We start from the raw sequence: 112,442 nt of genomic DNA, 5'->3' as shown, positions 1-112,442 counted from the left end.
TTTTCTAATAGGATATGATGACATTATACACAACTAGAAGCACTCGGAGAGCGCAGACCTCCGCCAAGGCTGATCAGTGCCCCCCCCCCCGTGGGCCCCCCCACCCAGGGTTTGTTTGTCTGTCTGTCTGTTTGTTTATTTGTCTGTCCGTTAGTGTGCAACATAACTCAAAAAGTTACGGACAGATTTTGATGAAATTTTCAGGGTTTGTTGGAAATGGGATAAGGAAGAAATGATTAAATTTTGGTGGTGATCGGGGGTGGGGGGGGCCCACGGTGGGGGGGGGGCACTGATCAGCCTTGGCGGAGGTCTGCGAAGCACTCGGAGAGCGCAGACCTCCGCCAAGGCTGATCAGTGCCCCCGCCCTTCTTCCTTATCCCATTTCCAACAAACCCTGAAAATTTCATCAAAATCTGTCCGTAACTTTTTGAGTTATGTTGCACACTAACGGACAGACAAACAAACAAACAGACAAACAAACAAACCCTGGCAAAAACATAACCTCCTTGGCGGAGGTAAAAATGCCCCCATCGGCATTTAATTCCGCAAATAGTCCAGATTCTTCCATTGGATAATTAACAACCATCAGTTTGATGGAGAGCATAAAGATTGGACAACTTTATTTTTATTTAACCTTCATTTAACCAGGCAAGACAGATTAAGAAAACATTCTTATTTACAATTGTGGCCTGGCAAAAGGCAGGGCCTTTTGAGGGAGAGGCAAAAGGAAGCTGAAAAACACCTGGATTCATCAAGACCAACTTGTTAAAGAGTGGTTTAGGGAGCATAAGATACACAGAGTCCAGACCTGAACTCCACTGAAAATATCTGTGAGGTGATAGAGAAGACTTTACACAGAGGTCTGACTCCATCATCAATACAAGATCTTGGAAAAAAAAAAAAAAAAAGTTTAATGTGACTCTGCATATGTGCATGTGTATGGTGAACACATCCTGTAAAGGTCATCCAGGGAAATGTTGTGTTGAACTTTTTTTAATGGCCAGGCTGTGTATATCCAAAAGGTCAAAGGACAAATTTGTTTTTGAAAATGTGCTATCCTAGTGAAGAGTGCTGTGACAGAATCTTCTCTTTTTTTCCAAAAAATTTGGACTCAAGAATTGATTCATTACTTATGATGAGATTTGGTATCTAAAAGGTCAACTTCTACGTGGCATCAAAATGCTCTGTAAAATACTTTTCTGTCCAGTATTCATCACCATTTTCCGCTGTAAATGACTCCCTGGAATCACACGTTAATATAGTGAGAAAATCAATTCAGTATCTTGTCAATTTCCATCTGTCTCCCACTATGTACATCATGTGTCTGGGCAGACGTGAATGTAAGCAAACACTTAACTGGTTAGTGAAAACAAACAATCATGATGAGGTATTGTACTTATTCTTATTTTAATGTACTTCAACAAAAGTCTTAATCTACAGAAGCTGAGACACATAGAGTAAAAGAATAAATTACATCAAATCAAATGTGTTTAATCATGTAATTAATTTGTCAGGTATATCTAATGGTGTTCACTGGGTCAGTCTAAGTTTAATCATTCAAAAGGTGTCACATATTCACATAATTCCACCTGCATAATTCCCTTGATTTTCAATAAATATATTAAAATATGAAAAAAGCCATTCAAGCTCTTTTTCAAGTACATTTGAAAAGTTTGCATATTACACAAATAAATTTTACATACATTATTCTAATTTGAAGACACAGTTTAATTTGAGTTGTTAATTCATTCATTTAATTTATTGAATTCACATAAGGATTTATACAAGAAGGGAACTTTATATATACAATATTTCATTTGTTTAGAAGTAAAAATGAATGCAAATAAGATTAACATGAACCATGTCAACAAGGTGTTTGTTTGGTAGGTGAAGGTCACTGGAAACATAAAGAGGTTTTTCAAAGGTTTTTCGAAAAACCTTTTTTTTTTTTTTTTTTGGTAGATCATTATGAGCCTTTAACATTGAAACTAAACTAAAACAAAGCTGCTTTTGTTTGATTTAATTTCATTTAAGTTACATTCAGTCTTTGTGATCATGGGCTGTCCCTTTCACAACAAATTTCGTTTTGTTTCTTTGTTCATTTCTACTTTTAGTTTTACTGACTGCAAGAGTTTCTTACAAAGTTATCTTTAAAGAACTATGATGTATTCTTGACAATAAGTGTGTTTGAATGATACCAGTGCCCTGAAGGTAAAAGTTTACTTCCAGTGGGACTAAAATAAAGGTTAGGAGTGGAAGATGTCTTAACACACAAGTGAGCAAAACACAGATCAGAGGATTCCCCATGGATCACATTTGCTGTGTTTAAAGAGCAGCTCCACAGGGATCAGCTGTTGCTCATCATTACCATCTGTGACCTTAAACACATTTTCTGTATAGACTGTTTCCAGTTGTTTTTTGTATTATACACAGCATAACTATGAATAACTATAGTTTGGGAAATGTTGATGATGGCAGCTAGCAACAACTTTTCAACTTCATCCCCAAAATTGAGAGGCCTAAGTTATGTATTTTATTGACTTGAGTACATGCATTTAAATTTCCAACAATGTTCAGCTAAAAAGAAATACATTATTTTAATGGCATCATGCTCCATTAATAGTGAAACATGGCAAAAGATAAAACATGATAAGTGTTAAGCATACAGTGTCACTGAATCATACTTGAATTATGTTTAGGAAAAAGCAGCCTTAAATATATGTATTAGTCAGTTAGTCATCTTCTAAGGGGGTCGTGGGGGTCCTAGAGTCTATTCCAGCTGCCTAAGGGTGAAGGCGGGGTTCACCCTGGATGTGTCACCAGTTAATCGCAGGGCTGACATATTGAGGTGAACAATATATGTATGTAATATTAATATCTTCATATGTTTGCCATTTTGCAGTACAGTAATCCATAAAAATGTCAGTTTATTGTTATTTTAAAATTTTATTCAAGGTTACTCTGCACAATCTGTGGCGAATTAATAACCTAATAAGTTAAATCATTATATAAGTGAGCAGATACATGAGGTGATGTTACTTGCAGATATTTCATTATAGCTTTCAATGTAAACATGAACATAGACAAGAATAAGAATAAGAATAAGAATAAGAATAAGAATAAGAATAAGAATAAGAATCAATTATTTCTGCCACAATCAGTGATGGTCAAAACTAGACTGCTAGTGGCAGGAATGAGATAGACCGCATCTAACACTGGAACCATTAGGAGTCCCAATATACCTAAAACGGTCAACAAGTAAAAGTTACTAGTTGATCTTTTTAGTCCATAAAAATGTTCTTTGTCACTGGATTAATTAATCATCTTCCCAAAGTATGTATGACTATGTTTGTGTGTGTGTGTGTGTGTGTGTGTGTGTGTGTGTGCGTGTGTGTGTGTGTGTGTGTGCGTGTGTGTGTGTATACGTATATAAAAACCTACAGATCAAGAAATGTTTGGAACAGTATGGAAAAAGTTAATTTAATTTTTTAAAATGCAGTGATATTTTAGGCTGTGCATTGCGTATTCTAATGTAACAGAAACACAGCTCTCATTTCCATGTGTTTTTATTCTTAAATATAAAATTTAATTTAATTTACATTTTCCATTTATGCAGTTAGATCCCCCTAAGCCCCATGAATCTTACATACTGGAATTTAACTGAGTGTTTTGCACAAGGCTAAGTTTTATTTAATTTTTTATTTATTTAAGACAGTGTGGTGCATAAGTTTTGAAACTAAAAGACCTCAGTTGTCACAATCAGAGGAAAGTTTTAAAGGCACATATCAAAGTTTTGATCCTCAGAAGCAAATCTTTGATTACTCCAATTACTCCAAAGTCTGATTTATTTCAGTTGGTTTGATGGTCAAAGGTCAAAGACGTCACAGAAGTGGTTGTTACAAAAGACAGAACAGAGGTGTGCTCCCTGTGAATAATCAGCTGATATGTTTAAGAGCATGTCCATGGGGAATATTTGTGTCTTCTAAATGTCATTGTATCTAATCATACCTGAGAGTATGCTGCACCTTGTTTTCAACACTTTGAAACACAGACTTTAAGCATTAATTATCATCTTAAATGTCAGGGTTAATAAAGACAGTGACCATGGTTCCTGTTTGTTACACACTGTCCTGACTATTATGAGAAACTCTCTCTGTAGACACTAATGAATCCCTTTGATGATGGTGTAATCATTCGTTGCACATTGGATATTACATAACAGGTTAGCCCAGAGTCTATGACCTTTACTGTAAGGGACTAATGAGTATAGATGCCGCTTTATTCTGTAGCCTATGTTCACAATTCATATCCTGCATGCACTCAGGAGGACTGGAAATGTCAGGAGGTTCCCCTAAGGCTTTCCTGTTGACAGTGCAAAAAAACATCTTAACAAAGTTTCCTTGTAGACAAAAAGTCCTTAAGAAATGCACCTTTGCCATATAATGATGATGCAAGATATTTTTCTCTTTTCTTTTGATTACTTTCTTTTTTTATTTGTTGTTTTTGTTTATTCACAATTCAAGACAACAAATATAAGTAGATTTTGCCTGATAGATCATTCACAATAAAAAATATTAGAACAAATTCACAGTAAAAAAACCCCAAAACAAAACAAAAAACTAAATCAGAACTTTATAACAACTTTCAGGTTATTGTTTTGTATTGTATTATTCCACAGTTTTCCAGTTTTGGTTCTTATTTTTGGCCACAGCAGATATTTGAAATCCACAGGTATCAGATGACAAAGACCCAACAACACAGAAACAATGTAAAGGACTAAACAAGACAGAATGACATAGAAGACAAAGCAAGATAAAACACACATAAAGTGAAGACGGTGTAGGTAAGACATCGTAATGTTCTGAGTTTTGTTTCTGAACTTCACAACTTTTAACTTTTATATTAAAATGATATGAAGTTTAGAAATATTTACACAGAAACAGCTGGTAGAAATGTCCTTCAAAGTCCTTTTCTTTTACACTGAGTCCTTTTCACACTCTTTGAATCACTTCTACATCTTTTATTTAATTTTACTACTTTTTATTTACACAATTATCTGTCATTTTGCCACCTCTGTTCACAACACCCATGCCAGATGAAAACGTGTGCACTTTCCACATAACATATATATTTGGGCATTTTGTTTAATGACAGAGGACCGGATCTACTAAGATCCCAATTTGCCTGTACTAATTTTCATGCGCAATCTAGAATTATGCATGTGGGGCGTAATCGTGGTTTGCGGGTGATTTACAAAGATTGCTTGCGCAAATTACAACAGGTGCAAAGTCTTGGAGACCACCCTATTTAAATGAGGGTTTTGTGTGTGCTACTGGAGACAATACACTGTAAAAACTGCTCTGGGATAAACCAGCATTAATGGTAACAGTGCCCTGAAGGATCCATATGCAAGAAAATGTGATGTTGGAGGAGTTTTATCATAGAAGGTTTTGCATGACTCATTCATTCATTTATGTTTCATTTTAAAGGTGTGTGTGTGTGTGTGTGGGGGGGGGGGGGGTAGTTGGATTGAATGACTGTCAGGCGCACATAATTTTGTCACACTGTAGCCTAATGTCGGTGCGTATTTTTAATCACAATCATCTGGAGTGGAAAAGAGTCCCATAAAGTGTGTGTGTGTATGTATGTGTGTGTGCGTGTGTGTGTGTGTGTGTGTGTGTGTGTGTGTGGGGGGGCATACGTCTTAATAATTTTTTCTTCCGTCACTCCAAAAATGACAAGGGTGAAAAATGCGTTCTCTGTATCTCGTTTCATCATTTCGATGTCTCCTAACCACTTCCATGTGTGCGCAATTATGCATCCAAACTGTTTGCACCTCCTTTTGAGATGTGTTAAATATAGATGCAGTTTCTATGAATAAAATTGCTTTCGGGTTTGATCAATCCTTTTGCGTGTGCTAAATTAATATATTTAGATTTTTTCCTCCCACCATACACACAATTGCATGTAAATGCCCCATATTGTATATTCATTGTAGCAAATGTACTAACTGAATCAGATGTGCTATTTTGCAACTTTGAAAGATGCAACCCTTAGTGCGCACTGTTCGTAAATCAGTTTGTACATTTTTTTGCGTGTACAATGAGTTTGCCCATGTTTTAATACATGCAAAACTTTAGTAGATCTGTCCCACACTGGCCAAGTGGACAAAAGTCATAGGATATAAACGAGACCCGATAATTTCCTCTATAGCTGCAAACATGGTACATAGTCATGTAATACCAACTTGAGCTTATCTGTAATCTTTTACACTACAGGGTGCATCAGAAAACAGTAGACTCTCAGAAAATAACAACATAAAACCAAAATGTGAAAAAATTTTGAAAATTTGGTCATATATGTTTATTGATCATGTAATTCTCCCTTGATTGATACCAGTATCCTGGGTCTGTTTTCATGCTTCAGTGAACAACACTAATTTGAATTGTGGAAAATAAGTCTTTTGTGCATGGAAGTGTAAGGGTTAATATGAGATCTGTCACCATGGATGACAAGTTCCATTGGTCTTTTACTTGCATGCATAAAACAGGAAAAAAATAATTACATGTTAACCCCCTACCATCGATACAAAGATTTCACAGTACCGACTATCTAGTCTATCACGCCAAACACTTACACTTCTTTTTATATTACCCAGTGTGTTTTCTGCCTGCAAAGAAAAGTTTTCTGAGCCTTTCTCATCCTTTAGGTAACATTACTTTTGGTGCAAGATACACAACTTTGCAAAAGTCTTAGGCCATCATTAAGTTTGTTGTTTAAGCAAGGTTACAATAATATATGTAATAAATATGGATCTATATGCAATATATGTAATATCATTACAGACCTGCAAAAATACCAAAGCTCAAGGTAAACAAAGACTTTCACACAATACTGCAAATTTTTTTTAACGAATCATACATTTAGAGGTAATGGATAGGGAATTGGAGGGAGCATATGTCCACAGCATTTCAGTATCCCCAGTGTAAATGACATGTAGACATAATGCTTATAAATATTGAAAGCACTCTCACAGCTTGGATGATGCCAATCAGACCTAACTGTATATAGAGCTGGGAACTAAATTTGGATTTGGAGCGAGACCTAAATGCATTAACTAAAGTAAGTACAGAAAATGTGACACAGATGAACTGATTAAAATATTGTGGACTTTTCTTTCAGTACATGTACTGAAAATGTTTGCACTGTTGTGTTTTGAATATAAAGAATGTAGTGCTAGAGAGGCTTTCAGTATCTACCCATATTTCAGAAAAGACTTAAAGAAAATACAATGGAAATGATTCATGTTTAGGGTTTTATTCAAGTCATTAACCTGTAATTTTCACAATATATCAGTGGAGTTTAACAGTCCTCATTTGCTTTACACAAGCTGAATAAAATATAGCCGTCGCTTATTTTTAAAAACCATTAATAAAATGACATGCAAGTTATTCAGTAAGTTTAAAGTTGCAAAATGTTAATTAAAGCATGTACATAAAAAGTTACTCAAACACTCTAAATGTAGCCTAAAAACAATTATGTGGGAAATTTCTAAATAGATTTCCTAAATATTGAACAAAAATGAATTTAGATATTAAGAATTCTTGCACATTTTAATTTTTCATGAAATTTATATAATTGAAGGACTGATTGTCTTACAGCAACAAAAACTTCTAAATCAAAGTATTACTAGTCTTCATTTACTTACCTAATATGTTATTTCACAAAAGCAACAGAAGTTGGTGAAATTTTAACTAGAATAAATCCATCTCCTTAGTCTTTCACTATTTAACTCTACTTAATCTAATACGGATAGGTTTATGCCTTCTGAAATTGGCTCAAACTTCCATATAATATATAATATAAATATGTTTAATTCAGTTTAGCATTTGTTAAAACTTTAGACGGTTTCATTAACTAGTCTGACTTTTTATTTTGTAGTGGATATACTGTTGTTTTTGATTTTATTTAATTATTTAACCTAATACAACTACTAAGAAGTATGACCTTGTCATGACTGATTGTAGTATATGTTTAGACTTATTGTTTTTTAATTTAGTTTATTGTTAATTGTGTTTTGTTTAATTGTGCAGTGAAAGTACATTTTATCAAAGATAAGCACATTACATGTTTTTGTTTAAACAACACTGCCCTGAAAGATAGGGCGCTCACTCTGACTCATCAGAGTCTTACTGAGTCATTGAGTTGTCTAGTGTCTATGGTCAGGTTATGGAAAACTGCTAGTAGTACATGTAAGGTCTGGGTGTTTCGAAAACAACAGAGGCTTGTATTTAGATTTATACAGTAAGTTCATGCTTTTCATTCTCTAATTATTACACTGCCTTTACAGTAACTTCAAATTATGCTTTGTCTTTCAGCGTTCAAGAGATGAATGTGTCATCAAGTAATGTGACTGTGGTTATACAGTATCGAGACTCCTTCAGTAAAGCTGTGACAAAGAATGTGATTGTTGTCGTTCTCGGGATCTCCATCAACTACATCAATGCAAGCCTTATTCGAACCTTCCGAAAACACCAGGTATAGTGTATTCTTCAATCACTTGATAACACTAAAAATAATTTTACTGTTGAAATCTTGGAAGGATTTAAATATAAGTAAATCAATGAAAGCTCTAAGAACCACACATGCTGTAGAAAAATTATCTTGCCTCAATTCAATTATAAAATATTTACAAACTGTGAAGCCACTGTATAGCTTTTTCACCAGATTGGACAGAAAAGTATTTGCAGTATGTTTCACTCAGTGTACAGTCTATTTGTCATTATGTAAACTCTTTTAGTAACAGTATCAAGTATTCACTTAGCAGAACAAAATGTTGCTATAGTAGGTTTCTGCAGATCACACATATATTCTCACTACATTTGCATGCACAAAAAAATCATCTTTTTGATTCTAAAGAACACTAGATTCATCAGTTTACATGAATAAAATCAATCTTCCACTAATATTCCTGCTTACGTGTAGCTGCACTAAAATTTGGGCTCTTTTAAAGTTTTCCACAAGTGGCAGATGTTCCACTATGTGAACTCAGCCTTCCCTTTAATCAAACACCTTCTTGCAAAGATATATTTTTAAAATTTGTTGATATCCATAAGCCTAATAATACCCTTGTAATGCTTAACAGTTGGTATATTTCTACTTCTGCCCAGAAAAGTAAACTGTTCTTTGAAGCATCCCCTCTATCAGAAACTTCATCTGACTATAAACAAGCGCTCTGTATCTCAACATGTGACATATCGGATCTATATTATAGAAGTCAAGTGCCCTTTGTGTGTGTGTGTGTGTGTGTGTGTGCGTGTGTGTGTCCGGGGATTCCCACAACATCTGGAAAGAGCTGACTGCTGCAGTTTGGCATACTTACGTGTTTTTGGTGAAGGAAGAGATAGGACCAATATTTTGGGAGATATCGGTATTTTTGGGAGATATCGGTATTTTTGGAATACAATAGCCTTACAATCATGTTGCTATGGCCAGAACACCTTGACGGTGACTGCTGGACAAATGTGGTACAGCATGCACAAATACACAACAGTATAAAAACTACCACATATAGAACCCATGGCTCCCCATGGGTCAATGCACTAGCATGTCTTAAGTGGAAAAATACCCCACTGGAAAACGGCCTAATTCAGAATCGCTAAAGTGAATTTACCTGTCTCATTCAAAATATAGTCATATGTGGTTACTGCTGGAATTTGTGTGCAAAACTCATTGTTTCTGAGCAAAAATCACAATTAATTTCTACATTTAAATACAAGTATTCAGAACTAAAACATCTTTCATATTGATGCATCTGTGTTAGTGTTGTAGTGTTCAATCTGACTTTTGAGTTTTTCTAAACATGTTGGAAATAACGTTCACCAGTTAGCAATGATTTATTTTATTCTGACAGAGTTAGGAGAAGATACCTGGGCTTGATTTAAAACTAAATGAGTTAAGACCCCCCCCCCCCCCCCCAAAACAAAAAATTAAAAAAATCCATAATCAATAACTCACAATGTATTTACAACAAAACATTATCTTTTTCTGTCCTCAAAAACACCACTTTTGTTGCACAAAACTAAACCTTACGGAAGTTGGGAAACCTGTTCAAGTCTCCAGAGGCTAGGTCCTGTGTTTTGTAGATCTGCCATCCACCTCAAGCACCTCCTGCCTCTTACTGACAAAAGAACCCCCTCATCCTTCAGTGATAAATTCCATAGATCAGGGGTCACCAACCCTGGTCCTCAAGATCTACTATCCTGCATGTTTTATATGCATCCCTCTTCCAACACACCTGATTCAAATGGTAAGCCTATCATCAATCTCTTCAGAAGCCTGATAATGATTGTCAGGTGTGCTGGAAGAGGGAAACATCTAAAACATGCAGGATAGTAGATCTCGACCAGGGTTGGTGACCCCTGCCATAGAGTATACTGTACACAGGGTGCGATTTGTTGGGGGTATGTATGTGAGAAAGTTTGTAAAGTTTCATTTTCATTTCACTTTAGCATTAGTTACGTTAGTTATGGACCGCACCCCCACGTGTATAACTCCCCTCCCCACACATACACACACACACACACACACACACACACACACACACACACACACACACACACATCCCGCGCTCTGATCCACCCTGTTTTTTTGACAAATCGCACCCTGACTGTACATATCCATAGTTTACAGAAATATGTAAGGGTAAAGAAATATTCTAATATAGAATACGTTAAAAAACAGACATAGCTTCAATGTAATAACATCATTTTCTATGATTGCTGTAATCCTTTCAGTACTTGTCCCTCCACCCTTCAGGTCTTCTACACGAATCCTCGGTACATCCTGTTTTGTCACCTGGTGGTCAACGACATGATCCAAGTGACACTGACCGTCATGTTGTTCCTCCTCAGCTACATCCTTTATAAAATAAATGTATCTCTCTGCTGTTTATTCATTCTGCTCGCACTGTTCACCACTGAAAACACCCCACTGAACCTGGCTTGCATGGCAGTAGAGTGCTACATCGCCATTTGCATCCCCCTTCGCCATACACAGATCTGCACCGTCAGGAGAACCTTACAGCTGATCGGGTTGATCTGGCTGACTAGCATGCTTTCTGTGCTTCCTGATCTCTTCATCAGCTTGGCCACAGAGTCACGTGAATTCTTTGCTTCCCAAGTGTTCTGCCTTAGAGAAACTGCTTTCAGGAATCCACACATTATCAAGAAAAGGAATGTTACCTATATTGTGTATCTTGTTTTAGTTTGGCTTGTCATTTTTTTCACTTACTTTAAAATCCTATTTACAGCAAAAACAGCAAGCAAAGATACCAGGAAAGCCAGAAACACTATAATCCTCCATGGGTTTCAGCTGTTGTTGTGCATGGCAACATATGCAGTACACTTGCTAAAAACTGCTTTGATGGAATGGTTCCCAAAGAATTATCCAGACTCCCTTTTTGCATGCTATATTATTATACAAATGCTGCCTCGATCCATAAGTCCACTTATTTACGGTGTTCGAGACAGCACTTTTAGGAAGTACCTCAGTAGACACATGCTCTGTCAAGTGAGTCCACAATAGGCAAGATGAGAACAAATGGAATGTAGATGCTTCTAAAAAAAAAAAAAAAAAAAAACCAAGGAAAGGATATATTGGATCCTCCCTTTTTTTTCAATTTATCTATGGGCCATCACGACAAAAACAAATCTGGGGGATAACATGTTAATGTGAAAAATATGTATTTCCACTGTACTCCTTTTGTTTAATTATTAATTTTTGTGTTTACTATTTCTGATGCAAAGGTGTCCAGTCAGACACAGGACAGGGCTGTGATGGTTCAGTTGACAAGTAAGATATTTTCCAACCAAAAATTTAATAATCAAACACAGAAATTCCTCTATAACATAAAATAATCTGAATTAGATTATATTTGGTGGTTCTGTGTTCCTAAAACTTACAACATATGTTTCTGTGCTTTGAACAAATACTTCGTGGGCTGTAAAGTTTTTCTTTTATCTTGGTAAGGGTGACCTTGACTACTTCTAAAATTTTATCTTACCGGGAATATGATAAAAAAATAAGAAAGTCTTGGTGAATCCTACAAATCTATGGGTACTATCAAAAAATGATTATGCAGGTTACAAATAATAAGAGAAATAAATAAATAAGAGAAAACTTGTTCATATATGTGTAACTGGTAGTGTCTGCACCAAGTGTAACCAGTTGTGTTGGACTCTGCGTCATGAGCGTTGGGTTATGAGTAAGAGACTTGTATATGCACAACTTTGGAGACAGTCTCCGTTTAATCTTTAGAGATCCTGACAATCTCTAAAGTAAGTAAAGTAAAGTAAAGTAAGTAAGTTCCGTAAAGCATGCCCCACTCCCATGAAGATCAAGAACAATAGGGCATAATACATGAAATAATTAAAACAGAACATAATATATCTGACAAAATCATCATGACTACAAAAAGCTCCGATCAGTTATATTCATAAAGCATGCCCCTCTCCTTTGGAGAACAAGAATAATAGGGCATAATACATGAAATTATTTAAACAGAACACAGTATACCTGACAAAATCATCATGAATACAAAAAGCTCCGGTCAGTAAGTTCCATGAAGCATGCCCCTACACAAATTAAATGACATGGAAATATGTTTTAGTACATCGTAAGCACTTCATTTGAAATTTTGAGAAATTTCCCCCGACTGCAAGGCCGCTTACCTCTCCCATGTTGATCATAAATAATATGGAAGAGGTAAAGGCGTGAATACACTAGTTATATGCAGGCAGTGTCACACTATAAAGTAATTGTTGGGGTACAAACTCAATTAAAAGTTCCACATACTGACTCAGGCCCAACCTCTCAGGTATTAACTAAACTCAATGAAAAAAGAATAAACAGATTTTGTGTAATTATAACATTAACTAATATACAATATTATTTGCAAACCCACATTGCTGCTGAATAATTGACCCTGTTACATATGCTTTCTTGCATGAAGCTGAATACTTTGTTGGTCTGTAAGATTCCCACCATTCATGGATTTTTTAAACCTAAATCACTGCCTTACTTGCAAAACAATCAGCGCAGACAAATTCTACTAATTCAAGTTTTTCTTATTGAATGCAATTCCATGCAATTCTATGCAATTCTTTTTAACATATGTATCTCGTTTTGACCTTGAATTAATTTATTTGCTGGTGTTTGTCATCATGTTGGTCTCCGTTGGAGATAAAAAGCAACATCGTTGACAGAACAGCATAAATATTAACATAAATCCTTGCATGGACCCAAGGAAGAACTTCACAGATTACGGTGGTTAAAGGTCAAAGTCACTGTGACCCCACTCCTGTCCATTTGCATGAATATATCAAGGATTTCTTCTAATTTGGCACCAACATTTGCTGACACTCAAGGATGAACTGATTAGTTTTCGATGACCAAAATCAAAAGGTCAAAGCAATTGTAACCTCACAATATACGTTTCTGGCCATAACTGCAAGTAACTTAGAGGACATGAACAGATTATAATGATGCTGGAGGAATTAGATTAAATTTAAAGTGTTTTTGTTTTTTGTTTTTTTTCAATTTCCAGATTTCCAGCATTACATTTATATCCTCGAACTGTAAAGAAAAATGGAGATAACAGGATAAAATCCAGTAATTTCGAAGTAAAGAATTTTCATGTTATTATATATTGTCATATATAAGTAAGAATCATTTTTCATTCACTTTCTGAACTACTTATTCTTCAAGAGGGTAGTGGGGGGGTCCTGGAGCCTATCACAGCTACCATCAGGTGAATGCAGGCTACACCCTTGTGTGTTGCCAGCTCATCACAGGGCTGACATATGCAGACAATCAACCATGCTAGACAATCTCTCATTCACACTTACAGGCCATTTAGACTGACCAAGTTACCTCTTAAGGCGGCCATACACTGCGATTATTTCGATCGTTGCACGCAGCTCCATCTCAAACTGTGCGAATCAGTCGTACAGTCAGGTTCACAATTCCTGTTCTCACACTGTACGGACCGACGCTCGTATGCGACCTGACTGCTCACACTGTAGGACCATACACCACAGGACGCACGACACGTTTGAGTGTTGTATCCGGAAATACAACGTTAAAATACCAAGGAATCCGTAAAAGTGCATAGACGATTGTGCATTGGCATGAGTCACGAAATGGTAGTGCTAAACAAAAACCAACGAGCTGCTTTGGTAATATGTGCCATTATCTGTGAGGAATCAAAAAAGAAGAAAAGACAACGATGTGTTTGGTGCAGGCATTGGTTGTCCAGACGTGGACAGTATGGGCTGTCATCCAGGAACTAGAGGTAAGCTGCAACAGCCAAACTGCACTAGGACAATAGCCAGCTACTGTTAGCTTGTACGCTACTGTACGCGTCTGTGTTCGCGCATGCACTGTGTGAGAATTTGAGGCACATCGGTTCGTGGCACTGCTTTGACAGTACGATACACTCACGAGGAGCGAGCAGGATTTCAAACAGCTCTATTTTCCTTGCGAACACACGATTGCTGGTTGTGAGGTGGTCGTGAGGTGCTAATCGCTTCTCTTTACCCCATGTACACTGCACGAAGCACGACACACGATTAGAGGCACATCGGGCCCGATCCCAGAAAGAGTCGCACGAGTGAGAAATCATCTCTAAACTCGCACAGTGTAAGGCCGCCTTTAAGCATGTCTTTGCAAGGTGGGATGAAGCTGGTGTATGTGGAGAGAACCCACACAGATGCAGGGAAAGGTCCCCCCCATTGGCTGGTGTTGGAATTACACCCAAGAGCTTCTTGCTGTGAGGTGACAGTGGTAGCCACTGCACCACCGTGTCACCCAATAAGACTAATTGCATTCAAATAAGTTATCACTGAAATAAATATTCTTTCATGAAATTACCACCAGGGGCTTTTCTTTGACCCCCTCTTTGGATGGCTATCATGGTGGTCCAACCATCTTTTGCACCATGGGTAAGTCTAAACTGTAAACTGTAGCTACTGTATATCAATCAAATTTTTATTTATATAGCATAATCATAATCAATCAATCAATCAATCAAATTTTATTTATATAGCACCAAATCATAAAAGTTATCTCTTGACACTTTACATTTAGAGCTGGTCTAAACCAGACTCTTAAGCCTTGGTCACAGTGGTAAGAAATAACTTCCTTTTAGCAGGCAGAAACCTGGAGCAGATGCCAACTCTGGAGGATGGTCATCTGTCTTGACCAGTTGGGGTTAAAGAGAGAGCATTAAAGGAAGAGAAAGAGAGAGAGTTTGGGGGAGGGGGGTGGGAACAGGAGGAGACACATGGATGCACAGCAAACTGAACTATAACTGTTAAACATAACATGCTTGCACTTAAAAACCTCCAGCCTGACTTGTGAAAATCTTCAAAATATTGATTGTCACTGATCTGTTGATTTGCAATATGTAAAATGTTTGAGACTGTGAATTAATACTGGAATTGGTTTGTGCAATAGATGTATAAAGGAATCCAAGATTTAACTAAAACAGTACATACAGTGGTAAAGAATTAATGTAAATGAACCATAAGTATAAGAGAAATAAGTCTAAGGGAAATAAATATACAATGAGAAATAATTTAAACTGTTTAGATACTTAGTATGTTTAAGAGATGATGTGAGTTGGTATCATACCTAAGAAATAAATATGAATGACAGAATCCATAAAGTGGGATAAGTATGATAAAGATTTGTCATATTGAGGCTTGATTATGATTTATTTAAGAGACAGCATATCAAGGAAATGTAAATGGGTGTGTTTCAAGTTTATTATACGGATATTCTAATTTATCTATTTATTTATTTTATTGTATTTTTTCGTCTGTAATTTGGCACCCCCTCCAGCAGGTGAAGCCCTAGGCAGCCACCTGTATTGCCTACACCAAGAACTGGGCCGGACTCTAACATTGAATTATTAACATTCGTGTTGACATTAGGGTCTGTAGAAGCCAATAATGTAATAACGACCCATAACGTAATAATGACCCATAACGTAATAAATTTGCCATTTTTAAAATGTAATAGGCTAATAATGTAATAACTAGCTAATATCGTAATAAAAGTCCTAATGTAATAACTTTTTACCAATAACATAATAACTTATTACGTTACCGGTTGGAAATTATGTTATTGGCCTGATAAAAAAAAAAAAAAAAATCTTTGCAAGTGTAATAACTGAGCCAATAACGTAATAATATATGAATATCACTGTATTTAAGTTTAATTTATTAGATATAACTGTGATAAAATCTCCCTCTCTCTCTCTCTCTCTCTCTCTCTCTCTCTCTCTCTCTCTCTCTCTCTCCCCCTCTCTCTCTCTCCATGTATTTGTCTATTTAATTTGATGGTTAAAATGATCTCTAGTCCTGTCTGCTGCTCCTTAGCCTTTCAAACTATCTCCAAACAAAATGGAAGCACACATATTTGCAAACATAGACAATGGTATGATATGAAATATGTATGACATTTGTGAGATATAACTCACTCTTGAAGATAGTAATTTTTTTCCCACTGTTAACCCTGTAAAGCCTGAACCATTAAATCATTGACAGAAAATTCCAATTCTTTAAAACTGGAGCCTTTATTGGTCCGTCTGAACAACGAGGAAAAAAAAAAAAAATCAAATACTAATTTCCATGTATGAGTTTCAATTTGTATCATATTTGATACATTGCATCTCAATGCTCAAATATTATTATTTTTGAACAAACAAAAACATAACACAAACATATCCAACAAACTGATAATTCCAAACATATGTAAGAACATTTTCCAGTGCTACTATCATGCAGCAATGAGGAATCCACCTGTGGAACTGGTACAGTGGAAGTCTGGAAGACATAACATTTCAGTTATTTTTCCTAATTTTGTGGTTCACAAACTTTTTTATTTTGCATGGTGGTAGGCCTGAAAACAGTTCCTGTCCTTGTTCAGACAGAGATGCACTTGGCATTTCTTACTGTACACAAGCGAGCTTATAATCATATCATTATAATCATAGCATAATCATTTTCAGTGCTTCTTCAATACTGTGTTTTTTGCCATCTAAAAACACACATATACCAGATGTAGACTAATCTTATGAAGCAAGTTTGGAAGCACTTTGGGTCTGTTTTAAAAATACATATTTATGGAGATTAAATAAATAATTTTTCAGATAAAATACATTTTTATTTGAAGGGAACATACAAAAATCCATGTCACCCAGTAAAAAGGACACAAAAATCATATGCTACTATTTTTTGAATATCTTTTTATTTTCTTATTTGTATATTTTGAGAATCGAAGTAAATATGCAAGGCAGAGTGTTTCATAAAAATGACTGCTGTTTCAAAAGTCAGATTTAAATGTGTTTAAATGGGCAGGTTCCGCATATAACATGAATGGACACGATGGGTTCCACAAGACACCTGGAATGAGACTGAGATTCATGAAAAACCTATATGTCTGGATTAGAAAAACCACTAGGATCGAAAACATTTAAACACATGTCTTTATATATAGTCTATATAAGACCATTTACAGCCATGTTTTCAGATCAAACATGACTCCTAGGTAGCTTTTCATGTCCCAATTTGGGTCCCAATATTTTATTAAAAATTCTTTAATTTTGGGATTTTTTGCATTTATCTGTGGGTCATCATTAGGTCCATCCTGGGGTAAATATGTTTATATTTCACTTTTATTATTGGGTCTAAAAAGCTGGAAAAGTCCCAGATACCAAAATAAACCCAGTTTCATAAAAGCACCCATATCTAAATTTTTTTGCACTAAATGTACCAAATTATGCAATTTAAACATTTATATAGTTTACTTGAAAAATAAAGAAGACTGTATGTTGCTTGATGATATGTATAATGCATGAAATGCAATAAAATTACAACTGACTGATTTAGAGTTCCATGACCTCATATACCTGCAGTTGTCATATCTCTATCTGTTGTTCTCCTCTTTTTCTCCCTCTGGCCCTTTAACTCTGTCACACCTCCTCATCAGCATTATTCCACTCACCTGTGAGTGCAGCTGTGGCTCATCAGGCTGGGTGTATATATTCACTGCTCTGCTCTTTGTTCACTGGCAGATTGTCGTCTGCCTCGTGCGAAACATTCCAGCGTGTTCCTGCCTGATTCTCTGTTCCTGAACCTGTCTGTCCCTGACCTGCTCTGCCTTCCCATTGCTTGAGTCCCTGTCTGACCTGCCTGCCTGATTACGTCCGTCCGTCTGATCCCCGGTAACCTACCTGCCTTCGTCCCCCGACCACGTCTCTCCGTCTGCCTCCTGGTATATCGACCTGCCTTCCATCTCTGACCACGTCTTCTGCCTCTGCCCCTCTGGCCTCTACTGGTTTCCCTGGTTCTGGATCTCTCGCCTGTCCCCGACGTACCCTTTGCCTTTCCCTTGTCAGCTGTATTCGACTGTGGAGGTCGAGGTTAGTCCCTGGAGGATTCCCCAGGGTCTCCCCCATGGTGAGCGGTTGCTACTCTGCTTTAAAGAGACTCTGTTTGTGACTGTTTATTGGACTTTGAACACTTGTTGCTCTGTGGTAGGATTAATAAAGTCTATTCAAACTCTTACATCTGAAGTGGTCTTGCATTTGGGTCCCGGTTGTATCTGTCACAGCTGTATCAAATTTGATTTGCCTTTTACAACACGGTTTTACTAAAACATAGAATATTAAAAATATTATGTAATTTTACACTGCATCAACTCAGTAACTCTTCCTATTGATGTTTCAGTAAAAAAAATGTTTTCTGACCTTAACTTTTTCAAAATTGACAAAGTTCTTCTTCAAAAACCACCTGTGCCTCCTTCCTCATTAATGACTGGAGAATGAATTCCTCCCTCCTGGTGGATTATCTGTGTATTGCATGTATCTAATTGTATACATCAGGTTTTTCAAGAAAAAAAATATCACACTGATCATGTAAAGGGCTTCAAAACTCATGTATCAAATATAATACATTTGGTGTTGTGGGGTTGAAGATTTTTTGATTTCCCAAAATTGACCACTAGATGGCAGTAGTGTGACACTGACGTTCTTCAGTTGTCCAAACTTCTTTGCTTCCTTTCTAGCACACATGTTGAAAGGTTATCAGTGATCAATTTTCTTTGGTGAACAGTGCATTTTGTTGAAATTCTTGCATATACCACATACAATCTTATATATTCAGTGCAAGAGGACATAACATTATTGAGAGTGTATTCAAAGTTAACTGGCTATACCTAGCTAACTGTTGCAACAGTTAATAATGCTAATAACTAGCCAATTGGCTAGTCCGTCTTGAAAATGGCTTTGACAATAAACCTGCAACCAAATCCATTTCCTCTCCTCCTTCAGCTATTGTGAGTTGACAAAACAGCTATTAAAACAACACAACTATATTTCTGTTTGTGCAGCTCGCTACAGATGCAGTTTGCTAGCTTTGGCTAGTACGCTGTCTGACTATCCAATCAAAGGGAGCGAATACACTGACATTACCATACGCCTGCTAGAGGGCCTCGGTGTCGCCAACTCAAAATCTGATTGGTTGAAGCAACAGTTTCATCGAGACTTATGTTTTGCTAGAGGGCCCGCGCAACTGACTGTGAAGGCCTCTAGCAGATTTCTTTAACTTTAACCCAACTCAAAATCTGATTGGTTGAAGCAACAGTTTCATCGAGACTTATGTTTTGCTAGAGGGCCCGTGGCACTGATTGTGAAGGCCTCCAGCAGATTTCTTTAACTTTAACCCTGTCTGGCAACAAATGATGGCTGAAATGTGATTGGTTAAATGCTTTAATATGAAAATACATGTCTGGAAGCAGCACAACCAGGGGAAAAGCTATGAAAGGAAGTGGACAGACCATTTGGAATTATTTAATAAGTATTCATGGATAAAAAAGAATTAACATCAGTCTGTGATATTTTTTTAGGCCAGCAGAGAAGGCCTTGCAGGCCCTGAAAGCCCACCACTGATATATATAGATAGATAGATAGATAGATAGAGAGAGAGAGAGAGAGAGAGAGAGAGGATGTGATCAAATTAAATACATATAAAATTATTCATGACATGATTCAATTCAATTCAGTTTTATTTGTATAGCCCAATATCACAACAAGGTTATCTCAAAGGGCTTTACAGTCAGTTGGATGTAAACAACAACATGATAAGAAGGCTGATTATTTTACCAATGGCAACATTGATTATTTAGTGAAAGCATTTGACTAGCTTATTTAAAATAAAAGATTATACGATCTAGTTTACTGTACAAGTATACGTCATCTTCCATTAAACAGCCGTAGTGGTCAGTACTTTCATTAAAAAGCTGATTGCCGTAAAATGTAGAATTATTCAAAAGGACAATTTGAATCAAAATATGCATAAGCAATAGCGCGTGCAAATAAGATCAGATTAGTACCATTTTTTAATCAATACCTATGTCACCAGGTAGACAGAATATAGAAAATTCATATGCTACAGCTAAGGGAATAATGAGTTGTTTCGTAATTAAATAAATTTAAAGTTTAAAGTTAACGACAAAATTGGTGCCAGCAAAAGTGTTGAGATTGTATTTTGTAGGTTTTACATGTATTTCCAGGATTTTATTTTGTATTTTCTGCATGTACATGTATTTCCCAACCTTCTGGGCCTGACAGTGGAAGGACTCCACAGTGGAGGTCCTATTTTCAAGGTTTTACGTGTATTTCCGGGACTTTATTTTGTATTTTCTGCATGTTTCCCAAACTTCTGTGCCTGACAGTGGAGGGACTCCACAAAGGAGATCCTATTTTGTAGGTTTTATGTGTGTTTCCGGGATTTTATTTAATATTTTCTGTGTGTTTCCTGAGCTTCCGGGCCGGACAGCGGAGGGGACCTGACAGCTAAGGTTGCAGACTCCTCTCCAATAAAGACCAAAAAACACTACGCAACTACCCCCTTGTACACTGATTCTGATTCCATTAATTACTGGCATGTTCCAATTTTACAGGTGATATAATAAATAAATATACATAATTACAGGGTGGGGAAGCAAAATTTACAATACTTTGAGGCAGGGATTGAAAGACAGTGTATGACCAATTAGTTTATTGAAAGTCATGAGAATTTATTTGCCACAAGAAAATTTACACTGTAGAAAATGTTTTTATTCAATGTGTCCTCCTTCTTTCTCAATAACTGCCTTCACACGCTTCCTGAAACTTGTGCAAGTGTTCCTCAAATATTCAGGTGACAACTTCTCCCATTCTTCTTTAATTGTGTCTTCCAGACTTTCTTGTAATAGTTTTGCTCAGTCATTCTCTTCTTTACATTATAAACAGTCTTTATGGACACTCCAACTATTTTTGAAATCTCCTTTGGTGTGACGAGTGCATTCAGCAAATCACACACTCTTTGACGTTTGCTTTCCTGATTACTCATATGGGCAAAAGTTTTTGAAAAGGTATGGATAATAGTGTTAGGTATGATTATGACATCAATATATGTTTGGTTTCAAAACAACTGACATGATGCCTGCTGAGAAAAAACAACTAAATGTTCATTGTAAATTTTGCTTCCCCACCATGTATACAAGAAATATAACCATAAAAACCATTACCAATAAATATACAATTCATAAATACATACAGAAACACCTCATGCCATTTACAGATACCCATAAATAAATAATAAAATAAATTTACATTAAAACCCAAACAATAAAACTGCCCTCTAGCCCTTTCCTACTTGGTCCCACCCACTACTATCTAAAAGGTACACATTTAACCTTATTATTATGATATAGAAATGTATTAGAACATTTTTATTAACATACAGTACAAATTCATATAAGGGGTCAAAATTCCATGAGGTGGGTCAATTTTCCATACTAGAAAACTGACCCGTGGGTCACCTGGAGAGAACCCACACAGACACAAGGAGAACATGTAAACTCCACACAGAAAGGCCCTGCCAGCTAGAATTAAACCTGAAGAATGAGACCAGAACAATTCCTGGAACAAAAAAATGTATTGACCTAGTATTTTTAAGAGAGGTTCAGTGTAGGTCTGTGGGAGTCAGGGGTTCTACCCTATGGCCATTACTTAGCTTCACTTACATGCAGTGTTTGTTGCCCTGTTGTCTAGACATCATACATCACGCATCTGGATTGTGTGGGTGTGTTCATGTAAGAAATGTGATGATGTGCGCTCTCTTCGTCTTGTATAAAACCTCATTCTTGTAATGTAATGTTGATGGAATTTATCTCTCGATCAGCATCCACTGACACAGGTCTGCATTGTTTTTTGGTCAACTACCTTAATCTAACTCTGAATATGTTACATATGCCTATATTTATAAACATTCATATATTGTGTGTTTTTTGCTTTTGTAATATCTTCATCAACAGCAGAAGTTAATCTCACATCAGGAGATATAAGATTTTTAGAGAGGTTCAGTGTAAGTCTGTGGGAGCCAGAGGTTCAGTTCTTTGGTCATTACTTAGCTTCACTTACATGCAGTGTTTGTTGCCCTGTTGTCTAGACATCATACTTCACACATCTACACTGTGTGAATGTGTTGATGTAAGAAATGTGATGATGTGCACTCTCTCTCTCTCTCTCTCTCTCTCTCTCTAGGATAAAATCTCATTCTTGTAAAGTAACGTTAATGGAATTTCTAGATTTCTAGATCAGCATCCATTGACACAGGTCTGCATAGTTTTTTGCTCAGCTACCTCTCATCTAACTCTGAAAGCTTTACATATGCCTATGTTTAACAATATTCATATACTGTATGTTTTTTTTTGCTTTTGTAATATCTTCATCAACAGCAGAAATGAATCTTACATCAGGAAGTTTTGAGTCTGAGAAACACAAATTTGCTGTGGCTGTTGGCAAGAATGTGACCGTAGTCATTCTGGGAATCACAATCAACTACATCAATGCTACCATGATCAACACATTCATGAAGCATCATGTGTGTAAACTTTTTTCTTTTCACAACTTTTTTTTTTTTTTTGTAAAATTTGCATTTGCCATCCCTTCCAAATGATAGTATCCATGACTCTGTAGAGCAGGGGTCACCAACCCTGGTCCTTGAGAGCTACTATCCCGCATGTTTTTGGTGTTTCCCTCTTCCAGGACCCCTGACGGGTTGGTATCAGGCTTCTACAGAGCTTGATGATAGACTTATCATTTGAATCAGGTGTGTTGGAAGAGGGACACATCTAAATCATGCAGAACAGTAGCTCTCGAGGACCAGGGTTGGTGACCTCTGCTGTAGAGCATACCAGCACACAAAGAGTGAAGAAGAGACAAAAAAACAAAACAAAGTGATAATCACTCTTGACTGAATAGAAAGTGGTATTTGATAAATGACAAATGCTGATAAAAGCACTGATGGGACAACACACAGGATTAAATGCTGAGATTAATATCTGTACTGAGCTATTTCTATGCTGGAAAAGATTCAATGTGTGATTTTGCTGTTCATTACAGATTTTCAAGATCAACCCACGCTACGTGCTTTTCATCCACCTGGTGTTTAATGACACGATCCAGCTCACCATCAGCATTTTACTTTTCATTTTCTCCACCAACTCCTACACACTCTACGTCCCACTTTGTTGTCTTTTAATCTTGCCTGCCATTTTCACCACCCAAAACACCCCGCTGAACCTTGCATGCATGGCGGTAGAGTGCTACATCGCTGTGTGCATGCCTCTTCATTCTAACCACATATGTACAGTCAAAAAAACATACGTTGTAATTAGTGTAATTTGGACATTGAGCTCACTTTCTGTCTTGCCCGACCTTTTTATCCTCTTGGCCACTGAATCACAACAGTTTTTAGAATCTAGAGTGTTTTGCCACAGGGATAATGTATTTAGAAGCCCCTATAGTCAAAAGAAAAGAGATGTGTCTCACTCATTATTTCTAGTTGTTGTTTGGTTAACTCTGTTTTACACATACATAAGAATTTTGTTTGTGGCTAGATCTGCTAATACAGACACTAAAAAGGCTAGTAATACTATTTTACTTCATGGATTTCAGGCACTGCTATGTGTAATGAACTATGTCAACCCTATGTTGTTTCGAGTGTTGGTATACCTGTTCCCAGGTGAATTCCATTATATTAACTTTATTTTGTTTATTATAAACCATGTTTTACCGCGCTTTATTAGTCCTGTCATCTATGGACTACGAGATACTACATTCAGGAAGTACTTCAAAAAGTATCTACTATGTTCAAACCAAGTAAATATACATTAAAGACAACACAGATAGTTATCTTATAGAACATACTCCAGATCTTTCAGATTATACATTAGGAAAAACACTGGAGGAAGGCTGTGATAAAGAGGGTCTGACCAATCATTCACGCAGTGGTGACTTCACACTTACAGTTTCATTTCTATTTGTTTCTTTTTACATGGAGGAAAATCCAAGTGCATCAAAACATTATAGAATCTTTACATGTTGGACCATTCCATCTGACTTAGTCAGCTGTATCTGGAGTTGGAGCAACAAAGTAGGTCATGTGTTAATTATGTGGTAATTATTGATGAATATACCAAACCAATTAGTGCCAGCAGAGTAGAAAGCAGACCTTGCTTTAAGGAGGCATTTAACTACTCTGAAGAGTACACCTGATAGTTGGGTCCAGTTGAGGTCAGATCATGTTCTTAACAGAAGCTAAACACTAAAGTGGTGTTTTGGTCTGCGTCTGACTATGATTACTAGCCCCTTTTACACAGCACTTCTGTTCTGGGAATATTTCACCTTTATTCCAGAACGACGTCTGTGTAAATGAAATGGTGGAATCACTTGGTCCCACCTCTGTCACAGTTCTGTGACACCTCTGGAGGTAGTAACAGAGCCATGATAAAGGTGGAATCCTGATTCAGGAATGCTATGTAAAAGGAACACCTCTCAGGGCGGAGTGGGCCCCTTTTTCACCCCAGGAGTTTCATGCCCAAATCAGCCCACTTTTTCCATGGAGCAGGAATTTGAATAAATTAAACAGCAGCTAGCTCTTACAATGCCTTTGTATTGGGTATAACTTCAGGTATATGTTGGTAAGTTTACAGAAAACATTTCACTTTAACAATATGTTTACTTCAAATTTAGATTAGATAAAGATTCATAAGGTAAAAACTATGATAAAGATGAAAGTGTATTTACCTTTGTACAGGAGCAAAAATTTAAATTAAAATAAATTAAAATTGCATTTTTCTTCCAAACAGAGAGGTGCTCTATTGTTAGGTAGTGGTAGATCCAAAAGAAATTAAAGAGGGGGGGCTATATGTACATGCATATATGATATCCTTCTCTGAATTGTCATATTCCTGCTGAGCAGGACTGCTTGCTTTGTTTACAGAACATACTGTGCACTACGGTCATATTTCACAACACAATATACACTTTAATCTTAACTAACCCTGAAGCTCAGATGTAAAGTTTACATTGTAAACGTCACAGCCCAAAAAATACCAAGACAATCAGATAGGTCAGCCTTCAGCCAACTGATATTTAACTTAACAGGTAGCAGGTTCAGACTGCAACGCGGAAGACCAGGGTTCGAATTCCAGCAATTTTTTCTGCAGGTTTTCAAACAGTGGTAGTGTTGGGGGGTCCGCCTGGGGGGATCCACCAGGTTTACACTAAACTCTTCAGTTGCTTCACTTTTCTTTAACCTGGCCTTTTTGACTCTACCTGGCTTTTTCCTGCCCTCCATCACCACTCACTGACTCACGCTCTAGAAAATACGACTCGTGGGCCAAACCAACTTAAACATTCAGGAGGGAAGAATTCCCACAGATGGTAGAACCCATCTAATGTACTGCGATGTAGGGGCTGCGCTGTCAGATAAATGGAGAAGGAATGCAGAGTTGAATGGAGAATGAATGCGACAACAAGATTACAGTAACAGATAAGTGTCAAAATTATTTTTCCCATCCAATCGGCCCAAAATCCAGATTGACGTGAGCCAGCCCATCGGGAATCCTCCCGAATCTCCAGATTAGCCACTCCACCATTGCCTCTCGGTCTGCAACCAAGGTGTGTTTTGATGACGTATTGCGTGTGTGACCCCTAGCTGGAGGTATTTAAAAATGGCATGGGCTGTGTACTCACTGCAAGCATCATCATGCCGTAAAAGACACTCAGAAGCTTGGGTTGTGTTTGAATTTAACTGAAAATCGGCACTGCTAAAATAAATATCATTGCGCTCCGTTCATCCCCCATTGTTTTTAGAGTCAACACTACTATGCTCGGGTATTTCTGATACGCAAGTTAAACATCACACTATACACTGCACTGCGTCACCACCCCTTTGATTTCAGAACGCAGATCCACTGTGTAAATGTCTAGCCGGTCCCACCTCTGTTACTTCTTTGGCCTGGATGTGTAAATCGGTCAATGGTGGTAAAAAGGTAGGATCACCGTCTCACCTTTTTTCTGGGATCTTTGTGTAAAAGTGGCTGCTTTTTACAAAGTTACTCACTCATATATTATATTGTGGACATGGCATGATTAAAGTGTACTAAAAAGCACATGTAAAGTTTTCATGGATCCCCATTTGAAATTCCTATTTCTATAAACTTTAGCATTTAAACTACAGTAAGTAAACTTTAGTGTTTAAACTACAGTAAGCGTATAATTCGATGTGACTGTTATGCAGGCAGTAACTGCCCTTTCATACTTTATCAGAGTTTGATGATAAGGGGTGTGCTACTTTTTTGCCTGCCGTTTCAGTTATTTTTTGCTTTACCTCTGTACATATTATTACTCTGCAGTAAGAAAATAAAACTGACTTTCTAAGAGCATTGAAAGTGTACTTGTGTGTTGTAATTATGTGCAGTTTTCAAAAATGGGTTTTTGAATTGCCTGCAGTTAAATTGCCGTTGTATAAAGTTTATTATGTTGAAATGTCATATCTTTGTATGAAATCACTTTCAGTTTTGCTGAATTTATGTTAAAACTCACAAACAAAAAAATTTTTTTTTAATAAAACCAATAAATAAATAACTGCAAACTTTGACAACACTTTTTTTTTTTTACTCTATTATAGGCCAGGAGGCAGGTCCACCCCCAGGATGTTTTTTGCTACCTTTTTTTCACCATTATTTCTTGTTATCCCATACACTGGGCCATCATAAGTTGATAACCTCCACCCCCAGCTCGGGGCCGTTTGGCCTCAGGGGCCAAAAAACCTCCTTTTTGGGAAAAGCTTCTGACAAAATGATATAAAAATATATATTAGGGTACTGAAACTGCATAAATGGTCAGATAAGTCTGAAATTTTGCATAGTGTATACTGACACATAGGGGAAACTATCCAAATATATTCTGGGGCTTGCTGCCTTTCTATTTTCAAACATCACCCTCAGTATACCCCACAAGACAAAAAAATGTCTGCCTGACAAATTGTCATCAAAGGTAATCATTTTCAAGCATTTTATTATACATATCACTGCCTTACATGATATGAAAAACTTCCCACATTTGTAAGCTTCAATTTAAGATCCGTTCTATCTAGAAGATTACACCTGGTATGACCAAAGTTCTCCAGTGTACCTCAAATTGGAGAAAACAGAACATTCAAGCATTACTTTTCCAAATGGGATTAAAAATGTTTTCTTGCATCTAAACAATATCTTTAAGAAGAGTTGAGACTTGAGTTATATTACTGTACTATCTGAAGTTAATTACATTAAAAGTGAATAATGTTACACCCCGCGGTGGACCAGGCATCAGGGTGCAACATTAGACAAGAGATTAAGCAAAGGAGGGTTAAGTCACACAAAACCTGGTACCCAAATAAGAGATTTATTGAAGAACAAAGTCCAGGCAACACAATGAATAACAATGACTCAAGTGTGCACTCTGTTATGAAGTTATTATGCTATGGTAAATGCCTGTGAAACAAAGACATGGCTGGCTTATGTTTACAGCTAGGCAGCCGTACCTGGCTGGGGGTGTGTTTGTGTCGTAGTGCTGCAAACCGTGGTGTTTCTCACGAGAGACGAGATCTAGGTGACCGGGACAGTGGCAGAGAAGTTGCAAGTGGCATATTTGGCACTAGAGACCCTGGTGGGAAGGGGGAGGGGTGCCATTCTCCCCCTAACAAGCCATTTAAATGTCACAATTACTTTAAAGATGTTTAATTTAGGTAAAAAAAAATTTACACAGTTCTGCTTTAGTAGGTTATCCAAGACTGTAACACAGAAACCACTGAACACACAGTGCACAGACACTACTGGCTACAAAAACACTTCATTGTATTGAGGTTTTGAACTTCAATTACATTGCAATGCCTTCTCTCCTGGTGAATTTATCTGGGCCCATCATCATATAGTTAGTGAAATTAATTCTACATGTACATGTAAGAATATGTACATTTCCCCCCCAAAAATTGAAAAATTCATACATGACAGAATTTTACATTTATTACATTTTGATGACCTTTCATTTATGATGACCTTGACCCACTGATGACAAAGTGAAAAAAATCTAGTTTTACCACAAATCCAAGTTAATAACAAGTTGTATTGTAGTATCAAAAATTATCAAAGGTACAAAGAAAATACACCACAGTAATATCATTCAGTGTCCCAGGTCCACTTTTATGCACAACATGAATGAGGCCAGTGCTAAAAAAAAAAAAACAAAACAAAAAAAAAAAACAAAGGACAAAAATGTGTGCAACTCTTAAAAAGTATTTAAAGCAAAATGACAGTATTACGCTGTAAGTGCATGTTCTACTCTGTAAAATATGACAGTAACTGTCCCCAAGATATGGTGGAGTAAAGGATAGTATAGTGGTGTACACTTTTTAAAACACAGTCAATTTTTTGTTTGTCGCTATGCTTTGAGAAGCTCGTGGACATAAGGGTGAGGGTAGTGTAAATATACTGAATTTTAATTCTATATTTGTATTAATATTTATATAAATACCAAATTTTGTATTTTTCTCTTTATATTTATTTATTTTACTCATTTGTGTTTTTTCTACTTGTCTTTTTCTCTGCACTTGCTTGTTGTATGTTGCTGCTGTTAAAATTTCCCCACAGTGGGATGAATAAAGTCATATCTTATCTTAACAGCTGCCCTGCTTGCTCCCCATACCACCCCTACCCCCCACTCCTCCGTGCTTCAGTTACATCATAACTGATATTCAGCAGGTCTTGTTTGTTCCCTGGTTTTTATATAAAGCCATGAATCTGTTATGAGATTCAATCCATGACAAGACAAACTGAAAGGTAATTTGTTCTCTGATGTAAGACTTCTGTGTAGTTGCATGATGTCAGTGCAGTATATGTGCAGGATAACTGAGGTGTATACTATGTCTTTATCACAGGGATTATAGTGGTCAGTGCTTTTCTGTAATACATTTGTCAGTCAGAAACAACTATATAGAAAACATAACATTTTAGATACCCTAAGCTATTCTTTTATATTTCAAATCAGCATTTTTATTTTATGGTTTCTGCTCTTACAAATACTCTACTGAGTTCCTTAATGACCATTGTTGTGTATTTAGACAAGCAAAAGACATTTTTAGGTTCATTTTCATGTAAATAAATGATGGTACTTGTTGGGAGAAGACTGGGACCACTAAGACACTATGTCTGGAAAAGCAGATAATTTAGAGAGGCATGAAAATCCCAAATATAACATGATGGCATTTAAGTAAAGCATATTAATGCTTATTCCAGAGATATTGCATTTGATCAACTGTTTGATCCCTGCAGTTTTAACAACTCTAAGAATATCCAATATAACAGTACAAATTTACCCTAACAAAGTATTTTCTGACAATTCTTCAACAACAGGCTTGCTGATGATGAACTCCATGAATTCATCATCTTATGGACACAATGTGTCAACTGTTGTCAGAGACTCTTACAGCACAGCTGTGGCTAAAAATGTGATTGTTATGTCTCTTGGATTTATAATCAACTACATAAATGGATCACTGGTCCACACATTCAGAAAACACCAGGTCAGAGTTTGTTGATGTTTTCAATACTTCAATTGTAGTTACTGTTTGTGTTGTTGAATATAAAATATAAACTCCTTTATTTTTCTCTCTTTAGATATTTTATATGAATCCTCGTTACATCCTATTCATCCACCTGGTGGTCAATGATATGATTCAACTCACTACAACAATCAATCTGTTTGTGTTAAGTTACATTTTCTACAAAATTAATGCTTCCCTCTGTTGTATGATTATTACCTTTGCTGTGTTCACCACCATTAACTCTCCACTAAATCTAGCTGTCATGGCAGTGGAGTGCTATATTGCCATTTGTTTACCACTGCGACATGCAGAGCTCTGCACTGTTAAAAAAACATATATTCTGATTGGTTGGATTTGGGCAACAAGTGCAGTCACTACCCTGCCTGATGTGTTTCTTATTCTGGCAACAAAACCTATGCAGTTTTTCTTTTCTACAATTTTCTGTGAGAGAGACAACCTGTTTCGACATCCCTTGAGCATTAAAAAGAGAAATGTGTCGTATATAATTTACCTGGTTGGTGTTTGGCTCTTTCTCTTTTACACTTATTTCCAAATATTCTTTGCTGCCAAAGCAGCAAAATCAGCCAAAGGAGATGCAAAGAAGGCCAGGAACACAATCCTTCTTCATGGCTTTCAGTTACTGTTATGTATACTTACCTATATATTTCATGTGGTACTACAGGGTCTGTTGTATTTATTCCCTAAAAGTCCCCTAAACGTTTCCTTTGCTTGCTATATCATCATTCAGATTCTCCCCAGGTTGGTCAGTCCTATTGTATATGGGCTACGAGACAAGACATTTAGACAGCACTTGAAAAAGCATCTGCTGTGGACAAGCATCAAACCATAAACTAGATAAAGAGGAAACATTGATACACCTTTGATTTGTGAATTATGATTCATTTTTACCAAGCTCAGTTGCTATCTTCAGTAGACCCCTGGAATTGTAATTTTGCAAATTGAAAATGTACCATCTCTTAAATAAACACAAGCATTGTAGTTTATGTGTCTGTGTCTTTGTTGACATCACAGTATATACATTGTAAATTAATTATCTCCACCAAGAAACAGAAAAGGTTATGCTTTCATTGGGGTTTGTTTGTCTGTATGTCTGTCTGTCTGTTAGCAAGATAACTCAAAAAGTTAAGGACGGATTTGGGTGAAATTTTCAGGAAAAGTTGATACTGGCACAAGGAACAAATAATTACATTTTGGTGGTGATCCGGGGTGGGGGGCAGATTTTTGATTTGTTTGTCTGTCTGTTAGCAGATAACTCAAAAAGTTATGGGGGGATTTTGATGAAATTTTCAGGAAATGTTGATACTCTCACCAGGAACAAATGATAAAATATTGGTGGTGACTGGGGGGTGGGGGTGATCTGCCTTGGCGGAGGTCTGCACTCTCTGAGTGCTTTTCTAGTTTGTAAATATTATACTGAAGATGGTTAAACACCCATCAAGAAAAACAGTGCAACCCCTAGCAGGGTCCAAGAGCATGTCATATCGAGAAGAAAATTGGTTCAGCTTCAAAATGTAGAGCCAAAGTCTATCTTAACAGGGTGCTTGCACAAGTCTTGAAAGTCTTAAAAAGTTTTGAAAAAAGTTTCTCTTGTAGTTGAATTTTAGACTGTGGTCAAAGGCACATAATCATGTAAGATAAGAAATACATGAGGAAAGCATATAAAAAAGTTAACATGACTTCTCTAACCAGTCAGTACTGAAATGATTCTAGTGAAACTTGTTTGTGTGATACCCATGCACTTCTGTGATTTTCATATATTTTGAAAATGTTTCTGTAAAACTTAGTTTACTGTGAATTATGCATTCATCCAGTTATACATTTCGTAAAATGAACTTTTCTACAACATACAACAGGCACGATCTCAACCAAAAGAGTAGGCACACTCAGTGGCGCAGAAAGGGTCCCCTGGGGCCCCAAGCAAAAAAAAAAAAAAAGTATGTGTATATATATATATATATATATATATATATATATATATATATATATATATATATATATATATATATATACACACTCACACACACACACACACACACACACACATATATATACATACAGGTGGGGGAGGGGGCAATTTGGACACAGGGGGCCCCTTCACAGAATTTGAGACAGCTAGTTGTTACTGCACCTTCTCACTGCCGCTGTGTAGTGAACTTATTCTTTACACTGTTTGTGTCAAGTCTGTTGGTCCTTTGGGGGCCCCTGCTGGCTTGGGGGCCCCAAGCAGCTGCCTGCCTTGCCTAATGGCAAGCTGCACCACTGGGCACACTAGTATAAAAGTACATAAAGTCAAGGTCTTGGGGGAAAAAATAGCAGTTTTGAAAAAGTCTGGAATTTTTATTTGGACAAAGAGCAAAAACCCTGTTAACACTGACATATAAGAAGAAGATAGCAATAAGGTAACAAGATGGCGTTCAGTTAGTAAACAAGAATTCAGTGCATCCACTATCCTCCAGAAATTTCAAGTAAAAACTGACCTTTGCATCGAAAATGGAATCCCATCTTTATATTTTCCTGCTACATATCTGAGTCAAGTTGTTATAACTGGCACATAAAGATGCATTATCCTGGTGCACTGCTGAATCTTCATCTTGCAGTGTATATTCTGTACCAGCTTTAATATTTTCTCCAATGGCTATCCCTGCAGGAGGCTGTATTTTTCACGTAAGCAGAAGCAGTTTTACCAGCTCACCAACAGAGTGTCTATATTAACCAGAAACCTTTGCCCACAGCTCTGACCCACAGGTCAAAGCAACAGAACATTGATACTGTTCTTTGCTCAGTGGATACTGGGTCCATGATTTCCAGTTACTTAGACCCCCTCTTGAGTACAGTTTGTATCTTAAGGCCATGATTGGCTCTGGCTCTGCTATGGACTACAGTTTTGAGCAGGTAATAGGCTCTGTGGAGACAGATGTTGCACTGTGTGGCAAAGTGATAACCCACGTGAAATCCTAGGTGTCAAAGATGACGTGGCACCTTAGATCTTGAGGATGAATGTGATTTGCTGATGCTTAGGAGTTATTTGGGGCACATGGCCCTTCTGTTTTTGACATGCCCTCAGCGTTGCAGTGAGGCTGCACTTTTTGAGAAAAGTCTGTGTTCTCAGAGTAATGGCATACATTTCACAAGTCAGCGAAGGGACAGGTGAAGTTTTTCCCATACTACACTTGCTGTCTTTAGTAGTCTTCCCACAAGAGTCACTAAGGTAAGGTTCCCCTACTACTGTAGAATTTGGGCTACTGTGGACTACTATTATAGCTATATTTCCCCCAAGTTGTTATCAGTACAACCCAGGATATTCTTCAACTAGTTAACTGAACATTTAAGTAGATGCCCTTTCATTGGTGTCCATTGAGGCTAGCTCATGTAAACGGTCCTCTTTAGCGACCCATGTATATGCACCTCTCCTTTTATCATTCACAGCCCACACAACTAATTTGCTGGTGAAAACTTCTCTGAAAATATGGACTCAACTAAGGAAAAGCTTTGGTTGGCAAACTTTTTTTTTTTTTTAAATCCCCTGTTCATTCCAGTCACTTCTTTAAACCTTCCATAATGGATAAGGCCATTCTTATTTGGGGCAGTGCAGGTATCAAGAAATTTCAGGATTTGCATCATACATTTTGACTTTTGTCATCTTTCAATATCTGTGTGAGAACTTCAGTATGCCTAGGACACACTTCTTTTGCCGTCTACAAATTCACAACTTTGCAAGGAATATTTCCTCTATATTTCCAAATCAGCCAGCACAAGCACCCGATGACCATTTATTTGTCAAGCCTTTATCACTCAAGGGCATCATATGAGCTTGTTATAGTCCATTCATGGCACTTTCCTCATCTTCATTTATTTCTAACATTAAATCATATTGCGAAGGTGAACTTGGGGAGTTCATTTCAGAGGAATTTTGGGAGGCTGCTTTGAACAGTGTACACAAATCATCAATTTGTGCAAGACAGGTTGATTCAATTCAAGATTTGGAGGTTCGTGCAGAAGTTCATGCAGCCACCTGGCAGCAGCAGTGCAACCATATGATATTATATGAATGAAACAAACACGATGCAGAAATGGCTGAAACATGGAAACGGCTGTAGGAAAGCAAAGCAAGCGGAGTTCCACCTGGCAGCGGCAGCCCTAACAAACACGACGCGGAAATGGCTGGAACTCCGCTTCCCACAATGCATGTCACAATGCCCAAGTTACCTCCCGGCTCTGTTTGTAAACACATGGTTTGCTCATGGTGGATGATACTTTGAAATTGTTCACCGTGAGGGAAGAGATTCAGGTGAGTAATCACAGAAAGACTTACGGATTTGTGATACTGAGGGTATGACTGGGGTTTTACAGATTTGATGAAAAATTGGTGACGAAAGTCTCCTGCACCTTTAAAATGAAAAAGTATTTTGCTTATGCATGTGAATTTTCGAATTTTTAGATTTCTAATTGAATTTTAGTAACTATTTGCTGGGGCAGATTTTTAAAATGAAATCTCAAATGTCTTTTTCTTTTTCATTTTAATTAAATTAAAGAATGACTGATCTTGAATAAGAAAATGAAAATGCAGATTGGATAATTTACTACTCATTTTATTTATGAGTCAAATATTATACCCTAGTATAGGGGTACAAAAGGCATAACATAAAATGACTCCCACTCGAATCCCACTCCCAAAGAAGACCATGACAGTAGATGTTAAATTAAAGCCGAGCAGCAATTTATTACCTCCGCCAAGGAGGTTATGTTTTTGCCAGGGTTTGTTTGTCTGTCTGTCTGTCTGTTTGTTTGTCTGTCCATTAGTGTGCAACATAACTCAAAAAGTTATGGACAGATTTTGATGAAATTTTCAGGGTGTGTTGGAAATGTGATAAGGAAGAAATGATTAAATTTTGGTGGTGATCGGGGGGACGGGCACTGATCAGCCTTGGCGGAGGTCTACGCTCTCCGAGTGCTTCTAGAGTGCAGACCTCCGCCAAGGCTGATCAGTGGCCCCCCCCGTGGGCCCCCCCACCCCCAATCACCACCAAAATTTAATCATTTCTTCCTTATCCCATTTCCAACAAACCCTGAAAATTTCATCGAAATCTGTCCATAACTTTTTGAGTTATGTTGCACACTAATGGACAGACAGACAGACAAACAAACAAACCCTGGCAAAAACATAACCTCCTTGGCGGAGGTAATAAAATAGACTTCTCACCCTTAACATGTGCTGTGGTGACTACAAAGTTCACCAGTTCGCAGACTGTGAGTTCCAGGCTGGCCAGTCCGCAGGATGCGTGTTCCTCCAATCTGGGACAGCCACCTGCACTTAAGCACACGCACTTCTAATACATGTACACACATATACACCACAGGCCCTCTACAGGCCAGTGTGGGATGACATAATAAATGACACATATACATGTACGACCTCAGGGTTGTAACACCTCCCTACCCAAAATAAATCAAACGTATATCGAGATGTTTGATTTACCATGATCATGACAGAGCATCCACCATAACATTCTCCAATCCTTTTTTATATCTCAGTATCTCAATATTGAAATCCTGGATCAATAGAGACCAACGCATGAGGCACTGGTTGCTGTTTCGCATCTGAGTCAGAAACATGAGCTGTTATGGTCTGAATACACAATGATAGGGGAAGAGCTGGAACTGAGGTACACTTCAAAGTGCTGCAAAGCTAGTAACAATGCCAAAGCTTCCTTGTCAGTGGTACTATAGTGCAATTGGTGTTTATTAAACTTCTTTGAGAAGTAGTACACTGGGTGTTCTATACCTCGCGCATGTTCTTGGAGCAGCACTGCACCCGCACCGTGTGCACTAGCATCCACCTCAAGTTTAAATGGAGAGCTAAAGTCGGGTGCAGCCAGCACAGGCGCAGCTTCAAAAGCAGATTGGCAGTTATTATCCCAATGAAATGGTTTGAGAGGACTAATGAGGTTAGTCAATGGAGATACAAAATTATAGAAAATACAAAATTTCTGCAAAAACCACAATAGTAGCCAGTCATGCCTAGAAACCAGCAGAGCTCACGATGCATTTCTGGAACTGGAAAATCCAAAATTGTTTGCACTTTTGCAGAAACAGGAAGGACTTGGCCCTGACCCACCTGTTTACCTAGATAGTTTACCACTGCCTTACCAAATTTGCATTTAGCCAAGTTTAACGTAAGCGAAGCTGCTTGCAACTTATTAAAAATTTCACAGAGTGTTTCAAGATGCTCTGATCAAGACATGGAATACGATACTATATCGTCCAGATAAACCTCACAGTTCTTCACACCTGTCAGCATGGTATTCATTAGGTGCTGAAAAGTAGTTGGGGCATTCTTGAGGTCAAATGGCATGACAGTGTACTGTAAGAAGCAATCTGGCGTGACAAACACGCTGATCTGTGATGCTCTCGGTGTGAGTGGCACCTGCCAGTAGCCCTTTAGTAGGTCTAATTTGGTGTCATAACGGGCAGAGCCTACACAATCTACACAATCTGTCATGCGAGGAAGTGGAAAAGAGTCTGGTATAGTTATGGCATTTATTTTCTTGTAGTCATTACAAAACCTGAGAGTGTTGTCCGGTTTTGGAATGAGGAGAGATGGAGAACTCCACGAACTAGCACTGGGGACAGCAAAGCGTTTATTCAGATGCACACGGTACACATTAAGTTTTATCAGTTTATGTCCATCCACATCAATATCATGACTTAACACATGAGTTTGAGATGGTATGTCCTTAAACAGAGCTGGGTGGCTGGGTGAGATGTCCTTACGTGCCGAATCAGTGCAGCACACCAAATGGATGTCAAGATTTGCCAAAATTTCAGAATTTTTCAATTGCGCACAGGGAACAGGAGCATGTCTGTCCCTCAGCCCATCATCTTGTGGACTATAGGAGGTCTGAGGGGCAGACACAGAGGCAACAGGTGCAACCGTGTCATGAATTGGAGTGATGTCAGGTGCCACATTACGTGTTTCATACCTTTTAAGCATGTTTATATAGCACACTCTACTTTTCTTTATATGATCAGGAGTCCTTATGACATAATCTGTTTCACTGAGTTTTTTTTTTTTCAATCACGTAAGGACCACAGAATTTTGCCTGCAAAGCAGAATCCAAAACAGGGAGCAAGGCCAACACGGGCTCACCTGGCTCAAACATCCATGCAGCAGACGTTTGGTCAAAGCGTCGTTTCATTTTTCCTTGAGCCGAAGAGAGAGAGTTCCAGGCTATCTTACAGGCAGAGTGCAATTTTTCACAAAACGAGCTGACATAATCGAGAATGTTTTGCGAGGGAGTTGGCTTGTCTGCAAGCCATCTTTCCCGCAACAACCACAGAGGACCACGGTGTGTCCAAAAACAAGGTCTGCCAGACTGAAACCGAGGGATTCCTGTGTTGTTTCCCTAATAGCAAAAAGCAGGAGTGACAACCCTTCATCCCACTCCCATTTTGTCTCAGAATAGAATTTACAAAGCATACTTTTCAGTATCTGGTGAAACCTTTCCAATGTGCCCTGACTCTCTGGATGGTATGCACTAGGTTTACGATGTTTTATCGCCAGCTCTGCCATTACCTGAGCAAATACTTTGGACATGAAATTAGTTCCCTGATCAGACTGGATGCTTGTCGGTAAACCAAAAGTGGAGAAAAATTTCAACAACGCTTTCACTACTGCTCTAGATTTTATCGTGCATAATGGCACCACTTCCGGGTAATGTGTTGTGGCACACATCATGGTAAGGATATACTGGTTACCGGACTCAGTTTTTGGCAAAGGCCCAACACAATCCACGATGACGTGTTCAAATGGTTCCACAACCATCGGGATCAGTTTCAGTGGAGCAACAGGGATAACCTGATTTGGTTTACCAGCGACTTGGCAGGAATGGCTGGAGCGGCAAAATTTAATGACATCAGTTTTGAGTCCTGGCCACAGGATATGGTTGTAAGTCTTTCTTATCCCTAAATGACCTGACAGACAGTGGTCATGGGCCAGGCTAAGAACGTGAAAACGGAAAGGCCGAGGCACCACTATTTGGCAAACTGAGTCACCCTTAAACGTGGAACCTGAGTACCAGTGGCGAACTAGAACTCCATCAACAAGTTGGTAAGAAACATTTTTTTTGTTATCTCTTTGTGCTGTTACCAGGGACATACAAGAACTTAAAGTTAGATCACATTGCTGGGCATTAACCAGCTGAGGTTTATCTATGGCAAATGTAAAATTTTTGTCATCTGGTAAGAGCTCAACAGACGAAGACAGATTTTCTTTACTTTCAAGGTTTGAGCTTGGTGGATCACAATCACTACACAAAAAGGAATCACTGAGATCCACTAATTGTCCAAATTTCCGTGTTTGTACACGTGTTATGGCACACACTGGGAAAATAGGGGGCACATCTAACACTGTGTGAACCGCATTACACATCTCAGTGTTAGGAATTTCCACAACCTCCGGCGAGGGAAAAACCTTTCCACCAGCCAAATCGTTCCCCAAAATAAGATCAACACCAGCTACCGGTAATTCATCACAAACTCCCACACGTACCTCACTTGTGATAAAGGAGGAGGCGAGACTGATCACGTGTAAAGGCACTTGAAGAACACTCATTTTAATTCCCCAGACGAGAAGATCTGTGCCTACATACATGTTAACAGAGGGTGGTAAAACTCCACATGGTAAAAGAGTGTTTAGTTCCCATGTCTCTGAGGATCTGAATTGGGATCTGCTTGCCTTCTCCACCCACCAGACACACAAAACCCGAAGAAATTAAAGGCTTAAAATCCTCATCAATTTTGTCTGTCTGTAGAGAACGGTGTGGCTTGGACTGAATGAGAGCGACAGCAGAGGGATTTTTATTGGGACTCTTAACGAATTTAGTCTGGTTCTTTTTTTTTAAGACAGGGCATACACCAATTGGATGTCCCACTTCATGACAATAATAACATTCCAGTTTCTCTATTTGAGTGGGGGTGTTACTCCGAGAAGGTTTTTGGAACTTATGCTTCTCTGTGGGGCTTGCGCAATCGTGGCCGAATGAAGAGGAAAAAACATTTTTGTGTGTCAACACAAACTTGTCAAAACGCACAGCAGGTGCAGCAAGAGCAGTGATTTTCTGTTCATTTAAATAGACAACAATGCAGTTGATCAAATGATTTAAATTTGCTCAGTTTACACCACTCATCAAATAAGATGGTTTTTTCGCATACAAACTTGACGTATGTTTGGTTAGCCGATTTCTCACAGTCTGAATTTTTGCCTATAGGCTTCTGGAACCAATTCATAGGCGCAGAGCACAGTGGCCTTAACAATGTTATAACTGAAACTCTCTTCTATAGAGAGACTAGCACAGACTTCTCGCTCTTTACCGACTAATTTACACTGCAGCAACAGTGACCACACATCTTTTGGCCACCTCAGCATTGCTGCAATTCGTTCATATGCACAAAAATAAGAATCCACTTCAGATTCACGAAAAGGAGGTACAAGTGCAATATGCCTACTCACATCAAAGCTGTCAGGTTGTGAAGGGGTTGCTGTGGGGGTTCTACCAGGCAACAGCGGGGAGGAAGGTTGTACCTTTTTGAGCTCCAAGGCTCAGACTGGACCTTCAGTTCTCTGTTCCGCAGCTCAATGTCCTTCAGGCAGAGAGTCATTGTGAGATCGTCGCCTACTGGGCCAGGTGGAACAAGTGGATCAAGCCAGGGTGACGGCTCTTTGGCCACTACAGGCACCTTAACACCATCTCCACCCGCCCCAATAATCCCAACTGAAGAAGCAATCACACCCTTCTCATTCAGCGCCAATTCAGCTTTTTTGGCGTTAAGCAGCACACTCACCTCAAAGAAACTGGCTGCTAACAAGAGATCACTTTTTTTTTTTTTTTTTTTTTACATCTATCTAATTTACTTTCAGTAGAACTTGTTGCAAAGTCATCCAGTTCAAAATCTGCCATGACTCAACCGAGAGGTCTGCCAACCAAACACGTGAAAACGAGACATGACTAATCAGGCTGTAAAACCTGCAGAAAAACCGACAGAAAGAAACCTATCAAACAATTTTTTAAAAAACATGAAATAGATGACATCCCGGACAAGCCCCCAATTTATGTTACGCCCTAGTCTAGGGGCACAAAAGGCACAACATAAAATGACTCCCACTCGAATCCCACTCCCAAAGAAGACCGTGACAGTAAATGTTAAATTAAAGCCGAGCAGCAATTTATTTATTTTAGGGTGAGCAGTGGCAAAATAACAAACAAAACCAACTCAAACGCTCTATACTTCTCTAATCAAAATAAAGAAATCGAAATACACAGGTCTAACCTGGCCTCCTAACTCAAAACAGGAGAAAACGTAATAAAATAAAATAGACTTCTCCCCCTTAACACGTGCTGCGGTGACTATAAACTATTTACAATATGATCAAAACAAATGCCAAAATTCCAAAACTCTTTCTCTCTCTTTCTGAAATCATAAAACAAAACTGGCGGCGTTGGTTGGGAGCTGGGCAAGGTCGAGGAGCGGGGCTGGGCTGTAATCAGGCTCATTTTAAAAGCGGACTCCGTTTTTCTCCACCAATTAGTGGATCGTGCGTTCCAGGCTGGCCAATCCGCAAGGCGCACGTTCCTCCAATCTGGGACAGCCACCTGCACTTCAGCACACGCACTTGTAATACATGTACACACAAAAGCACCACTGGCCCTCTACAGGCCAGTGTGGGATGACATAATAAATGACACATATACATATACAACCCCAGGGTCGTAACACAAATAATGCAGCCATATTCTTAAAATGAAAAAGCATTTCTTCAAATGCATTTTAATTTAGATTATGGTAACTGATCGCTACCATAGTTCTGCCCAAGACAGTGTGTTGAGAAGAAGTTGTGAGAACTCTAAAACTGGGGCTGTGAGAACAAAATAATGCTATTTTGTTCTTGCAGCCCCAAGAGCAAGAAGAAAGTTCTCTGTTCTTGTGGAGTATGCAGCAGGCTTAATTCCATGCAAGTTAACTCCATGTTGAATGATACCTTTTGGTTACTTTGGTAAAACTAATTAATTTTTGTTAAATAAGTCCTTTTTTCATTTTCTCCTAGCATGTGCTTGTTTATTTATATGTGAACAAACTGGGTCATAACAGCTGTCACAGGTCAATAATGCCTGCTGTTCTGGGAGGTAGTTAGCATTTATGCTGCTTAACACACAATTTACTATGACTGGATGGATAGATGGACAGACGGATGGCAAACAGACAGATGAGATGTATTTATCCCAAACTAGGAAATAACAGTGTAGCAGCAGCATGATACACAATAACAATAGAATACAAGACCAAACACCGTACACAATACATAATAAATTAGAAGTAAAAAACATCTGGGTAAAGAGCCTGGATAATAACTGTAATGTGCCAAAACAAAAGTACTGCCATTTGGGTAAAACTTTTTCAGAAGTGTTAATTCATCTGCTACATTATGTTTTTAATTTTTTTTTTTTTTTTTTTGCAAATTGTGTATGCTATATATGTGTATAATCATCAGCTCAGAATCGACAGCAGCAGAATGTTTAGAAAAGCATTTTTTTTTTAATCATTCCCTATGAATCCCTCATTTCTCTCTGCCATGTTGAAAAGGTCAAATGTTATTATCATCTCAGCAGCTCGTGGATCAAATGTTTTTCCCAGTTCTCCAGTGAAAAATATGACACGAGTGGGCATCCATGTGCAATTTTTGAGTTTGCAGCTAGTGTTTACCATACTTCCCATAGCATGTGAAGGCAGGATTAGGCCTCACAGCATGAAAGTCCCAAGTTCAACTCTCACTCACTCATTCAGTACTGCAGTAAGTCTGAAAGTGGAAGTAGGTTAACTTTTCATGTTTTATGAGTGAAATTATACACATAGCACTGTCAACACTAAGTACCTCCCATATTAGTGCAACCCATATCTGTAACATAACTATGTTATGTCAAGTGCTCAGTGGTACAGTACTTAAGTGGTCTCCACACAATACAGTATAAATTCAGTATGCTGATTTGAGACTGATTCTATGAGTAGTGAATCTGTGGACTGAAGTGTACTGTCTGAGGTAAGACCATCTTTGATATGATATATCATGTTATGTAAGTGTATCTTATCACTGTAATGTACAGTAATTTATTAATTTTATGTATTTATTTATTTAATAAAAATGCATCCATATTTAGACATTTAGTTTTGCTGTCACTTTTGGTTTCTTGTGAAGAAAGCATTGACCTAGTGAGACGGGAAGATTACAATAGACTGAATAACTACACAAACATTAAAATTCTCAACACAACAGTGGTGTATTTAGGTACAGTTAGTATACAAGTAGTTTTTATACTTTGACTACTTTGAATACTGTCGCATATATTGTGAATGCGATCAAAGATGGTTGTAAATTTTATCATCCATATTAAATACTTAGTATAACATGAATAATTTTTCAACAACAGGTTTGAAAGGGCCTAACATCAGCTCTATGAATTCATCATCTTATGGACACAATGTATCGACAACTGTCATTTATCGAGATTCTTTTGAATCCGCTGTGGCTAAAAATGTGATAGTTGTGACTCTTGGACTTATTATCAACTACATAAATGGATCCCTGGTTCACACCTTCAGAAAACACCAGGTCAGAATTTGTTGTTGCATTTAAAGTTTTTGCTAAAGTGAATATTGTGACTGACTTCATTTTTTTTCTCTCCTTAGATATTTTATATGAATCCTCGTTACATCCTATTCATCCACCTGGTGGTCAATGATATGATTCAACTGACTTCAACAATCAGTCTGTTTGTGTTAGGTTACATTTTCTACAAAATTAATGCTTCCCTCTGTTGTATGATTATTACCTTTGCTGTGTTCACCACCATTAACTCTCCACTAAATCTAGCTGTCATGGCAGTGGAGTGCTATGTTGCTGTTTGTTTACCACTACGACATGCAGAGCTCTGCACCATTAAAAGAACATATATTCTGATTGGTTGGATCTGGGCAACAAGCGCAGTCACTACCCTGCCTGACGTTTTTCTTATTCTGGCAACAGAACCTATGCAGTTTTTCTTCTCTACAATTTTCTGTGAGAGAGACAACCTGTTTCAACATCCCTTGAGCATTAATAAAAGAAATGTGTCGTATATAATTTACTTGGTTGGGGTTTGGTTCACCCTCTTATACACTTATGTCCAAATATTCCTTGTTGCCAAAGCAGCTAAATCAACTAATGCAGATGCAAAGAAGGCCAGGAACACCATCCTGCTTCATAGCTTTCAGTTACTACTGTGTATGTTGACCTTTGTATTCACACCAGTGCAACAGCATCTGTTGTCTTGGTTCCCTAAAAAGCATGCACACGTGTTATTTGGTTGCTATATCATCATTCAGATTCTCCCCAGGTTTGTCAGTCCTATTGTGTATGGGATACGAGACAAAACATTTAGACAGCACTTGAAAAAACGTCTGCTGCACAGTACACAATGAGAGTACGAATCACACCACGAGAAAAAATTAACATTGATACATTCCTGCTGTGTTTGTACTTAGTCTAAAATTTTAAGATCTGTAGTTAAACTAAGGCACTAAAGGCATACGGTGCTCAACACAGAATGGCAGGGAAAGACTTAAGATGTAAAATTTCACCTTGAAAAAACTTTGTGAAAGTTAAACATTGAAAGTTGGAGAAGCTGAAACAGAAAGCTTTGTAAAACTAAAACACTGAAATTGAAGCGTTTGCAATAATTTAAAGTAGGAACATTGGTTAGTGTCAGCAGTGGCCATCTAAGAGATATTTTTCAGAAAAAGCAGTTGCTAAAACTACACAATTAATCAGTCCAGGAAAGTCTGCTTGACATTTTCGCATGTTATTTAGTCAAAATGAGAAAAACAAATGATCCATTGTGAGTTAGAAAACACTGAGTTTGTGTGTTTGAGCAAAGATTCCAGGGTTAACAGTGAACGGGAAAAGTGAAGGGATCCCTAAGCCGAAACTTTCACAACTTCAAAAATACCGACTGAAAGAGTACAATTTTTGTGTAACCTTATGTGTAGATTAAAAAAATTGTGAACGTAATAAGAGGTTTAGTGTAAAATTTTTGTTAAAAGCTGAACAGCTAAATGTTTGATTGATGTCACTGCTGAATAACATAATAAAACCTGAAAGTCTTGTGACTTGCTTAAAGTTTGAATAAAGCTGAAAGGCTGACGTTTGTAGAAGTTGATGAAGTTTCAGCTGGAAATGGTTTGAAGGAGTTGGATGAAGTTTCCAAATCATCTTAAATTTATTTTGAAGAGACAAAATATTTTAAAATTATAAAAGGCAGAAAAATTACGCAATCATGTACGTAATGAGCTGAATATTTTATTACTTGAATGATTTTAATTGTACAAAATTTGTAGATAGAACAGTAATAACATTCAGTGATAACTGAATGTATCAGCAGTCACACAATTAAAACACTCAGAGAATCTGGAGAAATCTACACTTTAACCACAATTGCACCATGTACATCATCTGGAGCAGTTCAGAATCAATATCTATCTAATAACATGGCACAAACATAACAAAATTTAAATAAAAAGCATCAAAGCCTACTCACCAGAGATGCTCATTATTTATTTACGAAACCCAACCTTCTTTCTTTGTGCAGGAAAACTTAAGTTTCAATTCTATTTAATAAGTCCTTTTTTATGCCCATGGAGGCCAAGGCTGAGAGTCTCCTCTGTCCAGTTGTATTCCTGCTATAAGTTTCAATTCTCTTGAGGGTAGAGAATGTCCACTCCACAAGCTAGCTAGCATCGAGGTTTCCTCTCCTCTGTCAGCCAATATGGGCATAAAAAAAATTCTACCTCAAATCTATTAATACTTCAGTTTAATTCAATTAAATTAGCTTTATTGGCATGAATCAAAAAGAATATTGCCGAAGGTATACCAAATAAGTTTTGTTCTTACCATCCAATCAGAGGCTGTTTCCCAATATCAAGTTTGCTAAATACGGTCTTGCAAACTCGGTTCGAGTCCCGTATCAACCAAAGCAAAATTCAATTGAATGCAATTTGTAAGTTCAAACAACTATCCTAAGAGTTCATCTAACTAACAAATCTGTGTCCAAAAAACGAAGACAGGGGTACACACAACTAGGGATATTTCATTGAGACATGATGTATGTTAGGAGAATGAGCTGTGTTTGTTCATGTGACGTAAAAATGTAAGTCAGCCCTTTCGCTTATATTTTTAAGTTGAAACAATACGTTACATTTTACAGTGTGTGTATTTTGGCCTGATTTTAACTGACTGTGCATGGTTTAGAATTAAGATAGGGAAAATATTAAAGTTTTGTTTTGGTTGGCTGGTCTTAATTTGACTGAGTAGGCCATGATCCAATCACTGTATCTATGCACAAATGATGCCACTAAGCCATTGATACATCATTTCTGATGTTCAGCAGGGCTCATTGTCCCCTGTTTAACATAAAACCATGAAACCAAATTCAGAGTCATTGCATGACCGGTCCAACAGGCGAGGAAAGTGTATGATCTGAGGTAAGACTTTGATACTGTCTCACTGTAAGTGCAGTGATGTCTCTATAACAGGGGTAAAAACAAAAATGTATTTCTCAAAGTAATTACATTTAGGGGACTGTTTATTTGTTTTTTTAAAAAGGATTTTATTTTTGTTACTTGTAGGGAAAGGGCTGCTCTCACTCAGAGAATGACAATCCTCAGTATATTACTCCTTATTTAAAGCACTATTCAAATGTTAAAAGGAAAAAAAAACATATAACTGTCATATTTTAAAGAGTTTGGCTTAACATTGTAAAGAATGTGGTAATGTTTTTGGTTTAATCGTCAGTATTAGCAAACAATGTAAACCATGACAAGCATTTTTATTCAACAGATCGAATTAATTACAACATTGAGATCATTGTTAATAATTGTTCAACAACAGACTTTCAGGGTCTTTATGTCAACTCCATGAATTCATCATCTTATGGCCACAATGTGTCAAATGCTGTTGGTCAAAGAGACTCTTACAGTGCAGCTGTGGCTAAAAATGTGGTTGTTCTGACTCTTGGACTCACAATCAACTACATAAATGGATCCCTGATTTACACGTTCAGAAAACACCAGGTCAGAATTTGTTGTTAATGTTTCTTTTGTTATGATTGCTGATGCTGTGTCAAAGACTGACTGACTCACTCCTTTCTTTTTCCCTCTAGATATTTTATATGAATCCTCGTTACATCCTATTCATCCACCTGGTGGTCAATGATATGATTCAGCTCACTACAACAATCATCCTGCTTGTGTTAAGTTATACTATCTACAAAATAAATTTTTCCCTTTGTTGTGTGCTCATTATCTTTGCTGTGTTCACCACCATTAACTCTCCACTAAATCTAGCTGTCATGGCAGTGGAATGCTATATTGCTATTTGTTTACCACTGCAACATGCAGAGCTCTGCACTATTAAAAGAACATATATCCTGATCAGTTTTATCTGGGCAGTGAGTGCAATGACAACCCTGTCTGACGTGTTTTTTATGATTGTGACCGAGCCCATAAAGTTATTCTTTTCTACTGTTGTGTGTATTCCAGAGGAAATCTTTAGAAATCCCATTATTGCTAAAAAGAAAAATGTGTTGTATATAATCTATCTTGTTGGTGTTTGGCTGACCCTCTTATATTCTTACTTCCAAATATTCTTTGCGGCAAAAGCAGTTAAATCAGCTAATGCAGATGCAAAGAAGGCCAGGAACACCATCGTGCTTCATGGCTTTCAGTTACTATTGTGCATGCTGACCTATGTATTCCCAAATGTTCTACAGTTTCTGTTGAATTTGTTCCCTAAAAATTATTTACATGTGTACTTTGTTTGCTATATCATCATTCAGGTCCTTCCTAGATTTGTCAGTCCTATTGTATATGGGATACGAGACACAACATTTAGACAGCACTTAAGAAAACATCAGCTGTGCATCACAAAACAGACTAGATAGCGACAAAAGGTGGAGATTGGTAGTTAGGATTGGTGTTCTATATTGTAAGGTGTGAAATAAGTAAAACATGACCTCATGCAAGCTGCGTTCTACATATGCCTGTTTCTGAGATGCTGTGAGTGTCTTAAGTGATCCAGACCTTGCCAGTAGTGATGGAAAGTTCTTTCTTCTGTCAGAGAGCCAGCCCTTTTTGCACAGCTCCCAAAGTGGCGCCAGCTCTTTCGGCTCTTTTGGCTCCCAAACAGCTCGTAATTTAGTGTCATTTGTAGCCTCATATTTTAGCCTAACTTGGCAAATATGAATGGTTTGTGTGTTGATAAACCCTTTTGCATTTAGTGTTTTCAGGAGAAGCTTTATTTGTGCATTTCTTCTGTTACAAAAGCATTCTCACTTTTGATTATTTTTATCAAACTTTTAAATGCACAAAAACAAATGAACAAAACAATGCAAACAAGTCCACAGAACAGGACAGTCTCATGACCCATGTGGTCTTGATGGGTCATGTATTACTGTTTGGTTTTTAATTGACAGCTCTATCTCTCCCACTTTTCAATGCCTCCAATTACTGTAGTTATGTTAGTTATGTAGTTGATCAGCTGCAGGTGTGTGACTGGGGGAAGCTGATAGCTGATCGGCTGGAGTGAAAACTTAAACTGACTGGTGCTGTCCCCCCCCCCCCCCCCCCCCCCCCCCCCCCTTTTTTTTTTTTTTTTTTTTTTTTTTGTCTCTTCCCATTTCCAATGATGGAGACCATGTGATTGGAGTTTTTCTGCTGAGAATTGAACATTGTGAATAGAGTGAATAGTGTGACAGTTAACAGGGAGCAGGAAGAAGCCCTTTTTGTTTCCCAATTACATTTTCGCCTGTTTTTCAGATGAGGAGTTAGGTCCCACAGCTTGTCTTTTGTTTTCTATTTTGTGTTGATGTTAGGTAAGGGTAGGGTGGTGACAGCTAGTGATGGTCAAATGAAGCTCCATTAATCACCAAGGCTTTCCAGCACATTGCTTCACCAAAGGGTTCACTACTTGAGGCCTCAACGAAACAGTGAATACTGTCATCTGCTGTTCAAATGAAAATATGGCAGGCATTGCTGTATTACTATGACCTGAAATTTAGTATGAACAAGAAAAGCACTTGGAGAGCGCAGACCTCCGCCAAGACAGATCTGCCCCATCACTACCAAAATTTAATAATTTCTTCTTTGTGCCAGTATCAACATTTCCTGAAAATTTCATGAAAATCCATCCATAACTTTTTGAGTTATCTTGCTAACAAGCAAACACGCAAACACACAAAGCAAAGGGATCACAATACCTCCAGGCGGAGGTAATAACTTTGATACACAGTAATAATAAACATCGGATAAATCTTTATAGGGGTGTCCAATCCTGGTCCTCGAGGGCCGGTATTCTGCATGTTTCCCTCTTCCAGCACACCCGATGGTCGTTATCAGGCTTCTGCAGAGCTTGATGATAGGCTTATCATTTGAATCAGGTGTGTTGGAAGAGGGATACATCTAAAACAAGCAGGATACCGGCCCTCAAGGACCAGGATTGGACACCCCTGATCTATTGTATGTTCTGTATGTATATATGTGGACACCCATGCAGACACAATACTTTGTTCAGAATTGTCCTTGCAATAAAAGCAATACAAGAGTTTACCTTTTCATTCATTTTTATTAAAAAAAAAAGTTTCTCTATTGTGCCTGGATTGAGGTGGTTCCTCTTTTGCAGAATGTCTCCCACCATGGAAAACACCCTCACACATGGAATCTCAGATCTTGGGATGTTGACCTCTGCCAGATAACAATCCACCTCTATAGTTGCATCTGCTAGGACACTTGAGCTTCTCCTACTGCTAGTTATAGATGCATCCAGCAGCTGCCAAAAGTCACCTGATAACAGTAGCTGGGTTGGGAAGGTTGGTTAAGTGTGGCTGAATGGCAAATTTATACAATACTACCGTTCAAAATTTATTATGACAAAGTTGGCACGGTGTCTGATCTCCAATATGAAGCTGGAAACACAACCAACTTTGGCTCAAAACAGGTTCTGCGAAAGATTTCTTCTGATGCAACCATTGCAGAATGTCTACATAAAGATGTCTACATAAAGATTATCCTGTCCTTTTAAAAGGAAAAGAAAAAGGTGACCCACCAATTCCTGTAGCAGAAATGATCAGCAACAGCCACAGCACAACAAATGTGAGCAATTTTTTCCTGCGCTACTTTCGGCACCTGCAAACAGGGAAACCAAACAATGGGCTTCCTACTTGAATAGAAATTGATTTTAGTTGGCCATTTCTACATGGGATACTCTTATCTGTCAACCATTAAGAGCTTGAACCATACCTAGCCCGTGCGTGGGCAGTGCTAGAGGAAGGGCAAGAGTGGGGGGAAAAAGTGTTGTCTACATATGTTCCGCCCATGTCCTAACAAATGTTGCCCGACGTGACAAGTGAAGTAAAAGAGAAAGCATGCAAAAAATATATAAAGCACACATTTGGCCTGATGATAAATGTCAAATCATTGAGGGATCTTGAGGCCCTCTACAAGAGTCCGTGTGTAGTCATGCTGTCTCCCACTACAGACTCACATCCTGACTATTCCTCAGCTTTACAAATGCTCTATGACAGCATACTGGAGCAAGATGTAGCCGACACTATACTGAAGATGGAGAGTTTAATGAAGCATCACCTATAGGACAATATTTTCATCTCATTTTCAGAAAGTCCATTCCCCCGTAGAAGCTATTGCAGAAGCCAATGCAGCCAGAAACAGTCCAGATAATTTCATGCACAACACAAAAATGCTGGGGTATATCACAAAAACATACATGACCATCGATCCTCTCTTGACAGGCTTGCTTCTCGAGGATGGGAAAAAGCATGACACAACATCTCTAGCTGAAAACTGGATGAAGACTGTCAAAAAAGACATTCTTCATGACAAACAGAGGCTGCAACCTGGCATCTTCATCCGTAGACTTCAAGCCAATATTAATGGATGACTGAAGGAATACACAAACAAAATGTGAAAGCCATGCCACATGCCTTAAAAAAGAAGCGCATGAAAACTAGCTTTGACCATGCCCTTCAGAAGTGGCAACCAAAAAGAAAGAACTTTAAAAAAAAGGGGTGTACTTCAGGTCTCCCACAAAATTACCAAAGTAGCAACCAGGAGAGCATACCCTCCACTGGGGAGGAACTATCACTTTACCCCACAGCAAAATTTGAATTGTTAACACCTGTACAGTGGACAACATGCTTGTTCTTTTGGCTCCTCTTCTGAACAGAGAACATATTCATACTTGGCTTGAGGCACATGCAACTGATGTTGATGTATGCAAAACACTTTTAGAGGTCAAATCTCACTTTGATTTAGGTCATTGGAGTGAAGCAAGACTGTGCTGGGTCATGAAATACTGCAATCTGCCAACTGCAGGAAGGTCCTGGGACCTTTATGGAAGTGAAGCTGACAAATTTGTCACACATCTGGATTTGCAGCGAACTACTGTGCATTCAGTCTGCTCCAAGCGATTGCGCCCTAAGAAAGAGAAGCTGTTTAACAGTACAGAAATAATGCTTAGGTTCGTATATTTTATTTTTATAATTTTCCCCCATAAAAGTGTTCTTATAAAAAGCAATTTTAATCTCTTGAAAGGAAATAATCTAACGTGGTAGAGTGAATGATATTAACAAACTTTTTCATTTGTAACATTTATTTTTACTTTAAAAACTCTATGTAGCTATTGTTTTTCTGTATTACATAAATCAAAACCTGATTATATGCTTTTTACCATTTTTTTCCTATCATTCCACAGCATTGTGTTTATTGAACTTTTTTGGTAAAACTAATCATTCCCTTTTATGATGACTGATTATTACAGTGACTCTGGCACCGGTCCTTCAGTCACCCATCCTTCTCTACAAGACACCATAGTGCAATGGGAGAAGTCAGATACATTTGAAGTACCCTGTGGTGTGTGTTGTCATTGTCACTATTAATTTTTTTCTACTTAAGCTAAAACATGGAATTATACTATTATTGCATGTGTAATTTTTTCTCTTTATGTTTCTCTTCTCTTTCCCTTAATTTCTTAGCTGTATATTTTATAAATCACTGTCTCTTGTAATGCAACTTAGCATAAAATGTTTTGTGCCAATTGAACGAGTGGTAAATGCAAAGGAAATTGTCGAAGAGACCCCTGAGTTTTTACACACCAAGACTGTTGGTTCTTTCCTTGTCCTTCCTAAGCCAGACAAGAGGATTTACTGCTGATTCATTACCCAAATCAGTTAACATCATGGGAAAGACATAAGCATAATATTCTTAATATTACCACTCATTGACAGAGTTAAACATCTTATAAAAGAGCAATTTGATTTATTTTTTGATTTTGGGGGGGCGCTCTCCGAGTGCTTCTAGTTACAACTTGAACTAGAAGCACTCGGAGAGCGCAGACCTCCGCCTGATCAGTGGCCCCCCCACCCCCGATCACCACCAAAATTTAATCATTTCTTCCTTATCCCATTTCCAACAAACCCTGAAAATTTCATCAAAATCTGTCCATAACTTTTTGAGTTATGTTGCACACTAACGGACAGACAAACAAACAAACAGACAAACAAACAAACAAACCCTGGCAAAAACCTAACCTCCTTGGCGGAGGTAATTAAACTATTAATCTGCTAGGGAGAGGACTGAGGGAGGAAATGGAGAGAGGAAGGAAGGATTATCTGTCTCAACTTGCGGAGAGTTCAACGTTTGTGGAGGCTGACCTTTATCTCCACTCCAACCTGGAAAGTTATTAAATGTTATTGTTCCATACCTTCTTTTCATGCATATTAAAAGGTTGTTAAAAAAGAAATCTGTCAGTCTTTCTCTGCAATTTCTAAGATATACAGAAACTGGAATATGAAATAATATTTCAGATGCAGTGGCCTCTCCTCCTTCTAACTGTTTTGTTTCTGGAGTAAGCACAGTTACATCATTGTCATAGTTGGTTCCGATGTCGAAACCAGTTTTATTAACAGAATTCAGAGGCAAGCTGTGTAGTGCACTAAGCCACTGTGACACGGGACACTAAGCCACAGTACCAATCTCCAATCTCCAGGCTCTCCATCAGCTCCCAGCTACATTTAACTTAAACAGACCTCTGATCCAGTTCCAAGTAAGGCTCCACCAGCTCCCAGCTATGTTTAACAGTCGGGGTTGTACTGGGCCCACAGCCGGTTTTGTCCGGCTCACAACTGGGGCTCGTTGAGTCCATTCATTCATGACTTAGTGTCTGAAAACAGCTGTCGAACATCACCAAACTTCGTGTTGACATCTCTTATGCTGGGATAGGCTCCTGCACCCTTTCCTGGATAAAGTGGTTCAGAAGATGAATGAGTGAGTGAGTGAGTGAGAGTGTATTTAACTGTATTTCTATAAGCACCTAACCCCGACATACACTACTGGTCAAAAGCTTTAGAACACCCCAATTTTTCCAGTTTTGTATTGAAATTCAAACAGTTAAAGTCCAATGAACAGGTTGAAATGGTACAAAGGTAAGCAGTGAACTGCCAGAGGTAAAAAAAAAAAAAAAAAAAAAAAAAAAAAAAGGTAAGGTTAACCAAACTGAAAAATAATGTACATTTCAGAATTATACAAAAAGGTGAACAAGAAAAGGGTTAACAACTTAAAGCAGTTCTGCAGTAATGGAGGTTGGTCAAGCTTCGAAAGTTGGTGCCACTAATTCCAACAGGTGTTCCAACGTTTCTTAATTACTTACAACCCCCTCTGTCTGCATAAAAGTAGTGTTGGAACACACTTTGGTACCATTCCGTTGTGAGCATTATTTGAACAGTATTCTACTGCAGAAAGTAGTGTGTTACTATAAAAATGGAAAAGAGGAAAAGGCAATTAACGATAGAAGAGAGACAGACCATCGTAACACTTAAAAATGTAGGTCTTTCCTACAGAGAAATTGGCAAGAAAGTCAAGGTGTCAGTAAGTCCAGTTTCCTTCACCATCAAAAGGCACGCAGGAACTGGGGGAAATACTGACAGGAAGAGATCTGGCAGACCCGGAGCCAAAACAGAATCAGAAGACAAGTTTCTGAGTCAACAGCTTGCGTGATAGATGACTCACAGGACAACAGCTTCAAGCACAGCTCAATAGTGGTCGTAGTAAGCAAGTCTCAGTTTCAACTGTGAAGAGAAGACTTCGAGTTGCAGGTTTGATCAGTCCATAACACCTTCTTCCAGTCTTCAGTAGTCCACTGGTGGTGTTTCATGGCCCAGACAAGCCTCTTTTTCTTATTTTGAAGTCTCAGCAATGGCTTTCTTGCTGCAACTCGACCCATCAAACCTGCAACTGGAAGTCTTCTCTTCACAGTTGAAACTGAGACTTGCTAACTACGACCACTATTGAGCTGTGCTTGAAGCTGTTGTCCTGTGAGTCACCTATCATGCAAGCTGTTGACTCTCAGAAACTTGTTCTTTGAACTGGATCTGCGCCCTGGGTCACAGTGGCTTACTGCACCGCTCTGCAAGCCACAGAAGGCGGCATTCATAGCCCATAGCATAGCTTCCTGCAGGGCACAATGTGGCGATGTGGAAGTTGGGGTTGGCATTAATGAAGTAAAATAAAATGACATTCACCAGCATTAAAGAAAATATAAACAACAGAAGAGTGCACGTGTATTACTTTTTGACTCGGACCTGAAGGACAGCATTATTCGGAACTAGATCCGAGGTCCATGGAGGTGCAGCTTGGTCTCCTGGTTCACTGCGTTTTACAGCACCTCCAAGCCCCACAGAAGCTGGGCTTGGAGGGCTTGATGTGGGCGAAGCAGGGCTTGGAGGTCGGAGCACGGCTTGGTTCTGAGTTCTGTACACGAAACTAGTTCCGTGATCCTTAAACGGAGCTGGTTCTGAGATCCTTAAATGGAACTGGTTCCAAATAAGCAGATCTGAGAAAGCTTATTCATAACCAGCACGGAACTGGACTTCTGAGGTCCATTTAAGTTAAACGTAGCTGGTAGTGGATGAAAAGCTTGGAGGTCTGTACTGCGGCTTGGTGTAACGGGTCACAGCAGCTTAGTGCACCGGTCTGCAAGCCCGCCGGAGCCGGCATTAGAAGCCTGGTGCCCGGCTTCCTGTGGGGCACAATGTGGTGATGTGGAAGTTGGGGCTGGCATTAATGAAGTCAGATAAAATGACAATCGCCAGCATTAAAGATAATATAAACAGCAGAAGAGTGCAAATGTGTATTAATTTGTGGGTCGGACCTGATGGAGAACATTAGTCAGAACTAAATCCGAGGTCTGTGGAGGTACGGCTTGGTCTCCCAGTTCACTGCGGTTTAGAGCAACTCCTAGCCCCACAGGAGCCAGGGCTTAGAGGGCGCTAAAGCAGGGCTTGGAGGTCGGAGCACGGTTTAGTTCCATGACCCTTAAACAGAAGTGGTTCCGTAAACGGAACTGGTTCCAAGATCCGTAAACAAAGCTGGTTCTGTAAATGGAACTAGATCCTTAGATGGAACTGGATCCTTAAACGGAACTGTAACGGGCTGAGTACAAAGGCTGAACCCAAAAGCAAGACCACAAGACAGACGTAAAGTCGAGTGTGTTTATTAGACACTTTAACAATGGGAAGAACACAACACAGAATAATTAATAAATCTGTGATGCCACCGAGTCCGGGGCTTGACGTCTGGGCCGTGAGTGGAATCAGCTGGCGACCAGCATGGCCGAGCCAGGAAAACCCCAACGGAACCCCAACTAGGGACAAACAAAGGGAGGTCAAAAAACAGGCCAGGTCATACACGGAGAAGCAGATCATAAGGCAGCGGTACATGGGGGACAGGCAAAAACTCACAGTCAGTAATCCAGGCACAGGGTCAAAACACAGGTAATCGGTGGAGGCTGAGGTGTCAAAGGGAGTAGGCAGAATCAGAGTTGGGTACACGAACCAGGTCAAAGACGAGCAGGCACAAACAGGAACGGGCAGAATCGGTGGTTGAGAGACGAAACGGGTCACAACGGGCAGACAGACTGACAGGATCCAAAAACGCTGGTAAGTGAGCACACAAGTGTAGAACACAAACTGGCAACTAGACAGGGGAAGACACAGGGTTTAAATACACAAGAGGGCGGGAAGACAATTGGACACAGGTGGAACACATCAGGGTGGAGTCAGGTAATCAGACATAGGTGAAACAATCAAGGAAGGGAAGTAAAGACACCAGACATAACACATGAGGGAAACTTAACAAAATAAAACAGGAAATGACAGACAACACAGAAAAGACAGACAAATCCAGACACAGTCTGGGAGCAGACATGACAGGAACTGGTTCCGTAAAGGGAACTAGATCCTTAAACGGAACTGGTTCCATTAACGAATATCTATAAATAAAATCCTTCATTCCCCCTGCAATTACTATACTGAATAATCTAAAATGAACATTTCACTGTTTTTTAACTGCACCCCTCCTCCTTTTCAGCATGATTGCACCTGAATGCTGTTTTAATGTTTTGGGGTTTTTTTTATGTTAGTGTTTTTAGTGTGTTGCTGTTTACAAGCCTGTCAAAGAAGAATTTCTGTCACTTGTGATAGACAATAAAGTTTATCTAGCTAGCTAGCTACTGTCCCATAAACCTTTAGTGTTACAGTTGTCAATGGAGCTCTCAAGCTTGTCCTTGTACCTTCATTTACTCTGTCGGATCACTCTTTATATCTCTCTGTGCAATTTTAATCCATTCTTCATCAACACTAAAAAATATCTCAGAATTGTAATACGTTGCATGACTCCGCTATTATTTTTGAGTTACATACAGACTCTTGTCATAAATGGCAAATGCTAGCAAACTAGCTTCTTGAAAGCAGAGTTAGGATTAGTAATGAGCATACATCCATGTCATCAGTGTACTGTCTTCTGCCATCTTCACCATTTGGCAGAACACCAACAGGAAATATAACTTTTTTTTTTATTCCTTAAGGTCTTGCGGTCTTGCTGGGGTTTTTTTTGTGTTTTTTTTGTGGTTTTTGTTTTTCACTTGAGCAATTAAATTATGGGTGTAAATTGTGTCTAGGGTTGCAGGGGGTGCTGGAGCCTATCCCAGCTACCTAAGGGCGAAGGTGAGGTACACCCTGGACGAGTCGCCAGTTCATTGCAGAGCTGACTTAGAGATGAACAACCAATCACTCTCACATTCACACCTATGGGCAATTTAGATTAAGTGCATGTCTTTGGATGGTGGGAGGAAGCTGGAGGACCCAGAGAGAACCCATCCCAACACATGGAGAACCTGCAAACGCTACACAGAAAGGTCCCTGGTTGGAATCAAACCCAGGACCTTCTTGCTTTGAAGTGACAGTGCTATCCACTGCACCACCATGTCGCCCGCTACTGATTATGTACCAAGTAACATATTACCGAAAATTGATTAGTAATGCCTTACACTACTACGTTATAGCAAAAGGTAAACCATTACTGTAATGCATTACTTTGTAACGCATTACTCTCAGCATTGGTCATGGGTTAAAAGCCAAGGGTCACTTTCAGTTACATGTTACATGTCCACATGTAAAATATACTGACAAAGTCAGTATATATTCATCTTCTAAATTTAAAGTGACTGAAGAACCTATTGGTGTGCATGTCTTTGGACTGCAGGAGGAAGCTGAAGAGAATCCATATAAACACAGGAAGACCATGCAGTCCACATCGAGGGAACCCCAGCCATTCAGCGCTGGTGCCAGACCCTGGGCTCCCTGGTTTGCTGAATGATAAATGTCAATAGTGCACACCATATGCAAAAACATACTGTCAGTAAGCAATGCTCTATTCACCATGCACATCAAACCGCTTACTCACAGATACGTCATCTGTGACATTCAGCTGGGCTCCACCCTGTGGACTGTAAAGCCATGAAAATGATTTGAGACTCATCTCATGACCCAGTTTGTGGTCAAAGCAGGAAAGTCAAGTGTATTACCTGAGGTTATGGTTATATTTGATATCATCATGTAAATACAGTATCTGTGCAGTATCAGTGTGGTGTTATATAATACCTTCTTCACAGTGATTATATTGCTTTCATGATACTCAATTATTTCCTCTAAGGTGTACTAATGTACTCAGATGTTTTTAAATGCTATGTGCATTGTTTTTCATAGTGTTATTTACTAACCTTAAATTCATTTTTATTACTCTTTAACATTAGGCTTGCTGGGTCTTCACATCAACTTAATGAATTCATCATCTTATGGACAGAATGTGTCGACGCCTGTCAGATATCGAGACTCTTACAGCACAGCTGTGGCTAAAAATGTGACAGTTGTGGCTCTTGGGCTTATAATCAACTACATCAATGGATCCCTGGTTCACACCTTCACAAAACACCAGGTCAGAGTTTGTTGTTAGTGCTTCTGTTGTTACCTCTGCCAGGAGGTATTGAGATCACTTTGCTTTGTGTGTTTGCATGTGTGTGTTTGCATGTTTGTTTGTTAGCAAGATAACTCAAAAAGTTATGGCCGGATTTTTATGAAATTTTCAGGAAATGTTGATACTGGCACAAGCAAGAAATTATTAAATTTTGGTGGTGATTGGGGGGGGGGCAGATCTGTCTTGGTGGAGGTCTGTGATCTCTGAGTGCCTTTCTTGTTTTTATAATTGTTGTGTCAAACTGTCACACTGTGACTGACTTCTTTCTTTTTCCCTCTTAAGATATTTTACATGAATCCTCGATACATCCTGTTCATCCACCTGGTGGTCAATGATATGATTCAACTCACCTCATCAGTCAACCTATTTGTTCTAAGTTACATTTTCTACAAAATTAATGCTTCCCTCTGTTGTGTGTTCATGACCTTTCTTGTTTTTACCACATATAACTCTCCACTAAATCTAGCCGTCATGGCAGTGGAGTGCTATATTGCCATTTGTTTACCACTGCGACATGCAGAGCTCTGCACTGTTAAGAGAACATATATTCTGATTGGCTGGATCTGGGTATTGAGCGTAGTGACAACCCTACCTGATGTGTTTCTCATTCTGGCAACAGAGCCTATACAGTCTTTCTTCTCTACAATTGTCTGTGCACGAAATAACGTGTTTCGACATCCATTTAGTATTTTAAAGAGAGATTTATCAGATATAATTTACTTGGTTTGTGTTTGGTTCACCCTCTTTTACACTTATTTCCAAATATTTTTTGCTGCCAAAGCAGCTAAATCAGCTGAAGGAGATGCAAAGAAGGCCAGAAACACCATCCTGCTTCATAGTTTTCAGTTAATGTTGTGTATGCTGACCTATGTCTTCCACCCAATACAAAAGGCTCTGTTGTATTTGTTCCCTAAAAATAGTATAAATATTATCTTTTCTTGCTATATCATCTCTCAGATCCTCCCCAGGTTTGTCAGCCCTATTGTATACGGAATACGAGACAGGACATTTAGACAGCACTTGAAAAAACATCTGCTATGGACTGTGAGACAAAGCATTTAACCTTGGACTGCAACCAATGTCTTAATAAAATCTAAATATGAATACATTTTTAGTTGTGCTGTTTTCATTTTCAACTGAATATTTCTGTTTTACATGTGGCTGAAAAACAATTTAAAATAAGTCAGGCCCCAACCCTCAAATGGATTGCTGATGTTGAGTGGTGAAGAGGTTAAAACCATATGTATATAATTTTATTTTATTTTTTCACAAAAAAAAAAAGAAGAGAAAAGCATTCTTTTAAACATCATTAGATGATGCATACAAATCAGAGTTATGCTTTACTGACACGTTACCTAAGGGAAGTCATGAAGGATGGCTTCACAGATAGTCTTATTAGACTGATAATTTTAAAATGTTTTCTCCAAAACTCCAGTAAGTGTCAATCTGCATGAATAAGGAAAAGGAACATATTAAAAAATGATAGCATCACACCACAACTGGGACATTTGTTGCTTTGCTTAATGAATATACATCTCTATGTGTTTATGTAAGAAATAGCAATAGCAGATACATAAGATTAAGACTGAGATTAAGATTAAGATATGACTTCATTGATCCTAACGTGGGGACATTTCACAAATGACAGCAGCAACATACTACAAGCAAGGGCAGGGAAAAGGCAGTAGGAGAAAAAAAAACACAAACCACTGAAAAATTAAATAAGAAAAATAAGAAAATTGGTATTTATATGAATACTTATACAAATATAGAATAAAAATTAAGTATTATTTAATATATAATAAGTATTTATATAAATCAAAGGTGTAAAAATTGACAAATTATCTGTAGCACAACTGATACATAAAAACCCCCAACCAATTTTTAAGATGATACCTTAACTTGTTGCTGCTCATCTTTGTGCCCATACAAACATCTGATATCTCTACCAGTCATTAAGTTTTAGTCACTGTTCTTCATTTATGAAAGAGGGTCCTCTCTGCATGTAAAGAGGCCAAGCTTCACAGGGCCACTTCAGGGCACTTGTGTTCAAATGCAAGAATCAACCTCAGCATTATGAAAAGCACCCAGATGTTGGAGAGCTGGGTGTACCACCACCAGTGCCATGATTCAATCTCCATTTTTTATTTCCAGCTCAGGCTCTGCCATTCAACTTTGCTCTCCTTCTCTTCAGCTTCTAGTTGAAGACAAGATAAGTGCATGTCATAGCCCATTTCACTGTGTAATCTTTTTTTTTCTTCAAGACACTTGGGCCAACACAACACACAGAGACAGCAAATAAACTCAACAATTTATTACACTAATAACAGTAAACTATAAAATTGCTAAAAGGAACAAATCAAGCATAAAACACGATAACCAAGAGGAATTAAAAACTATTTCACACTTGAAATTTTCCTGGTAAGATTAGTGAGCTGAGGACATAAAACGAGTAAATGAAGAACTGAATGAGTTACTTCATGTAACCTGGAAACAGTTCCTGTGCAGGACACAATTACTAAGCTTATAGCAGTGATTTGTTGTTTCAATGTAATGCACTTATCTTGACAGCCTAGGCTTCAATACATTTTAGAAACAAAGTCAGTTGACCCAGAAATATGGGGAAAGTATGGGGAAAGGAAGTGCGGTACAAGAAAACTAAAAACAAAAAATACAACAGTATTGGTTTTGCACGGAAACAAAACATAGAAATTGAAAAACATTAAACAGCTGTGTATGTTTTCCAGACACATTTCATAGAAGTTTCCTTTAACCCATAATGACTCAGAGCTACTTTTGTGGTAGTTCCCAAAATTATTTTATCTCTCTATTTAACCTTTTCTAAGTAATTTATCACCATTTATTATATTATCCTCTGTATTTTGTATTTTCACTGTAAATCATGTATTTTCCTATTTCATTTCCTGTATTTAATTTAGACATTCATGAAAGCTCAGAGTAAATTCAAAGGTTATTACATAAAAACAGAGAAAACTGAAGAAAAAATTACTTTTTCAGTAAAAATCTATCATTAACTGAACATAAACCAAATGTGTCCATCCACCGTCATTGATCCAACTCCATGGGTTTTACTGGTGAATCAATGTTGTAGAAGATGTCGATGTTTCTGCATTCACTACGGAGCCTCGAAACGTCCAAATGGGTCGTATCTGATGACCATGAAAAGATGCCAAACTGCATTTTACACCAATTACATTGATAGGATTAGTGGATCAACAGGTATTAAACAGTTTATATCAATAGATGGTTTAGATCGGCAGTGTCTCTTTGGGCCTTTATGGGTTAAATCACATCAAATACTAATAAGATTGCACATTGATTTGTCTGTCTTGTATTGAAGGACATGGTGGACTCTGAGGTGCACCACACATACAGGATGTAAACAGAATCCACTTCAAGAATAAACCATCTCATTAATACCATGACAGTTTTTTAAATGTACCTACACAAGCATGCTTTCACATACATATTACTGCTACTTTAGAAAACACACCATCATCTTCCATTACTTCGAGCTTGGTCCCATCTCATTTCTAAATGCTGCCACATTGTGGATAAACCTTGAAACTGAAGGTAAATGTCAAATGAATTGCAAAAAAAAAAAAAAAAGAGCAATGTAAACAAATTAATAAAGAACAGTTCCACTTGCTTTCTAACACCTTCACGACATATTTAAAATTTTATTTTAAGTTTTTGGTTGTTGTAGCTTTAGGAGGGATCCAGTCCTTTAACATCTGCTGGTTGTGTTACACACCCCGGGCACGAGACCTGTAAACAAATTCATTTTTTGTTCTGTAAAGAACAGTAAAGATAATCAGACACGCAACAGACCAAGTGCTTCCTTTACTCACCTCTCTTGTTCTTTGTTGTTACACATATGTTATGTAATTCATTCATTTCATTGTCAACGTTTTGTTCTTATTTATGTTTACATTTCCTAAATCAACCTTTTTCAATTGACATCTTTCAGTTTACAACATTTTCTTAACTTATTCAGAATCATTTGTTACAGTCCATGTTTCAATAACCATGAGAAATAATGAAGATATGATTCCTCCTTATACCTGGCCTTGAGCTGCTGACTATGATTAACTAACTGTGTTGGGCAAATTACTTTTAAAAAGTAATTACTTATAGTTACTAGTTACTTTCCCAAAAAAGTAATTGGATTAGTAACTGAATTAGTCCTTCATAAGTGTAATTAGTTACCAGGGAAAGTAATTATTGCATTACTTTTTTGAAAAACCTTCAAAACTGTAAAACTGATTTTTGAGCGGGTTTCACTGGCCAGTTGCAGAGAACAGAACAGCATACAGGGGTTGGACAAAATAATGGAAACATCTAACATTGTGACATCATAGAAGGTGTTTCCATTATTTTGTCCAACCCCTGTAGACAGGTACTTCATTTAAAGCTGCTGTACAGACTTTCTGCGTGATCTTGAAAAAGTCTCATTTTTAGATATATGCCTGATCATAGTCTGCAGTTTAAAATGAGAATATCAGCACCAAAATAGGTTACTTCCAAATGCTATTTCCAGTTTCCCTGGTCAAGTCGGACAAGACTGGACTGATTTTCGACAGACTTGCATCACTATGACAACAACACACCAGGTTCAGCAGTGAGAAGTAAGCTGAACAAGTGAGGAGTAAGATCTGTCCTTTTTCCTAAAGAAAGGGATTTCTTGGATTTATTTTATTGTAATGGTGTAGACTGGAGCTGGACTGGCACAAAGAAAAAGAAAAAGAAAGCTTAAAAGAGTGGTAAACCGGTAAACCTCTGCATTGCTTTGAACCGATGGATAGAACTAAGGGAGTTAAAGGAATGAAAACAGACCAGTTGGCCCTCTTCCCTCTAGACAGGTATAGAATGCTTCTGTTCTTTATACATATGCACTGAAACATTGTATTTGTCTGTAGTGGCAATTGGTAGCTCAGTCAAACATTTAGTAAACACTTCTGTGTTAGCCGCAGGGCTAGCTCTTTGGCATCGGTAATATGTTTTATTTGGAGCATTGTTTCCGTCACAAACTAAGGGCTTTGTAAGGTGAGACAAATGGTTCTGTATAGAGTGTAATGTTCATGCCAGGGCCTGGATACTAAACTGCCCTTCGGTAACAACACATTTGTAAAAGTAGAATACTGTGAATGCAGAAGGCTGAAGCAGCTAGCACTGAACTGCTAATGCAGAATGATGAAGATGTTGAATGATTGAAGTAATTTATGAAAATGCTTGAATACTTTGTGGAAAAGCTGGTGCAAATGTATATTATTAGGACATGTCTTAGAGCACTGGTCTGTGAGTAACACTCCGGAGCTCCAGAGTAAAAGAGAGGCTTAGAAGCAGGAATCATAGTCCAAAGTTAGGTTTAACTTTCATTTTCACGCCAGTTACTAAACTACACTACAAACAGACTTTATGAAATTTGCTTGTTGTCTCGTTTCAAATGTCTACTGACTTATGTTAGTGACAAAACAGTTTGCCAGTGAACTTTCCATCCTAATGTAGGTAATATAGCTAGCCAAGCTCTGGCTCTGGCTTCATTTCCTGTACAAATGCTCCAACCCTTGAGGGGGGAGGGGGCAGGGACAAATGGCAGATGAGTTTGATAGACATATCACCATTCAATCATTTTGACTGGGTGCTTAAATTGATTGGATAGTGTTTTTTCAGTCCTGTCCGTTCCACAGGTGACAATTTTTTTTTTAATTTTAGTGTTAGAGCATTTAATTAATTGGTTGTTATCGGGGTGTGAAGAGGACTTTAAGAAATATAGTAAAAAATGCTTGAGAGAAACATCTCCCACCCCACCTTTAAAGTAATGAGTGATGATGTCATGCTCATTATAAAGGTTCATGTGTTATACTGTCTCTCTTCAGTATCAGACCTCGAGTCAGCATTGAGATTTTACTTTTAACTGGCACTAATGTGTACACATCATGTTAATTGCATCACATAGACTACACCGCAGGATATGCTATCCATATCTATACCCAACGTCAGGCTTTTCGTGTCAGCTTGAGACAAACCAAATGGACATTGTGGCTACATACAAGGTACATCTGAGTTTTCTCTGTGAACTCAAATAGACCTTGTACCACTACAACGCTGCTTTTATATAACATCTTATGTAGTAAGTCAGTCTATTCTTCTTCTACTGTGCATTGCATTGGCATGATAATGTATTATGTAGTATCAGAGTATTCTATTGTTATATAAATATGTATGCTGTATTTTGTGCCATACTCTTATTCTCTGATTTAACTTTATGATTTATTAACACGTTGTGGGGATTCTGTCGATGGTCTGTCTATTCTGTCTATACTGGTTATGAACAATTAAAGTGTAATGTATACAGTGTTTTGATTAACTTAAACCAATATATATACTCTCCTACTCTCTGAAATATAAACCTGTAACCTTAAAAATCATCCATCTCATTTCAGGCACAGAGGATTTTTCCAGACATGAATTTATCATCTGTTAATGGTACTTTGAGTCCTTGGATCCCATCGGCGTTCTTCAGGATAGCTGTGACAAATAACATGATAGTCACAATCCTCTGCCTCTCTATAAACTATATCAATGGAACCTTGGTATACACCTTCAGAAAGCATCAGGTCTGAAATCAGATGTCTTCATTTATTTATGCATTAATGTGAAAAAGAGGAGGAATTTTTGTGGGTATAAAAAGGAGACTAAAGTGTCAGCATATTTCTGAAATCTTTACCCACATCTTCACTTGCATAGCTTTAAACAAACAGATGTCAAATGAAAACTGACTTGGCTTACTTTTTGTTTTATTGAAAGGAATGAAGTGTGTCCTGTTTAAAGTCCTTATGAAATGGCTAGTAGAGTGTTACTTTCTTTGCATATCTGTGTATGTCCTACAAAAACAGGAAATATCCTTGAGACAAAACGATTTGTAGTAACACCTCTAAATAATATCATATTCATCAAAGGTTTATACGTTGTTGTCTCAGTGAAGTTCAGAAAAAGAAAAGAGTTTAAATCTGCAATTTTTGTCCTCATATGGACATACATTGAAAAGGGAGGACGTGACATCAATCAATCAATCAAATTTTATTTGTATAGCATTTTTCATACATGTTACATGTAGCACAAAGTGCTTCACATCAAACCGCCCACTGTCTCGCAGTTGCAACTAAAAATAAAAGCAACATTGTAAAGCAATGTTTTAAGGAAGAGTTTAGTTAAAAGCTAAACTAAAAAGATAAGTTTTGAGTTTACTTTTAAAAATATGAACCCTTGCAGCGGACCTCAGGTCCTCAGGCATGTAGATGCTCTGCATGGGGGGGACACTTGAACACTATGAAGTAGATGAAACTAGCTCAAGTTTTATCTAACATTCACTTTTTTCATAAGCCTTCCCTGATCCAACATTAGGTTACGATTATAATATAGGCCAAAATGCTATTAGATTTCATTTGAAGGGGGAACATCTTCCCATTTCTGTGTTTAACCATATGAGAGAAACACATCCTAAATTACATTAGTTTCAATATTGTTTAACTGCAACCTTGTACCTAACTCTAAAACAGGCCATTGGAGTGAAATGCACATGAAAGCATCATTGACAACAGTCCAGAAATATCATATATAACAGTATAACACTGAGAGGGTTATACTATTAGTTATTTAACTGAAGGACAGGATCTAGCACCATTGTTTTGGTCCATGTGATTCATTTCAGGACAGTGACTAGTTCACATTAGAATCTGATATTCGACACATTTTAAATTCATAATGCAAATAGTCAGATCTGAGCAGTACATGTGAACTGGGTTCTAAGACTTGCAGTGGGAATGCACCCACAATATCTTTTCGTGAGTAAGTCATAACCAACCATAGTCAGTCATAGCTCTGATTTTAAAGGTGGAGTAAACTATTCTGATCAAGTTGTTGTCAGTTGCAGGGAGTATGGTTGGTCAGCTATTGAGTGTGTGTGTGTGTGTGTGTGTAGGTGTGTGTGTGTGTGTGCGTGTAGGTGTGTGTGTGTGTGTGTGTGTGTGTGTGTGTGTGTATTTGCAGTGTAGACAACTTTGACCCTCTGTAAAATATTATTCCAGCCAGTCTTTCTTAGGAGTTACTCACACTACAGAGAGTACAGTAAGTTAAGTGATGTGTGTTGTACACAATGTTGTGCAATTTACTTCCAAGCTGTAATACATGACAGATGACTTGTTACTGTTATTTAAAAGTAATTCCTTACCTTACAATATTACTGCCTCAGAATTGTAATAACTCCTGTATTACTTTTGAGTTAAAACAGACTGCATTTTTTTCAACATTTTACATGTTCAAACAGGGAGTGCAGCACTGAGGACACTGGTAGATAAATCCACAACTGATAAAGAATCCTAACTACTCATAGAAACATTAGTTTACCTTGTCATTGCTGATCACAGGGAGCATCCTAACTAGCTTCTTGAAAGCAGGGTTAGGGTTGGTAATGAGCCATGTTGCAAATCCACTGTCTTCTGCCATCCTGGCTAAACACCAACAGGAAATAGAACTTTCCTGCTGCATTTTTGATTCCTTAAGGTCTCACAGTTTTGCTGTTTTTTTTTTTTTTGTTTTTTTTCCATTTGAACAATTAAATTTTGGGCAAAAAGTGTGTTGTAACGTGAGCGAACATGCACTGAGTAAAATATTACTGAAAATTGATTAGTAATGTTACTAAGTTACAGCTACTAAGTTGCAGCAAAAAGTAATCTGTTACTGTAATGCATTATTTTTGTAACATGTTACTCCCAACACCGGTTGTATATAATCAGTTATATGTTTTCTATCAGTATGTTCAGAACAGAGTAGTTTTAAAAATGTAACCCTTTACTTCCGAAATTTATTAACAGTTGTATCAAAAATAAGTAAGGTAAGTGATATTGTTGATTTGAATATAGCACACACAATAGCTATGATGTAAATTAGTGACATTATTGTTGTCTAAATTGGCATAATAGTAATTAAACAAGTTTTCCAGTCTCAGGTACGTAGATTATTTTATTGATGCTGTTACTGATCAGTTCTTCCAGTCAACAATCCAAACAAAACCATGATCCAAAAATCTGTAGAAGGTCATGAAACTATTAATACTGTTACAGAAACAGGCCACTGAAATCGACCCTTGAATGTCAGGGATCAGAGATCACCAGGAAACATATCATTAGCCTCATAGCATAATCGCCTAAGTCATACTTTTGGCCAAATTGCGATATCTGCATAACTTTACTCTCCTAACACTGATTCATTTTTCATCATTGGCTATGAAATATAATAATGATATTGGATTAGATTTCCATAGCGTTTTTCAGGGCACCCAAAACACTTTACATTATTGATCCATTATTCATTCACTCTCACATTTACACTCTGGTAGTGGTAAACTACATTCGTAGCCACAGCTGCCCTGGGGCAGGCTGACGGAAGTGTGGTTGCCAGTCCTCCCCTCCAACCACCACCAAACATTCACACGCACTCATAACCCAGTTTGAGTGACACTGGAGGACACAACAGCACATGACTAGGACAGAGCAGGATTTGAACCAACCCTTCAGTTATTGGACGACCTGCTCTACTTCCTGAGGTTAATTATAAGGCTAATGATTTGTACATTCACAAAGACTGATGAGCTGTTGAGCAGCGCCTCATTACAAAAACAGTAGAATATTAAGGTAAATTTGTGACAATAGTCTAAAAGGGGATAGTATAGGCAATCATATCAGAAACAAATTATCATGTAATTTTTCAAGCAAACTGTAGTTACTTATAGCTGAATAGCTGACTTGACAAAGCAACAAAAGAATACTTTGTTTTGATGTTTCATTATTTTAATTCCACTCACTGTACTAACTTTATCCTCCAGATCTTCAATACCAACCCACGTTACATTCTGTTCATCCACCTGGTGATAAATGACATTATACAGCTGGTCCTCTCAACATCCCTCTACATCCTCAGCTACGCTTTCCGTACCATCTATGTGCCAATCTGCCTCATTCTGCTGGTCGTATCCATTCTCACCACTCTCAACACCCCTCTAAATCTGGCAGCCATGGCAGTCGAGTGCTACATTGCCATCTGCATCCCCCTCCGACATGGCCAGATCTGCACCATCAGGAAAACGTACATTCTAATTGGTTTGATCTGGGCTATGAGTTTTGCTTCCATCCTACCAGATGTTGTCATTCTTTTGGCCTCAGAGCCCCTGCAGTTTTTCTATTCTAGGGTGGTATGTGACAGAGATCCAGTCTTCTCAAGTGCCTACAGCCGTAAGAAGAGGGATATATCACACATTATTTTTCTTGTGCTGGTATGGCTCACACTGCTCTACTCCTACTTCAGAATTCTGTTTGCTGCCAAGGAGGCAACGAGAGGAATGAAAAAAGCCAGGAAAACAATTCTCCTCCATGGTTTTCAGCTGCTTTTATGTATGCTCACTTACATACGACCCATGTTTCTAGCGGGCCTTTTCCACTTTTTTCCCACTCAACACCGGGCCATATATTTTGCAAGCTATGTCATTATCAACATCTTGCCACGGTTTATTAGTCCCATAGTCTACGGGCTAAGAGACCAGACCTTCAGACAACATGTAATAAGATATCTACTCTGTAAAGTGAGCATAAGCTTCTAGATAGTTTATTTTCTTCAGTATTTGAAATCCAAAGATAGCACAAATATCTTCACATCCTAGACTTGTCATGACAGCAATTACAGTAGCAAATGTGGTGTTTTTTGTTTTGCTCAAAGTAATGTGGAGTCAGTTTGGAGGTTTCTTGTCCGGTGATTTGAGGTGTTGATTTTTGCTTGCAAATAGGCCTTGTAAATGTATAGTATGTGAAATGTAAATTCAAGCCAATCATGACAAATGTCAAACTAGAAAGAAATTTTTTCCACCAATGTCTTATTGATATGATGTTATATTATTACTGTTAGCAATGTGTGCAGTCCTGGTTCATCAGTGTGACTGTTACGTCAACTTATGCTATCATTCAATATGGCATCCAGTCATGGAAACTTTCCCCAGTGCAGTGTCCAAAGTTCTAAACAGTCATGAATCTGTGCAGTTCCATGAATACAATTCTTTCAAGAATTATTCAGCAGTGTATATTACATAAAATCAAGTCAAATCATAAAAATGAATATTCTAATTAATAGCATATTAGCTGTCTATGTAGGACATATTAGGCTACATCATTAAAGTGCAAATATGAATTAGAGCTGCCCCCTGAAAGTTTTTTTAAACAGAAAGTCTTCAAGAGGGAGCATTTGAACACATCATTTAATGCGTTGTTACAGGGGCAATTCTAGGATCTGACCATTGGGGGGGCTCAGCCCCCAGGAAGCAGCTGACATCCATTCTTGACAAAGAATTATTAGGCTATTGAATTTAGTCCAGCTTTTAAATGTCTTAGAAAAGCTAAAGATTTTTCATAAAATCAAAAGAATGTGTGATAATCCAACCATGATCTATGTACAAGTTCCACTGACATACAATCCACCACAAGATCAGCCATTTCACCAGATGCACCTTAAACCTGTGATGTATAATATTAATGATTAATGAACAATGATCAACTTTTCTCCAAAACTAGTGAATTTAAACTGAGGAGAAGGCTCAACTGACCACAGCTGTCTATTATATTGTATCTCAGCTTTTTTGGCCTGTTAAGGGGTAAAAGACCAAACTGAACTTTAGGCTATTTTGGGGCTATTTCTAAAAGCCTATGCCTTCTAAATGTGATTTAGTACTGTGTACATATGATATGGAATTATGTGCTGTCCATGGCATGGAGGAAGGTAGGTCATGTCTCAATATACACTCCTTTTCCACCAAAAAGAACCTGGTGCTAGTTCGGTGCCGGTGCTAGAGCCAGTGCTTAACTGGTTCCAACCTGCTGCCTCCAAAGAAATGGTTTGCTTTTCCATAGGCCAAGAGCCGAGCAAAGTCAGAGTCGCGTCATTACATCATCGTAAAACGTGATCACATGACTGGGTCTGGTGCCAGAGACGCTCGACCAGAAGCAAGCACTGCTCTTGTGTTTACCAACCTATATTCCAGTCCACAGGCGAAAAACACAAATATTCACTCTGTAGTGTTTCTGATAAACATAAAAATGTGGGTTTCTATACGTAGAAACAAAGTGTAAGGATAGTCTGTAAACAAATAATTAGTGAGGAGTATAGTTACCCAAGTTTAAGTGAGGAATAGGAAAACACGAACAAAATTAACTTTATGCATGTAAGTGGGTTTATTCACACTGAAGTAAAAAAAAAAAATAAAAAGGTTGAAAAAAAAATTCTTTAAAAACTTTACAAAAGGGAAGAAAAATCCAGGTGGTGTTGCCGTGAATCTGCCTCCTCATTCATGGACAACAACTGTAAAAAACAAAACAAAGAAACTGTGCTTTAATTGGACATGTTCTCCATAATGTGGACAATATCCCTGTCTATTGGAACACAGTTCAGTTAACTACTCGGTTCAGTTTTGACTTCTATCAACCCACCGAGGAAACAGCGTTTCAGAGACAACACAGAAATGTTATTATTAGCTTGTTGTTAGCACACCAGTAGCTAGCATTTTACCGTCTGTAATGTTTGTAGCTTGCTTTAATCTCTAAAGTTGACTTTTTGTGAGCCATTAACCATGTGTTTGAGAAACAAAACTTACCAGTATCATTTGCTGCTGTTTGAACAACACCCTCGTCCACAATCCACAGCCTCAAGTCCATGTCTGCTGTGTCCCAGTTCAGTGCACCAGTAGTCGAATTCACTGGCCTGTCCCTAAAACCCAGTCCAGCAGGTCCAAATGTGAAATTATAATCGGCCGGCTGTCTGGCCCCGGTTTAGCCCAGCTCAAAGTTGGTGCCTGCCTGGAACCGGTTTTGTTGGTGCTTGGGTAGTGGAAACACAAAGAACTGGTGCTAAGTCAGGCATCAGCTCCGAACCAGCCCTGGAACCAGTTTAGTAGAAAAGGGGTATGTGTGCTACAAGGGCAGACAAGTGCAAGCTAGGTTGCAGGGAAAACATGGACTGGATTTGATGTGGACGTACTCTATATGGACAAGTGGAATGGGCTGCATAACGATGCACTGAAGGGGCTCTGAACCTTACACTATGAAGTGAAGGGAAACTGACCGATTTCATTCATTCATTCATTTTCTGAACCCGCTTTATCCTCACTAGGGTCACGGGGGTCGCTTGGAGCCTATCCCAGCTACACAGGGGCAAAGGCGGGGTACACCCCGGACAACTCGCCAGTTCATCGCAGGGCACTGACTGATTTATGATTATATTTAAGATAACAATGACGGGTTATATGATTATTTATTTAAACGCATATTCTGGCCTCATTATATTGAATTTGTCTGAACTTTTTTGTAAAAAAAAACAACAAACAAAAAAAAAAAAACAAATGATGCAATACTCCCATGCCTAAAACAGGTTAAATTTTCAGATCTAATTTCAAATCTAAGCAATAATTCATCTGCATCATTCATTCCAGTCAGGTCCGGCTCTAGCCATTTTTGCGCCCTAGGTGAAATATGGATTTGGCAACACCCCTCCACTTCTTTCCATGATGTCATGTGCCTAGAATGTTCTGGACTGTTCTCATGAGTTTTAAATGTTTCACTGCAATTTTTCCAGTCATTGACCCCATCATTGATTAATTTGAATGTTTTTTAGGAGAAGAGTTTGCAACAGAACCAGTGTATTTCTCTTATTAGAATAAACCATCCACCTTCTTTAGATCTTCTCTCAAATCACTAATTGTCTGTAGAAGGGATGGTGATGGGCACTTCTCCCATCTTCTCTTTTTGGGAAAATTGATGGGGTGTCCTGAGGCTGTTGAATAGTGACAGTGCATGCTCTGCTGGTTCCTTCACCTGCTGCAAGATAATCAAACAATAAAAATCAAAAGATGCATATAGAAATATCAATATCCATCCTCAAGTAAGGATACATATTAACAACATTAACTGTTAGAGCCATAATGCAAATTAGTGTAAAATAGTTTAAATTTGTAAGGTACAATGTTTAGGTTGAAAGTTCAAAGAAATAATTGTTACCTAATTTGTAGCATTAATCTTCAATATGCTTGGTTATGAATATCTGCATTGTCTTACTTGTTAAAGCAGTAAGCTGCATCAGCCATTAGGGGGGTCAGAGCGCAATAGTCTTTGACCGTGACTACAAGGCTTTACTGATCTCCCGTAATGGATGAAAGATTCTATATTTTTTGTAATATTTTTGTTGTAATGTGAATCATTTTCTTCAGTAAATAGTTCAAACTTTCAAAGAAGTCTTGCATCAATGACTCTAGCTCAAGAACTGGACACAAAATGGAGTTTTAAGAAACTGCACCTACATTAATACTTAAAATGACAACATGGCAATGTATCAGAAATCCCTAATAATTGTATAAACTTACATTCTACAGAGTCGTGTAGATGTGGGAGCAGAGGTCCCCTCTCCAGCAGCTTCTTGGGGCTGCTGCAAACATTTTCTCATAGCATGTGAACAAAGATAAAGTAGATTTACCTGTTATTGTACAGTACAAGCAAAACATGTAGCTTCAGCAGACAAACTATTAGCTGTACCAATGATTGTTCAACATAATATTAAATATGTAGTTGCAGTTATGCATTACTAAAAAAAAAAGAGGTTGCACTACAATTACAGTTACACATGCTCAACAATATTTTAACAATAATTATTATTTCAGTATTAATTGTCCCAACTGGTAAGCAAATTTTAGCAGCACAATAACTGATGTGTTATGTGAGAGGAGATGCAAAAAGCAGCCAGCATTTAACTAGACAGAAACATATACACACTGTGCTTTACAACAGCCAACTTAGGCCAGTAGGCATCATGGCAGGCTGTACAATCTCACCCCTGGCTTTCACAATGGCCATGGAGGTCATCATCAGAGCCTCAAAATTGGTGGTTGGGGGTGACTGAGCTAAGGATGGGATCTACTTTCCACATATCTGAGCATACATGGATGACAAGACCACTCTGACCACCACTACAACATGCGCCAGGTGGCTACTTGGGAAACTGCAGGAGAACATCAGGTGGACCCAGGTGGATGAAAATCAAGCCAAGCAAGTCGCGCAGTATTTCAGTAGTCAACAGGGAGCTTAAAAATGTGAGACTTTGCATTGGTGATGACCCAGTGCCACCAGTGTCTGAGCAACCTGTCAATAGCCTGGGAGAATGGTACAATGCAAGCCTCATGGACAAAGATCAATTGCAGCAACTGAGGCAGGACATCACCAACAGCCTGGAAAACATCAACAGGTCCCTACTACCAGGGAAGCTCAAGCTCTGGTGCCTGCAGTTTGGACTTCTCCCCTGTGTAATGTGGCCACTCACTATGAGGTCCCAATAACAACTGTGGAGAAGATGGAATGAGCCATCACTTCATACATGAAGAAATGGCTAGGACTCCCATGCTGTCTGACCAACATCAGCCTCTATAGTAAAGGGGTCCTTGATCTATTGATCACAAGCCTCACTGAAGAGTTCAAGAGCTCTAAAGTGAGACTTCAGGTAACCTTGAAGGACTCCAGAGACCAGACCATCAGCAAGACTGCACCACCCCTGTTAACTGGATGGAAATGGACACAATCCCATGCAATGCAGCATGCTACATCAGCCCTGAGGCACAACGATATCGTGAGGCATATCCAGCTGGGAAGAGGAGGCTTTGGCCTTGCAGCAAGTAAATGATCTTGGGGCAAGGCCTCAGCATCAGAGGAGAGGAAAATAAATGGTGGTTGAGGAGGTGTGCTATCAGGAGGAGGCTGAAAGAAGAGCAAAGGCTGCCTCTCTTGCCAAGCAGGGGCAATGGATGATGTGGGAAGGCCTGGAGAGGAGGAAGTTCAGCTGGAGGGAGCTCTGGGAAATGGAGGCAAGCAACATCAGTTTCATCATCAGGGCTACCTATGATGTGCTCATTCCAAAAATGTCCACCAGTGGTATGGCGAGGACCCAACCTGTGCCCTCTGCCCAACTCTAACAACTCAAAAACACATCTCGAGCAGTTATAGGACCTGACTCACACGAGGGTGACACACCTGGAGCCACAACAAGGTCCTCAGGAGTCTGGCAGCAGCTTTTGAGAACAACAGGAATACCATCAACCTCTTGCCCCTGAGGACAACCAATTCTATCACAGTACCAACATTCATCTCAGAGGAACAGGAAAAGCCAAACCATCCTATCAAACCAGAAGCTGAGTGGCTAGCCATGGCCTAGGATTGGAAGATGCTAGTTGATATTGGCCAGCAGCTAATCTTTCCGCCTGAAATCACAGCCACCACCCTTAGGCCAGACTTGGTACTATGGTCTCCTTCGCTGAAATTTGCATACATAGAGCTCACAGTCCCATGGGAGGATTCAGCTGAAGAGGTCTATGAACGCAAAAAACTGTGCTTCACAGAACTTGCAGCGGAAGTGCAACAACGAGGATGGAAGGCAAAAATTTATCTGGTTGAAGTGGGTTGCAGAGGTTTTGTGGCTTCTTCCACCATCAGGCTGCTGACAGACCTGGGAATCCATGGGCAAGCTCTGCAGAAGACAATTACAGTTGAGGACAAAATTATTAGCCCCCCTACAAAAACGTCATTGTTTTAAAGGTATTTCCTGAGTGCTTTTACACAGAGCAACACATTTTTAACACAGCTTTTTTAGATATCCTAGTTTTATTTTGGATGCTTACATGATTTTAGTTTGCACACAGAAATGAAAATATTCCACAAAAAACAAAAACTACCAGGGTCAAAATTATTAGCCCCCCTGATCCTAATAGTCAATTGTGTATCCTTTTTGCTGGATAACAGCCTGCAGTCATAGTATTTTTTTTATTACAAGTCTCTGACGCTTTTTTTGAGGAATCCCAGCCCATTCTTCTTTGGCAAATCTTTCCAGCTCCTCCAGATTTGGTGGCCTTCTGGCATGGATGTTCTTTTTTAGGTCACCCCGAATATTTTCAATGGGATTTAAGTCAGGGCTCTGTGCAGGCCACTCAGTTACATTCACTTTGGTCTTCTGAAGATAGCTCTTCACCAAGAGAGATGTATGTTTTGGATTGTTGTCATATTGAAAGATGAAGCAATGACCCAGACCCAGTGTTACTGCTGACTGCTTAAGGTTTTCTTTCAAAATCTCCACATCTTTCTTTGTTCATGATTCCTTCCACCTTGACCAGATTTCTAGTTCCAGATGCACTATAGCATCCCCACAACACAATACTCCCACCACCATGTTTCACTGTAGGGACGGTGTTCTTTGGGTTCTATGCCTCTCCCTTTTTTCTCCAAACATAAACGCTGCCTCTATGGCCAAAGAGCTCTAGTTTTGTCTCATCAGACCATAGGACACACTTCCAGTATGCATAATGTTTCTCCAGGTTGTCCTGAGCATATTTAAGTCTGGCTTAAAGGTGTCTCTTCTTCAAAAGTGGAGTTTTTCTTGGTCTGCATCCTCTCAGTCCATTCCAGTTCAGAGCTAGTGACTGTCTTCTTAGAGACTATGATTCCTGACGTGGCCAAGTCATTCACCAGTGTCTTGGCAGTTGTTCTGGGGTCTTTAGACCCATCTCTCACTAGTTTTCTTTCCAGGGTTTTTGAAATCGTTCACTTCCTATCTCTGCAAGGCTTGTTCTGTACTGTGTGGCTGTTTTTGAATTTCTGGATTATACTTCTCACTCCAGTTCTTGACACTTGGAAATGCTTGGATTGCTTTGTGCATCCCTCTCCTGCTTTGTCTACATCAATAATCATTTTTCTCAGGCCCAAACGGATTTCTCTAGTTTTGGGCATGGTGCTTTCTCAACTGACAGCTCAATGAGCCATACTGAGGCTTTTATACCATGTTTTAACTTAAATGTTAAGTGTAATCACTTGATTCACCTGATCACTTTTAAACACATCACCTGTGAAGTTACAGCACATCATTGCACAAAAGTGGTTTGTGCCATGACTTAATAAATGGTCATTTCTTAAAGGGGGCTAATAATAATGTCCCTGGTTATTTTAGTTTTTTTCTAAATAATGCTGTTTTGGTTTGCAAATATAAATAATTTGTGCCTTCTAAAGAAAACTAGTATGTTCAGAAATGCTATGTTGAAAATTCCTTGCTCTGTTAAAAAAGTACTTAGGAAAATCTTGAAGAAACTTAAAATTTCATAGGAGGGCTAATAATTTTGTCCTCAACTGTAGATCAGTCTCTGAAGCGGCCGAAATAAGCAGCCAATGAATGTGGATCAAGCAGAAGGACCCTTGCGGGGTTCAAAGAATATCAACTTGACCCATCCATTAATCCCCCTACCCCATCCCAAACTTGAGAACCCAGGTCAGAACCCCCCAGGAGGAGGTTAAACAAGGTATGAGGTCAGTTTGAGGCTTGACTCAGGGAAGAGGATGCCCCTGCCTTGCATAATCCCTGGAGTTGCACCATTCAAACATCTAGGCATTTCTCTCAATTGGGCATGGGACACAAGCTCAGGCTTGATCACCCTGTAGTTGGCCACCTTTGATGAGGGTGTCTAGTGTTGAAAGGCCAAAACACCCTATGACTGAGATGTCAGAGATACAGCTCCCATCCCCCTCTCAACATCTCCCTGGAATTTTCCTCCACAGCTGTAGTCGAGTGTAAGACTGGACCTCAGAGAGGGCTAACTAGAACAAACCTGAGGTCCAGTGCCTTGGTCTAAGTATTATGGACTGCTGATTCAAACATCTATAATGGCAACACTACTGATGATGTGTCCCGAAATTTACATCCTTCCCATGTCTGAGATACAGCTCCCATCCTCCTCTCAACATCAAGGCAAACCTCATGTGCATACCATCTATTGGCACAACGGACAGTTTAATATCATTGCCCATGTTTCATGATTCTACATAAACCAGCTCAGCAGCATTTAACCAGATATAAACACATATGACACATATACATCTCACTATTTGATTTAGTGAGTTTCTCTCTGCAGCTGAGGTCAGACCGAACCATGGCACCAGGCAAAAAGATAAAACAGACTTCATAAAGGAACAATAAAACAAAGTTAAAATGGTTTGGTCAATGTGGAAGTGTGCCAGTTTTCTAAGGCAGTGAAGGCGCTGATGGCCCTTTTTACACACAGATCTGCAGTTTTCATTAAAACTCAGTTTTTCATCAATTATAAGCCCATGGTATTTGTATGATTGCACTTGCTCTATAGTCTGACCTTTAATTAAAGTGACTCCATGCCTGTCCTGCTGTTTTCTAAAATCAATGATCATATCTTTTGTTTTTGATATGTTCAGGTGAAGGTAGGACTCCTCACACCACTGGACAAAGTCATCAATGACAGGGCCGTGACTGGTCTCCCCCTCTTTGAGTAGGCTGACAATGACTGAGTCATCAGCATACTTAATGATGGTCCTGTTATCATATTCACTCTGACACATATTTGTGTAGAGAATGTATAATAGCGGAGACAGGACACAGCCTTGAGGAGAACCAGTGGAGGAGAACACTGGGTTGGACAGAACCCCATTAATCCTCACTCTTTGTGATCGGTCTGTTAAAAAATCTAAAATCCAGGCTCTTCACAGGTTCCTCGGTGAGTGATGGTATCCTAGTGTTACCTAGTGAGAAGCTAAACTTGCCAGCCACCTTTCCTCTCTTCAGCACAAGAGACCTAGACTTAGCTGGCTTGAAGCTCATGCAAGCCCAGGAGATCAGTTCTCCGAGGCCACTCAGCATCCACCTCCAGCCTGGGACAAATGTAGCTGTCACTGTGAGGTCATCCATGAAAGCTCGGATGGGTGGCTGTCGGACTCCGGACTTGGTGAGGGGCCCCCTACACTGAACTTCCGCAGACTTCACCAGCATATACATGGTGAGCACAAAGAGGATAACCGAGATCGTACATCCCTTTTCAAGCTTGTGCCAGTCGGAGGTTGTTGATCCGGAGGAGACTCTCAGGCTGAAGTTGGCATAGTAGTCCAGGATGAGGTCTGTGAACTTCTTTGGGATGTGATGTCAGTTCAGTGCCTCTTCGACTAGCTGGTGGGGTATGGATCCATAGGCATTTGCAAGGTCCTGCCACAGCACACACAGCCACAGCCAAATCTCCCTTACTCCCCCTGGCTTGCCTGATGAGCTGGGTGACCATGCCTGTATGCTCTAAACACCCAGAGACCTTCAGAATCCCTCCTTTCTGGACCAAGGTGTCAATGTAGGAGTTCTTCAGGAAGTAGTCTGTCAGTTGCTTGGCAACGAGGCTGAAGACAATCTTCCCTTCAACACTCACCACTGAGACTGGGATCCACACACCCTCTGCCTGTCTCCACTGGTCTGCTACCTTGCCCCTCCTCCAGATTACCTTCATAATCCTCCAGAGCCTGTGGAGTAGCCTGGGGCAGTTCTTATAAACCTTGTCAGGCACTCTGCTGTGCCCCGGAGTGGAGCTTCCTCTTGCCCACCTCCTGGATCTCCTTCCACCCAGGCTCTTTCTTGTCGAAATCCAAAGGTGGTTGAGGAGGATTAATCAGGGACCTGCAGGGGCCCAGGTCATGCTCTCTGCGTTCATTGCTGTAAGTCTCCCTGAGGTGGTGGTCAACCTCGGCTTTGGAGTAGGCAAGTTGACCACTGCACTTCTGCCCTAGCAGCTGCTTTGTGAACCCAAATGGATTCACTAGGAAGGCAGCGCGTTGCCTGAACCTCTCCTTCCTCCTCTTCCTGTGCCACTTGGCCCTCCTCAGGATCATCAGCCTCTTCCGGATTATGCTGTGCTGCTCCGTAAGAGGTACCCTCTCTTCTTCACTGACTGCTTTGAACTGCCGCCTCAAGCTCTTCAGCTCCTGTCTGAGCTGATGGATCTTGCTAGCTCTATTATTCATGATGTAGGGGAACTTCACTGTTCACTTTTCCTCTAGACCAAACCTCTCTGTGGCTAGGCTGATGATGATCGTAGTCATCACTTCGAGGTGTCTTTCAGCTCCCCCTTTGGCAGGTGCTTCCAGGATGGTGTCGGCGTCTTCATCAAACTGGAGCCACTCCCTCTCCCTGCTAGCTTGGGGCCACTTCACCCGACGGTGTTCTGATGTTCTATGTGCATCTGGGGCTTGTTTCTGCACTAGCTCGTTAAATTGTTAAGCCCAGCGCTATCCCGATTCTGGGCTTGCTCTTTGTTCATTAACAACTAAGGCAACGCAAAATGTGTTTATTCTGCCCCTGCTTGTATGTACAGCAATCAGCATGGCAGATAGACAACAGTCCTCCCAAGAAAAGCCGGACACCGAAACTTCTCTCCAAAGCTTTTACTTGAGATTTTGCTGTAAAACTGTAACATACATACAAAACATGTCTCAGTTACATTCATTAATCCAGCACATAAACATAGGATTATACACTCAAATGAATAAGAAAAGACCGCTAGCTCAATGCTAACACAAATGGGAAAACCAATAGACATGCTAACGATTAGCATTTACAGATCAATTTACGATTTATAACGTCTTTTAATCTAGCAAAAAAAGTTCACATCAGAGACAGATTCTACTATTTGTTATCATAACAACTGAACATAAAATACTCACAGACAAACATTCTTTCTGGCCATACAACAGAATGAGGAAACGTGTCTGCTGTTTCCTTCTCATGTCCGCACTGGCTACGGCAACACCGGAAGTACAAAGCACACGCAAATGCAACTAACTGCGACCACCAGAGGTCCCCCTTTGCTTACTTTTAACAACAGAACATCACACTCCCCGCCTGTTATAATGCTTTTATAACACTATTCCCCTTTAACAAGTAAAACTACCTCTGAGACAGGACTAGAATAAACTTTCTGACTACCCTGTCTGACCACCTTCACATCCACCTTGCGAACTTTAGAGTCTTTGCTGGGAATGGCGTTCACCACCACTCCGACAGGCCACTCATTCCTCTTGACTTGTGCATCTTTAAGGAGCATGACATCTCCTTCTGAAAGATTTGGCTTATCCACATGCCATTTTCTCCTTGGTTGAAGTGATGTCAGATATTCCTGACACCAGCGCCTCCAGAATGTATTGGCCAGAGCCTGAACCTGCTTCCACTGCTTGCTGTAAAGATCTTTGAGGTTGTACTCTCCTGATGGTGGTGAGACTGGCTCCATCTTCTGTGTTAAGAGCATAGCAGGTGTCAAGACAGTAGGCATGTCTGGATCAGAAGACATGGGAACCAGAGGTCTGACGTTCATAATGGCCATAACTTCGGACATGAGTGTGACCAGAACCTCATGAGTCAGATGGGGTGTTTTTGTCTTTAACAGCAGTGCATCCAGTATTCTGCGAACAACACCTATCATTCTCTCCCACACTCCACCCATGTGTGAGGAGTGGGGAGTATTGAATGTCCATGTGCTGCCTTGGTGTTGGAGATAAGTGGTCAGCTCGGTGCTTTCAGAGTCTATGTTAAGCTCCTTGCATGCCCCGATAAAGTTTGTTCCATGGTCAGAACGGAATAGGTGGATAGGACCACGGATGGCTGTGAATCTTCTTAATGCATTTACAAAACTTGAGGATGACAGAGATTCAAGCACTTCGATGTGCACGGCTCTTGAAACTAGACAGGTGAAGATGACTGCCCAGCGTTTATTCTCAACAATGCCACCTCGAGTTCGCCTTGTGCTTATGATCCATGGGCCAAACACATCAGCGCCTACATTTGTGAATGGAGGACTAGGGTTGAGTCTTTCAGCAGGTAAGTTTGACATTTTTTGTTCTTCTGTTCTTCCTCTTAGCTTGTTACAAACCACACATTTATGTATGATGTTTGACACCAGCCTTTTGCCTCCAATCAGCCACAGACCAGCAGAATGGATAGCACCTTCTGTTAGATGTCTACCCAGATGTGCCACCTGTTCATGGTGATGCCTCACCAATAAGGTAGCTATGTGGTGCTTCTTGGGGACAATGATTGGGTGTTTCTCTTCCCAGGGTATGTCAGCCAAAGGAATGCGCCCTCCAACTCTTAGTAGGCCATCGGTGTTTACAATGGGATTTAGCTTTCTCAGAGGACTGGATTTGGGGATGACATAACCCTTAGAAAGACATTTCATCTCCTCAGCGAATACATCATGTTGAGCATTTCTAATGATTACTAGTTTTGCTTGTGTCAGAGTATTCATCTTGCTTTTCTGACCTTTCATGTAGAATCTGACTTTGTGTATGAGCTTGGCTATAGCCCTATTGAATGTCTTCCAACTGGAGAAGCATTCGAAGCGGTGTGACCCCAAGTCACTTTCAGAGGCTTTAGTTGTGAAAGTTGTGACCTGTTGTGGGCGTATATCTATGTCTGCATCAGGGTCTATAAGCTCAAATGTCTCTGACTGTGAGCAGGTGTCTCTGGACAAGAAGCCTGGGCCTTTAAGCCAGTTGGTGTCTTTGAACAGAGCTGCTGGCACTGAACGGGTTCCATGGTCTGCAGGGTTGTGTTCTGTGCTGACAAAATGCCATTGTTCAGGGTTCGTGGATTTCCTGATGCGAGCAACTCTGTTGGCTACATATACATAAAATCTTCTGTTTGTGTTATGGATGTAGCCCAAAACAATCCGACTCTCTGTGTAGAATGTGATCTTGTGGATGTCTATGTCGAGTTCATCTGTGATTAAGTCTGCCATTTCAGTGGCCAAAACAGCAGCACAAAGTTCCAGTCGTGGAATGGTGTGCGGAGGGTGTGGGGCCAGCTTTCATTTGCCCATGATGAATCCAACATGACTGTTTCCCTCCCAGTCGGTTGCTTTGAGGTAAGCCACTGCTGATATGGCCATACTGGAAGCGTAACAGAAGACACAAAGTTCTCTGTGCCTTGCAGAGCACAGTGAAACTGGCACATAGGGTCTGTCAATCTGAAGCTGTTCAAGCTGACAAAGTGAGTCCTTCCACAGTCTCCACTGTTCTTCCTTCTGTGCTGGTAGAGGAGCATCCCACTCAGCTTGATCTGCGGATAGCTCTCTGACCAAAGCCTTTCCTTGGATCGTTACAGTTGATACATAACCCAGGGGATCATAAAGGCCATTGACAGTAGACAAGATTCCCCTTCTTGTGAATGGCTTTTGGTCTCTGGATACACAGAAGGTGAATGTGTCAGCCTGTAGGTTCCAGGTGAGTCCTAGACTCCTCTGTAGTGGCAGTGGGTCTACAGTTAATTCCAGATCCACTAGGTTTTTGGCCCTCTCTTCAGGAGCAAAGGCATCCATTACTGCACAGCTGTTGGATGAAATTTTGTGTAATTTGATGCTTGACTCTGCTAACATTTCCTTTGTTCTTTTCAGGACAGAGATTGCTTCACCTTCAGTGGGAAAGGAGGAGAGCCCATCGTCGACGTAGAAGTTCCTCATGATGAATTGTTTAGCTTCAGCACCATGTTCTTTCTCTCCATGCAGGGCAGCTTTCCTTAGGCCATAGATGGCTACTGCAGGTGAGGGAGAGTTCCCAAAAACACGCACTTTCATGCGGTACTCTGTGATCTGTTTGCTTGGGTTGTTATCTTCAAACCAGAAAAATCTCAGAAAATCACGATGGTCTTCCTGGACAATGAAGCAGTAAAACATCTGCTGAATATCCGCTGTCACTGCTCTGGGTTCTTTGTGGAAGCACATGAGGACTCCCAGTAAGGTATTGTTCATGTCAGGCCCTCGCAGAAGAACGTCGTTGAGGGAAATGCCTTCATGCTTGGCACTAGAATCAAACACAACACGGATCTGGTCTCTTTTTTGTGGATGATAGACACCAAAGAATGGTAAGTACCAGCATTCTTGCTGTGGTGTAAGTGCTGGAGCAGGCTCTGCTTGGTCTGAGTCAAACATTGTTTGCATGAATCTGAAGAAGTGTTCTTTCATGCTTTGTTTCTTTTCCAACATGCGGCGCAGAGACATGAGACGGTTGATGGCGTGCTGTCTATTGTTGGGTAGTTGTGGCCTGTTTGGCCTGAAAGGCAGAGGCGCTACCCAGCAGTTTGCTTCATCCAAGCACATCTCTCTGTCCATGAGGTTAAGGAACAGTTCATCTTCAATGGACATACCAAGCTTGTCATCATGCTGTGTTCTTTGAAATACATTTATGTTTAGGCTGTCTGCTTTGTAGCTGTGACTGACTGCTGAGATGCTTGGGAAGCTGTGGTGAGACTCAGGGCCATCAATTTTCTCTTTTACAACTAGACTGCTGGTGCATGGGCTGAGGATGGAGTGGCGCCCACTCATTAGCACACTGGTTCTGAAGACACTGGCGCCAGTTGCTTTGTGAGTTCTTCCCAGGCACACATCTCCAATTATCACCCATCCAAGGTCAAGCCGCTGGGCGAATGGTGCGCTGTGAGGGCCATTACACTGTTCTCGTACCTTGTGCACCTGGATCACGTCCCGTCCGAGGAGTAGCAGGATAGATGCTTCTGGGTCTAAAGCTGGGAGTTTATCCACCAGGTGCTTAAGATGGGGATGTCTGGCTACCTCTGGAGATGGTATTTCAGACCTGTCGTCTGGCAGCATGTCACATTCGATCAGGGTAGGCAAAGGAATTTGAGTGTTGCCATCTAGAGATTCCACTATGAAATTGCTAGCACGCCGCCCTGCAGTGTCGAACACCCCTGAGCATGTCTTCAGAGTGTATGTTGATCCTTCTCCTTTAATGCCGAAGTACTCAAAGAACTCTGTTCTGCCCAGTGACTTATTACTTTGTTCATCGAGAACTGCATAGGTCTTCATAGCTCTGTCCCTTTGCCCTGCAGGGTAAACAAGCACAAGACAGATTTTGGAGCATGACTTTGAAGTGTTAACGCTGCCACAGATTTTTGTGCATTTTGGATTCACTGATGAGACAGCCTCCACTTGCTGTTGCTGCTCCCCGCCATGGTCTGTACCAACCTGCTGGACATCAGTTTTCCATGGGGCAGGCCCTGGATGTAATGCTGAGAAGTGTTTGTCACTGTTACACTCCTTACACTGCACAGGCTTGTCACAGTCTTTGGCAACATGGCTAGATGATGCACAGCACCTGAAACAGATGTGCTTTTCTTTCAGATATGCTTTTCTTTCATCCAGTGTTTTGTTTCTGAAGCCATTCTCAGTGGATGTAGCTTGTTATGTAGAGGACACTGTTTGTCAAGATTATCACCAGGTTGGGTCGCTGTAGTGCCGCCACTGTTGTTACTGTCTGTTGAGACTTCAGTCCTTTTCACAGCAACTGATGTTCTCACCTGGTTGCTAGTGAGGCTACTTTTTTCTGTCTTGGCCTTGCACCATGATCCTGTTATGCTGGTGAAGCTGGGGTCATTGCGTGTTTTGCTTGTTCACAGATGAAGTTAACAAAGACTGAGAATGGTGGGTATGGAATCCTGTGTTGTTCTTTATAGCGTGATCCAACAGTAATCCACTTTTCTTGTAGTGTGTGTGGGAGTTTCTGGACTAAGGGGCTGACTCCGCGTGAGGTGTTAAAGTAGGAGAGGCCAGGTAAGTACCCATCCTCCTTAGCTGCTTCAAACTCCATGAGAATGTCTCCAAGTTCCCTTAATTTGTGATTATCCTTGACTGAGATTTTGGGAAAATCTTCAACTTTTTTGATGAGGGCATTCTCGATCACCTCTGGTGAGCCATAGACATCTTCCAGTCTCTGCCATAACATCCTCAGGCCTGAGGTTGGATTGTGAATGTGTACTGCTCTGATTCTTTTAGCTTGTTCAGATGACGATGGTCCAAGCCATTTGCACGAAAATTACTTTTTTTAACTCTGAAAATTGCAACTTTCACAGCTTCTCCACTCTTTTGTCCAGTGCAATGTATAAATATGTTCATGATGGGCCATTTAATGATCTTATAAGTGCCATATTGTATCGTAAGTGTACTTTGTACTTTGAAAAGTCTAATGTCAAGGTCATGTTGTAGGTTAAAGGTCAGCAAAATGCCTAGTTTTTTCAAAAATTCATACCATTCCAACATTTTACCAAATATGTCCTAAGTTCTCTTTCCTCTGATTTCCTGGTGAGATCCCCCAAGGCCTTTGGCCCTTTCAAAGCCACATTACAGACTAAATATTGCAACATGTACATTCCATTTGAATTTGCCGCTTATAGTGTGGCAGGAAACACTAGCACACATTTTGGTGGGAATCACTAACACTTCATTCGTTCATTCATTTTCTGAACCTGCTTTATCCTCACTAGGGTCACGGGGCTGACATATAGAGACAAACAATCACTCTCACATTCACACTTATGGGCAATTTAGATTGACCAATTAACCTATCAGTGCATGGTGGGAGGAGCCAGAGTACCCAGAGAGAACCCACGCAGACACAGGGAGAACATGCAAACACCACACAGAAAGGTCCTACCCCCATCGACTGGTGTTGGAATCGAACCCAGGACCTTCTGTCTGTGAGGCACAAGTGCTATCCACTGCACCACTGTGTCGCCCGCAATGGAATGTATACATGTGAATTGCAAAGTCATGTGAAACTACTGTTTGATATTTTTGACATGTCTATATGGATAATACATTGAGTAAATAGTTCTGTTTAATGTGTCTTATTGAGTGGAAGTTGTTTGTGGTCAATAGATGTGTTATGAGGAGAGAACCTGAGCCCAACATTTGGAAGAATCCACATTAACAGCTTAATTCCATCAAATATGCATTTTTGACCATTTGGGTGACCTTTGACCTATAATTTGACCTTGACACTACACCTTTTGTAGTGCAAAGCACTCTTAAGACATGACATGTCTCATAAAAAAACATTTAAGGGCCCAGCATGAGTATATTGCTACATTGTACTTGATCAAAAGTGAAGAAGGTTTGAAAGTTGCCAAAAACCCCATGTTTTCAGGGTTGAAAAAGTAATTTTCGGGGTAGGAGGGGTGGTTTGGGCTTGATTTGAATTTTTTTTCACATTTTTGTATTCCCAAGACATGGGAGCATTAGAAAATCTGTGCTAAAGTTGAATCTGAAAATTTTCCTGAAATAAGACATTATGACCAAAACATTATAAAACTGTAAAATAAGAGACGTGCAAGACAGAGAAAACAGAACCACACCACTCATGACAAACAATGGTCCCAGGTGTTACATTTAGCCTGCTCATGAATATTAAAAACTCAAACTATGAAGTCATGTTTACGGGTGTTTATTAAGACTTGCTGGCCAAGTTGCCTCCCTCCTTTGTCAGACCTGGACTCAGGTAGGTGGAACAAGACAGAGATGCTATAGAGGCAGGTACTGGTGGAGATAAATGTTGATTATGTTATAAAGGGAATGTGCATGTAGTGTGTCTACAATGTAAGGTCAGGCTTAGTCTCAAAGAAATGGTTCTGTGATCACTTTACACTTAAAACATATATTTATTAGCTTTACAATGATGGTTATAACATGATGAACCATGACCATGACTGTTATTCTCATACGTGGATGTAGGGTCCATATTTTCTACTTCCATTGCTGAGCTGGCCTTGTTCACTCATTTTTCTTATCAATATTTAGCACTTAACTCCTGACAATGTTTTCTATTTGAGGTTTGCTGTTTTAGTACACTTGGCTTGGCTTGCAGATACTTTATGTGACTGCATATTGGTTAATTATACTGATTCCAACAATGTAATTCCTTTATGCGTGTATTAATGAGTATTTACTATGTTGTATCCTTGGGTATTCTCAGGTTTTGATCCAGTATGAATTTCTCAGTGTTGCCTGGGGGTAACATGACTTCATCTTATCAGGTTGGATGAAACAGTATGACAATAATAATGTCAAGTATAGAACTAAAGTATCACTTGTATGCATCAATGATAGAATTCATTTTTATTTTACTTCACTGTGAGAGTAAAATATGTATTAGTTAGCTTTACAGCTGCATCATTTTACATGTGACCATAAAACTATTCAGAATACTGCTGTGTGCACATATGAATGTACTTGTGGATAAACATGATGCTTGAAAATATAGCAGCTTTGCATTAAAATCCTTTTGAAGTGAAGGGTCATGAAACTAAATGAAAAATAAAATAAGTTAGATGTTTAGAAATGTTAGAATGAGAGCAATGTTCACATTTTAATGTTAGCTGACTAACTACCTGGAATAGCAGCAAAAAAACAGAGCTTATAGTACATTTTTCAAACATCATATGTATAAAGGAGTTAAACAGCCAGTCAGCTGGGTCTCCTATTGCACTGCTTATTTCAATGTTATATATTTTAAAGGCTTATTTTCTTTTTCTCTCATTTTTCTTTCTGTCACTGAATAAGGCAATCAGAGATACTTTTGGCCTTGCATTTACAAAGAACCTGATAGTGGTTTTGGTCTGGCTCATCCTCAGCTACATCAATGGCACCTTGATAACCACATTTTTTAAGCATCAGGTAAACACACGAAGACACCTAATTTTAATGTCCTTATATATTTGTATTGTACATACCAGTTTCTTTATATCAAAGGTTTAAAGGTTTGCATTTTTATAGTTTTGTTGCTTCTGTATGTAAGCAGCAGTTCCACTGCTGTTGTTTGTTAAAAAATTAGATGATTATGTCTGTGACAATTAAAAATCTAAATCTGATACATGATGGGACAAGTACTTGTATCCTTTGCTTAAGTATGAACAAAGGATCTAAGGATCTGTGTGAATTCTGCACTAGAAGAAAAGGTTCCTTTCTTCAGTGCATATACAGCTGTACATCAGCAAAATGCAGTTTAAGTGTTAACTGTGCAGTAAAATGGTTTCTGTCAGTGTTTGCTATTATATATGACAGTTTGATTAATGTTACTGCTGCATTCACATGTGCTGCTGTATATGCTTGAGCTCATATGAATGGCTTTATGTACAGTTGGTTTATTTTAATCTAAAGTGACACTAATATTCTATAAGATCATCATATGTTTGTGGTGTCACTGTCCTGTGAGAACCAAAGTCAACTGTTCCTGAGCTCAGACAAACAGGCTTCTTATCTTTGTGATATTCTCTTTTCCAGTGACACCAAGAGTGCTTTTAACCTTTTAACAACATCTGTTTTCATGGAAACCTAACCTTAAACAGGCTTAGGCTTAGTGCAACTGCTGCATTTCCCCCACCCTAGTACAAACAAGGAGAGGTGGGCTGCTACTGAAGGCACCAGAGGACCAAATCCAGTTTTTAGTCAGTTCCTTGGTAATTATCCCAGTATGTATGTTTTAAACAAGACAAGGAGCCAGGGGACCAGAGAAAACAGCACAGGAAAATATGAAAACTCCATACAGGAAAGCCCTGGAAACATCCTCTAGTTTCAGTGTATAAAATTTGGTTGAAACACAACCTAATCCACTTCAGGTTAAACTTGGCTCAGATGTAACTTTAACCTTAACTATAGAATGAATCACCTGCATTGTAGAGAATTTGTTCAACCTTTGAAGTAGCACTTTAATTCTTTGGTTTTTCAAATGAGTTGCAAAAAACTAGTCGAGTAAAAAATTGCAATATTTGCTTCTCTCGAACCACCGAACATCCATCTTACCTTCCCCTTTTTCCCCTGTCCTCCTTTGCTTTGTCCAGGCATTTTATGAAGACCCTCGCTACATCCTCTTCATCCACATGGTGATCAACGATGCCATCCAGTTAACAGTTACCATCACACTCTTTGTCCTCAGTTATATTTTCTATAAAATCAATGTTTCCTTCTGCTGCTTCTTCATCCTGGTGGCAGTCTTCACCACGAGGAACACACCGGTCAATTTAGCCAGCATGGCCATAGAGCGCTACATTGCCATTTGTCACCCGTTACGCCACCGCCAAATCTGTACTGTCAGAAGGACCTACATAGTCATTGGCTTGATTTGGTTTATTTGTGTGGCTCCGGATATAACAGACCTATTTGTGACACTTGCAACAGAGTCTTTGAGCTTTTTCCATGAGTCAGTATTCTGCTTACGACACAATGTGTTCAAAGATCCGATCCTGGCCTACAAAAGACAAGCCTTTGACATCATTTATTTCTCTGCTGTCTTTCTGACTCTGGTTTTCACCTACTTGAGGATCATGTTTGCAGCCCGGGCCTTCTCCACAGAAAAAATGTCAGCCCAGAAGGCCAGGAACACCATACTGATCCACGGAGCCCAGCTAGCCATGTGCATGCTGTCCTACATCTCCCCGAGCGTGGAGATCATGCTGCATCTCATCTTCCCTGGCCGAGGCCTAGAAATCAGGTTTGCAAACTACCTGATTGTCTATATCCTGCCCCGATTCCTGAGCCCTATCATCTATGGAGTCAGAGACAAAATGTTCAGAAAATACCTCAAGATGTACCTTCTGAGTAGCAGGTGTAGGGTTGAGCTCCACAGAGTAGGTGTCTGGAACAAAACTGACAGATAATAGAAAATGTTTGCTGGAATGAAGGCATTTAACCTTGTTTTATAATGATATTGTAAAGGACTAATTTTAATGAAATAATTTGTACAATCAAAGCACAGTGCATGAAAATGCTGATGACAACCCTATACAAAATGTATGTACAGTATGTTATCATTGTTTTACAATTTTGATTAGTTCTGCATATTAAAAATAAACATGTATAGTCATTCTAATGTCAAATACTGGTTCACTTTAAACAAGGGCTGGAGTTAAAACAGTAATTGATTGACTGATTGATTGTTGATTGTGTTAGGCTTGTTCTGACTATAAAGAAGAGGTTTAAACCACAAAGAAATGTCCATTTTTATTTTGATGAATCAGAAGCTGACATTGTTTTATTTATTTTATACGAAGTCCCTTTAGTGACGTGAGAAAAAAAACGTGTGGCCCCGAGTCAGTAATGCCTGGCCACAATATACTAAAGCATGTGTACAATTTACAAAGCACGGGCACGATTAACAAAACATGTATGTTTTTGGAAATTGTGTACACGTTATCATAGGGAACCGTGGGTACAAATTACTTAAACGTGGTCATGATTAACATAATGTGCGCACGCTATTGAAAATTGTACACACAAGATACCAAAAAATCATGTGTACAATTTGTAAAATGTGCTCACATTATATTCAATCAGGTGCTGTAGTGCGTACCTTATCAGACATAAGAGCATCTAGATCTATGAGGCTTAAACATGGATCTCCTGAGAGTTTACCATGGGTTAGGCATGGTGCAAAAAGAAATGCTGGCAATTCTAGCCACCCAACATGGGACCAGAGTCGAGCAACGTTAAAAAGAAAGCTCACAGCAAATGGTCTCTGCCATCGTAATTAAGATGATTTACAGCACATTATTGATTTCATTTTGGACCAACTCCAAGTCTCCAGGAGATTCCATGGGTATACTGAATGCATATATAACAGTTTGTGTGTTTGGAGAGAGGATATGCACATCATCCTGAGTAAACTCAACCCTGAGGGTTCCCAATATCGCCATCAGCGACGCCTCCAAAAGAGGCTATACTTTTCTTGTGGACCACACTTCATATGGCATGTAGATTCTTATGACAAACTGAGCCCATATGGGATTGGCATTAACGGCTGCATAGACGGGTTCAGTTGTAAAGTTATATGGCTCAGAGCTGCCCACACTAATAGCGATCCACATGTGATTGGAGGCTGTTATGCAGAGGTAATAGAGTGGAGCAGGTGGAGAGCTACCCAACACTTATGCTAACAAACATGGGGATGGAGAATGTTGTCCTTTGGGATATGCAAGTTTACCTCTGGCAAAATAACACATAGTAGAGCAGGCCAGTCAAGCTTTTTGACAGGGAGGAGTAGTGCAAATCAAAGAATAGAGAGCTGGTGGGGCATGATGAAGAGAGAAGGAATTGAGCACTACATCCAGATGTTTGGTGAGCTCAATGATGAGGGTATGTGCACAGGTGACTACCTGGACAAAGTGTTGATCTAGCTGTGTTTCATCGGACCCATCCAGGTGAGGATTGTAGTCTACACGTTTAAATAGATTGATACATTTAATGACCGCAACTTTTTGCCATTTTAGCTCTTTCTTTTAAGAGGCGTAAAAAGGTTGCATAAATACTCCCAGCACAGTGCTTAGGCTATATACCTACACATAACACATAATTTGTTCCATTCACTTATTTGTTCTTTTCTTGGAAGTATCTTTTACACATTGCTGTTTGTGTGTTTTAGGAAGTGCTAAACAGCATCAGGGGCATCTGGAATGTACATTGCATCTGCCCCTCTACAAATCCAGATGCTCCGTCTGGCATACCTGATGTGTCATGTATGTGGCATCACACCTGTGGGGGGCTGACGACCATCTTGTCCCTCTAAATGAGAATGACTTGGCTGTCTGCAAAGAAAACTGCGTATTCCTCAGCTCCTTTCCATGCCCCGATGTATTTAACTTTTGCGCAATTGTCATGATTGAGAGAGGATTACAGTTATCAAATTGTTCTCACCAAGCACTTGAATTGTATCTTACTTTGCAAGACATTGTTTGTCCACTAATATTGGAGTAGAGAGCATTCACACACAATACTTTTCCAAAAACAACACACTGCTTATTGTTAAAATTCAAATACAAAACAATGTGCAATATTAAGAACTGGTTCAGGAGTAAAATGAGTAATAAAATGAACAAACCAGTAAAAGAACATTACATTTTTTGCACATTTTTTGTAAACAAATTGTCAAGACAGAGTGAATGACTGGACTCAAATGCAGTGCTGAAGGGTAAGTGTTTTATTAACAGAAAAATAAACATGAAGAAACAACACAAAACCTGGAGGGAGATAATGCAGAATCCACAGTGTGACGAAGATTGGGGTGATGGAGAGAATGTGTGTGACGGACAGTTTGGATTAGGCACTCAGTGATGGACAGTTAGTGTTTTTAACGTTCAGTTCCCTCTGTTATTCTTGTATATCTTTGTTCTATTCTTATACCTTCTACTTCAAATTTCTTCATTTGATGTCTGATTATTACTCCTAATTTTTATTGTGTTTAACAGTACAGGTCAGTGTTTCCAGCATATTCTCTACAGGAATGTGTATTTCAGCACCATGGACATAAACATAAAATACATGCTGGCCAAAGTTCAATCATTTGGCTCTTGACATCCCATTACTTCATATATCAATGTTCCTCTAACTTCTACCTTATTACTTCCTGAATGAATGACAACAAAACAATTAGGGATGCACCAATACCACTTTTTTCCAGACCTAGTACGAGTACGAGTACTTACATTTGAGTACTTGCCGATACCGAGTACCGCCACGAGTACTTATTAATCCCATTCCAGTTCTTAGTTCCTTTTGTAAATGTGCTTTATTGTCGTTGTCATTAGTCTGACTGGAACAAAGTGCTGCTACTGACATTTAATATATTGGAATGAGCATTTCTCAATTAATCCACCAGGGGGTACCGCTCTGAATTAACCATACTAGACAAATACCATGAAGAAGAGTAAAGTTTTTTAAGAAGAAGACAGTCAGTAATAACAAACATGGAACCAGCTCGACTCGACTCAGCTTATCTCGACTCTGGTACCAGATACTATTCCTGGAGACCGTTTCCATTACAGGATACTATCAACTTTACAGTGCCTGGACGTCATGGCGATGCAGCGCATTACTTCCGTGTCGTCTGCTCAGAGAGTTGCTGATAAACTCACTCGTTGCGTGTTGTCTCGTCAAGCTCATGCTGAATTTTTACGTCAGCCCCCAATGACTGAATCTCCTAATTGAATGGTGTAGTTTTGCGGGCTGTCATCATGTGGATTAACCTACTGCTATATGTGTTTATACGTCACATTTTAGTATCTGGTCCCCAGTCTTGGAACCTCAGCAGAGGTGATACCAAAAAACTAGTACCAGGTACCAGATTCCAGGTCCTTTTTTGTAATGGAAACACAAAAAGGCCGAGTTGAGTCAAGTCGAATCAAGCCAGCACCACGTAGTGGAAATGTGGCATTAGGTGTTATCAGCAGGTGGTGTCATACCTTTCTCATCTGTGGAAGCGTTTTCGCTAGTAAGGTTTAAAAGAGAAGCTTCAGCAGGTAGGGAAAAGATAAATGAGCCATAAGTTTCATTTTCACTTCTGCTGGTGGCAGTCTGCACTGCTCCATACCCCCGGCCCAGCCCTAGATAGCTGTCATTAAATCTGTCAGTAGTTCTTCATTAATTCACACAGTCGCTCTTTGAACAGATCCTCTACCTCCACAGTTCCTGGTGGTATTCTCCATCTAGGTACGCATCCGCGAGCACCTGGAAAATGGATGGAATGTACACAGAGGACGGACAGAACACTCCATCCATATCTGTCTGTGTCTTTAATGTTACTTGCAGTCAGCGTTACTTTTATCATCGTCATTTATTTTGAAAAATCTCCACACTCTTCACACTCCCCACACATTATTTCACCGCCGCGTACCTGCTGCATTTAACAGCAAATGTCATGTGGCCATAAGTGGTATCGGTGCATTTGTATTGGATTACTTTTACGTGTACAAATACGAATACACACATTGAGTATCAGAGCCGATGCCTGATACTGGTATCGGATCAGTGCATCCCTAAAAACAATACTCTAAGATTAAACTATGTTATGTTTTGGGGGTTTTTTTGCCCATGGAGAGGAAAAGGATTAACATGGACAGCATCCATAATTCTGGGGTTTTCATTGTGATTTTTGCACAGGTGAAAGTTGACATGATTAGAGATGTCCATCCATAATTTGGTAATGACTAATCACTGTTTTCAGACATGGCAACATTAAGCTTTTTCTCTATAATGTGCGGCTATGGAGAGGAAAACTTTTAATGCATATAGCATCCATAAAAGTGGGGTTTTAATTTTGATTTTAAGAGGTGAAATTGAAGAGATGGCATGACTAGAAATGTCCACACAAAATTTGGTGATAATTGACCGCAGTTTTTGGACATTAAGCTACATTAAGCTTTTTTACATAAAGCATTTTAGACTGTCCCCCCATGAGATGTTGGGGAGCTTATATTGTGCAGATACATTATACAATTGACCTTTTCATTTTCTAGTTTGTCAGTTAAACCTTGCTGATGCCCCTGTCATTGAGGAAGTCCTTCAGGCTCAGCTCCATTAGTGGCAGTGGCCCCGCATCAAGAGATTTAGAAACGGTCAACTGTCACTCCGTGCGTTTACATGACAACTTTTATTCCTGGTTCAATCTGATTAAACATTAGATCCTATTTAAGATGCCCATATAAACACTTTATTCCAGCTGAAAAAGAATTGTTCAGATTAAATTTAAACCCGAATAAAGTCACTGGTCTAATCCCCTTTTAATTCCTAACTAAATTATTCCTCGGACATGTAAACCCTTTATTCCGTTTGGACTTTATTCCTGCCATTCTGCGCATGCTCATTGTCTTGTCCTGTCGCGATGACGCACACATTCTGTGCTGGTGGAAGAATATGCAATGCAGTATAGTCAACTCAAACCGTTCCAGTGGGCTATTCTGATGGTATCTACCAGCCTGGAAAACCCTGTTTTTTTATTAATTTGTCATACACTAATGAGTTAGATAAGTGGGCAAATCAGTTTGCACTGCAGTGCAGATTGCCTTGTTCTCGCAGCCCTTCCGTTAGCTTAGCTTAGCCTAGCTTAGCATAATCGCTTCATTCCTATGGTCAGACGTAGCCAGGCTTTATAGGTGATTCGTAGTATTTTATGAGTGATTTTGTGAAATTCAATTCTCCCTAATCATTACTTTAGTCTGGTGGGGTCAATATGATCACAAATTGAGGCTCACATCATGGCGATGTGACTTACTGCAGTAATAAAATCTTGGGAAATAAAAACTAATGCAAAACTAAAACAGTAAAGCAAAGCTAATTTAGTGCATGCATCCCTTCCAACAAAAAGATTTTCTAACTTCCGTCAGCACAACAGTCCCAAGATTGTATGAGTTCAGTAAGTCGCAGATCTAAAGAAATAATTAGGGAGAATCGGATTTCAGAAAATCACTTACAAAAGACTACAAATCACCTTTAAAAAAACTGGCTACGTTTGACCATGGAAATGCAGTGACTATGCTAAGCTAAGCTAACAGAAGGGCTGCGAGAACAAGGCAACGTGAGCACTGCAGCGCAAACCCTTTTGCTCACTTATCTATCTCATTAATACCTCATGTAAACCTTTATTTGGGTTTAACATTTCCATATAAACAGAAGAGAAAATACTTTAGTTCTGAATTAATTTCTTCTGGAAAAATAAATCGGATTTAATAAACATCATGTAACCATTCCCACTGTTTAATAAAATCCTATAATCATAAGCTAGTTAAACACTTGCGTGTTCACTACAAGCACAACACTAACTTACTCGAGATGGAATTTCTCGTTTGGTATGTTTTTTGTGACTGGGTCATTTCTGGCATGGGAAGCACATGTAATGGAACAGGATTTGTTTACAATTAAATAAAGCGAGCACTTGATTAAGGAAAATGAGAACTCGTTTCAACCAAGTCATGCCAATGTGGGAAATATTGTACATGTTTCATTAATTCATGCTCACGAATTAATGAAACGTGTTCGTGTTTTATTAGCTTGTGTGCACGTTTCATTATCGTGGCCACAAGTTACTTATCTTCTTGTTAGATTTAGTTCAATACTGAAAAAACCAACAAACAGTATCAAAAAAGGACTTAAACATTGTGGTGCAGAACTGACCACTGTATGTGGCAATATTTTACTTTTTCCAGACTGTTGTGAAGTTACATACTTAACTCATTGTCCGGCGCAGGCTGCTGAAGCAGGTAGTAGGAGGACAAAGGTACCACTATCTTAGAAGGTGAGGAGTATCACCTGGTGGTGTACATCAGAAGTGGAGTTAAAAAAAAAAAAAGTAACAACAATTATATCTACATTGAAATAAATGGGGGACAAAAACAAAATGCTTTAATAAAGCCTTAAAATAATTGTAACAATTACAAGTAAGAGCAAATTAATCAATTTAAAATGAATAATTTCATAATTTTTCACGTCAGGTTGTTCTTAACTGTCATGAGGATATAAATGAAGCAGGTTTATGATCTTTAGATGTACAGTGACAAAAACAGAATTTGAATGTAATAATTTGATATATTATGATACCTATTAAAAAACAGCAGTGAAATAAAAAGGGAAAAGGGGCAGTATTTATAATATTACAATACTGTTTAAACCTCTAACTTCAGTAACACTGGATTTGCACCTAAAACTGTAATGATCAAGGCAAGACTTTCTTTCTTTCTTTCTGTCTGTCTGTCTGTCTGTCTGTCTGTCTTTTTCAAAAGTTTCTATGGGTATGGATTAATCACCCAAACTATTATGAACACATTAAAACATAAAATACAAAGTGCAGAAATTCTACAGACACACATGTTTCATTTATGCTTTATGTGGTGTTTTAGGTATGATTTAATTTTTATTTATGTACTACTTAGTTTAGTCATTCTAAAAATGTATGCATAGACTTTGTACTTGGTATAAATGAGTGTACATGGTATATTGAAGTTCAGTCACAAAATATTCAGATGACACTAGTCCTCTGTTCTTCTTTCCTCGGGGAACATATGTTTCTTTACATGGATCCTAAACAGATAACTAATTATCCAGATAACAGTGATGTTACAACCCCTCATCCTATCCCTATAACAACATCAGATGACACACACACACACACACACACCAGTGGCCTTAAATATGACCCAACAGGCACATGTAGCTCACTGAATTTGTCAGTGCCTCAACAGTTTTGTTTCATGTTCTTTGTTAAGGTTTTTGTGCTATAATGTTTTCCGCAAATTTTTATTTGTATTAATATTTAAAATTAGTTGTAGATGCTGTAAACCTGCAACTGTGAATTCATAGATGGCCTGCATTTCTCATTTACATGAGTTTAAGCTGCTTGAACTGTGGACACTATGAGAACAATAATGTACAAATCGGGAATGGTTGATGTTAACTTTTACTGTGACGAAGCAAGTCATGAGAATTGGAATTGTGCTTATTTCTTGTACTGTGATGAGTACAGTGATACATAGATGCATAAAGACTTTGTAAATTTACTTTACCACAGAAATTCCATTTATATACTGGATGTGTAATGCTAGGTAGAGCTGAGAGAATAGATAAATATATTAACATAATTTTTTGTCTCTATGTCTGTAAGAAATATCTTATTGTACTTCTGTTTCTTCCTCAGGTTGTGATGAGCAGGTAGATGTCTATGATGCTCAACTCCACTTCCTCAGACTCACTATATGCCTCCCTGCTGAATAACACTGGCTCCACTCTGATGGGGGAGGCTGTAGCTTTCCCTAAAGACAGCTTCACTAATGCTCTGACCAAGAATATAGTGGCCATGCTGGTTTGGCTGACCCTCAGCATTATCAACAGCACCATGGTGCATACCTTCCTCCGACACAGGTACATACAGCCATCAGGAAACACCACATAACAGTGTCAAATTACTTAATGAATGACATATTGAATGATGATCTGATGAATTTGACAAATGTGCACACATCCAGGTTGAAGTATTCAGATATAAGGCAAAAGGTCTGTTCACTGTAGGGCTCTAAATGGATTTCTTTTCCTATTGTGTGGGCCCACGTTAAATAATGTTTTAAAGTCCATTTGGAGTCCAACAGTGTGCAGATTACTACATCAGAGTTTTGAGGCCTTCATCACATTTTGTGCCACCAGTGCCTCCACCTCACAACAAATCTCTGTCTTAATGGAAAAACAAAACTGTTTTCTTACAGGTATTGCACATGTCTGTCAATTGTAAGTGCAGTTGTGGCATTACAGCAATGTGCTGGAGCAGTAGTATTTTGTTTATCAAAGTAGCAATGTTACTTTGTTAGTGTAGAACACCTGAGCTAGCTTTACATTATTCACCCATTGCCAAATAGGCAGTGGGTGACATATTATGGTAAATGCAAATTAAAACAACACAAAGCAGTTTTGTCAAAATGTACTTTGACTTTTGTTTCAGTGAAGACAGTATAAGCACAACATGTTTTATCTGGTCAACATAATTTCATTTGTTAATATAGATTCACTCTCCACATTCAAAATGTAACATATGGAACAAAAAGTTGGAACAGGAGCAAATTAAGATGAATAATTAGTTAAAATATTCCATAAATTACCAGGTAAAACTTTAGGAAAAGGAAGAGGAAACCTTATATTTTGTTATGTTTATTATATGTTATTTATGTATTGGTTTGCACGATAGAAAAAAAATCCACAAAAGGTTTATGAAATGAATCACCTAAGTATAAACAATAAGACAAAGAATCTAAAAAGACACAAAGTAAACATTAGAAAATAAATGACTGAAATGTAAAAATTGTCTGTAAAGTTTGATTTATCCATTAAAAAAAAAAAAAAGATTTAAACACCTTTGAACTAGCATCTGTGTCTATAAATCCATATAGTAGTGTTTGACAAAGGTTCTCCACAGTAACCCTAACCCATGTGGTTCTATCAGCTCTAGATGAATGATGGTTCTGGATGCAGTGTCATCTTGAAGGACCAGAGATCACAGAGTTCAGATTAGACTTTAATCACTGAAATATATTCAGGACCCTGACACTTTTTTTTCAGTTCTGCGCCACAAAGGATCAAATAGAATCAGAATCCCCTACTATTTTTTAGAAATGTTGCTTTTGAATATTTCATTCGTTTTATTACACATTTGTTGTTAAACTGGCAGTCCTCAACCCTACTTTACTTTAAGTCTAAGTCAGTGTTTTTCAACCTTGGGGTCAGGACCCCACATGGGGTCATCTGGAATTCAAATGGGGTTGCCTGAAATTTCTAGTAATTGATAAAAAAAAAATAAAAAATAAAAACTTACAAATAAAAAATAAAATAGTGAGTTAAGAGAGACAATCCCAATACATAAAAGACTTGATGAACTCTGAAGCTGAAGTTGAAGTACTGTGGTACTGTTTATCTTTCAAATGTTCATTGTGGTCAGTTTAAGATGCTGCAGCTCTATCATAATTCATAGTTTGAGTTATTGTGTTTCCAGTATTAATTTGCAGACTTGTAAATACAAGCTCGACTATCTGTACATATCCTGACCAAGGAAAATAAAATTCTCACTTTGTGCAGTAATCTCAACCTGGCTTTTCTGCCTCCGCCCACAATAATATGCATTATATAGCCTAAATGTCGTCTAAAATTAATGTTTATTTGCAACATAGAATAGCAAACTCTTCCATGACGTACATGATCAAAAATAAATCAGTTTTAGCGACAACAACAAAAAAAAGTCTGTTTTATATGTCTGTGGCCAGAAATTTGTGATGTTAAAATGGGGTCACAAGCCAAAAAAGGTTGAGAACCACTGCTCTAACTATTCCACTGTTCCTAGATACTCCATTTGGACCAAATGTTGTTTTTAAATCCTCAGATGATTTGTTTTACATCCCATCGTCACTCAATTCATTTTTAATCCTAAACTGCTCATCCTCTGACTTTTTCTTAAAAGTGTTACAGCTTGAATGTGAGGAATGAATCCATATTTACAAATGAAATGATGTTGAACAGACAAAACATGGAAATTTGTTCTTGACATTAGTCAAAATACAATATGTATATATCACTGCTTCCTTTTTGTAGAATCTTATTGATGTCCACACAGTCACATACAGTACGTGTCTCAGTGTCTGTTTTCCTTCGACCCTAGTCTCTTCTATGAGAACCCGCGGTACATCATGTTCATCTGTATGGTGATCAATGACGCTCTGCAGCTCAGCCTTGTAACAGCTTTATACGTAGGCAGCTACATCTTCAGGAAGATCCACACCTCCGTTTGCTGCCTCCTGGTCAGTCCTCTATATTAAATATTATAGCTTTTCTTATAGCACACACATACATAAATTGTCCCTCAAGCCATTTACATCAATCCTATACCACTTATTCTAATCAGAGTTCAGTTAAAAAAAAAAAAACAAAACTGCTGCACAAAACTGCTGTCTATTTAGCAAAGGGCAAGTTGTGAACTGAGTTAAAAATAAATGAAATCACTATTCAGACAGTTATGGTTTGCCCACATTAAACAACATCAGCCCAGTGGAACTATCTGGTGGCATAGAATTTCAGGGCCTCCAGGAGTTGGATGTTTCAGTGGTACAGGTTCCTTAAACCATTTATACTGAAGTCTAAAGTTTTGGTGAAATATAATTAAATTTGACATGGGCTTAGTTTAAAGGCAAAGCAACATAGTTGTATTTATAGCATATATATCAAGTATACTGTGTGTGTGTGTGTGTGTGTGTGCGTGTGTGTGTGTGTGTGTGTGTGTGTGTGTGTAAGAATGTTTACAGTGGATGAGAGTCAGATTTATGATGCAAATATTTTATTCTAATTCCTAATTTTCCGGTTATTTTAGACTGACTTGTTTTGACAGCCACATACAGGAATTCAGGCTCTTAAAAGTACTTCCATTATAAAAATAATAATTAAAAAGATTCAAGACATAACGAGACATTCCTAAGTGATGAGAATTGTTTAATTCAATGACAGGGTGAATTTTTGTGAACTAGAAATGGTGCAAAAGTAATGCAAAGCATTCTGTTTTAGATTTATAGCTATTCCAGTTCAAATGTGTTGTAACAGATTGGACAGAACTAAACTTTATTACCTGTGATTTGTGGAACAGGTTGATCAATTGCTCTATATTCACTCTGGGTCCTGAAAGTGTGTATCTCACTCACAGCCTCTTGGCAACCCATTGAGCACAGCCTCATTTCACCTGTTATTTAAAATGTTTTAGAGTTACGAATTCATTCATTTGGGTTGGCCCTCTGCAACCAGGAAGTGAACATATTCACACAGAAAATAAACAAATATTTTTAATACAGTGTTTTTCAACCTTGGGGTCTCAACCCCATGTGGGGTTGCCTGGAATTCAAATGGGGTCGCCTGATATTTCTAGTAATTGATTAAAAAAAAATGTACTGAGAGATTTTTTTAACGATTCAATATATATTTCATTATAATGAAAAAAAACACACACTTTTCCCAATAAAAAATCAAGTTCAAATGAAATGCAGGATATAATAGCTGAGAGGGCATATCTTGATTGACCTGATCATGTGACCACGTGCGTTACTCTGCTTCAACCTGCCGCAGTCGCAGTCAGAAAATTGGACTGAATAGAGAATGGAAAGATTTCTTCACCCACCTGGCCTCGCTAAGACATCTCCAAGAGAAACTGAAAAGCAGACACCAAAAAGGTGCATTATATAGCCTAAATGTTGTCTAAAATTAAGGTTTATTTGCAACATAGTGTAGCAAACTATTACATGATCAAAAACAAATTAATTTTAGCAAAAAAATTGTCTCCATTTTGAATGTCTGGGGTTACCAGAAATTTGGGATGTTAAAATGGGGTCACGAGCCAAAAAAGGTTGGGAACGACTGCTTTAATAAATACACATCCAATGGCAAGCAAAAGCATCTAAAATGTTTAATACCTGATGATCCAAAAATCCTATCAATATATGTAAATAACTGGTGTAAAATGCAGTTGGTCATCTTTTCTTGGTCATCAGATATAACCCATTTGGACATTCAGAGGCTCCATAATGAATGTGCAACATTGATTCACCAGTAAACCCATGGAGTTTGACCAGTGACAGTAGATGGACACATTTGTTTTATGTTCAGTTAATGATATATTTTACTGAAAAAGTCACTTTTTCTTCAGTTTTCTCTGTTTTAATGTAATAACCCTTGAATATTTCTCCTGATCTGTGAATTAAATACAGGGAAATACCTGATTTTAACTGAAAAACACTAAATACAGAGAATACTATAAGTGGTAACACTAAATACAGAGAATACTATAATAAGTGCTGATAAATCTTAAGATTGAAAGGTCAAATTCAGAGAAAAATGTATTTGTAAACTGCCACAAAAGTAGCACACAGTGTTCATGGGTTAAAATAACTTCTGTGAATGTTGACATGAACCACAGGACATGGGACAAGGATTAGTATATTATCATCTTACCACCATAAGACCATTTCCTCCCATCCCTCAGATCATGACGGCTGTCCTGACCACACGCTCCACTCCTCTGATCCTGGCTGGCATGGCAGTGGAGCGCTACATCGCCATCTGCTTCCCCCTGCACTATAGCCAAATGTGTACCGTCCCTCGCACCCAGCTCCTCATCTGTGTCATCCTTATCCTGACAGCCACCCCTCCAATCACTGACCTGCTCATCACTGTTGTCAAAGAGCCTCCCAGTTTCTTCCAGACCTCCATTTTTTGTGATCACTCATTGCTTTTCCGTGACCGCTCCATTTACTACAAGAACTGTGTGTTTGATGGGACTTACCTCTCCTTTGTGGCTCTGACATTGCTTTACACCTACTGTAAGATCATGCTGACAGCACGAGCTGCCTCTATGGGCCTGGCATCAGTGAAAAGAGCTAGAAACACTGTGTTGCTTCATGGTGTACAGGTGGGTATCTCTGTCTGATCAGGCAACACTGTGTGGTGACCCAGTTGCCCTTAGACTTCACAGCCACAATTTTACATGTGTGTGTATTTAACACCTTAGCTGCTGGATGCATCCACATCACGGTCTATTAAATTATTCAAGATGGACCAGTAAACTACAGCCCTCCCATTTAATTTAATGTGTTTACGGGCAAATCCAATATAGATATGTCACAACAGCGGGCTGATGTGAATGATGTGATATGTTCATGTAACACTATGTGTACGGAATGTACAAAATGTGCAACTTTGCCACCAGAGAGCAAAGTTTACATCTTAGCTACTAGCAGTTTAAGGTTTACACTGTAAACACACTTTGATTAAGGTCAGGAAAATATTGTGGTTTGGTTTAAATATTACCATGTACATCATTTAAGTCACATCTTTACAGACTTTTTTCCTTTGTAGTTAGGAAGCTGTGCTTGAGCTACCAATATCTGAACTTAACAGTAAAACTAGACAATCAGAGATTACAGATCCTGACCCTGGCCCCCCTAAGAACATTTCCACCACAATGATATATATATATATATATATATATATATATATATATATATATATATATATACTATAAGTTGCTGTTAAGTTGGTGGATTGGATACAATTTCAGTGTTAGTACTGTCAGTTTGGTCATCTGAGCATGAACAGGTTTTAAGTCAGTGAACAATGTAAACCAAATCTGCTGCTGACTACATTCAAATCTGACTTCTGAAGCACTCACCAGTAATGGCTGATTTAGAGATGAAATATAAACATGCTCTCAGATCTACATCATCTATCAAATAAACAAAACATTGATCATGTTGATAGATATTATGCAGCAGACAATAATAATAAATTTCTGGAAAAATGGAGAAAAAAAAAGTCAAATATCTCCTAGTGCTAAAGAGGTTTTGTTTGTTTGTTTGTTTGTTTGTTTTTAATCCTCTTCAAGGAGAATTACAATATGGGAGAGACCAACCCTGTGTAAATGTTTCAGTTGAAATTTATTGTAGATTTTCAGTTTCATGTGTGGACAGACAAAACAGAAAAGAAAGCCAAGAGACATAATTTATTTATCATTCATATAAAAAACACAAAGAATGTTTGTCTGTCAGCAGGTCCCCATTAGGTTTGTGTTGTCTCAGGAATAGACTGGATAGATGATAATAGATAATAGATGTCTCAATGTCATAAACATTCATCTGAACTCAAGGATGAACTGACTACATTTTGGTGGCCAAAGGTCAAAGGTTAAGGTTGCTGCGACCTCATAAAACAAATAAAAAATTTGCAATAAACAATAGCAAATGGATTTTAGAATGACTTATCAGGTATCTGTTGCTGAAAAGTCGGACTCTAGTCATGGATTACTTAATGGATGAATCTAGTGTGTGTTTAGTTAAATTATACATATCTGTGGTTTGCAGGAATGTACTGTAGTGACATGTAATTCTAACAGTAGATTAGGAAAAAAGGTACATTCAGTGGTACAAACCAGTTTAGAAATGTGATTTGTATTGACATTTTTCTTTATTTCCTTTCCACACTTCTGTTGTAGCTGCTGCTGTGCATGCTTGCCTTTGTGGTTCCCTCTCTCCAGGCTGCTCTCATCTCCCTCTTTCCCCGCCTCAGTCTGGAGATTCGTTACATCTTCTTCCTGCTCGTCTATATCATACCCCGTTTCCTGAGCCCTGTCATCTATGGTTTTCGGGACGAACAGTTCAGGAGATACTGGATCCGGTATCTGACCTGCAGGAGTCGAAGTATTGTCAGGGTCAGACCGGTGTTGCTAAAAGTGAACTTGGAGACTAAATAACAACCACATGAATGTTTTAGGTCTAAAACCATAAATAGATGTTATATTTACAGCAATAAATACTTGTTGTTTCATTGTTAGTTGAAGTTTAATTACAATGACCAGTCATGAAAGAACAAACTCTCCACCTCCCCTTCTATATGAAAAGCTCAGAGGACTACATTACAAGTGGGGAAGTTTAATTGAGCATCACTTCCTCTTCTCTCATCAGTGGTTTTTAAGGTCCTAAATGCACAGCAGCACTGGTGGAAAGAGCCTTCAGGTAAATTTGAACTCTGCTTTAATTCTGTTTACACAACTTAATATATCTAAAACAGAAAAAAAAACTTATATCACTATACTAAAACATTAGTTCTTTCTTCATACTAATTAAAGCATTCTACTTCTTTAACAGATATACAAATACAAATAACACATTTGAAGTTTTAAAATTGAAATGCTTCATTCCTCAGACCTTGACATGATTTATTTAACAGTTTTCTAATAATTTACATGTAACATTTGTACATTTCTGAGTGGATATGTTTTATTGTCCTCTATCTTTCATATATATATATACATACACACACACACACACACACACACACACATATATATATATGTATATATATATATATATATATATATATATATATATATATATATATATATATATATATATATTATATTATATTATATTATAATACAGTAGAACAGCTTTTTATGAGACAAGCTATACTTCTACGAACCATAACTCCTCAAGCCAATGTTCTTTTAGGTTTTAGGATGTGTGTTCATTGACTGATGTTTGTAGCTAATAGGAATTTTATTTCACTGTTTTTACATTTTAATTTTCGTGCATTCATGATTTTTAATCTTCCAGTGTTTCAGATTTTTTCCTCTTTTATTCCCTTTGCCTGCCTGTTTTTCAGACTTTACTTTAAGTTATCATTATTGTAAATGCTGTTTTTAATCTATTCTGTACACCTTGAGTTTATTATGAATGTGTTACTGCACTAACTGAGTGGAGCTTTTGTTTCTTATCATCTATAGCGAGGATTGCGATATGAATGTAACCAGAAATGTGGACACCTACAACGAGGCATTTACCAAAAACTTCATCTCACTTACTTTTGGCTGTATTATCATCTCCATCAACGGAGCCTTTGTCTACACATACTATAAGAGCGAGGTCTTCCAGCGAGATCCCAGGTAATGCAGGACTGTGTAGTTTCCTTGCCTTTGACAGTAGAGTATGCTTACAGGAGAAGTGATTGGTCACATGGAGGGAATGGTCCAAAGATGATTGAGGTTGATATTTTTTTGATATTTTTCATTTGTAAAACTTTCCTTTACAGTTAACTTTTTTTCTTTTTTTTCTTTTTTTTTCTTTTTTTTTTTTTTAAATTCACTTAGGCAAATTTGGCTTCTGCATTTTACCCATCCTAATAACACACTGTACCTAGCATTAGCCTTAGCAATAGCATATAACACACATTAGAAGTGAGTTGCCATGAAGGTGCTCAGGGACCGACTCCAGATCTTCATCAGTACTGTGGTTAGAGGCATTTACAGGAGAATTAATCTATTTGTGTTTTTAATGGTGGGGGAACCGAAAGACCTGGTGGAAACCATAAAAAGCCATGTGGGACAATGACAGTTATTACATCTGATTTTGGAGCATATTGTTATTTTTATTTGTATTTAGTGTTTCATTTATATCATTTTGTATTTAGTTTGGATTATTTTTCACTGGGAGTAGTTTCATTAGCCATGCAAAGGGCATCATGTTTTCACTATCTTTAAATTATTTGGATGACTTGACTATTTTTTTAAAAATTCATATTTTAATTCAAATTTAGTGCTAGTTTGAATATTTCAGGTATTACGAGGATAAGCATGATTAATAGAATGTGAAAAGGTAATATTAATGATGATTTACAAAACCTCTGGTGAGTTGATTTTACCTTCAACATTTTACGTCCACATTTTGGTTCATGTCACATTGTTCACTGAGATTTTTGTGGTTTTTTTAATGTGATTATTTTTTTGTTTGTTTTGGTAGTAGTTTTCTCACTGCTAGTTTTAGTTTATAACGACTGTAATTGACCAGATTCTTGTCCGACACCTTGTCCTGCTCCTGTCTTTTTTCACGTGGAGTGTTTTTCACCACAGTCCTTTTCTTTCTTTTCTGCAGGTACATAATGTACATCCATCTGGTGATAAACGACATGGTTATGCTTGCATTGTCTGTGATGCTGCAGATCATGTCCTACACCATCACCCTGAGTTTTCCTTCCTGCACACTCATAGTCATGGTTTTACTCACTACCACCAAGTATGTATGTTTTCCATAGGAAGTGTATTATACAGTATCAGATGATTAGTTCTAAAGCTTGACTTTGTTTCTTGCATTGACTTAGTTGTATTTGTGACATAAAAAAAATTAAGAACAAAGACACATATTTAACCCCTGTAGAAGTCAATAACGTAATATTGACCCATAACATAATAACGAGCCATAACATAATACATTTTGCCAATTTTAAAATGTAATAGGCCAATAACGTAATAAAAGTCCTGAACCGATAATGTAATAACTTTTGGCCAATAACATAATAACTTATTACGTTATCGGTTGGTTATTACATTATTGGCCTGGTAAAAAAAAAAAATCTTTACAAATGTAATAACTGAGCCAATAACGTAATAATATATTACTATCACTGTATATAAGTTTCATTTATTACATATAACTGTGATAAAATCTCTCTCTCCATGTATTTGCCTACTTAACTTGATGGTTAAATGTCTGCTGCTCCTTAGCGTTTCAAGCTACCTCCAAATGAAGTGAAAGCTCATGTTTGCAAACATAGACAGTGGTATGAAATTAAATACGTCTGACATGTATGACATGGAACTCAATCTTGAAGATAGTAATTTTTAAAATGTTAACCCTGTGAAGCCTGAACCATTAAATCATTGACAGAAAAGTCCAATTCTTTACAACTGGAGCATTTATTGGCCCTTCTGAACAACGAAAAAAAAAAAAAGTCAAATACCAGTTTCCATTTGTGAGTTTCAATTTGTATCATATTTGATACATTGTGTCTCAGAGCTCAAATATTATCATTTTTGAACAAACAGAAACATAATACAACACAAACATTTCTAACAAATTGGTAATTCCAAACATACATAAGAACATTTTCCAGTGCTACTATCATGCAGCAATGAGGAATCCACCAGTGGAACTGGTACAGTGGAACACTGGAGGACATAACATTTCAGTTATCTTTACTAATTTTATGGTTCACAAACTTTTTATTTTGCATGGTGGTAGGCCTGAAAACAGTTCCTGTCCTTGTTCAGACAGAGGTGCACTCAGCATTTCTTACTGTACATATGCGAGCTTATAATTATATCATTATAATCATAACAGAGTCATTTTCAGTGCTTCTTCAACACTGTATTTTTGCCATCTAAAAACACACATGCACACACAAAAACAGGTTATTGTGTATTTTTTCTCTAAATTGGTATTTTAGTTAAAATCAGTAAGAAAAAGGAAGTTACTACCAATAGTACCATGGCAACACCCACCTAGTTATCAATCATCATGATACAGCAAGTTGAATATGGGTGCTTCTATGAAACTGGTCCTAAAAACAGGACATGGGGGCTAAAAATTCAAACCAGATGTAGACTAATGTTATGAAGCAAGTTTGGAAGCACTTTGGGCCTGTTTTAAAAATAAATATTTACTGAGATAAAATAAAAAAAATTTCAGATAAAATACATTTTTATTTGATGGGTGCATACAAAAATCCATGTCACCTGGTAAAAAGGAAACGAAAATTACACACTACTATTTTTTGAATATCTTTTTATTTTCTTACATGTACATTTTGTGAATTGAAGTAAATATGCAAGGCAGAGTGTTTCATAAAAATAACCACTGTTGCAAAATCACTTGTGATTTACACGTGTTTAAATGGGCAGGTTCCGCATGAAATGTGAATGGATATGATGGGTTCCCAAAGACACCTGGAATAAGATTGAGATTAGTGAAAAACCTGTATGTATGAATTAGAAAAACCACTAGGATCGACACATTTAACACAGTGTCTTTATTTATAGTCCATATAAGACCATTTACAGCCATGTTTTCAGATCAAAAATGACACCTAGGTAGCTTTTCATGTCCCTATTTGGGTCCTGATATTTCATTAAAAATTCATTAATTTTGGGATTTTTGCATTTATCTGAGGTCATCATCAGGTCCATCCTGTGGGAAATATGTTTACATTTCTCTTTCATTATTGGGTCCAAAAAGCTGGAAAAGTGCCAGATACCAAAATAGATCCAGTTTCATAGAAGCACCCATATCTAAATTTTTTGCACTAAATCTACCAAATTATGCCATTTAAACATTTATATAGTTTACTTGAAAAATAAAAAGGACTGTTTGTTACTTGATGATATGTATAATGCATGAAATGCAATACAATCAGAATTGACTGATTTAGAGTTACGTGATCTCATATACCTGCTGTATCAAATTTGATATGCCTTTTTAACACGGTTTTACTAAAATATAGATTATGAAATATTAAGTAATTTCACATTGCATCAACCCAGTAACTCTTCCTATTGAGGTTTCAGTAAAAAAATAAAAAAAATTAAAAATTAAAAAAAATAAAAATGTTTTCCTACCTTAACCTTTTCAAACTTGGCAAAGTTCTTCTTCAAAAACCACCTGTGCCTCCTTCCTCATTAATGACTGGAGAATGAATTCCTCCCTCCTGGTGGGTTATCTGTGTATTGCATGTATCTAACTGTATACATCAGGTTTTTCCAAGAAAGAAAATATCACACTGATCATGCAGAGGGCTTCAAAACTCATGTATCAAATATGATACGTTTGGCGTTATAGGGTTAAGGATTTTTTGATCTCCCAAAATTGACCACTCGATGGCAGTGGTGTGACATTAACTTTCTTCAGTTATCCAAACTTCCTTGCTTCCTTTTAGCACACATGTTGAAAGGTAATCAGTGATCAGTTTTCTTTGGTGAATAGTTAATTTCATATATTTAGTGCAAGAGGTGCAATGTTAACTGACTATAACTAACTGTGGGTTAGTTATTAGCATTATTAACTTTTACAGTTTGATAATATCAGGGCGTATAAATATCCTCTTGCGTTAAATATATAAGATTGTATGTGGTATATGCAAGAATTTCAACAAAATGAACTGTTTATCAAAGAAAACTGATCACTGATTACCTTTCAACATGTGTGCTAGAAAGGAAGCAAAGAAGTTTGGACAACTGAAAAAAGTCAATGTCACACCACTGCCATCTAGTGGTCAATTATGGGAAATCAAAAAATCTTTAACTGAAAAAAAAAAATTACTATCTTCAAGATTGAGTTCCATGTCATACATGTCAGACATATTTCATTTCATACCATTGTCTATGTTTGCAAACATGTGCTTCCACTTTGTTTGGAGATAGTTTGAAAGGCTTAGGCGCAGCAGACAGGACTAGAGACCATTTTAACCATCAAGTTAAATAGACAAATACATGGAGAGAGAGAGAGAGAGAGAGAGAGAGACAGAGAGAGAGAGAGAGAGGGGTGGGGGGGGAGATTTTATCACAGTTATATCTAATAAATGAAACTTAAATACAGTGATATTAATATATTATTACGTTATTGGCTCAGTTATTACATTTGCAAAGAATTTTTTTTTTACCAGGCCAATAACGTAATAAGTTATAACATAGTTATAATATAGTTAATAACGTAATAACTTATTACGTTATTGACCAAAAGTTATTATGTTATCGGTTCAGGACTTTTATTATGTTATTGGCCAGTTATTACGTTATTGGCCTATTACATTTTAAAAATGGCAAATTTATTGCATTATAGGTCGTTAATACATTATGGGTCGTTATTACGTTATTGGCTTCTACAGCGTCATGTTACAAAAGTTAAGATATAAGACTTTTCAACATATACCTGTAATGTCAATACTTTGACACCACAGGTATATGTTGAAATTGGTTACTTAAAAAATTGGCTACTTAAAAAATTATAGCAAACAAGTAATATTGAGTAGATGTAAAGTTGTAAAATATTAATTAAATGTATATTGTAAGTTAAATCAAATGTACTCAGTTAAGCTAAACATGTGATATTAATTTCATTGGGAAAACAGAATCAAACTTGTTAAATATTGGTCAAAACCTTTCATTAGACTTACTAAATACAAATACATTGTTGATTGAGTTTAGATTTTAGGACTACTAAAGCTCTAGGTAACATTGGATTTAACTAAAAATGAAAGAATTAATTAATTTTAGTGCATTTTACAAATTTTTCAATAAATAAAATAAATAATAATAACAACAATAATAAAGTATTCCAATTTGGATTTTGATTAATTCTGATAATAATAATAATAATAATAATGATAATAATAATAATAATAATAATAAATGCACTAAATGCACTTCATGGGAACCACATGCTATGCTTATTTTTATATCAGCAACAATAACTTAATAACTAATCAATGTATCATTCAACTGTATTTACCTCTCAAATAAAAAAAATAATAAAAAAAAAGAAGGGGTAAAAAATATGTGATGAGTGACAAAAAATGAGGAAATTCATTGTTCACTCTATAATTAAAGTCTACTCAATATCATAAATATTTTTTACCACTCAAATTTTTTACAATTTAAATAATATGAATGTTGAATTCAACGTAGAGTACTATTTATTAAAACTACCACACATTCCCTGTTTATGCCCAGCTGGAGGAAAGACAATCAACCTCTCTGGCAGAGATGGATGCTCCACAGAAAAGTTCACAAAGGTCAAAATGGGGAACACACCTACGAGGGCCGTTCAATAAGTTCATGGCCTCACCCAGAACAGAACAACACAGACTGATAATTTATATTTTATTTTTCAACATAATCTCCATTTACAGCAATGCACTTGGTCCATCGATGTTCAAGCATCACTATCCCATCACGAAAGAATGTAACATCCTGTATTATAACAACCAGTATTTCTGGATGAGGCCATGAACTTATTGAACTCGTACTGTTAAACATTATGAACCAGTTTATGGATATGAGCAAATATTAAAAATTGACCATTTTCTGGAAGGTGTTAGATCATATCACACAATGGAACATCTTCCACACTAAAACACTAAAATAACCTCTACTTAAATAAATTAAAAATAAAAACAGTTGTATGAAAACAAAATAAATGTGGATTTTTTTTTTTTCATCAATAATGTAACAGCTTATCAGGAATTTTGTCTTTTTAATAATGATGACATTATAAATACGTAAATGTAGTCATTGAGGTCAAACGTGTAATATATTTTAAGATGTCTTGTGGAGTCAGTGAATATTGTAAACCCATTACTATAATTGGTTCTGTCATGTGTGATCAGAGAGAGCTGTTAAAATCCTTACTGTGCGTGTTCTCTGTGTTTTTTCCAGGGTCAGTCCTCTGAACCTGGCAGGCATGGCGGTGGACCGGTACATTGCTGTTTGCTATCCTCTGCGTCACACTCAGATCTGTACTGTGCGGCGAACCTACGCTCTGATTGCTGTGATATGGGTCATCTCCTTTCTTCCTGTCTTCACAGATTTAATCCTCCTTTTGAGCCAACCCCTCCCACTTATCACAAGCAATTTCATCTGTTATTCTTCCTATGTGTTTTCTACACCAATCCACAAGTTACATAAGAAGATTACTCAGGTAGAATTCTGCAGCATGGTCATTATTTCACTTTTTGGTGAAAGTACAACATTTTATGTACATTTTCTTAGTTGATGGTTTATTTTTTGTAGCAAATGAAGCTGACCCTCTGTTCCCCATCTTTTACATCCTCAGGCCCTTCTTTTCTCCTCTGTCCTCCTGACTTTGATGGTCACCTATCTGAAGGTGATCTGTATTGCACGGTCAGCTTCCGGCTCCCAAAAGGTCTTGGCCAGAAATGCCCTCAACACCATCCTGCTTCACGGAGTCCAACTCCTGCTTTGCATGTTTTCGTACATGTCCCCTGTCATCAATCTTATCTTAATTTCTATTAAACCTCAGGAGCGCACCAAGATATTGTTTGTCACCTTCCTGTTTTCCAATGTTCTTCCACGTCTGCTCAGCCCATTCATTTATGGAGTCAGAGACAAGAAGTTTAACAATCACATTAGGATGCACTTCTGCAGGAGATGCTTCCACCCTGTTGAGAAGAAAGTCAAAGTCACAGTGTGATCCAAACAGTTCTGAGGTGTTTAGAGGTGTATTGGATCCCTTACTATGATTGAATAAACCTTTTCCTAGATCTTCCTTTTTTTCTCCATCCATTGTTTCTGCTGTATACTACACATTCTCACTCATCACATATTGAGCTTGGTCCTCTTGGCCAGGGCATCATTTGGATCTTTGATATGTGGGCTTCAGAGATCAAAGCAATGCAATGATACCAGTTTGGTGAGGGTCTATTGAAGTGCTAAAATAAGAAAGATAAAGAGAGAAAATGTGCACAAATAAACAGCTGAAAAACACATG

The 112,442-nt window shown here is 38.4% G+C and overlaps 10 protein-coding genes across 10 annotated transcripts; all 10 read left to right on the top strand.

The window, feature by feature from the left end:
* The first annotated feature begins 8,388 nt into the window (after positions 1 to 8,388).
* On the top strand, positions 8,389 to 11,586 carry LOC115419945 (odorant receptor 131-2-like). The gene is made up of 2 exons (XM_030135017.1): positions 8,389 to 8,538; positions 10,819 to 11,586. Exons 1-2 carry the CDS (start codon positions 8,389 to 8,391, stop codon positions 11,584 to 11,586), a joined length of 918 nt encoding a protein of 305 aa, XP_029990877.1.
* Positions 11,587 to 22,853: 11,267 nt separating this feature from the next.
* On the top strand, positions 22,854 to 26,174 carry LOC115419944 (odorant receptor 131-2-like). The gene is made up of 3 exons (XM_030135016.1): positions 22,854 to 22,994; positions 23,516 to 24,274; positions 26,115 to 26,174. The coding sequence occupies exons 1-3, from the start codon at positions 22,854 to 22,856 to the stop codon at positions 26,172 to 26,174; spliced, it is 960 nt and encodes a 319-aa protein (XP_029990876.1).
* A 3,098-nt stretch (positions 26,175 to 29,272) lies between these two features.
* LOC115419904 (odorant receptor 131-2-like) lies at positions 29,273 to 30,955 on the top strand. The gene is made up of 3 exons (XM_030134979.1): positions 29,273 to 29,280; positions 29,854 to 30,023; positions 30,118 to 30,955. The coding sequence occupies exons 2-3, from the start codon at positions 29,862 to 29,864 to the stop codon at positions 30,892 to 30,894; spliced, it is 939 nt and encodes a 312-aa protein (XP_029990839.1). The 5' UTR covers positions 29,273 to 29,280; positions 29,854 to 29,861; the 3' UTR covers positions 30,895 to 30,955.
* An 11,615-nt stretch (positions 30,956 to 42,570) lies between these two features.
* Positions 42,571 to 43,574, top strand: LOC115419943 (odorant receptor 131-2-like). Its single transcript, XM_030135015.1, has 2 exons — positions 42,571 to 42,726; positions 42,804 to 43,574. The coding sequence occupies exons 1-2, from the start codon at positions 42,571 to 42,573 to the stop codon at positions 43,572 to 43,574; spliced, it is 927 nt and encodes a 308-aa protein (XP_029990875.1).
* Positions 43,575 to 46,064: 2,490 nt separating this feature from the next.
* LOC115419942 (odorant receptor 131-2-like) lies at positions 46,065 to 47,089 on the top strand. The gene is made up of 2 exons (XM_030135014.1): positions 46,065 to 46,220; positions 46,310 to 47,089. The coding sequence occupies exons 1-2, from the start codon at positions 46,065 to 46,067 to the stop codon at positions 47,087 to 47,089; spliced, it is 936 nt and encodes a 311-aa protein (XP_029990874.1).
* Positions 47,090 to 54,764: 7,675 nt separating this feature from the next.
* LOC115419941 (odorant receptor 131-2-like) lies at positions 54,765 to 58,589 on the top strand. The gene is made up of 4 exons (XM_030135013.1): positions 54,765 to 54,943; positions 56,173 to 56,218; positions 57,357 to 57,488; positions 57,810 to 58,589. Exons 1-4 carry the CDS (start codon positions 54,765 to 54,767, stop codon positions 58,587 to 58,589), a joined length of 1,137 nt encoding a protein of 378 aa, XP_029990873.1.
* Positions 58,590 to 64,015: 5,426 nt separating this feature from the next.
* LOC115419940 (odorant receptor 131-2-like) lies at positions 64,016 to 68,205 on the top strand. The gene is made up of 2 exons (XM_030135012.1): positions 64,016 to 64,168; positions 67,435 to 68,205. The coding sequence occupies exons 1-2, from the start codon at positions 64,016 to 64,018 to the stop codon at positions 68,203 to 68,205; spliced, it is 924 nt and encodes a 307-aa protein (XP_029990872.1).
* An 18,098-nt stretch (positions 68,206 to 86,303) lies between these two features.
* LOC115419939 (odorant receptor 131-2-like) lies at positions 86,304 to 88,940 on the top strand. The gene is made up of 3 exons (XM_030135010.1): positions 86,304 to 86,321; positions 86,848 to 86,961; positions 88,125 to 88,940. The coding sequence occupies exons 1-3, from the start codon at positions 86,304 to 86,306 to the stop codon at positions 88,938 to 88,940; spliced, it is 948 nt and encodes a 315-aa protein (XP_029990870.1).
* Positions 88,941 to 96,766: 7,826 nt separating this feature from the next.
* Positions 96,767 to 103,861, top strand: LOC115419938 (odorant receptor 131-2-like). Its single transcript, XM_030135009.1, has 4 exons — positions 96,767 to 96,963; positions 99,239 to 99,377; positions 101,600 to 102,025; positions 103,604 to 103,861. Exons 1-4 carry the CDS (start codon positions 96,767 to 96,769, stop codon positions 103,859 to 103,861), a joined length of 1,020 nt encoding a protein of 339 aa, XP_029990869.1.
* Positions 103,862 to 104,906: 1,045 nt separating this feature from the next.
* LOC115419937 (odorant receptor 131-2-like) lies at positions 104,907 to 112,145 on the top strand. The gene is made up of 4 exons (XM_030135008.1): positions 104,907 to 105,052; positions 106,038 to 106,178; positions 111,371 to 111,632; positions 111,768 to 112,145. Exons 1-4 carry the CDS (start codon positions 104,907 to 104,909, stop codon positions 112,143 to 112,145), a joined length of 927 nt encoding a protein of 308 aa, XP_029990868.1.
* Positions 112,146 to 112,442: the final 297 nt, after the last annotated feature.

Source organism: Sphaeramia orbicularis, chromosome 5 (genome assembly GCF_902148855.1).
Source record: "Sphaeramia orbicularis chromosome 5, fSphaOr1.1, whole genome shotgun sequence".
Classification (NCBI taxonomy): domain Eukaryota; kingdom Metazoa; phylum Chordata; class Actinopteri; order Kurtiformes; family Apogonidae; genus Sphaeramia; species Sphaeramia orbicularis.
Note: the sequence above shows the minus strand (reverse complement) of the source record. Positions and strands in the feature narration are given on the sequence as shown.

Coding starts and splice junctions, on each gene's coding strand:
- LOC115419945 (XM_030135017.1), top strand. CDS start 8,389: ATGAATGTGTCATCAAGTAATGTGACTGTGGTTATACAGTATCGAGAC. Junction 8,539..10,818: donor GAACCTTCCGAAAACACCAG/GTATAGTGTATT, acceptor TCCACCCTTCAG/GTCTTCTACACGAATCCTCG.
- LOC115419944 (XM_030135016.1), top strand. CDS start 22,854: ATGAATCTTACATCAGGAAGTTTTGAGTCTGAGAAACACAAATTTGCT. Junction 22,995..23,515: donor ACACATTCATGAAGCATCAT/GTGTGTAAACTT, acceptor TGTTCATTACAG/ATTTTCAAGATCAACCCACG. Junction 24,275..26,114: donor ATCTACTATGTTCAAACCAA/GTAAATATACAT, acceptor TGTGACCCCTAG/CTGGAGGTATTTAAAAATGG.
- LOC115419904 (XM_030134979.1), top strand. CDS start 29,862: ATGATGAACTCCATGAATTCATCATCTTATGGACACAATGTGTCAACT. Junction 30,024..30,117: donor ACACATTCAGAAAACACCAG/GTCAGAGTTTGT, acceptor TTCTCTCTTTAG/ATATTTTATATGAATCCTCG.
- LOC115419943 (XM_030135015.1), top strand. CDS start 42,571: ATGAATTCATCATCTTATGGACACAATGTATCGACAACTGTCATTTAT. Junction 42,727..42,803: donor ACACCTTCAGAAAACACCAG/GTCAGAATTTGT, acceptor TTCTCTCCTTAG/ATATTTTATATGAATCCTCG.
- LOC115419942 (XM_030135014.1), top strand. CDS start 46,065: ATGAATTCATCATCTTATGGCCACAATGTGTCAAATGCTGTTGGTCAA. Junction 46,221..46,309: donor ACACGTTCAGAAAACACCAG/GTCAGAATTTGT, acceptor TTTTCCCTCTAG/ATATTTTATATGAATCCTCG.
- LOC115419941 (XM_030135013.1), top strand. CDS start 54,765: ATGCCACCGAGTCCGGGGCTTGACGTCTGGGCCGTGAGTGGAATCAGC. Junction 54,944..56,172: donor CAGCGGTACATGGGGGACAG/GCAAAAACTCAC, acceptor AATTGTGTCTAG/GGTTGCAGGGGGTGCTGGAG. Junction 56,219..57,356: donor CCAGCTACCTAAGGGCGAAG/GTGAGGTACACC, acceptor TCTTATGGACAG/AATGTGTCGACGCCTGTCAG.
- LOC115419940 (XM_030135012.1), top strand. CDS start 64,016: ATGAATTTATCATCTGTTAATGGTACTTTGAGTCCTTGGATCCCATCG. Junction 64,169..67,434: donor ACACCTTCAGAAAGCATCAG/GTCTGAAATCAG, acceptor TTTATCCTCCAG/ATCTTCAATACCAACCCACG.
- LOC115419939 (XM_030135010.1), top strand. Junction 86,962..88,124: donor CCACATTTTTTAAGCATCAG/GTAAACACACGA, acceptor TGCTTTGTCCAG/GCATTTTATGAAGACCCTCG.
- LOC115419938 (XM_030135009.1), top strand. CDS start 96,767: ATGCTCAACTCCACTTCCTCAGACTCACTATATGCCTCCCTGCTGAAT. Junction 96,964..99,238: donor CATACCTTCCTCCGACACAG/GTACATACAGCC, acceptor CTTCGACCCTAG/TCTCTTCTATGAGAACCCGC. Junction 102,026..103,603: donor TGTTGCTTCATGGTGTACAG/GTGGGTATCTCT, acceptor CTTCTGTTGTAG/CTGCTGCTGTGCATGCTTGC.
- LOC115419937 (XM_030135008.1), top strand. CDS start 104,907: ATGAATGTAACCAGAAATGTGGACACCTACAACGAGGCATTTACCAAA. Junction 105,053..106,037: donor GTCTTCCAGCGAGATCCCAG/GTAATGCAGGAC, acceptor TCTTTTCTGCAG/GTACATAATGTACATCCATC. Junction 111,633..111,767: donor TACATAAGAAGATTACTCAG/GTAGAATTCTGC, acceptor TTACATCCTCAG/GCCCTTCTTTTCTCCTCTGT.